Source organism: Tyto alba, unplaced genomic scaffold (genome assembly GCF_018691265.1).
Source record: "Tyto alba isolate M040663 unplaced genomic scaffold, T.alba_DEE_v4.0 Super-Scaffold_1000006, whole genome shotgun sequence".
NCBI lineage: Eukaryota > Metazoa > Chordata > Aves > Strigiformes > Tytonidae > Tyto > Tyto alba.
In genome coordinates this window covers 17,926,209-18,069,908 of record NW_024881272.1, presented here as the reverse complement: position 1 = coordinate 18,069,908, position 143,700 = coordinate 17,926,209, and the positions used below count along the sequence as shown (strand labels likewise).

At 42.0% G+C, this 143,700-nt stretch overlaps 2 protein-coding genes across 8 annotated transcripts; both read left to right on the top strand.

Annotated features, from left to right (window-relative positions):
* Nucleotides 1-27,397: 27,397 nt before the first annotated feature.
* LRRC8D (leucine rich repeat containing 8 VRAC subunit D) lies at nt 27,398-82,241 on the top strand. 6 transcript variants are annotated; one of them, XM_033000607.2, is made up of 4 exons: nt 27,398-27,649; nt 31,737-32,313; nt 39,415-39,554; nt 76,408-82,241. In XM_033000607.2, the coding sequence occupies exon 4, from the start codon at nt 76,410-76,412 to the stop codon at nt 78,978-78,980; it is 2,571 nt and encodes an 856-aa protein (XP_032856498.1). In that variant the 5' UTR covers nt 27,398-27,649; nt 31,737-32,313; nt 39,415-39,554; nt 76,408-76,409; the 3' UTR covers nt 78,981-82,241. The 6 variants fall into 6 exon arrangements, with proteins under 6 accessions (XP_032856498.1, XP_032856499.1, XP_042663988.1 ...); XM_033000608.2 differs by having other exon boundaries at nt 27,398-27,654; XM_033000609.2 differs by lacking the exon at nt 27,398-27,649 and adding an exon at nt 27,680-28,491.
* Nucleotides 82,242-101,428: 19,187 nt separating this feature from the next.
* ZNF326 (zinc finger protein 326) lies at nt 101,429-132,595 on the top strand. 2 transcript variants are annotated; one of them, XM_042805847.1, is made up of 13 exons: nt 101,429-101,600; nt 102,108-102,182; nt 108,380-108,506; nt 110,579-110,984; nt 113,683-113,881; nt 115,718-115,752; nt 116,643-116,730; nt 119,107-119,221; nt 120,233-120,380; nt 120,709-120,808; nt 122,155-122,285; nt 123,308-123,403; nt 131,275-132,595. In XM_042805847.1, exons 1-13 carry the CDS (start codon nt 101,585-101,587, stop codon nt 131,437-131,439), a joined length of 1,701 nt encoding a protein of 566 aa, XP_042661781.1. In that variant the 5' UTR covers nt 101,429-101,584; the 3' UTR covers nt 131,440-132,595. The 2 variants fall into 2 exon arrangements, with proteins under 2 accessions (XP_042661781.1, XP_042661785.1); XM_042805851.1 differs by lacking the exon at nt 102,108-102,182 and having other exon boundaries at nt 101,430-101,600.
* Nucleotides 132,596-143,700: the final 11,105 nt, after the last annotated feature.

Genomic DNA, 143,700 nt, shown 5'->3' with positions numbered 1-143,700 from the left:
GACTTACAGGAAAAGCTCAGCTATTTTTGAACTTCCTCTCCCTAACTTTATTTCTGTCTCCTTCAGTGCCCAGTGTCTTCTGCCACCCACCTCCAGGCTTGGGCGCGTTCACAGACGAAGCCAGAGGGGTGCAGACTGGGGGGTCACCAGGCCCCTCCTGGGGCACGCTAACCTTGCTGCCCCTCGACTGGTCAAGGTGTTTCCCCCAGGGAGTAGGGAAAGGGAGATTTTTGCTGCTGTTAAAAACAAATGAAGTACCTCAGCTAGCTAGGAAATTCTCATACAAGCAGGGTGCATAAGCAGTAGCTCAAATGCTCACCAAATCAGAGTACTCAAAAAAACTAAGCCATAAAAGCAGCCTTATATCACATCACCTTAATGGGTGTGCTGAATTCACAGGCTGATAACACAAAAATGAACTATCAGGTTAGATGAGGAAATACTATATTTCTCTGACTGTTTCTCAGTGCTTACCCATATGGTTCTTTTCCTGCTTTTGGCTTCTTTTCCTTGCAAAACCAGTTTTTTAGGCAGGATTATCATGGCTCATTCAGTGAATGCCTCACTCTGATTTGCTTTCTGTAGCTCATTTGCATTTGGATCCTCTGCTAATAAACAATCACTTCCTTTTACCTCCCTGTGGGACTATGAGAGAGCCTGTGGGCAAAGGGGATTGAAAGCATCATATTTCCTCTGGAAAGAAAATCCTCCTGCAAAGCCCTCAGGACACAGTGCTTGTAGGAAACTCAGCTCAGATGAGGCCAGGGATAGCACAGGGAGGAAATGGTGCACAGAGGGACCAGGGTCACAGGTGGCTGCCGGAGGAGGGGTTGACCAGGGAGATGGTGACTCCTCCAAAAGATGCTGGAAACATTTCATGCAACTCTCCCCCTTTGTGCACAGAGAGGAAGAATTCTCTATCAGCTGTCAGAAGTGACTGATGTAGAAAGAAGAAGGTGGGTCTAAAAAGCAAACTACAAATCGGGACTAAAGGGTTGTATCTTCCTCCTCCTTTATTATGCAGGAAGAACATCAGAATTGAAAGACAGTTTATTTTTTGTGAAACAAATTGCAAATAACTGGAGGGCTTCAAGTGCCCGATCTATTTATAATAAAACCAGTAGGAGGTTTAATTTGCTTATTTTTCTAACACTTAATAAAATATCTGGCAAACAGAAGTGATAAAACCACTTTGGTTAAAAATTTTGTGTTTTCACTTCTTCAACAAGCCTTTAACAGTAGGCTCTGCTCACCCTGGGAGACCATTAAGGGAGACTGGAAATTTGGAGAGTTGAAAAATAAACACACAAACAAAAACTCTCTGAGCAAATCTTTCATGCCTTATTTCTTGTAATTAAAAGGCAATACCTCCAGTTCTTCCAAGATAATTTCACATTTCTTTAACAAAGACTCAAAGAAGTAAAGAAAGGGAGAGGTCTTTAAAAAGTGAAAATCCTCTTCCACTTTAGTGAGCTGAGCCACTGCCAGTGGAGACATTCACTGGGGGAGTTTCTGTGAGAAAGCCCTGAAATAAGATGAAACTTTCTTTAGGGAAGGAGACATTTTCAATGAACATTTACACTCACAGAAGCCTACAGATCATTTCACTGTGTCTTTGAACAAGGCTGGGAAGAGGAAGATGCAGAGAATGAGAGGGGTGGTGTGTTCCTCTTGACATTTATTCTCCAAGGCCTTTTGTAGTAATTTAAAAACACAGCTGACAGTATCTGAGAGGTCCAGCCAGGCTGGTGGCCTGGCAGTGCAAGATCCAAAGGACAGGGGCTGGGTTCGCAGGCAGCGGGCGGGCAGTGGGACGGCTGCCACCACTTGTCCTTGGGCAGCCCAGGGTCCCGCTCCAGGCAGCGCTAAGGGAGCTGTGCCCACCCGAGTGCTTGCTGCAGTACGCAGCTCAGGGAAAATGGGACCTGGGAGAAAAAGACATGCATTTATTTATTTACATATATTTGAAATGTGTGCAGGACTTCAAGTCTTAGAAGCAAGAAAGAGAGTGAGAAGGATTTGAAAAACTATGCTTCTACCACACATGAGCTGTGCACAGGTTCTCCTTCCCACATACTCTACAGTAAGTCTTATAAAGAACAAGGGATGTTGCACTGAAGGTGCTGAGGGCTGTGGCGTTGCTTACTCTGCGCTGGGGTGAGCTGTAGGACCAGCTGTGTTGGTGCAGGTTAAATCAGGAAGCCAAAGGGGCAGGTGCGGTGAGTTGGCCCACGGTCTGTGATGTGCTCAAGGGGCTTCCCTGCAGCCGGGTGCTGAGCTCTCTGCCCCACACAGCACAGTGTAGCTCATGCACCTGGGATTCTCTGTGTGTGGTGTTTTTGTGGAGGAGGTAGCTGTGCTCACAGGATGAACTCTGGGTCTCCATCCTACTCTGGAGTAGGGTGTCCCACATCCCTGCTGTGGGTCATTCTCTTCCCCTGCCTCTGGGTCCCACCTCCCACTCACAGGCTTCTCCCCACAGCCTTGCATTGCTCCCTGCAGCTCCTGAGTCCCTGCCACTGGCTGCCTTGAATGTAAGTGCTTTGACCTTTATTTGATTTTTCTATAGGAAGCTAGAGCAGAAAACGGAGGATACAGTCACAAGCTTGTGGTGCTGTTGATGAGGAGAGCTAATGCCTCCTGGGCACTGAATGCTGTGTGTGAGTATGTGCTGCAGTGCTGGTACGCACTAATTAATGAAGGTGCATATAACTGAGAATGAGCGGTCTCGAAGATGGGCAGAGTATCCTACTGAGGAAGTGAGGGAAGACTGATAGTGTGTGTGTGCTGTTGTTCAGGCGCTGTGCTCCCTTAGGATGGTCTTTTCTGTTGGTCTTCCTTCAACCATTGGTTTCCACACTGTTCAACACTTTTCTAATGCAAATGAGCTCCTTCTCAATGTCTTCCTTGAACTGCACAATACTTGGGAAGCTCAGAGAAAAATGTTGATGCCCTGAGGGAAGGGAATTTTCAAAACCTCTATGTAAGTAGCTGATGACCAAATCCTGGCAAGTTGTTTGTCTATGTCCTGGTTTCTTTCATCCACCTGACGTTTACCCACACTCTATTGGTTTTGCAGTGGCTGAAAGAGGCATCTGGTCTGTGTCAGCTTTTATCTGCCTTTTTTTCTTCCTACTGTGCCTCATTACGTATGCTCGCTAATGCAATTCAGATTTGAAAGGAAATATATGCGAAATTAACTGGCAAGACAGCAGCAGCTGCAGGAACTCCATGGGAGAAGAAATCCATGAACTAATGGAGTTAGTGGCGATGCAAAACCAAGACATGACTGCAAATTACTTTGGCACATGTGAGTCTGAAAACAGAGAGAGTATCCAAGAAACTGGGAAGGAGTTGGGAGGAAAATATCTGACTGTTAAGTGTCATTTTCCTTGCTCCTCTCAAGGCTGTAGGTAGACTCAGAGCAGAGTACGGCGCTGGCAGGAAGAAACAGGGGTTGTAATGCTCAGGAATGCAATGGCAAAGCACATCAGACTCGCTCGTGGTGGCATGGGAGCTGCCACCAGGAGCCAGGGCTTGGTGGCTGCCATGTCCCCAATTCCTGGGAGTGCCCAGGGTTGTGTCCCAGGTGCCTACACTCCCCAGAACCACCTGCTCGTGCTGTGGAACAGGGTTATGGCTGTGAGGAGCTTGCCATGGCCATCCTCTGCTTGGCTGCTGTGGGATGATCAGGTCACAGTAATTACACACTTTGAGCAGCCTTACTACGGATATAGAGACAGCTCCAAAAGAGCACTCTGTCTAATTGCAGACTTAGGTGGTTGATGTCAGGATTAAAACCATAGCAGCTTCCCCTGGAAATTCTGAGGTGGCTGTGATGCCTCCCACAGTTTGTTAGAGTTCACCCCAGCCCCGGGGCACTGCACACTTTGTGTTGCAGCTGAGAGTTCTCACTGCCTTTCTTCTTTTCTTGTGTGTTTTGTGTGTGTGCTGTAATTTAATTTAATTTTATTTTATTTTATTTTGTTTGGGGGGGGGTGTGTGGTGGGAGGGGGCGGAGGTTTGAGACAAGTGACATAAATATTCCCTAGCACTGGGGAGACACATCTGTTTTCTAAGACTAGACATCTCTTACCTGAATGCTTAGGGCAGTTTCCTAAGAGAGCTATGATTACACAGACCCCTTGCTGGTAGCCGATGCCCCCAGCTGGGACTCCCAGGCTGCCCTCAAGCCGGGGGATGGACTGAGGACATCCCACAGAGAGATGCTAGGGAGGGGGATGCCAGGCATAGCCCCAGTGACAACAGCCAGCACACAGAAAGCCCACAGCTTTATCAAGCTGCTCGAGGTTACTGCTTCCGTGCTGCAGCTCTGCACAAAATGGGGAAAGTGCTTCAGCTGGGAGAAATGCTGCTCTCTTCAACTGAGGTTTTTGTTTGGCCAAAATGGAAAAATCGGGTACCTGCAGGCTATTAGGGTATGGTTAAGCTGCTCAGAACCACTGTACAAAGCACTGGCAGCGTGAGATAAAGACACTCTTTAAATAATTTGGTTGAAAAGTAGCCCTGGATCAGCAATTCTTACAGTAGCCCTACACTGTAATGCCATTGTGAATTGTTCTTTTTATCTTGCTGATTATAAAAGCAACAGCAAAGTTTTTCTTCGTATGTTGTGGTTTGTTGTTTGTTTGGTTTTGTTTTTTTTTTTTTTTTCTTAAAAGAATAAAAGATGGACCAGTGCTCTGCAGGCACTGTGAAGATAAGCAGATGTCCTTGACTGCAAAATGAAATCTCTTCTGTTTTCCTTTTGGTCGCTTTTCCTGGGGCGCTTGCCCAGCTCAGCCAGCAAGGCTCAGTGTGATGACCTCCAGTACTACGTGTTAGACTTGCTGGGACGTGAGGCAGTGAGGGCTCAGCGTGGGGAAACCTCTTTCCTGAGCAACACTTCCTGACTGACAGAGTGAAACAGCAGTCCCGACACAGAAGCTATCATGGCTTGAGGATTACAGCTCCTGGAAACCAGTTGGCCTCCAGAGCTGGGGTGTAAAGCCCACAGCCCACAGGGCATACCCGTGGTGTAAGTGTGGCCCAGGAAAGCCCTGCAGTTCCCTCCTCTCCCTGCAGATTCATGGCGAGTGCCTGAGGATGATGGCAAGCATGGCAACAACTTGGGGCTGCTTTATTGACCCAAGTGTCCCAGGCAATCCCAGACCATACCAGCTGCTGCCTCACACTGGGAACCAAAATAAAGGAAACTGCATAGATTTTTAGACCTATATTGCCATCCTCACCCTTCCCTTCACTCCATTTACTGGGTTTGCTGATGGTACAGCTAAAGGGTGCCCAGGAACCCTGTTGCCACAGCCCTATGGTGGCCAGGTGCTGTAGCACCAGGGTTGTCTTAGGGCTGCTCAAGGACAATGTGCAACTCCAGAGCAACAGGCTGGCCCTGGCATCTGGGAAGGAGCCTTTGGAATGAGGATGTCACAGGACATCATGGGCTTTGGGCACCCATTGGGAAAGCAAAGATCATCAGGAGTGACCTGGCTCAAGGGGCCAGACTCCTGCAAACATGAGCGAAATAGGTTTGGTGACAGGTGCCACATCAAGTCATTTCAGTGAATTGCTCTATTTGTGGGTTCGTTTTGCTTTATGAATGTCAAATATGGGGGTGTTTTGTTTTGTTTTGTTGGTGGTTTGTTGTTTTGTTTTTTTTTTTCCCCTTTGCACTGTTGCTGTTGGACATTGCCTCTGGGAATTACTTTCTTCAGACCTGTTGAGATGACCAGCTGTAAGGAGAGCAAAGTCCTTATAATGAAATTTTCCAGGATACTAAAAGATTAATTTATTTTTGCTTGGAGAGAATGACCAAGCAGAAGCATGATCTTATATAAGTGGGGAAAAAAGACGCTAATAGGAATTGTCTGTAAATGCAAGAAAATAAGGTCTAGTGGAGAGTGTTCTTCTTCAGGTGCACTACTGCAAATCTTCAGCAGACAAAGCATAGGAAAAAGGGGTTGCTAGGATTGTCAGGCCTATGTAGTTATCTACATATATAAAAAAAAAAAGGTCACATACCTTTAATATGATTAAAGAACAGAGGTCAGACCTGGTTTACAGTGACTTTGAACTATCCAGAGAGAGAGAAACTTGGACTCCAGGCATCAGTAAGGGGATACAGATAATGCAGCAGGAGCAAGAATGATGTTCAAGAGTGTTTAAAGAATAGAAAAAGGAATTTAAAACAGACTCCTTGGAATGTAAGTTGAAAAACAGGCAAGTTGAAAAAAAGGAAACAGAAATGCAAATGTTTCCAATTCTTTAAATATTATGATGGTTCAAGTGTGTGATGTGCAGCTACTTTCTATGAAGAGCAGGCGAAATATTAAGAAAAAGGAGAACGTATGTACATATGTACACACTTTGAAAGCCTCCTGCTGAATTATAAATACCACTGAATCATAAAATATAGAGCACGTCAGTGGTTTCTATCAAAGTTTGAACATGCAATTTTACTTGTTCACAGAACACCCTGTGTGTGCTATCACATTAAAACCAGAGAAAAGTAAGAAAGACATGGAAACATCTTGTAGGTAAAAAACCCACGAACCTGACTGACAGACCGAGTAATTATTAGTGGGAATCTCAGCATGGATAGGTGTGTGGAGCAGACTCCTCTAGGAATTGTTTTCTATCCATGCAGCAGTCAATAAATTAATTGTGAGAGGTAAGTTTCTTCCTTCCATTGGTAATGTGGGGAGGTTAAAAATGTGTAGGTTCATCTATAACAGCAGCTGCCCCGATGCAGTATAGATTCTGATGGGCTGCTGCTGCTGTGCTGGCAGAAGCAGTGGCTTGCAGGGCTCCCCCACGGGCACCACTGAAAGGAGGACTGCTGGAAATACTTGAAGCTGTCAGGGGGTGGGGGGCACCTGACCCTGAGGACTGGTGTGTTGGGGGCCAGCAAAGCACCCAAAAGCTGCGGGTCTGGGAGCGGGCAGCCCCGACCCCAGTGATTAATCCATGCCACATGTCCAGGCAACTGCCTGTAGCTGGAGAAAAGATGTGCCAGGGTAGGCTGTCACGTCTGTGTGGTTGAAAGGTGTGGGCCCTGCAAGCAGCTGGGGAGCCACAGGCAGGAGGGCAAGTGGGGCCACGGGTGCTGTGACACTGGCTGGGGCAGGGCTGGTGGCAGCAGCAGGTTCTGTCCTCCTCAGGCAGTCAGTCCTCGCTCCCGCCCAGCAAGCCAGGACTGGCAGGGGACAAGCCTGAATGTGCCCCCCCTCCCAGCAGCGGGGTCAGGCCAGACCTGGGGGTTCCCCAGAATGGAGCTGCTGGGCCGTGGGCAGGGGTGCAGGTCTTGGGGAGGGCAGTGGGGCATCACAAGCATCAGGAGGGATGATGTAAAGTCATGGTCCATCATGTGGGATGTGTATGAATGAATTAGATGTGTTGGATGGGTTTTCCCATCAACATACAGAGCTTTTCAGCAGCTGTTGTCACTTTAGGGACCCAGGAAGGGTGGCAAGGTTGCTGAAAACCTCCTGCCATGGTGGAGATGCAGGATGGGCGGTGGTCCCACTGGTCTACAAAGCCTCCACTTATGGTCTCAGTGATAGCCCACCTGCGGGCTGATGTCCTGGCTCAGCCCCATCTCCACGAAGGTACCCAGGGCTGGGGCTGCCCCTGGTGCCCCCCAACCTGCCCTGCTCCCTGGCTGCTGTGGTGGGATGGGTCCTGCTTTCCGGGTTCTGCCCTGCCACCCCAGAGAGTCCCCGTGGCTCCCACCTCCCAGGCAGCCCCTGGCCCCAGTGACCTGGAGGGCCAGGAAACCATGGGCCAGACAGTCTCATGAACTGCAGGCAGCAAAGAAAAATTTCTGGCAGGCATTGTACGACTGAACCTCAGGTCATGACTGTTGTCTGTGATTGAGGGAGGAAAACTGTGACAGGAGCTGGAGACAGGGTGTACAGAGCAGGAGGGAGGTACCACATCTGCAGGCGCAGCCCGAGGAGCACAGAGGTCTGCCCAGGAAGGAAGAAGAGCTGCGAGCAGCTCAGCGAAGGTGGAGGAGGAAGCAACTCTGACAGAAATAGTGACCTGGATTCTCAGATCACTGAATTGCAGGAAGACTTGTAGTCTAATTGAGCAGCCAGAAAAAAATAAAAACACAAAAAAAACAACCAACCAAACAAACAAACCAAAAAAAAACCCAAACCAACAAACAAACAAAAAAACAGTAGCAACTCAAATTAAGCCTGATGAGAAACTGGAAGTCCTTCACCCAGCAGCAAAGCCTTTTGGAAGGAGAAAAAGGGTGGCATTGTTTGAGAAAGCAACTCTGAGGTCTAACTGGACAACAGCAGAGGCTGTCCAAAGCACTGGGAAAGGAATCTAGTTGAACCAGCAGAAAGTTTCTCAGCTGGACAATATACAAGAGCAGATCCAGGAGGCAATCCTTGATAAATGGCCAAGGCAGGCAGAGACAGTTACACTGCTCTGGAAATGCAAGGGACAAAGCAATTGTCCCCTAACTCTGCGGACAGTCTTCCTACATTACTAAAGCTGTGCAGCCTCAGTAAGTGGGAACTGGGTCATTCAATAATTATGTATCATTATCACATGTAATCATATCATATGGAAATCTTTTATTGATTTTCATTGCTGCTAAAGAGGAAGTAGTATGAGATGAAGCCATTAATCCGGGGAGATGTATGGATTTCTAACAGCAATGCATTGAAATCTTAATAGAGCTCTACAAACAAAAAACCTTCCTGCTCTAAAGAGTGAGTGTGTATATTCATGATGCCCAGAAAGGCCTTGAGACAAGGCATCTGAATGACTGGAAGGTCCATAGGAAAGGCTCACACTGCGGCACACCTTCAGATCTCTACAGTTGACTGGTGTAAAACCTCATGTGGATGCACTTCCATTGACTAGAGAGATTTCCATCTGTTTAGCTTGTCTTCATGGATGTAAAGAGCTAGTTAAACCCAGTTAATATTATGTGGATTCAATATACATCAGGTACAGAGTCAGCTGGTTTAAAGCAGTACCCTGAGGTCAGATTTCTTGCCACTCCTGCTAGCAGGATGTGTTGCTCAGAGCAAAGGCCTTCGATGTAGCTGTGCTGCCACCAGTCCCTTGGGGGTTAACCTGCAAGCTTCCTTCTTCCTAGCACCCCCATTTCTCACAGGCAGGTAATACCTGTTACCAGGTCCTGTGCCCAGGGCAGGCCGTGCTTTCAAACCACTGCAGCCTGCCTGGCACCCACTGTGTGTGGTGGGCACCTTCCTGCCCCATCCCACTCAGCATTGTCCCTTCCACACCTGCCTATGCACAGCTGACAAGCTGATGGGAATTTAGGGGGAGCTGGGGTTCATTTCCCCAGGCTGGGTGCCAGAGCAGCAGGCAGCAGTGCTGGGGGAAGGTGAATGGGGCTCCTGATGTGTGTCCAGTGGAGGCTGCTCATGTTGTTCCCTTTACAGAAAGCACTTGGAGATACTGAAGCTGGAGCCTTGTACAACCCCAAGGAAGATGTCCAGAAGTACTGAGTGACCTTCCAGCTGTCATCAAGAGACAGACAGACATGGCTGAGGTGGGTGACCGGCACAGGCAGAGTACTGCACTTGCGGAGACCTGGCCAGCAATGGAGAGTGCTATTAATAAAATATCATAGTAAAAACCTGTAGGTAGGTAGAACTTCATCATGTAATGCTCTTGCCAAGCAGTTGAGTGCTGTCTCTCAGATCCCTCATGCAGCACCAGAGGGGGATAATGGTGCTCTGTGCAGTCACATCAAACCTGCCCTTGATAGCATGGAGTAGCACCCCATTTTCACCTGTCACTTTGGAAGGCATCAGAATGGAGAGATCCTAAAGAGAGGAAACAGAGGATCTAGGGGCTGTAGGAGAGAATCACCGCACTTGTTCGTCCTTTTTTCCTCCTCTCCCTGCTGGATCTCTGAATTATAACCACCTCTTGTTCTCTACTCCCGTCTCTAGGACTTCAGGTCTCCAGTACATTCTTAGGTGCCCTCTCTGCTCTCCAGCTGCTGCTCCTGCATGGACCAGTCTCCTGAGGCCCCACGCTGTGTCTAGCAGCTCTGTGCACTCTCAGAAACCTTGGAGTGTCTAAAGCGGTGGGTAGGCAAATTGTGCCCTGTTTATCCGCAGCCGTACTTCCAGCCCCTCCTCCATTCCCGTGGGCCCTTCCATCCAGGCCTCAGTGGCATACCAAGAGGTTGCAAATGATCCCCAAAATCTCAAGTGTTTTGCTAGCATTGAGGCTCCTGGCAGAGTTCACGTTAAAGCCACCGCTACTGCAGCAGCGAAGCAACCAGAGAGGGCTGATGATGCCGGGTCTGAGCACTGCCTGGCTCACTGTGACACTGAGTCACAGCCTTCTCCCTCTCCTCGACAGGAAAGAGCTGGAAGGAAAATGATCAGCTAGAAAAGTGTGTTCATAGGAGAAAGAATTTAGTTTGTAGATTCAGCTGCCCAGCATAAGCAATATTCCTAAGGACTGGCAGGTAGGGGCACAACATGGTGTCTCTTCTTTGCTTCCACTGGTTATCCAGCCCCTCCAGGTGAGTGAGGGCAGGGGTCTATAAAGGGTAGGTCCAGTGGAGGATCTCTCATGAGGGAAGGACTTCCATGAGCTGAGAAGTCCTTGCAACTTCCTTCATCCCTAATTTTAGGATAATCCATTAACTGCATGCAGATTTGGGTTTTTTTCTTGTGCCTTTCCTTCTCCCTTCTCTACCTGCTTGTCTCTTTAAATATTCAGATGTGTAATGCTTTCCTGACCACAAAAGTCAAAGGCAATAGAAGTTAAAAACCTGATGTCACTCTGAAGTGCACTCACGGTGAGGGTATAAACCAGATGCAGCTTTAACAACGAGGCATGTTTTCTCCTGTGGCTGCCTCTCTTACTAGTAGCGGAAACAGGAAAACGTTGCCTTTTTTTCCAGAGCATTATCATGAATCCTCGAAGTAGCAATGAAGGTCCTGGAAGGGCAGTGCCAGAGTGACCTTCCAGGGTCTGAAGCCTGGCCCGCCCACGACGAGAGGGGCCGCGCTCTGGCCGGTACCTGCGGCGACAGCAGGAACTGGCCCCCGGACAACGCCTAAGCCCGCGTTTCCCGTGTGCTGGCCCGCGCCGGAGCGAGCCACGAGGGCAAAACGGCCCGCGGGGCCGCTGCAGGCCGGGCAGGCTGCGACCGAGGCGGGAGGATTTCGCCGAGTGCCAGCGCGGGCTGTTCCCCTCGCACAGCGCCTGGGGGCCTCCTACCGACGGACCGCTCCGGCCACCGCTGCCGCGGACCCCTGCCCCACGCCGTGAGCCGCCGGCCCCCCCCCACCCCGCCCCGCCGGCCCCCCCCACCCCGCCCCGGCTCAGCGCCCCCCGCTCAGCGCCCGGCCCGGCTCCGCGGCCCAGCACGGAGCCCGGGGCCGTGCGGCGCAGCCGGGGCCCAGCCGCGGCCCGCAGCGGCACCTGCTGTCCGGGCCGGGCGCCGCCGCCCCGCTGCCACCCGGGTTTTTTTCTCCCGTTACCAGCCGCCGCGGACGATTTATTTCGCTCGACCCGGCAAATGTCGGTAGGATTTAACCTGGATCGTGAACCTGATTCCTTCGTTTCAGTGGGAGTTTTGCCTGCCTGAGAATCTGACCCATTAATTGAAAGGTCAAACGACTGCAGGAATCTCTTCCCACACACGCTCAGTGGACAGCTAGGCATCGGTGGGATGATTTGCATGGTGCCCTGACCCAGATCAGAAAACAGTTGTAGCTTGAGACGAGTTTACTTCCAAAGCCTAATCAACTTTAAAGTATCTTTGCAGTAATAGATAACAAACGTTTCTCCTTTGCATTTTTTACTTATTCCAGTTGTGCTGCAAGAGTGGCCTCATGCAAAAAGGATGCTTTCTTAGGGCTAGAATAAAGCAATCATTTTATAACACTTATTGGAAGATATCAGTCAAAGGCTGCAGTCATCTCTGGGCCATTTTGGAGCACAACAGAAAGGCTGTTGTCTGGAAGAAAAAAGGGAACCAGTAAGTTAGCTATAACCGGGGCTCCCACCATGCACGACGGGTCCTGAGCCAGTTTAGGGTCCCTGCTCCCTCTGACAGCAGCCAGCCCCAGCTGTGGTATTACCACGCAGCCATTACTGGGTTGTTTGATGGTTTTGTGTTTGTCTTCCTTGGCAGGGCTGTTAAAATCAGCAGACGGTGTCAGGTGAGCAGAAGATGACTGGGATTGCTAAATGTGTCACACTCAAAGGAGCAAAGCAGCAAGGCACTTCTGCACCCTTGCACCCTGGGAACAGCCCGCTAGCAGAGGTGATGGAGGGAGAGGAGGGGGTGCAGGGCCTGGAGCTTGCTGGGCAGCCCCTGGCTGGGTGAGCTCGCTGCCTCTGGGTGCTGCGGAGGGGTGGCCTCCCTCCTTCCCCAGCTCCATCAAGGAAAGGTGGGCTGCTGGGTAGGGGTGGAAGCGGGGAAAGAACATGTTATTGAGCATATTCCAAAGACTGATTTACTTTGCTTTTAAGATCTGTTCTCTCTTCTGTCAAGGCATATGGAAATGACTGCATTGTGTCCCGAAGCCATGTGGATGTTGTTTTTTCTGATGTAACTAAGGATTCGATAGTGTGGAGCTTGCTATAATGTGGTCTGATAGGACATCTTCGATTTGCCACTGTAGACGAATTTCTTTGATTGCTTTGTGACTAGTGCAATTGGAAACATATTCCAAACACAATGATGGGAAGAAAGGGAGGCCTACATTTCCCTTCAGTGCTCCCCATGTGATCTGTCTGGATGACATGGAGTTAATTTTCCCCATAGCAGCCCTCATAGTGCTGTGCTTGTATTGGTAGCTAGAAAGGTGTTGATAATACACCAGGGTTTTGGCTACTGCTGAGCAGTGCTGGCACGGTGTCTCTCCAACATCCCCTCCCCTCCCCAGTAGGCTGGGGGTAGGCAAGATCTTGGGAGGGGACACAGCCAGGGCAGCTGACCCAAACCGACCAAAAGGATATTCCATACCATATGACATCTTCTTAGCAAAAAAAGCTAAGAGAAAGGAGCAGGGGCATGGTGGGGGTGTATTTGTTATTGTAACATTTGGTCTTCCAGAGCAACCGCTCTGCGTAATGAAGCCCCACTTCCCGGGAAGTGTCTAGACATCACCTGGAAGTAGAGAATAAATCTTTTTTCCCTTGATTTTCCTTTTATTAAATTCCCTTTATCTTAACCCATGAGTTTTTTCCATCTTCTTTTCCTCCCTGCCTCCATCCTGCTGAGGAGAGGAGTGATAGAGCGTCTTGGTGGGCACCTGGCTGGAACAGTCTGTGTCTGAAGGACTGCACCTCATGGGAGGGCTCCACGCTGGAGCAGTTCATGAAGAACTGTAGCCCATGGAAAGGATTCACGATGGAGAAGCTTGTGGAGGACTGTCTTCTGTGGGAGGGACCCCATGCTGGAGCAGGGGAAGAGTGTGAGAAATCCTCCCCCTGAGGAGGAAGGAGTGTCAGAGACAACATGTGATGAGCTGACCGCAACCCCCACTCCCCGTCACCCTGAGCTACTCTGGGGAGGAGGTAGAGAAATCAGGAGCAGAGCTGAGCCCAGGAAGAAGGGAAGGGTGGAGGGAAGGTGTGTTATGATTTATTTTTATTTTCTCATTACCCTACTCTGATTTGATTGGCAATAAATTAAGTCCATTTTTCCCCAAGTCAAGTCTGTTTTGCCTGTGACGGTAATTGCTCAGTAATCTCCGTGTCCTTATCTCAACTCACAAGACTTTCATTATATTTTCTCTCCCCTGTCCAGCTGAGGAGGGTGAGTGATAAAGCAGCTTTGGTGGGCATCTGGCATCCAGCCAGGGTCAGCTCACCACACTGGATCATGTACCCCTGCAGATTTCTGTGGTTCTTCTGCATACGGCTGCCCACTGAACAAACTAAGAGTTTCCTGCTTTTTTGACATAAAAGGAGCCATTCTTGCAAAGCATGGGTTTTCCAGGTTAGTAAAAAAAAGTAATGTTGAGTTTCTTAAAGGCAGATCTGCAAGTGCAGTTCATAGAGTGTCATGGAACATTTTCAGAGAAACTCAAGGTCTGCTCCACTTCTGCAGAGATTCTGGAAGTCTTGCTGTTGACTTAATATCCTGCTTCACCTCCAGTTGCTATTCCAGCAGGAGAGAGGTTTCCCATGGTCCTATGTCTCATCTGGAGGCCCTTCTGGCTGTTGACCCATGTCCTTTGTGAAGCTGTGCCAGGTATGGATTTGTTAAAGGTGCAGTAAAATGCTGCATCTTACCTTAAAATTCCTAAATACAAAAAAAACCAAATTAATAAGCTTTAGTCTGCAAGTGTCAACATACAAACCTGCCTGTCCTGGAGGGAGAGCTCAGTCCTTTCCATCAGCTGCATTCTGGGTTTTCAAAGTCATGTACCACCATTTTTCAAGTCTGTATACACTTGAATCAGAACAGGAATAAAACATGCTTAAAACTCAAGTGAATGGACTGGGGGAAAAAAATCTTGAAAGAACAAAGAGGAGATCCAGAAAATATGCACATTTGATCCACTCTGGCTTTTTCACATACTACTGATGCTCTCTTGGAATAGTTTTAAAAATGTTTGCACCACATCGAGCAATGACACAGCTGTGGTGTCCAAACCAGGTGAGGCCTGGCAGGCTGGCATCCCAGAGGTCCATGTACCACTCCACTGTGATTCGCACTGCACTCCAGTGACAGATTTTGGATTAACTTTGAGACAAGCTGCAAACTATAATCCAGCCATGAACTTGCTTCTGAGAACACAATGAGTTTTTCCATGTGTATGGTGACTTGCAGCTCTTTTCTAAATGATCCAGCTCTGGGAAAGAAAAACATAAGGGTCTCAATATTGACATAATTTCAGTGATTTGGAGATTTTGCTGTACTTTGTGGTTCTGCTAATTGAGTTGAGGGGAAAGACCGTCTCGCTTCTGCCTCTGCTTCTCCTGTTCTCTCCAAGCCCAAAAGGAGGTGGTGAGGGCACATCCTACCCACTGTGTGAAGGCAAATAAAAAGTGGAGGAGAGCACTATCTCTTCCTTGTGTCTCCCATTACTCTGCTGCCAGAGGTGTGGGACTTGCCTTATCCTTTCTCTCCTCCCCAAGCCCAGCAAACCAGCCAGTATTTCAGATAAATAAATCTGCTCACCCATATTTAGGAACTCCACATGGGGATAGATAACAGAAAAAGAGTGCAAGGGGGCTGAATTTAAGGGATCTTCAGCTTCCCCCCACCTCTAGTTTCTCAAGTTGAGACTTCATCCCAGATCATTGCATGCTTAGCCAGGCATAGCAGAGATCAGCTCTTCCTTCCTGTTCATGCAGCCATGGGCAAACTGGTTGTACTTTGTTCAGAAGAATAAACAGCAACCAGCATCACGGTCAGCTCGTTTCTACCATCATCGCTGATCTCGATCTGTCAACTGCTTTTGCTGCTTCTTATTTGTTGGCAAAGACACTGAAGCCAAAGGCCCTCTGGGACATGCAAAGACAATAGAGGGAAACATTTGCCTGATGTCTGATGTTACCGCAAAGAGCTGGCCAGTGCACATGAAAATATTGGATTTATGATGGAAAATTTCATGGGAAAATTTCAGGGATAAGGCCTGTGCTTCTAAGGACCTATCTGCTCCCTGATGCATGCTCCAATTCTGTCTGGAATCAGCGTTTCTCAGCAAACTCCCACCCCTAAAGCCAAAAGGCTTCTGGGCTCAGGTAGGGCAGGGTAGTAGTCACAACAGCTCCCCAGGTCATTCCTTGTTTTCTATTCCCAATCCCATTGTGCCATCCAGATTTCCCAAAAGGGATAGCTGTTCCCATCTGACTAGTCCTGATGCAGAGTACAACTTCAACCCAAGACACCCAACTGCCCAATCCTAATCTTTCCTGGATCTCTCCCTTTGGTGCATTTTGGCTCTTCCCTCTTGCCCCAGAAACACACACCCCAGCGCAGACACAAGCTGTGACTGTTCTGTGCAGCTGCTGCTCGTTATCGTGTCAGATCCTTTTGTATCAGAAGAGATCCTGTCTATGTGTGAAATGAAACCTATGTGTGAATAGTTATAAAAGAAGAGAAAAATGTGGATTCCCTGGGGTTGGGGATGAGGCTATGGGACTGTCTTAAACCCTGGGAGACCAATTTCTGGTTCTGCAAACAAGCTCTGAGTGGGAAATGTTGCCTGCTGGAGCCAGTTTCTCCCGCTACAACTGGTGTGTTGCGACTGTGTGTGTGTGAAGGTTGCATCTCCGGGAATACTGTGAGGGACCACTGCCACTGTGGGAAACCTAAAAACACTGCATGGTGAGCAGCCGTAAATTGTAAAAGTCAGACTGTCTTCAGTGGATTTACCATAGACTTAGTAACATTTCATTGTTATTTTATATATATTCAGATTTACTGATTAGTCATCCAAGCAAAGGGGTTTGCAATGGAAGCAACTGCAGATCAGGAGGACAACGTATGTGAGTACCAGCAGAGCTTATGTCACAGCAGCACCAAGCATAGGGTGACATAATTTGGAAGTGTGGGTACCTGCGTCTCACTCTCTTGCACTAACTTGAATTTGTTTTGCAGAGGAGCACATACAGGAAAGGTCTGCATGGCTGTTTTTGAAGAGGAAAGACAGAACTTGTTAATAGCACAAGGAAAAAGGCACAAACACACTAGAAAGGGTGCGCAAGGAGAATTTAAAGGTGGGTTCAACAACAGATATTCAGATGTGAAGAAGTTCTGCAGTAAGCACAGGTAAGACAAGCTGTTCTATATAGGGAAAATCTAATTTAAAAAAAATGGGAGTTGAGAATAATAGCACAGAAACAAACAGGGGTTTTTTTCAGAGATTTGGAACTAAAGGAGAGAAATTTTATGTAGGAAAACCCATGGATACAGAACTGTCAGTGTCTTCCAGGCCAGCATCACCACAAAATGGCATTTGGAAACTAGACAGATATCAGAAACTTTCTCAAATACTGGGAATCAGGAAAGAGATGGTCACAAATCTCATTTCAAATGTATCCAGGGTGCTGTTCAAATGGACAGCGAGGATACAGAGGTAGGAATTTGGAGTGCAAATACATGGATAACAGGACAACGCAGTGTGCAAAAAGCACCTAAAGAAACACTGCAAACAGGCTTTAAAAAGATATGGTGAAGTACTGATCTCGGGGTTCAGAAGTGTCACTACAAAATAATTAAGTGCTGTCACGCTTTTGCTGACTCGAGAACACACATGCAAATTATTCCAGGCTGTATTAACAAGCACATGTGGACCTGGGACTACAGCAATTCATAACACATGCCAAGCTAGCAGCCAAATGTGGGCTCAAGAGTTGCAGGGGGTGTGGGAAGACTCCGGGGCACAATAAGTTATGAGACCTTCTTGTAAAAAGATGAACAAAACTGAGAAGCACAAGAAAACTGTTAGCATTTTGCTGAGTTCTCAGATCTGAGCCTGCTAAATTAGTGTTTTAAGTAAAATAACAAGATTTTGTAATATGTTTCCAACTAGTCATTTGACAGCTTTCCACAGATGGTCTGAAGTATGTATGAAAATATAATACAAGTGGAAAAAATCTTTGTCTAACTTTACAGCATCCTTATGTGCACTCTCATGTGCACACCTTCTGTATGTCCTGCATCAACAGTCTAATTGTAACAACTTCATGACCACCGGCTGTTTTGAGATGGTGGGACAAGGCTGGAGAAGTGGAAGCAGAAGAAACCTAGCAAGATAGAGTGATGTTCCCGGTAGGAAAACAGTGTGAAAACGCAAGGGACTTGCAAGGAAAAGTGAGGGGATCAGTGGAGGTGGTGTTAGCAACACTCTGTTTATCTAGGAGAGGGTAGAGGTTGGCTGAGATGCAAGATGGAGAGACACCCATCAGGAGTGGTGGCCAGCACAGCTGTAGGTGCTAGCTGAAGCCCTGTGGGCAGAGGAGATGGTCTTCAGAAGGTGCCCCAGGAGACATCTACGTCCTTCACGTGGGAGGAAGGAGAGGGCAGGGGTGCTGGAGACTCCCAGGTGGAAAGGGCAGAGCACAGATGGTGGTAGCAAGGGAAGATGAACAGTGTGCCTGGGGGTGGGGATGGAGGGAGGACACTGGTGTCCTGGTCTAACAGACTGTGTGGAAAAGAAGGTGTCAGAGATGAAAAATGATTCCGAGAGACAGAAAGGAATATGAGTTCCAGGGGAATTTGCAGTCAATGGCATCAAAAGCAGCAAGCCAGCCAGAGGGATGAGGATGGAGGAGTGAGAGGCTGTGAAACGTGATGGTGCATGCACTGGAAGGGACCAGGGTTGTTAGGCTGAGGCTGGAGTTTTCTGTGGTGCTGGCTGGAATTTCCCATTCAGAGGACAAGGAAGAAGAAAGGTGGGTCAGGGTGGGATTTGGGGAAGTGAGAGATTATAATGTGTTTACCTTGGAGGGCTTGATGAAGGAGCCTGGATGAAAGTTGAGGATTCGGAGAGGTAAAGGATGGAGTAAGGCTAGAGGTACAAGCTCTTAGGGAATGGGATGAGATGCAGTTTCTGGGGTATTTGGATAGACAAGAGCAGAGGATGAGAAATGCTGTTGACTCTATAAAAGCCAAGGAGAATGCAGGAGAGGAGCAAGCCCAGCACAGACCTGGGAGAAGCTGGCAGTGCCCTGAACAGGGGTAGAAGAAGGAGAAGGTCTGTGTGAAGGAGTAGCCTGAGGTGCTGGGCAGGAGGTCTAAGGGGAAGGAAACTGGAGGAGAAGGACTAGGAGAGAGGATGGAGCAAGAGGTGTGAGGAAAAACATAGAAGATGTGACTAGTAGGGAGGCGAAGAAGAATGAAAGGGTACATCAGTGCAACAAGGTTTTGTGTGGCTGAGGAGTGCAAGGGAAGAGGGGATGGAAGTCAGAGAGCAGAGCTAGTGTGAAGGTGGAAAAGATGGAGAGATGGAAATGTTCCAAGGTGGGAGGGAGGGTGAGAGACAAATGAATAGGCAAATTATAACTAATGCAATAATTAGCTGCTACAGCAGTAATCTGATTGTTACCCAAAAAAACAAGAGGATGAAGCAGGGAGTTGATGAGCGAGGGGGAGGCATGATGAGGCCGGCAGAGGAGCAGAGGGGGGGCTGAGCCTGGCCGGCGCCGAGGCTGCGTGGCGGGGAGCAGCCGGCAGCAGATGCTGGGGCTGCAGTTCCTATGGCAACACACGCAGGCGAATGCAACAAGTGTGCAAACATGGCAGCATCAGCAGGAGACAGCTCGGTGTGTTTCCGTGTCACGCTCCTCGGGGTGGGAGCAGAGCTGTGCACCGTCCCTGGGTACCAGGGCTGCAGGGTACTGCCCCCACGGACACAGGCACCGCTTGCTGGCACATTTTGAGGCCGGGCCCCCTCACTGCTGAGAAGTTGATTTCTTCTGCTCTTTCTCCTCGATTCTAGGCACCCTGAAGCCCGGCAGAATGAGAGCTGCTGAGCCTCTCATCAGCAGCGAGGTGCTTGTGTGCTGCATGGCAAGGAGGCAGCTCTGCAGCGCGTGGCCTCTGGCGGGGGCGATAGGGGAGCAAGGACCCCTCCCTCCGGTCCCTCATGTCCCTGCACCGTGGGGCTGGGGGCCCAGTGCCCTGCTGCAGCTGGCACGTACCTCCAGCCACCTCCAGTGTGTAGGTGCCTTCCAAGGAGGCTGTCATAGCGTGGGGCCAGTCTGCTTACAGCAGGCAGAAATAGCACACATTTTTCGCAGGCTGGGGCCTTATTCTTCACTCCTCAGTAATTTTTGGCAGAATTTTCCCTTCCTCTCCTATTGTATCTCTCGTAATTAACCGGAGCTCCACAACATTGTGCTAATGTCCTATGCTAAACAGCTGGAGACGGAGCAGAAGTGCCAATTTTTCTGTCCCTAGAAACAGTGTTTCCTGAAGCCCTGATGCTCCCAAGAGAAAGGCCGTCCCTGTGGCATGCTGAGCAAGGATGCTGCTCCCTTTGCCTCCAAGAGGCGCCCTGGCAGAGGAGCCAGCAGGCAGGAGGAGCCCAGCCCAGCCAGGCCATGTTGTCCCGGCTGCTCCCCCCACCCCAGAGCAGCCTTGTTCCTGCATGAGTTGCATCAGCCCTCCCTCCAAAGCAAGGCTCGGGGTGTCGCCTGGGTGACAGCCGTGTTTCGAAGTGCAGCTGCATCCGACAGCAGAGGGAGCTCTGGGAGACGGAGAAGAGCAAAGGCAGCCCGGCAGGAGCAGCCGGGGGCAGGAGGGAGCCGGGCGGGTTTGGCTGAGGTAACTGCAGGCAGCCCTGCTGCCCCAGGTAGGGAGCTTTTAAACAGCATGAAGGGATGAGTTAAAAAGGGGCCTGAGAGAGGGAGGAGTGGTTGAAAAGCAACCACCATGGCAACGAAATGCCAGGAGAACTGTAGGTATAAAAAGATACGAAAGAGGCAAGCAAAAGAAGTGTCTGGGTGCTCTTTCTCTTGCAAGATTTAAGACTTAGGCTAACTTCAGGCTGTCTGGTGCTAAATAGCTCTAAGAGGGAGGAGGGTATCTTAGTTACTCAGGGGGTGTTTTCTGTGTATTTAAATGTTACAAAGGTCTGGCTACAATTTTTTTTTAAATTTTTTTCCTGAGGAGAATGCTCCATGTTGAGCACTATTCTCAAGTCAAGTTCATTTAGAAAGTTTCAGTGACATTTTGAGAAACCCTAGTGCCATGAATTCACACCAGGATCAAAGCAAAGCGGTGAATATGCCTTTGTGGCTGTGTAAATGCATCCATTGGAAGCTGATGGCCACTTCTGCCACACATGGGATGACAGCAATACCAACCAGCCACATCACAGCGCCTACAAAGCCAGAGCATGGATAGGACTCTAGCCACAGCGATCTGAGCAGGAAAATAAATATCCCGGTCTTTCCATCCCTTGGTCCCCGTGGCTCTGGGTGCTGCACAAGAGTAGGCATGATTCATTCTATGGTCTCTGGGCAACCCAAGGGAAAACCGCCTGCTAATTTCAGTTTCTGATGTCAGAACATATAATTAATCTGACAAAGCAAAACGTTATTTTGGGTGAAGGCGTGATCAGACCACCCTTCTCCAGCTACCTCTTTCGTTATGGTGATAAAATAAGTTGAAGGTGTTTGGGGCTGGGGGAGTTATATGTTTAGTTGTTTTGTGGTGGCTATAGTGTTGGCGAGGAACTCACTGCTGTGTAATATATAAAAATATTGCCAGTGCTTTATCCAATTAATTTACACTCAAGGAAAACAAAGGAGACAGAATGATTTGGAGCTTACAGTAACATGCTTCCCTGCCACTGCACATATGTGCCATGCTCCTGCCTTGTATATGTTTTTGGAGCAGGAGATGAATCAGGTTTTAAATTAGTGTGCTGACTGCAATTGCAGCTGTGGATAGGAATCACAGGAATACTTGGGATCTTTAAGACGTCTCATGTTAAAGTAGAGTGGATAGTGTGATACTAAACTGACACTGGATATCTAATCATAGAAGCTTTAGGGACTGGAATACTTTGGTTTATTGTCATTGTATTTGAAAAAGTATTGGGAAGAGCATTTCAGAGGTGGAGTTATATCATGTTGTTGCTATGTTTTCCCTTGGGTAGAGTCTCTAGAATGGAGCGACTGATTTTGTCTGATCTATCATACGTACATACAACTAGCAGAAGCTGCTGCAGTTGAAGTGAAAAGATTAGCAATTTCAAGTAAAATCAACTTCTCTTAGTGCTGTGTTGTCAAGCCTGGGTTCTGTAGGCTCCTGGACACAAACACAGTAGCCCTGTTGCAGTTGTTGAGGTGGGAAAAGAGCTCCAAGTCCCTCTAGGTCCCTGATTAGGAATCCCCATTTTTAAATAAGCTTTTTCTACTCTCCTTCCACAGAACGACTGGTGGTTTCTTTGCTCCATGGGAAAATAGGAAGACAGAGAGAAGGTGCAGCATGTAGGAAATAAATTATGTATTATTCCCCTTCCCCTTTTTTTCTGCTCTTTTTGATCAGTCTTTCTCAACTGTGTGGATTTTTTGGCTTTTTTTTTTTTTTTTTTAATGCTCCAGCTGGGTGAGTCCTTAATCTTCAGCCATTTGAATGACTGGAGATCAGTCATTTGCAGGCTCTGAGCATTTTGGTCCTGCATATGTTCTTTCTTTTTCCTCCTGCTGCTTGGAAAGCTCTGCCCAGCTATGCACCTCATTATGCCCTTGTGGAGAAGCTATTTTAAGAAAACTTATTCTAAAGGAATAACAAAATCAGCAAGTTCTAACTATTGTAACTGTGAGATTGGGGAAGTAAAGGTTAAGTGCTAGCACAGGTAGAGCTAAGCACTCTGAAGGTAACTGGCTTGGCATTTCTTTAAAGACCACCATTTTCCTAGATCCAGGTAGGGCACTTAGGTTTTGTGTCATGCCATTTTCACACAGAGCCACAGCCATTTCACTCAGAAAGCCAATCGAGACTTGAAGAGTGAAAAAGGGTTTTCAGGCATGATTTGAAGAAGGAAATAACAGACTGAAATGTCCCAGGGTGAGGCAGGGAAATCATTCCAGTGAGCTGGGCTGGACAAACCATGACAGCTGAAAGCTTCATTTGATCTTACCCTGCTAATTCTGGTTATGACAGGTTTTTAATTCTTATTTCCTATTCAGCCTCCATGCTTAGCTTTTAGTATTTGTGGAAACAAGGATGAGCAGAAGAGATAGAGTTCATAGAAATATTAAAGTGCAAAATTAGGAAAATAGGAAGAGTTAAGGAGATGAAATGGACTAATTCAGCCACAGACTAAAACTCCCCCACCCAGCCCTCTGGCTCTAAAGATCTCAAGGTAGTCAGCAGCTCCATGGTGGTACCTGGCATGCTGCTGAGTTGGGATCTGAGTACGAAGATGCCATGTTACCAGGCACTACATTTGACTCTATCTCTGGTTGACCATGCAATTCACAACCTTATTCCTGCTTCTGCCAAATTAAAGCCCTGCGCAGGCAAGCAGCCAGGGTGAAGGGCAGGCAATGGTGTTTGCGAGCAGCACAGCTTCCTGCCTTCCTGCCATGACTCCCTTCTGTCTCAGATGATGCTGTGTGTTTTGTGAATTTATAGTCCTTTATTGATAACTACAGAATGAAACAGATTGGCCATCTGTTGGTATATCCACTGGATAGAAAGTGAAAACACATGAAAACTAGGTCTTCTGTGTAATCAGAAGCAGACAGGAAAAGTTATGTCATTCCTGCTGTCACCTGAAAAACTTTGCTGAGCTGCAGCATGACAACACACGATGCTTACCATGCACACCATCACGGCTGCTCCTCTTGTTGTTTCAAAATACAAAGGTACTTGCTAAGAATGAGACCTCATCCCCCAAATCTCCATTCTGTTTCTAGATGGTCACATGGCACATTGAGTGACTGGCTTTGTATTATTGCAAACGAAACAGAAGAACTGGTGAGTGCATTGTGGAGTTCTGGATGTAATTAGAAGGGGGAAGAAACTGGTTTTTATCTAAAATGGCTATTCTGACTTTGGAAGACAGAGAGACTCTTCCCTTTTTCAGCACAAATAAGAGGTAAGGAGGGAGTGACTTTTTCCAACCAGGAAGTTCAGAAGCTGGGAAAGAGTTGTGGCTCTGAATCTGAACAGGCTGGCTTGCAAGGCCTCCAAAGGTCACCATGCTTTTAATATAGAGGCTGCTGTGCCAGGTGTTTGAAGACAAGCATAATAGTGAAGTGTCTTCAGAAAAAGCGATAACACGGGTCTGAATAATTATTTAAGATGGAGTTATAAAGTAGCAAAGAAAGTTGGTTGGAAGGAATTAAAAAAACCTAAATTGATGGAATTATAAATGAACCTAGCATGGTAGGAATAAAGTTTTGTAATGCTTTTTAGAGTGGGAAAATATGCTGCTTTGGTTTCTTAGGTATCTTTGTGATTGTCAGTAAAACTGTAGCTAAAGGAGAATTGTCTGACATGATTTAGTTAGGCTTTCCAAAAGTTTTGACATTGTGTCCTGGACAGGGGGCACACTGAGCTGCAGCAGCCTTGCAGTGCAGAAGCGCAGCCCTTGGGTGACAGGTTTCCCTCTCCTCTCGTGAAGAGCGGAGCCCCGGAGCCCCTCACCCCTGGGCTGGCTCTCCATGCAACAGCCTCTCCGCAGCCAGCTGCGGGCACAAGCAAAGCAGGCCCTTGCCAGCATCATCTGACTGCAGGGCAATGAAACAGCTGCCAACATGTTGCCTAATTTTGCCTGGAAAGCCAGCTTCTCCACCCCACGGAAGCGCAGAGGTGGCACTAATGGCTGGGTGGGTGGCAAGTGGCAGATGAGGGCTGATAAGCGTGACTGCATCCCCAACCCCATCTTTCTCCCCACATGTCCTGGAGGATCACCACGGGCTGAACTGTTCAGCACTTAGAAACCCTTTTACTTGGGAATGGGTGGCCAGTATCCAAGTGAAGTGACTCATATGCATCCTCCTCCTTATTTAAACTGGAGTCTTCCCCTTCAAGCCTTGCCTGTTCCGTGAAGCCAAATCGCTGTGTCTCTGGAGGGGGGAAAGCCAGTTCCCTGCCCATATCTCCCTCCTGTGTTGCCATCTGCACTTCTTCACAAGTATCTACCTTATCTACCTCTTAATATTCCCCTTCATCTTAAATTTGCTTGGGAGAAAAAATTGTCAGCCCACTCAAATCCAGGACGGAAATATTTCCCAGTATGGATTTTCCTCACTGTTTTCCAAGGAACTGCTGACACTTGCTATTTTTGGCACCATCTCTTCCTTATGTTCACCTTCTGCTGGTGTCCCTCCTGCACCTGGCTCCCTTGGACTGAGCTTGGACACCCACTGGACAATGCCAAGCCAGCTATCTGACATGCACAGGATGGCCGTGTGAATGAAAGAAGGAAAGAACATATCAGGATAAATGGTTGTTTTTTCAACATGGCCAAAACCATAACTCTGTTGGAGGACCAATATTTTCTGAAAATTTGTAATGATGTGAGAATGGGGATAATGCTAAGGTTGAAAAATCTGACATCTTTTCTGTAGTCAAGGTTAGGGCATTTGAAACATTTAAACTAAAATGCAGTTGTAAAAACAAACAGGATGAATTTATCCTGTGAGGCATATGGCTGCATTGCTATTGCTTGTTAATGTAATCACTAATTCAGTCCTCTGAGCCACAGATCAAAATAACAATATTAATTTCAGTTGTAATGGGCCAACGTCAAAACTGCGCAAGTGGAAAGAAGCCATTTTTCCTCTACTGTCTCTGTTTTTCTGGCATCTCTTTTATCACATGAAGTAACTCGGAGATGGCTGAATTGCACTTCTGCTGAAACAACCCTGTAGGCTGTAGGAGGATAACAGAACAGCCGGGACATATATTTGCCCCAAACCGAGCTCTTTCAGGTTTTTAACTCACTTCCTCTCTATTTTATCCCACCTCAGCATGTCCCAGACAGCCAGAGCCAGAAACAGCGATCTAGAAAGAGCTGCCCAAAAGCATGAGGCTTGAGCCCAGAGGAGACTAAACCTGAGACAGTGGAAGAGGTCTCTGCTAGAGAAGTTTGAAAGGAAGGAATGTAGAGTTTGAAATTAAAGAAAATTTGAGTTACCTTTAAATACATATCACAACAAGGGAAAAAAAAAAAAAAAAAACAAAAAAAAAAAAAACCAAAAAAACCCAAACCAAACCAAGCAACCCAGCATATGTTCTGTAGGAGGTAAGTCTTTCACACTTGCATTTGCCCTGTCAGAAAGGGACTCTAATTGGATCTGGATCTACCCAGTTCCAGGTGTCTTCTGCCTCGGGTCCCCAGAGCTATTTGTTTGTTTTGCTGGTGTGCCTCAGCTTGGCAAGGTGTCTTGATTGCCAAGTGAATGTGGATTCAGCTAGCTCTGACCAGCTCTGGCATTTGAAAAAATCCTTTTTCTTCCGCTTGAATTTCTCTGCCAGCTGTCTGCGAGTCAGGATTTCCCCGCCAGCAGCTCTTGTTATTATCTGTTTTCACTTGCCTTGATGTTTACCAGATTGGACTGCTTTTATCTCTGTTAACCCTACATCACTGTGGAGCCTTGGTATTACACACTCTATGTGGCTTGGCCACTGGGTCAGAGCAGAAATAAACAGAGAATAAATTCACCTTACTGAGGAAACAGCGAGGTCTAAAATGCTGGCCAAAAATAACATAAGTGTTGATGATCTCAGGGAGGAAAGTAACTAAAAGGACAAGTGAAGGTATTAAAAATCAAAGCTTAAAATAATTGACAGCTCATTAGACTAAATCTGAACTCTGCTAAAATTCTCCACCAGATGAAAACTCTGGTATGAAAATAGTGCTGAACAGCTGAGAGCAGGACAAGCTGGCCTGATTTTCTCTGGTCTCAGAAGCTGAATTGCTGCTAAGAAGTGCTTTCATTTGTAGCCTTAGATACATCTTACAGTCATTTAGACTAGAAGGTCTGATTAAAAATGCATCTAAAAATATGAAGGGAGATTCTCAATCTTTAAAGGGCCACAAAGCTATTCTGAACAAGCACCAAAGGATCATTTCTCATCTCCTCGAGTTCCTTGAAATCATGAGGATGAAACAAAATTTGGAAGAAGATGAGACAGTATTTTTTTGGTTTTAATTCTGTTCTTGATCGAGTTCCATATAGCTTCAGAAGTAATAGGCTACATCCAGTTCTAGATAAAAATCCCCACAGGTCCAGTCACTTGTCGGGTCAGTGTTCAACAAAGACTTCAGGACATCGGTGCCCTTTCAGTTAAAGGAGGAGAAAAAAAAAAAAAAAACAAAAAAAACAACGGACTTTGGGCTGAAGATCGGGTTCGGTTCGTCTCCTTGCTCAGCGCGCTGTGTTCGGTCTCTGGAGCTGCGACCCGAACGGCCGCCACCCCCCACCCGAGTTAAGCTGCCTCTGACTTTCTGGTTCCCTCAAGGGCTCGAGACAGATGCAAGAAAACTAACTACTTCCAACACCACCACCCCCCCACCCCCGCGAACATTGTAATAATTAAACGACACAATTTGAACTTGTCGCTACTTTATTGACCTGACGTGCCCCGTTTCATTTACCCGCACAGACCGTTTGCCGCTCATGGCCACCGGCCGTTTCCCCCCGCCCCACTGCCGCGCCAAGGACCGCCCTGGCGCAGCGCCACAGCACAACCCCCGCAGCGGCGCCTCCCGCCCCAGCCTTAACAGCTGCTCCCGGTCCCCGGTCCCGGTCCCGGTCCCCGGTCCTGGTCCCGGCCCCGCCGCCGCGCCCCGAGCCCCCCGGGCCGGGCGGCGGCCCGCAGCACGGGCACCTGAGCGCGGCGGCTGCGCGGGGGGCGAGCGGGCGGGGCCGGCGCGGCCAGGCCCGGCCCTCACATGCGCGGCGCCGCGGGAGCCATTGGCCGCCGCCGGGCCGGCCCTCGCCGCCGGCAGCCGGTGCCGTCCGTGCGCCGAGCCATGCGGGTGCGCGCTGCAGGGCGCTGCTAGGAGCCGAGCCCGCCCTGCCCGGCCTCCCCTTCCCTCCTTCTCCGCATGGCAGCGCCGCGGGAGTAACGGCTGCGGAGACGGTCTGCGCCCCCCGCGGCACGCACGGCGCGGCCCGGCCCGGCCGGGCGGCTCTCGGGGCTCTCCCCGCCCCGGCCCGTGGGGCCGTCCCTGAGGTGAGGTGAGGCGAGCCGAGCCGCGGGGCTGGCGGGAGGCGGCCGGGGAGGGGGCGGCAGCACCGGTACCCCCCGCCTCTCCCTCCCTGCGCTTCCCGTCGCGCTTGCCTTCCCTGCTTTCCTTTATTCCGCTTTCAGAACGGCCTGGGTGGGTTTGCTTGCGTTGCGGTGTTCCGCGGGGGCACGGTCGCGGCTGTGGCTCGCCGCGGTGTGTTCGCCTCGGCGTGCCCGTCCACGCGGGACGTGCCGGCGTGTGCGGGGGCCGGGCGGCGGCGGTAGCGGGGCCAGCCCCGGCCGCAGGTCGGGGAGGACGGCGTGCTCCCGGGGAAGGCAGCTGGGAGAAGCGAGCCCCCTCCCGGGACTGGCGGCGGTCAGCCCGAGCGGGGACCGCCGGCTGCGTGGCTTTTGCACGGGGTCAACTGTGCTCGGTGTTGCACCGTACGCAGATTAAAGGGGCCCGAGCTAGTCAATAAAACACATCTTCAGGACCCAAATGGAGCCCTTGTCAGAGACTCATCGGTGTCTTTCCGACTCACGTCCCCTCCCTTCCCCCTGCTCCCCAGTACGTGGCAATACCAACTCCTGCTCTTTGAGGATCCCCAAGCCTGGCACAGCAGCTCCTCCGACTTGCAACCTCCATTTCCCCCTCGTCCCCGTTACAAGTGCTGCCACTGCTGTTAAACAAGCACAAATTCAGGCGCAGAAAAGCCTGTGACTTGCCCAGCATCCTTGAGGGAAGCTGGTCTGCGGTCAGCTGGGGGATGCAGGCTGTGCGTTTGCAGCATGCCAGCAGCCCGTGGCAGTTTCTCCTCTGGACGCTCCCAGTGTGTAAGAGCCATGAGGTAGGTTACTCAGACTTGAAAATGGAGGACGGCAGTGGTAACCAGCCTGTTGTTTGGTGGAGTAAGTCTCAGCGGTACTTCCTGTAATGGTGGTGCTGAAAGTGATGTTTCACTTGGCTTAGCTGCTGGTGCAGAGAGCAAAACATCTTCAGTACTAGCTCTGAGGTACCTGCTACTCATAAGCATTGTCAGTTACAGTGGGGTTTTTTGTTTGTTTGTTTTTTTAATTAAATAGTGTAGATAAGTATTTTGGTATTTTTTCAGCATTATGTCTGACAGCCGTGATAGGAAGAGATCACCTTGTCTGCCTCTGAAACCGAAGGTGGGGAATGGCTATGCCCCCTTGTTTGGGAGAAGGGGCTTTGGGATGTGAGAAATTTGCAGGAATGGCACTGAGATTTTGATCCCAGAGCTCTGAGCTATCAAAAAAGCACCCTCATCCCCGATGGAGTAGCTAAGTCCCTTTCTCTGTGTCTTCTTTTTTTTTTGGTGGGAGAGGAAACCCCCTTTCTTCAAACTTAAGGTGAGGATTGGTAGTATAGAAGGTTAGTGTTATTTGCTCTTGATTGCCATTTTAAATTAATTCACCAAGCCTTGCTCACAGGCCAGGATCCTGTTCATTCTTTGTGATTTACAAATCCCCTATAAACCTTTTATTGTTAGTTGAAACTGATCTATGAGTTCTCAATCTAGGAATATGATACTGTGGCTATATTTTTCTGTGCTGTACACCATTTTCTCCTATGTTTCTGAGCAAGCATTGCCTTTACAGTAAACTCATTTGGTGCTTTGCCTGTGTCTTGCTTAGTTGGAAAAACAGTTGCCTGTTACGTCTACTCTATCTGTTTTCTTGCACATAATAGGCAAGGAATATTTAAATAGATAATGTTACTTGCAATCGAGATTACTTTGATAAAGATCCAAAGTTTATAAAGGCTACATAAGGTAATATAGGGAAGGAAAGCATTAAGCAGTAATTTATTTTGTAAGATCCAGATTTGCACAATAGGTATCTGTACCAGTCCTGACATACGGGGGGGGACGACAGTAATCTGTCCAGTGTGTTCAGACCTGGAGGAGGAATTCTAAAGCAGCAGCACTGGTAACAGAGAAAGTCTGTGTGCTGCTGTCACAGGAAGGTAATTATTAATAGGAATAAACCTGTATTATAACAATGCAAAGAGAGCAAAAGCACTTAGGTGCTTGCTGTGGAAAGATTAACTAGTGTACATTGCACTAACACATAGCTGCACATGTGAAATACAGTTCTTGTATTCCAGTTATTTCTTAGCCCTGTGTTCCGGTCGCCTCAGAGAAGCTTCTTTCTCTTCTGTAGCAGTAGGCAGGTGCTGGTACGGAGATATCACAACTGTACATCCTGTGTATGGGTAGCTTTCTTGACTGCGTGCCTGGAGAGTAAGAAAAAGGCTTAATGCTGTTGGTGATATACTTGCAATAGGTCCTGCCAGTGACAGGAGGACAAGAAAATAAATGCCAGTGGAGAAGAGGGTACATACGTGCCTGTGGTCAAAAGTGTTTGTGACCATGTGTGTTGTGTCTTGGTGCTGTTTTATAAGAAGTGACTGTACTGAAATTTCCCACGTTGAAGTTAGTTCTTTAAATTTCTCCAGGTCTTTCTGTTCCTTCCATTCAAAGCCTGCTGAAGCCAGTGGGAGTAAGTGGATTTTGAATCAGGTTCTGTACCACTCGTTGGGTTTCTTTTCTCCTCTGTGTTCTCTGATGGCACCGGCTGCTGTGTCAGTTCCTCCTCTTGCAGTGCACGGGTGGGCTGGCTTGGGGTGGCTTGCAGAGTGCTGACTCAGCGCCTCAGCCCAGGGTCTCCCTTTGCTTTCTCCTGTGCCTCTGAGAGCCAGAGGGGAGTTTTGAAACGGGTACACGGACGCTGTGGTCACTGAGGATGAATTAGTGTCCTGAGGCTTAAGACATTTAAACAGTGTGGGGCTGGTGATGGCTGTTTTACTAACAAGTAGCTTGAGTCACAAGTGATGTCACAGGGGAACCCAGTAAGCTAGTTTCTCAACTGGGTGCAAACAAAAGGGAGTTTCAAAGTTTGTGTTTTACCAAATAATGAACTCTGAAGGTTTTAACTTCTTGTCAGAAAAGCAGTCTCTAACTTCCAGTTAATTCATAAAATTGGTGTAGATCCCTAAATATTCATAAAACAGAATTAGCAGTATTTACATTGTACTCAAATGTTACTATATATAGTGGAAAAAACAAAGCATGTTATTTCAGTTTCTGCTGTTTAAATTTCTCCATTTCCTGCTAGCATTGAAACTAGACTATACAGTTATTTTTTTTTTTTCTTTCTGCTTTATTTTGTTTATTTATTGTCTCTTGGTGGTGGGAAGATTATATCCTAGGGGAAAAAAAAAAAAAGAAGCTATTGCTGTATTAAGAAAAATGGAAATAATTTGCCTCAGAAACCTTACATTTAGATAAAGACTTGTCTGTGCTTTTGTGTAACTGACATTTTAAACACTTTTTTTATAACAAGCAGTGAAAAGTCTGTGGACTTCACTATGCAAAAACTTGTGCACATGAGTAATTTTCCACAGATGAACACGCACATATGCATAAGGTTCTCTGGGTATCATGGTAAAGGTGCTTGATCTTGACAGTGTTTATTCTTGGCTGTGATGTTGAGGTGCTGTGGGCCTACACTTGTAAGTATTTGCCAGACAAGGGCTGAAATACAGAGAAGGATGTTTGTGAAATGCAGTTTTCTAGCAGATACCAGCATTATATTTGTAAAAGCGATTGTAATTGCTATTTCAAAGCTACTCTGTACCTCTTATCTTGGGAACACTTTGAGCCACATTTTTTTGTTTGACTTGCTTGCATTGGGGATGGGTTTGGCTCAAGATCTTTTGGTCTAAGCAAATTGAGTGCAATTTTCTTTTAACCATATAACAAAGAATAGGTACTGATTGCTTGCCAAACAATTTTTCCCCTCAGAGATTCCAAACAAATTTAGGAAAGAGCAAAGCCAGTATTTCTAGTGTTTAACTTCTTGAGAATCATCTTGGATTTTGGCATGTTAAAAAGGAAAGTGCGTCACAAGTCAAGTTGGCACTTTCTGATACTACCAGTAATACTCATTTCCACATCATTAATTTTAACTGACACTGCGTCAATCTTTCTCTCACCACAAGTTTCTTTAATTAAAAGAACTGAAGCTCTTTTCACTTATTTCTGTATTTTCTTCATCTGTATTCTTCCAGTCTTGCAAGAGCAGGTTCCTGCCCCCCTTCAGGAAATGGATAGGAAGAGAAGCTTAAAGACCTTCAGATGTCACAGCTGCCGGAGTGTTCAGGGAGATATCCTTGGAAGGAGGAAGCTTGTTTTCTTGGCATCAGGCCAGCAAAATGCCACTTTTGCCCAACGCTTGGAGGAAAACATTAGTATGGGAGGAGAGTATGGCTGTACCAAGGACCTGTTTGTTGGCACTGTTTTAAAAGAAATACCTTCCCTTTTCTTCTTCCTCTTACAGTATAATTCAGGATAAGAAAATACGTTGTTCGTGTAGTCTCAAAACTGTTGCTACATGTAATTTTCCTTCTTTCCACATAAGCTTTTTCCTCAGAAGTGATTTGCTCTAAGACTAAAATAGTAGTGATACTCAAGACTTCTGAAACAATCACTGTGTAAAATACAGCCACCCTTAGGGGAGGAGTGAAGTTATTTGTTGCTCAGATTTTTTGTTTGTTTGTTTGTTTTGAGACCCTTTTCTTGGTGAAGGTGGCTGATGAAGAAACAGAAAAAATAACCAGGCTGAAAACATGTGGCAGCCAGCAGTTGGTGAGGATAGCAATTGCCTTTATTCGTCACGGTCCTGCGTTTTGTATTGTGTGATCAATAGAAAAAAGAAATGGTCCAGTTCTTGTGACCTGCATTGCTGCTTGTTAGTGTTAAGAAAAGAACCCTTTTTGTATATGGTCTGTTTGTTAAAAGTTGTACATCTCGGGTGTTTTGTCTTATGACAGTCTCCTCTGAAGACCAGGAAAATCCAATGGAAGATTTCTCAGACCTAAGGGGTGGACATAACAGATAATGAAATGCTGTTCCTATTTTCTATCAACCATTTCAAACCATTTGCCGTGCATCTAAATTTGAAACAAATTGCACAATTCCCAAACAGGAGTTTTAAAATCCCTCTCTTCACTTGCTCAGGATTTTTCTGCAGGAGTCACAGCTCCTGATGATTTCCCCTCTATGTTGAGACCATGGGTGGGGCTGCCTAAATACAGGTGTGTATTGATGTTTTAGATGTCTTATCTGTGACACTCACATTTAGCTGGAAGTACAATGAGGCCTACAGCAAACAGTGTGCTGGAGCATCTTCTGGAGACCAGTGATGCTCTAGATGGAACCCTTCCTTAGATTCATTATGTAAAAATACACACAGAAAGGAAAAAACAAAACAAAAAAAATGAAGGCTCTTTATAGGCCTTGCAGTGAAGAAGTGAGGCAGGCTCCTACCTGCCCTCATGCAACCTAATGGCTACAAAGCTACAGCTGAGGTGCTGTTCTGGTTTAGGTTGGTTGTTTTTTTGTGTTTTGTTTTGTTTTGTTTTTTTCTCTCCTCCTTTGGACTTCATTCTTTACAAGTCAGCACTGAGATAAGTTTCTCTATAAAAGGTGTTCCTGATTGCCCTTGGGTTCTACAGAAGTCAGGGCAGCCGCACCTCTAGTGTTTTCAAGTCTGGCCAATGCCACAGATACCAACATGCCTACTAAAAGCAACCTTGTTTTTTTGGGTGGACTTTGTTTGAAGCACTTTATTCTTGCTGCAGTGATTTTCCAACTTGAGATTATAACTCTAAGGAGAAAACAAGCACATAAGATGTGTGTATGAATATGACATCTGTATACCTACCTGTTCTTCAGCCATGGCAGGATAGGGAGGAAGGGATGCTTACACACTTTCAGCTGGTGTGAGAACTTGTGTAAAGAACACCCAAGCCTAGGGCAGGCTTGCTGAAGCTGTGCATGCTAGAGATGGAGGCAGATCTATAATCTTGCAGTACCATAAGGTCAAAGAGATGCTGGTAACTACAGGGAGATCTTTTGTATACCTTGACATGTGCACATACAAAGTTGATTTTGTCATATTTTGTCAACAAAAAGTATAGTTTGTTGTCTCTCTCAAATATACTGATTAAAAATCCAAGCTTATACAACACTGATTTCCTAATTATTCAAAATAACCTTTCAGTTCAAAAGCTTCCCCTGTGAATATTAATATTTTATACGGAAGTATTATGTAATAGACATTTTGTCACCTTTGAAGTCCTGCACGGAGGAACACATTGTTAAGCTGATGTAATTTGGGTTGTTCAGTATAAATTTGTCCACTAAACCAATGCAAATGTCAGTGAATGATTAAAAAAATGTCCATCTTGCATATTTGTACATAGTATTTTGTGTACAGATCATGGAAAGGGAGGATAGGAATTATTTTGGTCTGACAATCACTGCATTAAAGCTTGAGTAAGAAGTATGAAAGGTAGTGTGTTAGCTTGCTTTGTTTTCAGGCACCACTATGGTTACAAACACTTTCCACATGCATTAGCAATTGCCTTCATCAGAGATGCATCTGGAGGAATCAGACTTCACGCTTAATCCGGCTGGTGTTTAAAAATACAAACTGAAGTCTACATACAGGGTTACTCTCAACGGCTGCCATCCAGAAACTTGCAAGTACTTGCTTTCTGTCTAATTAAATTAAGAAATAAATCCTGAACTACCTAGTTTAGAAGAGGAACTGACAAAAGGGAAACAAAACTTTTCATGCACTTGAGCTTGTAAAGTAACATTTGCTGTTTTATAACCCATACTAAATTTCTTCAGTTTTACCTCGTTGGCATTGTTAGCAGACAGAAGGGGAAGGCTGGCTTCATAGTTTTGTACCTCTCCTTTCCTATCCCTCTGACAACAAATCTGTTGGCTCTTGAAACAAGGAAGCAGAGGAATGCAGATAGACAAATGCTTATTGGTGCTGCAGAAATTGAGTTTGGTCAGTGCTAGTGTCCTGGTGGAAAGTATCTAACAAGATAATGGGAGGAGTCATTCTTGGAAAAAAAAGAGTGGACTGAGAATGAGACAGAAGTGTACTACTAATAAATCAGGAAAATGAAAGATGAGGTGGTTTGGACAAGACTCTAGTTCCAGTGGTTAAAATTTGTGGTTACACTTTGTTTATTTTTAGTGTAATTTGATTTAAGATGTACCTAAATGGAAAGGTGGATTCAAGAGTGTCTTTATTAGCATCAATCGGTTTAACCAAAACAGATTTTAAACACAGAAACTGCTGGGGCCAGAGCTATAGAACAAAAATAGTAAAGCATGTAGTAAAGCCAGCAAAGAAAAATGAGAGGCATGCAAAATTAAAAAAGAAAATAGTAAGTGTGGCAAAGGAAAGGAGATAACAAAATTGCTGAGATAAGTTTGAGTAAATATAAAAGAAAATCTTAAAGCATTAAGTTGTATTGTTCTGTACTTGAAAAATGTATGAATTCCGTTTGTTTGACTGAGGGATTCTCATCTCCAGAAACAGGGCTTTGGTGCTCACAGCTGAATGGCCAATTTCACCCGGTTTGCCATCAGCTTGAAAGCATGTTACAAAGTAATAGAGAGTCCTGTGTGGACATATATATATTCATTATGACAAATTTAAGGGGCACCTATAAACTTACAGGTTAAATTGGTACAAGCCTGGTTTTGGCTGAATAGTTTTGCACCTGCCTAATTTGTGTTGTTAAATCTCAGTCAGTCCATGTGCGCAGCAGCCCAGAACATCCTGGCCACAACCAGTATGCAGCAGCTGGTCAGCGTGAGGAGCACAGTGCTCCTACTTTGGTGTTTCTTTTGTGAATGAAGAGAGGGTGTTAGCCCTCTGCACTGGTAATAGCTGCTGCTTTCTGTCACCTCATCCATGTTAAAGCTTCTTCAGTGTCTGATTATTTACCTGCTTGCTGTCTGAACTTGTAAGAGCTTAGATCTGGCTTGCTATCTGCTGAAGAATGTAATAGCAGAGCTACCGGCAGCAGCCCCCTGTCTTATTGCCTGTGGATCAAACGAGTTACCTATAGCACTGGGAAATTTTGCGTGCTTGCCCAGCAAGGTTTGATTTGTTAATGTCTTGGTTATATTCCTGCCTTCTGCAACAGAAGAGAGGAAGCAGGGAGAAGTTTGTCTGCAGCCCATGGCTCGTGGAGGGGGGAAGATGAGGTGGCCGCGAAGAGAAGGAAAGAATTACAGGGAGCTCCCGAAATGAAGGGGGTGTTGGGTGGCATGTGAAAAGCTGCAGCGAGGCCCTAGCACGGGCAATGAACTCTGCAGGGAGCAGCAGTGGGATCCTGTAGGCTCCCATGGAGTAGGAGCAATGCCTAAGGTGCTTTCCAAAGGGAGTGTGGTTTCCAGACCAGCTGGAGCGAATTTGAGCTCACACTACTGTTGAAAGGGGAAGTCCTGCCATCCTGCCCACCCGCCTCTGCCTTGGTGGGGCAGGACACTTCTCTCAGGCACACACCAGGGGAGAAAGTGGGAGTGTTAAGCAGCAGGGTGGCCACAAATCAGCTTTAGCTGATTGCGAAATCTCAGAGATAGCAACAAAATATGGTGTTTATCTGGTTAGATTGCATGTTGCTTTTGACAATACTTCTACAGTAGGTTTCTGTGCTGGTTTGGGGTTTTTCTTGTCTCTTGATGGCATGCCATTTTTCCTGTGTAGTAGTTTGTTGTTTTTCTTACGTAGCAACAAGGGCATTTTAACCAATGTGATTGTCAAATGTCTGCTGTTAGCTGGGTATTTGGAGATACGTGTAGAACTGAGAATTACTCAGTTGTGCTGAAATTAAACCTCTAACGATCTGAACTGCTTCACCTATTTTATCAGTTGAGTTTTTTTTCCAAGATCTCTACTTCTTTCCCCAAATACTGTGATTTCCATCCTTCTCATTTCTTTACAGAATTCTAATAATTTGCTCTCTAAGTGCATCATCTGATTTTTTTTTTTTTTACTCTGTTAGCAGTGATTGTTTCCCTGTTAAATGCAACCCCTGTTAAGCACAACAGAAGTAGTGTTTTCCTTAGTGGAAAAGATCTTTGATCAAGTGACTGTACAAATGAAGGCAGCCACATGTAGGCTACAGTATATAGGACGTGGCATTTGGAGGTTGAACGTGTTATGCCTGAAGTGCCAAGTGCCTGACTGTGATTCAGATAAAATTGGCACTGGGTGATGCCAACACCCCAGTGTAAATGAGGTGTAAGTCTTTCCCTGCCTTGAAGGGACCTGAAAGAAAAGAGAAGAATTAAAGGGAATGAGTGCCAGAGGGGACTAGGTTATAAGAGAAGTGGTACATGTGCTCCTTATTTAATCTCATTTGTACCTGCTGTCCTAAATACTCACTCTATAACAGTGGGTGTGTATTTTTGTATCAGCAGATGTCTCTGTAAGACATTGCTTCATTTTAATAAATTGATGATGGTACTTCAAAAATGGGAGGGGGAGCTGAAGGAAGAAGCATTAGAGAATTCCTCAAATGGGATTTGGAACAAAATCCAGGAGGATTTCTGTGGCAAGAACTGTGGGGAAGATTCCTTCACTGATCTTGGATCTGCCCAAGTATCTACTTATGCACTGATAGGATTTATATGAGAATTTCTGCTTTAGGTTGGATTATTTCTGGTTGCTGTTTTTGTTTTAAACCAAAATCTTATGAGTGTTTGTCATTTGTTTTTCTCCACCTCTCCTCCAGGTATGATCCAACTCATATGCTCAATCTGTTCTAGAAAGGAGGGTGGTGGTGATGGACCTCAGCAGTCTTTCAGATTGTGATACAGCTCTTGAGGACAGGTTGTCCTGTTCCTCTGCGCCTTACCAAGTGCGGAGATGGTGCTGTTCAGCCTCTCCTGACACCTTTTCTTAAACGCTGATACATTTTTTTAAAAAAGGCAGCCCTCCTACTTTAGAGGTGGGAACTACCTTCTCTTTTCAAAAACTGTTTGTTGCCTTTGGAGTGGTTGCCGAGGAGGTGTTGGAGGGCATGGTGAGCTCTGCTTAAGCCCTTTCTGCATGGGTCTCTGACCTTGTGAAAAAAGGTTACAAAAACAGCCAAGGTGAATGGCCCTGTGGCTGTGAGAGTGTTTTCTGTCAGAGTTCAAGTATGATCCAAAGGTCTGTTCAGAAATCTGCTTGCAGCAGACCTTTGTGAAGTATCTAATTGGAGTTTTTTCCCCCTGTGTATTTAAAACCCAACAGTCTCTGAAAACTCCAGTTCTGGTGATGTATGCTGCAAAATGGAATTTAATTCTCCTGAGACTACTTGACCACCCTGACCCCTTTGAAGGAGGAAATTCTTTAAGATGCGTATTTTATTTGTGTTATTTGGCAGTGTCTTTTCCATCTCCTTATCCTGGGTCTCTCCTGCTAAGAAAAAACCTGGAACAGCAGGTTCCTGTTGACCTTTAAAATGCTCTCAATGGAAAGCATGACACAGTGCTTGTTCCTGTGGGCTTCTGAATGCCAGTGGGTGACGGGTGACAACCCTAAAAAGGCCTCGGAAAATAAATTGAGTGAAGTGTGTGTGTGTTGGTTTGGTGTTGGGTTTTTTTTTTTTTGTTGTTGTTGTTTTGCTTGTTTGTGGGTTTTTTTTGCTGCACTGGCTTGGGAGCAGCTCAGGTGGGTGAGTGCATTGTGCTTGGCATTGGGCACAGATGCTAATGGCAGAGCAGCTCGCTGCTGCCAGTGTGGGAGCAGTGGGCTGGTGGCTGAAGCAGGGAATGCAGCCAGTTGTCCCTGCCTTTGAGCCCTGGCTGCGGGGTGTTGCCCACGCTGGGGGCTGCCTCTGTTCCTGTCGAGGTGCCACTGCCAGCTGGGCCGGGGCTTGCCAGCCTTGCAGTGAGTACCCGCCCTGCTGTGCTGGTGTTTGCACCCTGGCAGCAGCGTGCAGCAGTCGGCAGTGCTAGGAAGGGTTTGGGCACGCAGCAGCGCTGCTTGGGGTGCAGCCAGGGCAGGAGAGGCGGTGGTGGCTGGCCTGCTGCACATGGAGAGTCGTGTAGAGTCATGCGTGTTGCTAGGGCACTTGCTTTGGTTATGGAGCAGCATCGGTCTACATAGCAGCTTTCTTGGTGTTTGTTGATTGGAGGCAATTACTGTAAAATACTTGATTTATAATGAGGCATACTTAATAAGCAGCAAACTAAAATAAATACTCATTAATTACCTGCTGGAGTCTGGCTGTTCGTTTTGCTGAGTTGTTGCTTTCCATCTGTGGACTCTGCTCTGCCCTGGAGCCTCTGAGTGGCTGGAGGTGAAGGCAGCTGTGCTGGGGTCTTGGCTGGTGGAGGTGTTGGGCTAAAGGAGGATGGGGAGAATCATGTTTCTTCTCCATTTTGTTCGTCATGGGGATAGAGGTGTTTTCCAGAGGTTTTCCAGGCAGCTTATTGACTCAGCGTGGCCTACTTGCCTGGCACGCTGCTGTAATGCCACGGTTCAAGTGTGATCAAAGCAGTTGTGTGGAGCATGCGCAATGTGCAGCTACCACGTCACTGGGATCTGCTCTGGCTTTTATGGTGCGGTGTAGGGAAGCAGTGGCTTAGAAATAGCAGTGCTCTTGATTAAGTTTGGATGAGGCAATACGTTTAAGAAAATATGTGGGAAATGGCAGATCACTAGTTTGAGGGATCTCTGTCAATAATAGGACAACTCATTTAGAGTATTTCTGAAATTACTAAAATGAGAGTGTGCTCAGCCTTTTCCAGAAATCAGGCTCTGGTGGCAAAAGGATGACTAACGTTCTGCTTCTATGTCACAGAGTAGCCTTTCTCTGACACCCCACTAGTGTCAATACTTTAGTCGGCCACTTTGATTCACAGCAGTTTGTTTTTATACAGGAGGAGTCTGTGGCACTTGTCAAAATGAGAAAGTGACTGTCAGCGCCTGGCTTAATATTCTTGTCACCAGGAGCTCCTGGAGCCAGCACTCAGCTCAGCTGAAGCCGGAGGAGAAAGGAGGAGAAGCACAGCCTGATCAGGTACTGAGCCGGGAATGGGAAAAGTTATCTGATGCTGAGTTCAGGTGAAGTTGTGGATGATCATTAGTTATAAAAGTAGAGTTCTGTTCCTTAAAAAGTCTTGCTAATGTGTGATACAATGGTGGCCCAGTAGCAGCCACCACATCATCTGTGGGCCTAGCATGGGTGCATGTTATATGCTTAAATTCTGTAACAGATCTGAGGTAAACTTAAACAAATGCAACTTTGAGTTTTCTGGGGTATTTGATGTACACATCTAATGTGCAGTACAGCTCAGTATGTTTGCCAATACCTGTATCCAGGCTCCATGTGAGTTGGAAAGAATGGACTAGGAATACTCTTAAGAAATATTTGAATGTTGAAGAGCAATTTGATGTCTTGAGGAAAGAGTTTTTCCTCAGCTTTATTCTCTGTTCTAGTAGGGAGATACAAGTGTCAGCTTTTGAGAAGCACAATGTTATGCGGCAACCACAGAGCACAGAAAGGTAGCAGACTGATGGGTTTTAAGACAAAACCAACTGTCAGCTTGCTAGCTGTGTTTTTATTTGTTGAGATTCCCATAACCGTTCCTGGAAACTGGTACTTATTCTTGCATTTGCATCTTTCAGATTGTCATACTTTAAAAGTTAGGTTCATCTTACCGTATGAAGACAGAGAAGTTCAAGGTTTTGGTTTACTGTATTCAATTTATTATTTTTTTTCTTACATAACTGTACTTTCCAGTTTATGTGTAACTCCTGCTCCAAGGACCATGTTCTGAAAAGACTTTGCGTATCTTTATGCACCTTTAGAGATTTCGTAAGAACAGAGCTATTACTTATGTGTGCTTGTACAATGCTTGGGATGGCAGTGGCCCACAATTCACTTCTAGAGGGAAGCATTCTTTGAAGAGTCACAGTGTTCTTCACCTCGAGTGATGCTTTTTCTCCAGAAATACCAGCATATGTCCCCTAGACTGTCTGAATTTTAGTCACATTTTAGTGTTATTTTTTATTTGACCCAGGTGGAAACAGTGGGGGTTTGTTTAGATTATCTGTTAAGAAAATTATTCCTAATATTCTAGGGGCAATTTCCGGCTCTGTCTGATTATCTATTTCCTTGTGTGCTTAAAAAAGGGAAGTCCTTTTCTAATATGCATTGGGAATCCTTCACTTTTTTTATCTTGAGGAATAAGAATCAGCATTTATTTGATTCAACAACCAGCTTCCTGCTTCCCAAGGAAGAGATAGTGGCTCATTTGCCTGCAAACATCCCTCCTGTGGAGAGTCTTTGTTGCGGAATTAGAGGAAAGCTAGCAGCTACTAGTAAAATAGCTGCATACAGGATGAAGAGGGATTATTGAAGCATTACTAGGAAATTCATGACTGTGTGCAAGACCTTATGTACTCCACAGACAAGCTGACCTAAATTCTGCAGCCAGGCCTTACTGGTTTCTGCGTTGATGTGATGTGGCAGGCTGGATAACCTGCAGCAAATCTGGGGTTAAAAAAAAAAAAAAAAGGCAGAGAGGATCTATATTTGAGTAGAAACATAGACAAGGCCATTTTTATAACTGTGTTGAATCTGTTTTAAACTTTTCTGTTGTTTTCTAACCCACACTTCTCTATTAATATTGAGCATTTTTCATGTAGTCAGGATGAGTCTGCATTATAAGGATGCTCATTAGGAAGAGTGGAGAGGTTGTTTATTCCTGGATGGGGTACATGGATGGTTTTATTCATAAGAGGCTTTTACAGATGGTTTGGAGTTGAGAGAGGTTTTAGTAAAGAAATGGTGATATGTGTCTTATCAGTAGAGAAACAGTTAACCCAACTGACACTTAGTCATCTCTTGGGGGGTGAATAGAATTAGTATCTACTTGACATAAATGGAATGGGTTGCACTTATGTTTTCAGGCAGTCTTTTTGTTTTTCAAGATTATACATTACACACAAAACATGACACAAAAATCCAAATAGAAAACAAAATGCCATGTCTGTCAAAGTAAAGTTGGTCAGTTTGACCTGTGTGCAGAATTTTACTGCTGTTACTTGTAGTAGGATTGTGACTTTGCAGTTTAATTTCTGCTGGCAGAAACGTGGTGTGATGGCAGTTACTGCTTCCTCCCTTTTTATGTAGCCGTAAGATAGACTGATGCAATTCTCTCCTTTGCCTTCACCACTCCTGCGTGCACACATTCGTTATTCTGTCTTGCCACTTCCTCCTGAGGTGTCCCTATGGCTACGAGAGGAATTTTTCTGTTGGTGCTGCTTAAACCAGGTCCCATGAAAAGAAGAGTTTATACAGGCAGAAAAATTTCACAGCCACTAGAAGGGCTTCTGCAGTAAGGTTTTTGCTGGCATAGCTGGGAAGGAAGGAGAAAAATAATGTCAGCTGATATAGCTAAATCAGCAAAATGTTTAAGTGTGGCAAGGGGCTTTCCTGTGCAAGTGTTCTGGTCTGGTTACTGTGATGGAGTACGTATGTATATATATAATATATTTGTGTCTGGAAATCTCTTTCGTGGGAGCATAAGGCTTAAGTTATTTTCAATTTTTTTAGAGGAATTTCTGCAGCTGCAGAATGCTGAAGCGCCAGGGGAAATAGTGATATCCTCATATATAGCTGGTTTATTTTAGATCACGTTTCACTGATGTGCTTTTGATTTGTTTTAAAAACAACTTGTCTGTATAAGCTATTTGTTTACTATATTGCACATAGTAAATGGTAATGCTAACTTTCTTCTGGAAGTAGGAATGAAGGGACCCATGGAAGTGTGAATTGCTTAGTTACTTTCTTTAATTTTTTGTGTCCTGCTTTACTGACATTTCAGCATGTAGCTCCTTTCTGCGGTATAAGACTGTGTTCGTTCTCCAGAGGTAGGCAAATACGATGGATTTACTTGCTATGCATCAGCTGTGAGTTAACTACAAAAATGTATTGATACCAAACTTAATGTTAGGAGGTAACCTCTCAGCTTGCTCTGATCTGTTCATGGAGTGAGTGCCAGGTGTGGCTTGTGCCCATGGTCCTTCGTATTTCACGTGTTTGAGCTGTGTGAGCTTGTGGCAAAGGTGGAGGGTGAGACTGGGAGTAGCTCACTTATGAAAATAAAATCAATTTTTGACAAAATCAAAATCAATTTTTGACAATGACTACCAAAGAGCTCATAAAAGAAGGATGTCCTGAAAAGCTGTGTGTTTCAAAGTGTCTCACAGCCCCTAGGGGAGGATGTGCTGGTTCCAGACGTGTTGCAAATGGCAGACTTTCCCGAACGCTGGCCGGCAGATCGACTCCTGCCTTAACCCTGAGGTATGCTCCCGCCATGTTGTAGGGACTCCCTGCAGGTCTGTCTGCTCGCAGACCGAGTTCTATGATGTTGGTATCGGCCGCGGTTGGCAGCGAGGGCTGAGGGCAGGGCTGCCCTGCGCCGGTTGCAGCCAGCTCCCCAGGCGGCACAAGGAACTGGCTGTGTGCTGGGGGGAGCCGGAGGGCCCGGCAGGGACTGGGGTCGGCGGAGAAGGCACCGCACGCCTGCCCGTGGCCTCCCTGCCGGGACCAGGTACAGCAAGGGGGTTGGAGAGTGTGTGGGTGTTTTGATACCAGAAGCAGTAATTAGAAGGTTATTAACTGACAAATAAATTAAAGGGATTTAAATTCCCCCCAAATCAATAAACTGTTTTTTGCTTGCAGCAACGTTATTGCCAAGGCTGCCTCAAGGCAGAAGTAAATTTTTCCTTTGGTATAGATATAGATGTCATTTTGACTGCTTCTTTGCAATGAAGAGGACTTCTGTGTACCTCGCTCCAATGTTATAATTTTTATGTCAGGTTATCTTTTCTGTCTTCCTGTCCTCCCAGCAGAATTTTAAGTGTTAACATTAGATACAGAAACTGGAAAATAGCCCTGCTTTGGTATTTTTCCACTATTTCTGCTCCCGTATTTCTTTGCCAAGGTGGGAGACTTGTCCATTACTGATAGCAAAAGCCAATCCCCACAGCCACGTGTCTGAGTCGAGCTGCTTCCAGCCATCTTTTCCTCCTGGGAGCCTGAAACCGGCCTGGCCATGGGCGGTGGTACTGATGCAGCTCTTGCCTGCTCGTTGGCAAACTTGCTCTAGCAGAGAAAAATATGAGCAGGGCCAACACGCCGAAGTGCTCTTTTTAAACTTTCACCAGAGTACTGTCATGCTGCATGTTTTCATGTGTTTAGACCTGTCTTCTACTGGATGTGTACCAAATTCAGTAGGCTGCAGTAATCTTGGCTATGTTTTTTGACATATGATGATGTTTTGAAATACTTACCTGCTCTCAGTTCTCAACTAAAATCTCAGAACGTGCACTTTGGATAGATGGGAAAAGATTCTCAACATGTGGTTGCTCCCTCAAGCTTTGTCCCTTGCCTTTGATAGGTGATGCTGTCTTGAATAAGGGAGCACCATCACAGGGTGCTTGTTCTCTTAGAGGCTGTCTGTGAACACTGAAGCACCCAATCAGCATAGTGAGGTTCAGCATCAAAGAGTAAGGTATGCCCATCCTAGTTCATACCTGATTTCGTTTCACAGGGAGGTGAAACACTTCCAACAACTGAGAAACCATGGAAGGGATTGGGCTGGGATGGGAAAAAATTGGCCTTTCCAAGACTTGTTTTTTCTTGTGTAGATGGGCCTAACGTGTTGTCTAGTAATGCTATATTTGCACCTCTTGATGATGAAAAGGACATACTATAAGAAGTTAGTGACATTATTACCTGGTGCCTCAGACGGTAAAGATGGGAGGAGAGAGAGATTTACAAGGGAAAGAATGAACAAACAGCTTTTTGTTGCCCAATTATTTTAGTGCTGCTGTGGTTTAGCTGTAATATTGTGTTACTCTGTCCACAGCGCTTTATGGGCCTCTTTTAGAAAAATTTTACATTTAAATAAATACATTTTTCTAGTTTTATTATTTCAAGTGCTAGAGTTTGCTTGCAATTATAACATTCCACTGCCTCTGGTGATTGGATATAGAAAATTCTGGCCTTTGTTGCTGAGCAATAAACTCCCAAACTTTCCACTTTCCGGACTGCATTTCGTGAAGTAGCTCTTGCTTGGTGTATTATTGGAAGCTGTGGAAAAGTTTTCTCTGCATAATTAGAATTGATTTGATCAATAAGGCATCAGTCTCTTTCCTATTCCCTTAACTCTGATGTTTTGCAGGAGTTGGGAAAAAAAGTGTGATTTTCCTGCTCATAAACTGAATCTGCTATCTTTTGAAGTAAAATGTTTTTCCGGGCAGGCTGCAAAACAATTTTTGTGGGTAGTTCAAGTAATTACATAAGGAACTTAATGATTATTAACATTGCTGATGTTTGAAATGTTAGGGGAAAAAAAAAATTCCATGAAAAGAAATTTTGTAGAAAAGGAAAACCCCACACAGCCCCTGCTTCCCCCCTTCCTTGCCATTTGTTATTTGGAAGTCCTGTGGTAGTTAAGAACACTCCCCAGGTTGTTTTGTTTTGTTTGTTTTTTCAGACTTTTCTACAGAGGAAGCATGGTGGTTTGGGACTTTAGAGGCAAAGTTCAACCACCACCTGCCACCCAAAAAAACCCAGATTGTTGCATGTACCAGGGCTGCAGTCTGGGGTCTGGCTGCAGTTTGCAACTGGATCTGGTGGTCCCATGTGCTTCGCCTTTTCAGCAGGTGCCACGCAGTGACTCGCTGCCTCCCATGACACTAGGCTGGGATGTTGGTAGTGCTGCTGAAGGTTGGGGTCAGAGGACATTCCTGTGGCATGGGGAGGGCTGTGGAAATAGGGGTGTTGCATGGGATCTTCTTTAGATGCAAGAAGCAGTGGGCTGTGATAGAGCTAGACAGTTCTGTGTCAAGTTACCACCCTTTAGCTGATGAGTAATGGCTGTTTTTTTTTCCAGGTCTGTGTACTCCCTAGTGTCTTGGCAGCAGCTGATTGGTAGTAACTTGCAGTCAAGATCCACAGCAATGCCAGTATTTCCTTTTCAGCTGAGGGAATGGGATGGGGAGCTGTGGGGAAGCTCTGTAGGGTGTGGATGAGTGTTTGAGAAGGCAGAGGTGGGTGGTGATGGAGCAGGGAGATATCAGAGGGGACAGCAGCGTGCAGCAAAAAGCATGGGTAATATTACGGGAATATATTGGTCCACTCCTGGATTATGTTGTCCTGGTGTGTGTATTTAGACTGAGACAGTCTGGGATAACTGGCTGTCAGCTCGGTAAAATAATCATATTGCCAAGAACTCCATCATCTTTTTAAGCACAATTTCAGATTTATGGCATATTTGTCCATCTTTAATGCAGCTAATTTAAGATACAGAAATGTGGGGGTTTTAGCACTCTGTCTGTAGTTTCCCTATAGCTCGTGTAAATTTTTCTTGTTTTGGTTTTGCACCCCTGCTCTGTCTCAACCAGGGTTCAATCTGAAGGCAACAACTGAGAAACTTCCTTTCACTAAGGGGTATGTCTAGGTTGTAAGGGATGCGAAAATGAGAATTGGAGCTCTCATCCATAAACATTTACCAAAGCTTATTTCAACAGCCACTTCTGTCTTTGTTATAATAGCTGGAGCTATGCCAACCTAAAAAGCCCCTAACCTGCTTTGCTTTGACATTTAGCTAGATTCTTATGAGCAATATCCTAATGAGGGGTAGAGTTACTTCTGTTTTCCTTGTATGTTGGATAGCACTTATTGTTGGTGGAACTTGGGTGGCTTTTTGCAGTGTCATTTGAGTTTCTTTTGCTTGCATGGGTTGCTCACATAGATGTGTCAGTGGGAAGACAAACACTTGAAATAGAAAAATATGATGAGGCAAGGGCTGTCAAATATTATGCATATATTCTGTACCTTGCATGCTGAGGCTCTGACCTACTTGAGGCCTCTAGGTACGTCTGCAATATAAGTGTTTAGCAATGATAAACTGCAATGTCTGGCAGAGGGATTCAGTGTGCAAGAACAACACCTGAAAAAACAACCTTTAATCCTTTCCCTGAAATGAGCCAGTTACAAGGTTTCTGTTTTTTTGGGAGGGGTTCAACAGGGTACTTCCATTCAGTGTATGCTGGCACGCTATTCAGTGGCCAGCACCTTGGTTTAATACTTGTCAGCAAAGTAATATCGATAGAGCTGACTTATTTGACCAATTTTATTTTCCTTCACGTGTGCTGCAGTAATTCTTTGAGTGTGCGTGTGTGTATATATTTATATACACACTTTTTTTTTTTCTTTTCAGAAACAGTCAATATACCAGGAAAAGCCCCAGTTACTGAAAAACTGTAAACAAAAAAAAAAGAGCAGAAGACCAGAAGGCCCCTAGATAGTCCCTAAACAACAACAAGATGAGCTATACTCTGGTCAAGGAAAGAGCTACTTGCAGCCAAGGGCACTTGTTAAGGGGGAGACGGGTTATGAGAACTCTACAGCTATCTCTGATTTTTGAATGAGGACAAATGTATTTGTGGTCCTTATAATATTAAATGGTTGAGTTTCACAGCTTGTCACAGAAGGCCTTGGAGCTTATTCTTGGCTTTCGGATAGTCTGATCGCAGATGATGGAACTAGGCAGGCTGAAAGGGTCATGGCATTTTAGAAAGAGATTCTCTTAAAAATAACTCAACGACCTTTTAGAGTTGGAGGTATCCCCAAGATAAACTGTTTCTGATTGATCTGAGGCCAGGGATATGAGTGTTTCTTGCTTATTAAATTCATCAAACATGGATAAATGTGTATAGGGTTAAAAGGCAGTGTGGATCAGCACTGATTGAAAATGTTTCCTGAAGTTTGAATGGGTTAAACAGTCTTACTGATATTTCTTGACATCTTTTTTGTTTTGGAATATCATCTACAATATTAGCAGTGTATTTAGGGGATGGACTTGTTTTCCTTCTGTACGATGGGAGGGCACATAAGGAATGTGCATTTTGTTTTCAGAGCAGTCATAGACCAGTCCTCAGGAGCTGACTCACTGCTATTTTGTAAGCAGCGTTTGTCTTCTCATGCAGTTCTGCATTTTTCTGTGCCCTAGTCTGTGGTAATTTAGTTCTTAAGTGTGCTGGTGTCAGAAAGCCTGCTGCCTAGGGTAGTATCATATCTCCAGGTGCATGGCATGTACTTGACCTGATTTGATATTAGCAAACATAATTTTTGATTGTTTAATTTCTCTGTAGTTGGGTCTTCATCAAGTGATGGTACAAAGTCCCTTTTCCTGCAGCTGTCTAACATTATCGTTAATAAATGATTATTAATCATTTTGGGGGAATTGTATTTAGCCTGTTATTGTTATACTGTCTCACTTGTATGGACTTGTTTTCAATATTTCCTACACAATATTTGACTTTCCTGCATTTCAGATTGACTACTTCTACTTGCATTTTAAATGAACTTTGCTATTGGGATGCCATGGTGGGGTGGGACTAGGAAAAATGGGCCTCTGGAAAGAATCAGAGGGAAGGCCATGGCTCCATACACTTGAGCATTCAAGTTACAATTTCTAGTATGTTGCACACCTTGAATTGACACTGGATTCCACTATTGACTTTCAAAATCACTTAAACTTACTCTCACACCTTAGTAACCCTTTATTCATGACAGGTCAGGTATTTTCCTGTGATTTATAGTAGATTTTATTATTTCCTTTTATTCGGATCAAATTTTTTTTTCTTTCTTTTTTTTTTTTTTTTACTGGAAGCTTAGGAGGAGGTAAGGTGCCAGAAATCTTCAGCACTGTCATCATTTTTATTTTTGAAGCTTTTCTGAAAACAGCTGTGCACCAACACATAGATCAAACTCTTCCAAGAGGTCTGCTACCTGTATTTTTTTTAATAGTTTTGCTAGGTTAGAGGTGGAGGAAGGTCTGATTGTTTCAACTGATGTTTTTGTAAAACTTGTGTGGCTGAAAAGCTGACAAGAGTCATACAAATTTCACATTACTTCTGCGTGATTAAAATCAATGGTAGCCATGTGGGCTGCTACTAGAAATATTCCCAGGAAAACCATACAGGTGAGACTAGGGGAGAGATAACCCAGCAGAAACTTTTTTTCCTGTTCCTCCTATTCCGCTGTAGCTTCAAGGCTGAACATAGTAAAAGGGAAAAATGGAAACCATTCTCATAGGAAAAGCGGTATCACTCCACCCTTTTTCCAATTGTAGCCAGAAGGCTGTGGAGAGAGGAGAAACAATAGGAAGCTTTTAGTTTCCTGGGTGGAGTTTCACATTTGACACTGATAAGTGGGAGCCTGATAGGAAGGCATGGGGTTGATAGAAAGGCAGCACCTTCCCTAACAACTGCTGGACTTCAGTTTGGGTGTTCCTGCAGGAAACTCCACCCTCTTGTTCTATCTCTGGTACATTTTCTAAGCCTTGATGTCGTCGCTGTCTTGTTACTGCTGGTAAAAAGTTGCATGTGTGGGAGATATGCAAATCTGTTGTAATGTTCTGATATAATTTTAGCGCAGGAAAAGAGCAAGCTCTGTACATGGGCATTGCCAACTGAGCTCCAGTCTTGCAGCTTAGTTTATTTAGTAGAGCTGATAACTGAAAAGAGGTTTATGTGGATGTGGGGTATATGATCAAGTTCTTAATTTTGTAAGCTTAAAAAGCAACTCCTATCAAGCCATGCTTTCATAAAACTAAATTCCTTTACAGACAGTAGGAACTGTCTGTATGAGTGTAAAAATTGGATTGTTTAATGGCATGACTATTGAGGGTTTCTGATGATGTGAATTTTCTCATTGCTTGCAGCACATACCATCACTGGAAGAATACTGACTTTACTGTGAATAACTGACTAATCTCTTGTTTCTCTCATTGTAAAAATTCAAAATACTGTTTTGCCTTATTTTTTTTTGTGATTTTTCTTTTCAGGTTCAGTGAGAACATGATCTTTTTATGGGAGAGAGGGATGAACCTGCTAAAATCCTTTCTTGTATGCAGGGTTAAGCATTGCACTCAGGAGGGTAATGTTCCAGTGGAATTGCAGCCTTCTCATAACAATTTAGACTTTGGTGAAGAAAGTGGATGAGTCATTGAAGGGGTTTGATGGCTGAAAAGATTGATTAATAATTAATTTAAAACCAAGAAGCCTTTCCTCCGTGTCCTAGCTTTCAGCCATTCAAAAGTTCATGAAATTCCCACATGTAGTTTAGCATTTGAGTACTATGGACATGTTTGTTTTGATGTCTTTCCCTGAACTGCAAATGTTGCTTTTTCTTTGCTTTCACTTACATGTTATTTATAGAGATAGAAACGTCAAATTTGTTTCAAGTGTTTTAATGAGGTTAAAGCACTTTGAAAGAGTCAAATGTTCCCATTATTTTGCTCTGAATGTTAGGGTTAATTATACTTGCTTCATAACTTTTTTGAGTTGCACTGGTGTAGTAGATGCTTCCACGAGTAAAGGTATTCCAGTATTCAGTGTTTGTATGCTCTTGCATACAGGTTCATTTGCTTTTTCTCAATCAGCATTTGTCAGTCAAGGCCTTATATTTCTACAGGTTTGTGTTTGAGCTGGGTGTCTAACAAGAATCCCTAGGTCCATGGTGCCTTTTTGCCTTTATGTGCTGGAATAGTGGTAAAAGTGGGGAATGCTGCAGACTGGAGTGTGACCCTGAAGGGATGACTCAAAACTAGCCCTTTGAATTCAGTTAAATTATCATAAATAATCTCTATTTGAGGAGTTCTTTAACTACAGTAGGCCAAAGACAGGAGGGCAATCAAAACCAATTAATGAAAGGCATGGAAGCTTCAGCAACCTTTTTGGAATCCTTTAAGATTTAAATTGATACCCTCCGAGCGCTGCTGTTTGGGGCAGATCTTTGATACAAGGTAGGTCTTGTGGCTTTGAATCTAGAGGTAATAAACTGGGTTTTGTAATTTTATTAATTAAAACCATGCTATGTGCAGTCCTAGGCATTTTTGGTACTGAATCTTGAATGTTTAGTGCATGGTGAATATGCATCAAGGCATTTCTTTGCTGACAATGTACAAAAAGTCACTCTCTGACCTTTCTTTGATTTTTATTTATTTATAAACATGAAGGATGAATGAAAATGTGTAATAATTTTAGCTTGAGCTGCTGCTACCATTTGTAATTTAAACCTGAGATGCTTCACATTTTTAGTTCATTGGTCCCCTTAATTGTTAAATCCTGAATTATGGCTTGTCTGTAGTCTTCTGATCAGGCTCTTCTAAAAAGGAGATGGCTGTCAGATATTCGACACTGAGATGTAGCTACAACCTTCTGGTGTTGGTGTTTGTGACATTGCATTTTGTCAGATATGTAGGGTGCAGCAGCTGAACCTTGTACTTTTCAAGGCCTGAGTCTGAAGAGTTGTCTGAATTTTCCAGCTTGCAGATAGCAATACACTTTGGCCTACTTTAGCTGTGAACTTTAATTTACCTTAGTCAGAAGTTAAGATTTAGTTGCACTGCTATATAAATTCTTTATAACATTTATCATGTGGTATAGAGTTACCATGAGTAAGGTTTTTAGACTGGGAAGAGAGAGTGCAGGACTGCTTTGCAAGGATAGCATTGGAGTTAGACTCCAGTTAGTTTTGTAAAAAGAGGTTGTTTGACCTTTGTAATGAAACAACCATTTGCCTAGGGACAAATTACAGAAGGGGGAAGGCTTTTTTCTTTAATTTGTGTTAAAATGATTGAAAGTGGGAAATGTAAGGATGATAAAGAAATTTTAGCAGCAGGGAAGGATACGTGATTTTATTTATAGAATTAAACTTCCTTGAATGCAGGTTTTACTCCAATAAAACCTCCTCCGGTAAATGTTACGTGCAGGATTGAGTTGGGTGTTCACCTGCTGGGTTGGAGAGAGGAGGACAGGAAAGCAGTTTGCTCTTGGGGGGTGCTGGGAAGAAGTGGATGATTTCATGTCTTCAAGTAGATAAAACTTGTTCTGGTGGCAGTATGGGCAGTGGAATTCAACGAGAAGTGGGAGGGGAGAAGGATATGTGTGACTAGTGTTGTGGAAGGAAGAAACAGGGTCTGGAATTCGTAGTCTGACATTTTTGAATGTGTGAAGTAAGCCAAAGGGAAGCTCGTGGGTGTTGGGACATGACTGATTTGCTCCAGTTTGTAGAGTAGGTGTGGACAGAAGGACAGCAAGAAATCACTGGGCTCTATTTTAACCTAAGAGGCAAAAAATTGTGCAGCTGCACTGGTCAGAAGGAAATGTCCCAAGGCACCCTCGCCTGTTCTAGGTCCTGCTGTTTGAGCCTGGCAGTGCGGCTGTATTCAGGGCACAACTTCAGAGCTGCTTCACTCTGGATTCCTGCGATTGGAAACCTCCTACTGCAGAGAAGGCCCTAGACAGAAGTAGTTGCAGTTACATTTGCTTTTCCTGTGGGATCACTGCAGAACCCCTGGACGGATGAGATAGGGGTCAGAGATGACCAGTGTTTCCTCCAGACCTTAGGTTTTCCTACTTGCAGACTTGCCTGCAGAGATTTGTAGGTTGAGCAGTGGTGCTGTAAGGGGATTCTATGGCAGATGGGGTGGATCTGGCTGTTGAAACTTGCCATAAGAAGCAGGGCTCACCAGGGCAGCTTGCCTCACCCAGAGCCTGTAAAGCAAGAGTTGACATACACAAAATATGTGGCTAGGCAATGCTTTTGCTAATTACTTTTTTTTTTTTTTTAACTGAAGTGGAAATAGTACCTATAGGTTTTCAGGCTTGGCCACAGGAATGTTACTTGTCATGTGATGTCCCATTAACTGGGAAATCCTCAGACAGTAAGCCTGCTTGGATTTTCTGACACTTGCCTTTCTCCTTGTCTTGTCACAATTCTTCCTTCATTCAGATTGATTTATCCTGTATGTTTGGGTTATGGGGGTAACAAAGCCTGTGAAACATGACTATCTGTGAAAAATAATACTCTAATATTCTTTCAGCTTTTCTAATGGGGTCATTTTTCATGTGTACTTTTGCATTAATAGCAATTGGCTTCTCATTAATAAATCCAATGCCCTATGAAAATAAAGGGTTATTAGGTTTGGATGGGTTCCTATGGTACCTGTAGTGCTGCAGCTTTCACTAGCTAGCTGTGCCTTTGCTTCTGTGCACAGCAGAATTGTTTACATGTTTGGAATATGCTAGAGGCAAGGAGAAAGGAACAGCTTTAATGTGATGCAGCTTAGATGCTCTATGGGGGAGGCCTTAGAATTGTTCATAACAGGATCAAATGTCGATCAGTGTTTCAGGAAGAATAAAGTTACTGTTTATGAGAAAATTGAAAAATAGTATATTACATGCTTTCCAGCTATTTTAAAGCAGTCTATTTTTGATCCTGTCTAGAAAAATGTTCCTCTTCTGTGGTTCTTTTCAGTCTTGTAGAGTATCAGTGATGCCTAGTGGAAGCATTTATCTGGACCATTCCTGTTTGGCTCCAGCAGCTTCTCTAGGCTGCCTTCGGTAAGAAAGCAAGTAAGATGCCAGCTTCTTTCAGCTCTTACGTGAAAAAAAGCCTGGTGATCACGTTGTTGAGGATGCTGCTGGAACATCGTGGCTACTATTAAATTTGTTTTAAAGGCAGATCTGGGGATTTACTGGCTCCATAGAATAAGAAAAGTTACTTGTAACATCAAACCATGAATATGGGAAAATGGCTTCTCCCTCATGGAAAGGTATAAAATCTGGAAGGAGTGGACAAAGACAGAGGAAATGGCTAGAGAGGACTGGAGAAGAAAACAGCTGAAAACCTCCTCCTCTCTCTCCACAGCTATTTTTTGTCAGTGACAGAAAACTGTGGGATGAGCAAAGCTGATCTGTATCTGCAGCAGGCCGTGGCTCTGATCTGAAAATGTATCCCCAGGAAAAACAATGAGAGCCTAGCTGTGGGGGAGGGAACATCCGAAGTCAAGGCACCTCTCTGCTGGATCTGAACCTGCAATTCTTGTTCAGGTTGCTTTGTGTTGTATTCAAGTGATGCTTGAAATCTTACAATAAGGGGCTGTCACATTTTGTATTAGGTTGTGCCCTGTGTGTCAGCTGTTGGAGCAGCAGGCTGGAATTTGGGAAAGAGCAGCTGGGGGATGCAGCTTGCGGAGAAAGGGTAGGGATGGCGAGGGAGGGAATGGAGAGTAGTCTTGGAAAATTGTGTCAGAATAAAAGGCTTTTCAAACTAAGGCTAAGTGCCTGTTGGAAATGCTTCTCTAAAACATACCTGACAAATATGCAGTCATGAATTTATTTACCAGAATTCAAGCTTTTCCGATTGTGTGGTTTCTTGCATTCTTCTTAGAACGGTTTGGTGTTGAACCAGCATCCTGATGTGTTGTGTTGTCTGGGCCTGTCTCCTGAGGGAGATTAATTTGGACAGTTACTCCTGAGTAAGTCCTCTGTGTGGTTCTGGAGTTAAGGACTTGTCTTCACATGCCATTGAGAAATTGTTTGAGTCAGCTGAAGGTGTGAATTTAAAGTGAATTGCTTCCACTGCCCTACATCTCTGAGGCAGAATAAGCGAGATTCACTGTGAATCTGAAAAAAAGCATCTGAAGTGGGTCTCTAACAGTTTAATAAATCAAATTTTTAATTTGTATGTTTTTTGTCTCTTATGTAGTAAACCAAAGTGCCTCGTGAAGACAAAGCCTCAAAATGGATTATGTTATATAGGAAGACTGCTCTTAAGGATTTGGGAGGGTTTATGTGGATGCAGATGTATTACTAGTCAGGAGCAGCACTTCTATTTTAAAGTCACTCTGTACTTTCATCTGAATTTAATATTCAGGCAACTCCTTCAGACTCTGCTAACCTTAAGCAGAAATTATGAGAGGAATGTGAACTGACTTTAGTCTTTTCGATAGACCTTTGAAACACTGTTTTGGCATCTTAAAGCTCTTGTTAACTGTGTGATGACTGAGAGCTTCAGGAGAAAAATTCTGGTTCACATATTTAGTCTTTTATAGCGGATGGAATGCACTTAGATGGGTAAAGCTGTTGATTTCTTGTGAGATTTTCTAAACTGATGGAGAGGAGGATGAAGGAAGTTAGAGGACTATGAGGCCTCCCAGCAAGTCTTGGACTTCCAGCCCAAACTGGGATTCTTCCCATCCCATACAAAGCTTTTTTAGATATGCATATGAAGCACAGAACTTTGGCAAAAATCTGGGTAGTAGAAAAGGGCTGAATGTTTTAGTATCTAAGGATTTTGGCAACCTGCTTAGTTATGGTTACCTCAAGCCTGAGAGGAGGGGACAGAGGAATCCAGCACAGGGAGTGTACACTTCAAACTGAACTGTCTGTACAGACTGGTGGTTTTGAATATTTTCTGCCTAATTCAGGGGAAATTTGTTGCAGAAGGCATGGATAGGGCTCTCCATTTTGCTTTTTAACATACTCCTATGGCCTTTTCCCCCCTCCTTCATTTTCCTTCCCATTTTGCTGTTTTGTTAAGAGGAGGAATGACTGAACTACTGAATGTATTTTTCCTTAGTAATTTTCAGTTGTGCAAAATAAGTTGCAGTGGCTGAAATACAGCAAGAACCCAGGTTACTTCCTTTTCAGCTACTGAATTCAGACTCTTGTTAAACATCATGAGGAATTTCTACTCTAAATGCATGCAAGTATGTGCTTCGGGAGCCATGTGGGGCTCCTGATTATGTGGAAGAGTCCATGTGTGTTGAACTGCAGAACTGCGTCTGTACTGTGTCTACACACTTCTAGGATCAGTGTGTATGAATAGTTAGCATATTTAATTAAATAAAGTTGTGAAACTGGAAGGTTCTGAATGTTTTTCCTACTATTGTGGGAATTACAAAACCAAATGTTGTAGTTTTCTTGCTGAATGCATTAAGTTTTATTGCCCTGTGAAATACTTGGTCCTAGAGGCTAAGGACTGATTCTGTACTGAAGTTTAGTTGACTGCATGTGCCGATCCAGGTAGAGCGTAGATGCTTCTACCTTGGGCAGATAAGGAATGTTGTATCTACACTCAGAGTGCATGTGCTCTGCACTGCCTTTCTTCCCTGCTGAGACTGCTGAGGAGCACTGCAGTTTCTGTGGTAGTGCCACACTGGGATAGGACCGAGGTCAATTCATTTTGCCTTGTTCATCAAACAATCAGAAGATGGCTGATAATATGCAGAAGCTGTTAAGGTGGGTGAGGGTCAGGCTGATGAGGAGAAGCCTGAATGTGTTCGTTGTCCAGTCTGGTTGACTCACCAAATTGGTGACTTGGTAAATGCCTTACCTTTACAGTCAAGGAATATGAGAAATTAATACAGATCTTTCTTTAAATGCTTTTTGGACATGTCTGAAATGGCTAATCAGCAAACATACAGGTTTGTTTCCCTTCATGCACTCTGTTTTGTATTGTTGCTTACAAGGTGCCGAACATAGTTGGCGTCGTGGGGAGGTGTTCAGTGCCTTGGAAATTTAGCCCATTACATGTCAGGTCTCATTTCAGCTCTACAGCTGAGACAGCTACTGTGGACTATGGTATCACACAACTGGAAGTTGGTGGTTGCTGTGGGGCCATTGAGTATGACCCAGTTACATACAGGATGGACAGAGAGCCCCCTCAAAGAAATGATACTTAATGCTTTAAAATAGCATGTTTTTCATCATGAAGAATTTGATGTTATTGTAGAGAGAAAAATGTGAATGGAAAACAGATCTCTGTAAGAAGATACTAAATAGCCTAAAAGCTGAAAATCTGGTTTAAAGAAAAATGACAACTACTATACTAACAGCCCTCTGGTTTCAGGATGCATCTAGAAATTTCAAAGCAAAATACAGTAATTAAGGGGATGATGGATACATGAGAATTAGTACACATTAGAAGTTAGAAAGTAAGTTAGAGAATTAACTGCATATTTTCTACAGCTGAAATATGTCAGGAAACAAATAATTCCAGTTACTAGATGAAGATAATAAAGTAGCTCATGAAAGAAAAGTAGAAATATTTGTTAATATTTTTCCATATTTAAGAACATGCAGAATGAATGCCATTCCAACAGAGAATTAAATCCATCTTAATGAATAAAGATTTATTACCTTCTAGGGATAGCCATATGTAAATCAGCAGTGCTATGATTGTTTTAGAGAGTTTGTTGAAAAGTCTGCAGGCTTGCAGACAATTTTTAATAACTGTTGGTACTGATGGTCTTAAAATTAACTGTGCTAGAGGAGATAAGGGAAGAGTGGGTGGCTGATTTGACCATATTCCAGCTAGCTTGACATTAACCCATATCAAAATATCAGAAAAGTTAATGCAATATTAAATTGATAAAACATTAGACTAATATCAGTCCGAATCACTTCAAGGGAAATGTATCATAGCAAACGTGATGACATGCTGGAAGCTTAAGGTTTGCTTGGGAGATGGACCTGCGTGAGATAGTAAAGCTATGTCTTCAAAAGGCATCTGGTGCAGGGACAGGGAGACAGTCCAATCCTTGCAGGCGCCTACTACTCCCTAATTCCTTCCAAGTGCTATCTAAAGTTCCCCTTCTCAGCAACAGCAGAGGTAGTCAGGTAGGACTTTGACATACCCCTTTGGGACTGACTCCTGTCCTGACACGTTAGTGCTATGTGGTATTGCAAAAGTAAATGAATTAAGAACTGACTAACTGATGCTTAAAACTTAGTCACTGGCGGTGAATCATTATCAAATGGGAATGCTTCTAGAAATCTGTTTTAAGTGAGGCCAGATTCCATTGAACCTTTTCATCAGGTACCTGGAGACAAGGACAGGATCTGTGCTGAAACAATTGGCAGGCTGTATCACGCTAGGCAGCGTGGTAAGCGAGGACAAAGCAGCTTGCACAGAGTAATCTGGGTATCCTGGTGAGCTGCATCAATTCAAATTGCATTTTAACATAGTCTGATGCAAGATCATGGGGCCTGCAAGTGTTGTACTTCAAAGCAGTGACAGAATAGGAGCTTGGGGAGAAAGCTGCTTGGGGATACAGTGAGTAAACAACTGAACATGACTGCTTTCTTGAAGGGCAGCAAAGGTGTGTAAGTTTGGGTGTTTAAGTAGGAAAAGTGATGGGCAAAGGGGGTGAATTGTGTATGATTTTGGGGTCTTGAGCAGCCTGCTGAAAACAGGAGTAAGTTCAGAAAAGTCAGATGAGATACTTGAAGGCTGGGTGGTGTTCAGGTACCACAGGGAGGCCCTGAAAAGCTCATTCTTTTGCTGGATCTGTTGTTTCTTGATAGATAAATGGAGTGACTTGATAATTGGTGGGAAACACCTTCTGAGGGAGAGCACACTGGAGGCTAAAAGGCTAACAGAAACAGGCGTAACCCAGAACTCATGGCTAGGGGCTGAAATCAGACAATTGGAAATAAGACATACGTTTGTAACGGTGAGAGAACGTAAGTGCTGGAACAAATAAATGACAAAGGAAAGTGGTGGATTCCACCCAAAATGTTCCCAGGGCTGAAAGCTTTTCTGGAGTGTTATGTTAGGCAAACAAAGATTTGGCTTATTTACATGTAGTCCTCTGGGCTAAATACAGAAATAATTGAGTATAGTGGTCTGCGATATCCCTCTGGCTTCAGTACTTCATAGATGGGACTATACAAACAAAATGCTCCTTGTATGCTTAGTAATTGAGCACCAGCTGTCCTCTCTAATAGGAATTACATATTGAGCGTATGTATCTGTATGTATATGTATATACATGGATTGTACCTCTTTGTTTGAGATACACAGTTCCTCTGTTACATATTTCAAGAGCAACAGAAGAAATTGGAGTCCACAAGTGATTGCCAAGAGTTTCCTCACTGTGCATATGGTTCCTCATGGACTCAAACCAGGAAACATGAGTGCATCTCCACTCTGCTTATGCTCGGAAGCAATTCCTTTCCGCAGGGTGGATTAGCCTGTGTGTAGCACTGTCTGAACTCTGCTCTCCTCTCTCTGAAACTGATTTTCTTGCATATGACCAGCATTGGAATCTTTGTGCTGCTCTTCTCTTGTAAAGTAGTAGCTTAGATCTTTCTGTTCCTCTTCTTGAAGGTGCATCTGGAGAAGTGGCAAGGAAAAGTAGAATGGAATGGACTAAGTGCAGCGAGAGGCTTACAAACAATGAGTTAATAAGCAGCAGTATTGAGGATTTTTTTTGGTGGTGTTTTTTTTTAAGTGGACAGTTAACGTCTGGAACTCACTGCTGCATGATGCCAGTATGGGTAAGAATTACTATGATTCTTGTAAGGATTTGGTACCTCAGGCAATGAAATTATTTAGCTTCATATATATCTATAAAACCTCTGTTCTAGGGTTTAAAACATTTTGTAACAATGGGGTCTAACAGTGGAAAGATTATCACTGTTTACTAGGAAACTTCTTTTACTGTAACATCTGTTTCTAGCTACTTTCAACAACAGGAACTGGTGATTCAGAGGTCTGTTTCTAAATTTAATATGAGGAGGAGAGTAGTGCTGGCTGAAGGAACACTGAGGGTGTGTGTACAAAGGGGAGGTGGTGTTAAAGGGAGAATGCACCCTGCATACTAAAGGGTGTCATTGTGCCTCTGCAGGGCATATTTGCTGATCTACAAACAGAATGTACATGGGTCAGAGTAACAAACTGGTTTTGAGCATTCATCTTTTCATTGATCACACTTGTACAGTGTCCCTCCATTGTATTTAAAGTAACTGACCTGCAGAGAAAATGCACGGTCTTTATTTGAGGATTGATGTCTTCAGAAGTGGAGAGAGGAATAGAATGGAATGGAGCAAGGAGATTTAAGATGTGGAAGGAAGAAGGCCTAGCTATGTTTTTTCTGTCAAGCAAAAATCTCTGATTTCCTTTGTTAACCACCTCTTGACACTTGTTTTGGAGAAAGCATCTCTCTGTTCTTGAGAGTTACAAATGTTTCAATGTTCATTATTTTTCCTCCCGAGGTTAAGTGCTGGCACACACAGGCACACCCACAACTATATTTGTGTATGACAATCACATCTGGTAGATACTAATGGACAGAAATTGTTGATGGGAAGGAATAGATACAGTCTTAATGATGGAGGATTGTTTCACTGCTGCTTCTCTTTCGTGGTCTCCACGCACTGGGAGTAGCTGCTCAGCCTTGTTCGCATTGTCTGCCTCAGTGTGCTCCTGAGATGTCACCTGAAGAGCAGAGCGCTCTTCTGTGTTTGTCACTGTTTGTGTCCACACAGAAACACATGTACATACTCAAAGAAAACCAGTGAGCTCCTGGATGTGTTTTGTGATCCATGGCTTTGCACTGTCCAAGAGTCTTGGTGGAAAGGAATCTGCAGAATTGCAAAGAGAGGGAGGGAAGTCTTAAAACAAGAACATCAGAAGAAGGGTAATGCAATAAAAGTTTCAAAACTGGAGCAAATGCAAAAGATTAAATATTTTAGCAACTCTGTCCTTGTTAGGTGGGAATGGTTATTTTGTGGTCATGCCATTTGTGAACCAAAGATGAGACCAGTGAGTGGACTTCCTTTGAAGCTCTGTGCACGGGTAAAAGTAACAGCTCAGTCCTACCTGCCTGGGCTGCCTGTCCAGCTTAATATAGCACTAATCTGGCAAAGCATCATGTAGGGATACTGGACCTTGGAACAGAGGAAAATAGTGTTACAAGTCATAGATGCTATGTATTGGCTCTTAAGAGCTGCATCAGGAAGCACAGTTGAGAAGTGTGATATTTTGTGCCTCTTGTATGAATGCCATATTTTTCCCTGCATGCAGTCACTCCAACACAAGTTAAATTCTTTGTTGTAGAAAAAGCTAAATATTTTGGAATGTTGAGTCTGAAACACAGATGATATACTGCAGCAAAAGACTCTCTTGGGATTTTTTTACGAGATGGGTTTTATTTGTTAAATGAGTTTTCAGTAGTTCTTCAGTACATGCTATTGTATTGGTTGCGTGATGTCTTACAGTGTCCCTGGTTTGATCTGGACTGTGATGACTGAATAAATTGCATCATTTGCTAACTGTGGAAAGATGGCTTGATCCGTAAGGCACATTTGTGTATATGTGTGTTTTGTAATGTAATTGTAAATCGTAAATTAAAGATGTTTAATGCCAAATGTGAACTGTATTCATAGCTGTTGGTGTTCTTGTCTGCCCACAGGAGTTCCAAGAGTCAGAGGGGATCATAGAGGAAACTGAAGCTGCTTTTGTACTTTGTTTGAGGGGGGGAAAGTAATGAAATAAGTAATGTAGTCTAAGACAAATTGAAAATGGAGACTTTTAAGTGGTGTTTGGGCTTCTACCAAGGAACATGCTGCTGGCATTTTGGTTTTCTGCATTAGAGGAAAAAAAAACACAAGAAATCCCTTGGTTTTCATCTATAGAGAAATAACTGCACTTTGCTGCTATGATTTGGCCATACTGTTTTTTGGCTTGGTTGTGGTAATTTATAGTTTTAGATCTTGTGGGTTTTCAGTGACTTAAATTACTGAGAAGAAATAGTTTGTCCTGTGGTGGTTTGTGCGATGGTGTTACAGTTGGCAGAGGTACCTTGTCTAGGAGTTAGAGGATTAGACCTCTAGTCTCTTGTGGTTTTGACAGTGCCAGCTGTCTCAGAGGACTGGAGAAAACTATAGTATCTGGCTGTGGTGACATAACCTGGTTGATTGTTCCTTGCTGGCCTTTGCCTTGGAGTGTAGAGGTGTAGAGCTCCTAATTAAAAAGATTAAATGCAACTCTAACCTGGAAAATTTAAATTTTTATGTTAATCTGCTTATGCTTTTGCTCACTGCTAAAAACTTTGTCTTGTGTTACAGTGAGGGGGTAGAAGGATCTTTATTCAGATCTCTCTTCAAATTGCAGCTATTCACAAACAGCAACTCAGAAACAAGAAATCATTTTATGTAACTGGATAATTTCAAGTGTGCCATCATCACACAATTTTTTATTTTCTTTTGTTAACTGAAGGCAGTAAAGATTCCATAATAAATGAGTCACAATAGCATTATTGCTCTTATTTATATAACTTGAGATCTTGTAGTCTAAGCCTGTTGGCCTTTACTTCTGAGTGTTTTGATTTTTGATGAGGGTTTTGTTTGTGTTTTAAAGCTGCTTCATGATTACTCATTTTTTCTTGTACATATGCAACCAGTTGTATCTTATCCCTTCAGAGGTGGAAGTAAAGCTTTATTACAACTCGCTTATCTTAATTTGACAAAGCAAGTATGAACGAATATGGCCAGTTTCAGTAACTAAGTCTATACAGAGCACTAAGTGTTATATCCAGTTTAACTGTACGTGGAAACCTCAGCTACACTCCATGAGGAGGAGTTCCAATAACTGAAGAGAAATAGTTTTATTTGTGGATTGTACACTTGCATGAAGATAGCAAAATTTCCTGCTAACTTACATACTTCAATTATATGTTTTCTAAATCACTTTTCAGAATAGTCACATATTAAGGAATAATTCCAACACACTGCTAATACTTGCAAACTTTTTTAGGATGTCTTTACTTTGTGACTTTTCCTGTGGTCAAACTGTTGTTAATATAGACGATAGAGATTTATTCTCATTTCTAGCCCATGGCATAGGCTTAAAGGTTCCTTTTATAACTAGTCAAGCTTGAAACTGTACCTTCCTCACACACTCTGCCATGTTACATGGTATGAAATCTAATGCAATTCAGTTGATTTTTTTGGACTGTAATCTGTTTGAGACAGGATTACACAATGCATAATGAAGTATGGCTTTATATAGAGTAGGAAATTGAACGTTTTGTGCAATATAAATATCAAGTGCTAGCAGAGTCTAGCTCTTTGTCCAAAAATCACTTTTTTGGGATTTTCTTTTCTTTGTTCATTTTGTTTGAATATGAAGGATTCTGGCCAAGACTCAGGAACTGAGCACTACGCAAGGAGCACAGACCATACAATGCAAGTATTGTGAAAGGTAGTGGCATCTGCTGCATGGCATGATGGGACAGAGAGAGGACACCCCTAACGAGTCAGGAGCAGAATTACCATAATGGTCTGTCATATAAAGAACGTTCTAACCCAACAGTAGCTCTGCCACTCGTAACAGAGCAAGCAGCACAATAAGCCATTAGCCCCATTTTGGGACAAGTGCTGCAATTTTCCATCAAGCCTGAAGAATGATGTCTGTCTTACTGCCAAGGCAGCTGTTGTATTGGCTTTTCCCTCTCTCGCCTTCAAACCCGAAATAACAGCTATCTTGTGCCTGTTTACGTGTGGTGAGCAAGGATCCAACTCACTATTTCTGGAGAGCCCTTGTGATTGAGGGCCATGTTGCTGTGGATGTGGACAGGGCCGCGTACATGTGCAAGAACTTTCAGCTTGCAGCAGTATCATGTCACCTGCCTTCTTAAAGCCACCGGTTTGGGTCTCTCCTGAAAGGTCAATTGGTGCTCTGTATGGATGTCCCAAGTTTTGTGAAGGGGTAGAGAATGGATCTTCACTTTGGCTTCCTAAAGCAGCTCTGTTCTTGGGAGACCAAAACCAGTGAAGGCTTAAAGGAATAATTAAATTAAGTTCTGTTAATCTGAAGTAACTTGCTGGTTTTATATCTAAGAGAAAGGGGTTTTATTGTTAGCTTTTGAGGAACTTGAAACAGAGATTAGAATTGGTGTTTAGCCTAAGAGGCAACAAAAACTATCATAGAGTCCTGGGCCTTGATAACATTTTTCTTACTTAAGAACAAAGTACTTGAAGCGTAATTTAGCAGGCAAAATTCTTGGTCAAAAACAAGCTGTTACAAAACTTTGTAATAAATTAAATGGATGGTTTTGTTCATGTTTTGGTCTGGCCATGACAAATCCTAAACTCTTAACTGATGGTTTATGGGAATGTAGTCATATGTATATTATTGCTGTACACCCACATGCACAGGCAGTAGTCCAAGTGTGCAGATGAGATAACAGGAGCATATAAATAAAGCAGTTGGCTAGTTGTCCTAATGCTGTTGAGTAGATCCTTGTTAAAATAGTGCCAGTCAGATTTATGAATAGATCTGGTGTATTAAAGATTACTCGCAATCAGCTCTGACATGATACAGGTCACTGTGTGGACAATTTGTGGCTATTTTGTGTTTTTGTTTTGAGTCAACAATTTGAAATGCAAACCCAGATCTGAAGTAATCCCAGCTGTCCCCTGATAGTTGCAGGTTGCCTCCAGGCTACCCTATTCCAAGAGATGGATGTTGGCAGGACCATAGGGCTGTGCCGTCTGATCACTCAGGAGTGTGAGGGGGGTCTCTGCATGCCTGTGGCAGAGGGACACTGTAGTTGTCCTGTCTCCCACCACCACCACTGCCCTAGAACTTGTGTTTTCTGGTGTTACTACAAGATAAAAGCAACATTTGCTCCACTGTTCCTGCTTCGTGTATGTGAGTATGTGATGACCTGTCCATCACACGTGCCTGTAGAAATACTGCTGGAAATTATATTAAAGATCAGTTTGCCTTAGGACAAGCCCTGGGTCTCTACCGTATTCTGCACAGGGACACCAGGGCAGCAAGAGGGGCTGGATTGCACCGCTTTCTGAAACCCTTGCATTATGCTTAGTGGAAGGCACAATGAGAGTCAGGACTCTGAAGTCAGTGGTGATGTACTTGCACAAGCTCAAACTTTCCATTTCCCCATTTTTTTTTTAATCTTGGAGTGCTGGTGGAAGGCCTAGAAGATGACTTAGAAGGAAAGGACTTTTCTTCTCCCAGGTCAGTATGATGCTAGTGCTGTGTCCTGAACTTGCCTTGGTGGTTACCTGCACTTGCACAGAACCTCCTGGGGACCTGACTGGGGCCTACTGGAGGATGTGAAAAATACCTGGTTTGGCTGTCTATTGTAACGATGGCAACAAAGAAACCTGTTTTGCTTTCTTCCAATTAGAGGTGCAACTCTCAGTTTATTTCTGTAGTAGCTGGGGAGTGGGTATTGTGCTGCTTGAAGTGATGAGTAACTTGTCAAAACAAGTTCAAATGGTGAGCACCTGTGGTAAGAGGAAGCTGTCTGCGGAATAAGAAAATCTGCCTCTGGACCAGTTTTTCCATTTGGCCATCTAAGCAGATAGTGTGTTGGCTGTAAGTCAGACAGTGACATGGTACATGACTTCACGTCTGTAAAGGTGGCTGCCAAAAACGTTACGTGAGTGCATCGGGAAGGCTGGAGTAATCATGTCAAGGTAATAGGAGCTAGAGCAGAAGGGGCATCTGTCTGTATATGGGATTGGATAAAATGTCTCCTGTTTTTATTTTGTTTGAGTTGAAGAGAAGTACGTACTTGGGAAGCTTCATTGTCTGCTTTACTGGAAAGGTAGGTTTCAAGAGCTGTTGTGTTTAGTGCCTTATTTTTGAGATAGCATCATGCTTAAACCAGTGGGAAGTACGACTAAGTATAGTGGAATGCTGTAACTGTAAACGGATTTATCTGGTCATAACGTTAAGCCTTTTCAAAGATAGCAGTGCATGAATGTGTTGGGTTTGATTATACTTCTAATCACGCTGCTATCCCACTTATTCTATATTTTTCTGGAAGCCTGATGGGTTTTAGTTATTTTGCTTTGAATTTTATGGCCACAGGCATGCTTGATCATTGCCTAACAAATCATCAGTTTTAGATTGTAAACCTTCAGAGGCAAGGGTTGTCTGCCCAAAGTGCAGAGGTTACAATTCCAGCTGGAGCATTTGGGTCAAATCATAATATAAATTTAGCAATAGTAAATATTAAAATTGGAGGCTGTATGGATCTGTTGATGCTGGTGAATGGCAACAAGCAACACAACTAAGCCTTACTGAGCCTTTTTACAGAGCTGGAAGCTTTCTTGTTAGAGCAGGAGTGCTGCAGTCTCAGGGAAGACTGCAAGTCTTTTGGAACATTCTTTCTATTCTAAGGCAACATTCTGAATGAGGTTCTGAGAAAATAAAGCATAAAAAGGAAGGAGGTGATCTGAACTCATCAGCAAAATTTCAAAACAACAGCCTCCAAAGTATGTGTTGTAGCATAATTTCTTTTTCTGCTTAAGTACTGAGATTGAAGTACACACCCTGAACCAAACAATTATGGGACTAGATGGACTAAGTAAATAGCTTACCTCTTACAGAAAGCAGCTTAAGTTTAGAAGAGGAAAAAGAAATACAGTAAACTTAAATAAATCCCTTTGAGGATAAATGCTTCAGCTGCAGGCATTTTTCCTGGCATGAAACCACTGGAGAATCAGCTATTGGAAGCTTGGCAGGAATGCGGTAACATTAATAAGTCATCCTTCATCTGTTGATCAGAGTTTTATGTGAGAAGCCATCGTTGTTACCCATCCGTCAGGATGCCAGAAGCATAGAAGATCTCTTTGCTTGATAAAGAGCAGGTAGGGTTGGGAGCAAGCGATCTATTGTGTGGTATCTACCCAGCATGGTGGCAGGGGTGTTGGAGGCTGTTTAGCAGTTCTCTCAAGTAGTTTCTGTGATACGGCTTTACAGCTAGTCCCTGGCTGGAGTGAGGAAGTCTCCCTTTCTCCCTGGGGAGAAGAAAAGCTGCATGACATTTAAGTAGGAACATAGTTTGACTATTGTCCCATAAAGAGTTGGAGAGACTGTGTATTTGAAAACTGAGGGTGCAGCCTATTTATTGAGCTATAAACTTGCCTTTTTTTTTTTTTTTATCAAGACAGGTCTGTGTTGGCACAGTGGGTAAACGGAAAGGTGGAATTAAAGTGTGCTTTTTCATATCCTGGTTATCAGCTGCACTTGATGCACCTTCCTGCTGTTCTTGCCACAGAAAAGATCTTGGCAAAAAGAGAGGGAACTCTAATGTGCAAGTCGGAGGCTAGTGTTTACATGTATCTTCTCGTGTCGCTGGGTACTTTTGTACTTTTTGGTGGGGGTTTTGTGTGTGTGTGTTAATTTGCTTTTGTTGTTTTAATTTTTTTAATTTGTGTGACCTTTCCTAGATCGCTTTTAGCTAATGGATGTAATAGAAGTGACACTGCAAGTACTTGAAAATACAGTAACTCGTATGTGTGCGAATCTTATATATGAAACTTCTGTTTAATGTGTAACCCGGTGAGAATCACTGTGTTTGCTGTTCTCTCTGAAGAGATGAACCAGCTCAGGTAGGGAACAATGGAGCCTGTTCTTTAGTTAAAGAAACTTTCTGTCTATTTTTGGCTCTAGATATCCGTGAGGATGCTGTAAAAGTTCTAGTGCAAGGTCACTGGCATGTCCATTAAAAATAAAAAGGAGGAAAGTATTAATTGTAAATAATCTACTTTAGTTACTCAGTAAACCTGCTTCCATTCTGATGGGAATACAGTTTAGAAATTAAGTAAACCTAGACTTTAGTACCATGAGTTAGGGTGGAGAGGTCATTTTGCCCTGTAAGAGGGGCTATTAAAACCTACAGCAGTGTGAACTTCAGCAACGCATTTCTTTTTTTTTTTGTAAGCATTCCTTCCTATTCTTTAGGTATATTTAGGGTGTGTGGTTAAAGGTACTAATATATCCTGTAATGAGATTTGTATCTTTACATTCTGTGGCTTAAAATCATCAAACTAGCAGCTCTGTGCCAAATTCAATTTCTAACCGCTTTTGAAGTTGCCCCAGTTCCAAGTGATTCTAGAACAAGATGAGACAGAGGCTGGCAGCATGTGTGGCTGTGGATCAGAAGGAGTATTTTTCAGAGGAATTGCATGAGTTGCTGAGTGCCATCTCTACCTGAGATCAAGCTGCTTCATATAACAACCTTTGTAGCCATGTGGACTTATGTAAAGGCAAATTTAAATAACATGTCAGGATGTAAACCGTTTTAACTGTTACATTTCCTTTTTAGTTTAGTAATCTGAAAAAAATAATTTTGTGGGTTTTTTTTTCCCTTTTTCTCTTCTAGTCCTTTTAATTACTTTTTAAAAAAATTGTATCACTTTTTTTTTTTTCTTTTTTTTCAAACTGATAAAAAGCAGCCTCTAGGGACTAGAGTTACCAGATGTGCTTTTATTTTGGTGCAGCTTGCTTTTGCATCTTGATAAATTCCCAAAGTGCTCTGGTCAGTAGAAGGGCCAGATGTTTACTGTGTGTTCCTGTACTTCTGATAGCGGTCACGAAAACACTGCAGAAACCTCACTGGATAAAAGATAGGGGAATGGCAGATTTTGAAATGACAAAGGGATTAAATGTTTAACACTTGAGCACAAGCAGCTGTTGGAGTTTATTGGATTGTGTAACTTCTAATTTCATTGTACGTCCATGTCAGCATAGGTTAAATCAACTGCAATAACTTTCAGTTGCATTTGTACTTGAGTAAAAGTGTTTAATGTTGCAATGGGGATCTTGTACATGTAAGTTAGGCTGTCTTTTCAAGATTACCAGTTTGTGTATGCTTTAGAAATTCTGTGAAATAAGATACAAAGTGTCCAGTAACTGCTTTTGTCCTTGTCTGGCTAGGCAAAACATAAATACTGTTGGAAATGTGGTTGCTCAGCCCTAGCATTGCTACTTCCATCACTGGTGATGTGCTGCCTCAGACAAAAGACGGGTGAATCGGTATTGCATAAATAATGGCTGTTGTAACTGCAGTGTACGGTTTGGAGTGCATGTGCCGGGCTACGCCAAGGCATGTTCTTTGCCATTCTTACTCTGCTGTAGAATTTCTGTTCAGGCAGTTGTGCTATGCAAGATTCATGTTCTTCCTGAGAGAAATTGCCTGGCAGATTCCTGTGCGTTCATGGACTGTTACTTACAGATATGAAAAGCATAAGTTCAGTATTTACCCCTGCTGTGGTTTAGTCTCATTAGTCATCTCTCTTGGTTTCTTGCATGTTGCCTTGCTAGGTGGTTTGTTTTATAACTGTAAAATCACATGTGGTTAACTGACTTGAACTGTAATTCATATAGTTATAATACTGAGCTCTTTTCCAGCTACAGACAGCCACGAAGAAGGATGCTGAAGGACCATTCTCCTCTCCACTCTGGTTTCCTTCTCCCATCTCTCACACCGTTTATGGTCTCCGATGCTACTAACCTACATAAAGTGAGGACAGAGCAGTGTTGCTGAACATTCAGCTTAGGATCTCTGAGCTTTTCAAGGTCAAAAACTGAAAAGTTATATTCTAAAAGATACTGAGCACCCACACTGCACTCTGAAGCCTGTGGATAAATATGAATAAAAACTGAAGCTTGTACTCTGGTCAAAGCAGCGCTCTTGTAAGAGCATGGCTCAGGAGTACTGCAGTAGGCAAAGTGGAAAGTTGCTCATTTTCTGTGCTCTGTGGACACAGAACTCGTATGTGACAAACACAGAGTTAATTGTGTTAATAATCTTTGGGTGCTTTGGGGAGCTAGTCAGAAGTACAACAGTTGGGCTCCTGTTTTGAAAGTCATCCTTAAACAGACTTCTCTGGTCATTTACAGCAAGGCAAGAATAAGGTATGATTTGAGAGTTGATTGTTAGGGAAATTATGGCTGCTAATACTGCTTTTTAAATATCATGTTGATTACAAAACCATATGTGTAGGAGTGGTGTATAACACTAGACCTTCAAAGAGCTGGTAAACAAGGAAGATTCAGTGTAAACACTTAAATAGCAGCATCCAAAAGTAGGTTAGAGTGTTATACAACCTGAAAAAGACCAGCTTTGAAGGGGAGAATTTTTGAAGATCTATAAAAAACTTTTTTATTTTTTTAAATTTAATTTTTGTAAATGGGTACTAATTGGACTTTGATATAAAGCAAAAATCTCATTTTTTGTCTCCAGCTTGCTGAAGCCTAATATTTCTATATGCAGTTTGAGATATATTAGATTTTGACAATTTTTCTTTTACCAAATTACTGTCAGTCAGGTTAATGTTCATAAAGATGATGATTTCTTAGTTGGGGAATTTATTTACAGTCTATATCAGAGATTATATATTCCCTTTAAGGGATATTACAGAATTGTAGCTGTGCAATTTGGGCAATGGGATGGGGGAACTGGGGAGATGGGTTAGTTGTGGAGGGTTTGGTTGGGTTTTTTTGTGTGGTTTTTTTTTTGTTGTTGTTGTGTTTTCTTTTTTTCCTCAGATAATAAGTGTATGTGTGTTGCTAATTAATCCTCCTTATTCATGTAAGTATGTTATCAAATAACAGCATCATATTTTTCCATATATATTTATATAATGAGATTTAGTTATAATTAAAAGCTATTGTGGAAGTCTTTTTCCTTAGTTGGAATGTTTTTCTCCATAGGAAATCTCCTTTCAGCTTTGTGTTCATTGCTTTCTCCTTATTCAGTTATCTATTATGCCCACAGAGCATCATGTGGTACACCATCTCTAAAATACTACCTTTGGGGTGACATGCAATCAATTTTAAGAAAGTCAAATCATACAGATAAATATGCCATCCCGTATAAATTTGCTTAGCCTGGAATATCAAATAGGCCAAACAAATAATAATTTGCTCAGTCATGAGGTAGCCAAACAAAAATAAACCAACCCAGACCTTGCAGACTAATATAAAACAGGTAGATTTGGTTGGTGTCAGATGTTTAGGGAAGAAGTAGTGAGTGGGAATTCTTGTCATTCCGATTTTGTGGAAAAAAAAAAAAAAGAAATCTTTTTCCATGCAGGTTCTTACGTTAAATCTGTTTCTGCTCTTTCTGAGACAAAAGCACTAATCGGGAAGTATTTGATACTGTAAGCTGCACTGTAGTCCTTGCATTCTGATGTTGATGTTCTGCAATAACTTTTGTTGCTGAAGAAGTAGCAAAACATTTCATATAGTAGAGAAACACTATAAAAATACCTATTTAAAAATACCTATGTTGTATTTTGTTGTGGAATGTTTCCTGGGATTTTCAGGCAATAGGGGCACTTGATGTGCAAATCCATGCTTAGCTGAATTTGGGGGTTGATTTGCAAGATGCTTGAGAAGAGAAGCTGTAGTTACAGTTGTACCTGAAAACTGGTTTTGTAACTTGAGTCGAGTCAGGTAGGGCAAAGTACAATAATCCGCCGTGGAATAAAGCAGTAGAGAGTTAACATCTCTTTTTCAAATGGGCTACTGCTTCTCTTCGGCTCTCCAGAGGCAGTGCCTCAGCCAGCATACTAGGAGCTGCAGACAGGGCTAAGAATAGTTGTAATATTCCCAGCTACAGTAGCAGGGACAATTTCCCTCTCTTACTAGATCCCAAAGCGTACTTGTGTTTTGGTTAAACCTCCTTCAGTTTGTTTTAAACTTCTCTTAATCTCAGAAACTGAATAACTAGTGCAGGTGAAGAATGTGTCTGTACGCTCAGAATGCATAAATTCATTCATAGGCTCTTTTCTGAATGTCTTTATGCGTTATTTTACAAGGGCTCTGGGGCTCCTTACACTTGGTTCAGGGGGGGGTGGGGGAAGGATGGTACCGTCTTTTTGATGTTTGCGGATTGTCTGTGGAACAATTGATATTTGCAGCATCCTGGCTAAGAGGAATCTCATCCATTCTCATTACATTAAGGTCTAATTGCCTGCCTTAATAGGATACTGCAGAAGTAGAAAAGCAAAGGAAGTAGAAATGATTGGCGGAAGGAGAGAGTAAAATACACAGCAGAAATAAATTTAAACCTATGATCACTTGATCAAAAGCAAGCTAGCAAAGCCTTTTAGTTATGGGAAAACTTTTTTTTCCTTAATTTCCTGTGGGAAGGAAGAAAACAATTTTGTTCATGGTAGCACTTTTTCTTTTCAACTAGAAATGTTGGGGGGGGGGGGGGGGTGTTGGTGTGGGTTTTTTTGTTTTGTTTTGTTTTTTTGTTAGGAAATTCTTGACCAGTTGTGGCAACAAGGCTAATGCAAGAATCTTTTTGTTTCCTGAAACAAAGTGGGCTTGTTCCGAGTCTTGGGAACCTGAAAGTAAAATGAGATGTTCATGTACTACAATTCTTTTATTTGTTTGTTCTAACTTTGAATTTGCTTTAACTTTAAATATGCCTTTACAACAGGAGAGCCAGTGAATTGCAGGGGCAGACAGATGAAGTTTTTGTCAGTAAGTACAGGAAGAAGTAGGATGTAAATAAACATCAGTGACATACCAATCTGCTGTTTCCTTTTCCTCTAACTTCTGTATTTAAGCTAGAACAGTTTCTTAGGAAAAGAACCCAATATGTCTACTTTGTGTTTCAGCATTTATAGTCCGACTTATGTCAGAAAAATTCACCAGGTTAATCACATTCTGAGCTTCCTATTATAGCTTTTCTTTAAGGGTGAATAAAGGATTATAATTGGGTAAGAAGTACGGTTTATGAAAGTAGCTGTTCCCCTTGCTGATTTAACATGGACCTGTAACCTAGAACAATTGTATTGTCATTGTCTCTCTATTTTTTTTTAAATTCCATTTACACTGTAACTTATATAACTGCAAAATAAAGCGGGTTTAGTTCTAGAACTTCATATCACATTAGCAATGAAAAGGGAGCTAGTACTACACTGCTTTAGAACTGTAAGTTTTTTCCACCTGAAGTTAGAAAGTAGCAAGAAACAGTTGTGCGTGGAACAGTTGCATTTGTTTCGGTTAAAAAAAAAGTTTGTTTTGTTTTGTTTGTTTTTTTTCCTGGGAGAGAGACTGCATCCAGTAAACAGCTGGAGGTAATAGATGGAGTTGGGAGAGGTTAATGTTGTCCTAGAACATCATCCAAGTTACAGAACTGGAGACAAAGGGTTTGGGAGGAAAAAGGATTATTGGCTACAATTAAAGGTATTCCTTATTTTGTGTAGCTGTGCTGCCCTAAGGGTTATACTGCAATAGGCTTGAATTAAAACCCATGCTTATTAAAACTGAAATAAAATATGCTATTTTAAAAGGGAGACTGTGTCCTGAAATTATATATTGGGAATTAAAAATTATTTCTCTTCAAAAGCCACAGTTTTCTAGTTTGGGTCTAAATCTTGTGTCAAAACCCCATGTTCTACTGAGCCTCAAGGTCCATTCAGTTCCTTATGAGCCCTGAAAAGGGCTGAAAGGCATGTTTTCACCATGAAAAATCAGACATTCTGGCTTTTCAGCTGCATAGTACTTTGTTCTTCAGTTTGAGCTACCTGCTTACAGACCTTCTTTTGCATTGGGGTTGTGGATAGAGCACGCACTGGTCTTGAGGGGAGACCACCTGTGGCAGGGACTTGCAGGCTCTACCTGACAGACACAGACTCGCATTTGTTTGGTTTTTTTGGCTTGTTTTTTTTTTTTTTTGGTTGGTTGGTTTTTTTTTGTTGTTGTTTGTTTGTTTTTCCCTTTTCCTTACTACTGTGTCATCACTGCAATTTATCATGAAACTCCAACCTCAATTTGGTACCCTTAAAAGGAAGTGAAAATAAGCAATGAAAATACTGTCTACCTGTTCCAAGAAATATTCTGGACAGTAGACTTTAAAAGCGGGTTTTAAAAGCTTTAAATAGTTTAAATTTAACTGTGGAATAAAGAAAACTCCAAAACATTACAATACTGTAGAGACCTGTTGTTCTGAGTATCTCTTAACAGTTTGATTTCTAAGCATCTGCAAAAGTGAAGTAAAAGTTAACTTCTGTGGTTATTAATTTTGTAAAATCAAACACCAGTATGTGTAATGATGAATTTAAGAGAGAAAATACCAAATTTATTTGCAGCCTGTCAGTCAGAATGTGTCTTATACAGTGTGTAGGTTTATAGTTTTTCATTCTGTTTTTTAAGACTCAGAGCATTTAAATATTTTAGACGTATGAGGACAGAGACCTGTTTTCAGCTCCTGGAATTTATTTTTGCTAGCTAGAAAAAGGTCTGCCTCTCTTACGAGGCACAGTGTTAGACAGTAATGCCACAGAAGGGTTTTTTGTATTTTATAACTGCTAATCTCTGCCAAAATAGCAGCTCTTCTGTGAGTATCAGTAACGTGAAAGAAAAGACATGTTCAGAGCACTGAATGTGGTACTTCTCGGTGTAAAGCTCCTGTTACACCACGCTGCCTACACCCTCACAAAGAGGATTACACAGGCTCTGTTGTGTCTCCTAACCTTTTGTGAAATCTTTTTGTGTGTGTGCAAGACAGAGGTCTGGTAGAACTGATTTTTAGCTCTAGCTTTTTTTATTGTTCTTTCTAAGTCTCTAGCTGGAACCACTTTGTACTCTCTCGTTTATTTTCCATTATTTCAGTTGCTTAGAGCAGCCACGTCTGCAGCGCTTAGGTTTCAGTGCATTATCCATGTGTTCTCATGACAAAAGCAAAAAAAACCACCTTCATTCTCTGAAAGGAATTCTGCAGGTTGTGCCCCAAACCGCAATGAAGTAACTTCCCACGTAATTAGCTAGTGCAAAGTTGAGGGAAAGGCTAGCCCCAGAGGAACAAGCAGTAGCAGCTACCCATGTTTGTTACAGCAGTCATGTCATTCCTCCTCCTTCTCCCTGCACATTGCATAGCTCTGTGTGCGGCGGCACAACTGTGGAAAGCATGCACGACTTGTCCTTGCTAAGCGTTTGGCTCTGTGCTCTCCCGTTGAACTACTGCACTAGTAACCTAATGGATGAGAAGTTCTTATGAGTGCCAAGGTGGGTGAGACCTCAGTGAAACTAGCTTGGAGATCCATGAGAGCATCCCTTCCAACCAGCTTCCAAGACATGAAAAAATAAACAACACAACAAAAACAACCATGCAGGGGGGAAAAAACCCACAACCCTCTGCTGCTGTTTTGTGGTAGTGTCCTGGGTAGGTGGCAATTGTTTTTAGGAGTAAGGAGGGTCCATTTATATTTATATTAGTACAAATGACTAATGCCAATCTTTTGCGCATGGTTGTTATTTAAATGTTAAAGGTAGCAATTCTAGGTCAAGCCCTTGTGCTATGAATCAGTCTAGGTAAGCACTGGGAGACATTCAAGAAAATAGCAGTTTGTAGCTAACTTCAAGTAAAGCACTGTGAGGCTTTCATAGCTGTGGGGTGTGTTACTGGTCTGTGTCCTTCAGCACTTCTATAGCAACTACAGCCTGCAGAGATGCTTGGGGAACGACTCAGGGACCGTGCTGCCGGGAGGAGGCTCTTGTGGAGCTGGGAGAGCTCTGAGACTCTGATAACTTGTGTTGCTGATGGGAGAGTAGTATTAGACTTTCATTTGCCCGCTGGAAAACAGAGGTGGAAATTCCTTCTGCCCGTTCCCTGAGGATCTGAGCCTTAACTTTTACATTTTGGCAACTGTGCCAAGAGGAGCAAAATGAGTGTGGCAGTGAGAGAAAACCTTGTCCTCTCCGGCTGCCTTCACCAAATCCCAGACTAGGTATGCAAAACTGGTAAAAGCTTCTGGGAGGTAAGTGTGGGAGACCAGGAGCTGGATCCCTTGCTGTGGTGGAGATGCTTTCATTGTGAGCTCCATGCTAGGCTCCATAACGGAGATCCCTGGCCTTTCCTGCAGACCGAGATCACGGGAGCTGCTTGCCTTGGTTTAAGGAAGAAGAGGGGCTAATGCATGCCTTAGGCCATATAGGCAGTAGGTGGTATTTGAGTTCTGTGTATAGAAATGTCTGTTGTTATCTTCAGAGAAATGTAGGCTAGAAGTAATCAAATGACCGTGTTGTATATTCATTGCCTGGGACACTGTCCTTTAGGGTTTGTAAGGTGCAGGTCTGTACGAATTGGTATGCTACAAGTTAAAAATAATAAAACTGGTGCATCTTTATACTGCCTGCTTTGATCTCCTGGTGCTCTGCTAAGCCGTTCTCCCAACCAAAGGGAGCCAGACTCTGTGTGGTAATGTACATCCTGTCTCCTTCCCCACTCCATGTGTGCACACAAGCTGCATATTTTACTTTAGAAATGGCAAATTTGGGTTACAAGTTCAGCAGTTAAAATGATGATTTTACCACATCCTGCTTACACAGGAAGCTTATTTTTTAAAAAAATGATAAATTGAGTCTTCTAGATTTTGTCAAAACAAAAGCAAAGCAAGCTATTTAAAGCTGCAAAGAGGTTTGGATTCTCACACAATCGGTTTGCCACTGTCTCACAGTGCATATGTTTAAAGTGAAAGCCTTGCAGCATGCTCCTATGATACGTGGCCTAACCAGCTTCCTATAATCACCAGGCTGTGATGATAATCTGAAAAAAAAAAAAAAAAATTTCTCCATTATGTTAAAGTTGTGTGGTTTTTTTTCTTGGTTAGCTGGGTTGGATTTTTCTGAGGAAGGACTATTTCTTCATTAATTGGAGAAAAAAAAAATATACAGTATCATTTGGTCCAATGAACAGGGTATAACTGTTTCTCACTGTAAAACATCCAAACACATTTAAAAAATTGTGCCAAATATTCACGTAGTAACTGCAAGACTTTCACTTGTGCAGTGGTACTTAAGGAAGAGGAGCCAATCAATCTGGTAAACAATGTAGATGCTCAATAGCACTGAGTGGGAGACACTGACTGTTACTGTGTTAGATGAAAAGAGATGAGACACCTTGCTCATAATGTAATGAGACCTCAAGTGTGGTGTGCAGGTCTTGAGCAGGTGCAAAGCATTTAACAAATGCTATTTTGTTTAAATGCTGCAAGGTACTACAAAATAATGTTAGTGCTGGATGTCACATGTTCAGGCTCAAGCAGTAATTTTCACAGAATCAGGTTTTGTGTAGTGTAAGCAATTGTTGCTGTTCATGTTACTATTACATATCAACTGCAGCACTTTACCTTTCAGATGTTTCAGTTGCACAGAGCAGGCCTTGCTGCTTGTACTGTAAAGTGGCAAAGACACATAAACGTAATCTGTCTTGAGGCGTGAAAAATTCTGTTTTGTTGCTAAAGTATCATTTCAGTACATATCCTTTGAGAAAAGTGTTGAGTGGAATGATGGACAATGTGTGACAGGCAACAAAGCATAATGAAACCTGGAACCTTCTGAGGATCTGTGTGTCATGTGGTGATTGTTATTAAATGGTAAAATAACCTGCTCACCAGTCAACAGTACTGATTTTGTCTTTGTTCTTTTGTAGGAATGTTTACCCTTGCAGAAGTTGCATCGCTCAATGACATCCAGCCAACTTACCGTATCTTGAAACCATGGTGGGATGTATTTATGGATTATCTAGCTGTTGTTATGTTAATGGTCGCCATTTTTGCTGGAACCATGCAGCTGACCAAAGACCAGGTGGTCTGCTTGCCAGTTTTGCAGTCCAATGTAAATTCAAAAGCACAACCCAGCACGTCAGGGAAGGCTGACTTTACCACTGTTGAAACAACCACTGGTCAAGGAGAAGAAGCATCAATGAGAACGGTTTCCTTTGGAAGTGCTCCTACAGTAACACCTGATGTACCTCTGAGCAGAGCTACCTCTTCTCAGTATCAACCTACTGAATCAGGCCAGGAGCTGAAGAAGGAGCAGAAAGATTCTTCAGGCCGTAAAACAAATTTGGATTTTCAGCAATACGTATTTATTAACCAGATGTGTTATCATTTGGCTCTTCCTTGGTATTCAAAGTATTTTCCCTATCTTGTTCTCATCCATACTATCATTTTAATAGTCAGTAGCAATTTTTGGTTCAAGTATCCCAAGACTTGCTCAAAAATTGAGCATTTTGTGTCTATATTAGGGAAGTGCTTTGAGTCTCCTTGGACTACAAAAGCATTGTCTGAAACAGCATGTGAGGATTCTGAGGAGAACAAACAGAGGTTAACTGGTGCCCAGTCCCTGCCCAAGTATGTTTCTACTAGCAGTGATGAAGGAAGCCCAAGCGCCAGCACTCCCATGATAACAAAGTCTGGCTTCAAATTTTCAGCTGACAAGCCGATGATTGAGGTCCCCAGTGTCACCATTTTGGATAAGAAAGATGGAGAACAAGCCAAAGCACTGTTTGAGAAAGTCCGTAAGTTCCGAGCTCACGTGGAGGACAGTGACCTGATTTACAAGCTCTATGTTGGCCAGACTGTCATCAAGACTGTCAAGTTCATATTTATTCTCTGCTATACTGCAAACTTTGTCAACACCATTAGTTTTGAACACATCTGCAACCCAAAAGTGGAACACCTGATTGGCTACACACAGTTTGAATGTACACACAACATGGCTTACATGTTGAAGAAGCTGCTTATCAGCTATATTTCCCTCATTTGTGTCTATGGTTTTATCTGCCTCTACACACTTTTCTGGCTGTTCCGAATACCTTTAAAAGAATATTCCTTTGAAAAGGTCAGAGAAGAGAGTAGCTTCAGTGATATCCCTGATGTCAAAAATGATTTTGCATTTCTCTTGCATATGGTAGATCAGTACGACCAGCTGTATTCTAAGCGATTTGGTGTCTTTTTGTCGGAGGTAAGTGAGAACAAACTACGGGAAATTAGTTTAAACCATGAATGGACTTTTGAAAAGCTGCGGCAGCATGTTTCCCGCAATGCCCAGGACAAGCAAGAGTTGCATCTCTTCATGCTGTCGGGGGTCCCTGATGCAGTGTTTGATCTGACGGATCTGGATGTGTTGAAACTGGAGCTGATTCCTGAAGCGAAAATCCCAGCGAAAATTTCCCAGATGACAAATCTTCAGGAGCTTCATCTGTGCCACTGCCCTGCGAAGGTTGAGCAGACTGCCTTCAGCTTCCTCCGGGACCACTTGAGATGCCTTCATGTGAAATTCACAGATGTTGCAGAAATTCCTGCGTGGGTGTATTTGCTCAAAAACCTCCGTGAATTGTACTTGATAGGCAATTTGAACTCTGAAAACAATAAAATGATAGGGCTTGAGTCTCTCAGAGAGTTGAGACACCTTAAAATTCTCCATGTGAAGAGCAACTTGACCAAAATTCCCCCCAATATCACAGATGTGGCACCACATCTGACAAAACTAGTCATTCATAATGACGGCACTAAGCTTGTGGTACTCAATAGCCTTAAGAAAATGACAAATGTTGCAGAGTTGGAACTGCAGAACTGTGAACTGGAGAGAATTCCCCATGCCATCTTCAGCCTCTCTAATTTACAGGAACTGGATTTAAAGTCAAATAGCATACGCACAATTGAAGAAATAATCAGTTTCCAGCACTTAAAAAGATTGACTTGTTTAAAGCTGTGGCACAATAAAATAGTCAACATTCCTTCCTCTATTACCCACATAAAGAATTTGGAGTCTCTTTATCTCTCCAATAACAAACTTGAATCCTTACCAGCTGCAGTGTTCAGTTTACAGAAACTTAGGTGTTTGGATGTAAGCTACAATTCAATTGCGTTGATTCCAGTGGAAATAGGTTTGCTTCAAAATTTGCAGCATTTTCACATCACAGGAAACAAAGTCGACGTTTTGCCAAAACAGTTGTTTAAATGTGTTAAGTTGAGGACTTTGAGTCTGGGACAAAACTGTATTACCTCAATCCCAGATAAAGTTAGTCAACTGTTGCAGCTGACTCATCTGGAACTGAAGGGAAACTGCTTGGACCGTCTGCCAGCCACGCTCGGGCAGTGTCAGCTTCTCAGGAAAAGTGGGCTCGTGGTGGAAGATCACCTCTTTGATGCTTTGCCCTCGGAGGTTAAAGAGGTGTTGAATCAAGACACAAGCATTCCCTTTGCTAATGGGATTTAGGCTGAGGTGAAATGTGCCGGTAGCTGACTTCTAAATGGCAAATGCTAAACAGTATGGCAATTGTGAGACTGTGCGTTTTAGAAAACAGAATTCCTTGGAAGGCAGGACTACTAGCAGGATGGGAAGAGGCGTAACAGAGTGCTCAATGTTTGCAGTGTTTTAAAAGATTATTTCAAAAATTTTTGAGAGGATGAAGAACCTTAATAATCTCAATTCTTTTTTCCTTAAATTGTTTGTAACTTGGATGCTACCGCTTTTGAATGTTTACAAATTTGCTTGCCTGCTTAAAGTAAATGATTAAATTGATGACCTTTTCTTACTATGCAAGTTATTCCTTAAGGTCTGGATTTACTTTAGTGCATTATGGGGGGAAAACCCAGGATAAATGTTGTATACGGTATAGTTCTAACAGCACTTGGAACACATGTTGGTGTGTGTTGTTAGTGTTTAGCCATCCTCAGCAAATGAAGCCAGTTTGGCTGTGCTTTGAACTGCACCAGAACCACCATTTTCCTGCATTAAGGTATGTGGTTTGCATCAGGCCAAGTGTGTTTGCCTTCATTCTTCATCCTCAAGGCTTCATGTTGTTGGGTGAGATTTCTTCTGTGGTCCAGCGTACTATTCCTTCACACCAGCAAAGACTGGTCATGTTCCCGCAGCTGGTCTCCCTCTCAGCTTCCATAACACACCTCTGTCCCACGCAGCAGTGGGTGGTAAAAGGGAGAATACTGCCACTTGGCTTTCAGGTTGGGGATAGTTTTGATATTTGAACTGTTTTGCAAGATGACTTTGAAAGCCATTAGACACCAAGTGACTTTACTGCTCATGTTTTGCTCCTTTTCCGAGTTTTCATCTGGGAAACTCAAGGCATGTTATGAATTGGTGATTGTTTTGTTTCAGAGCCCTTGCTTAGGAACTGGGGTGTATGCTCCATTCACTAGACTAATGATAGAGGCATAAGAGTTACAATTTACCCAAATGTGATTTAGCTTTATCACCTATTGTGGTGTGTCTTCCACACCTGGACTTTAACTATAGGGGACCACCCTTCTCCCCGACCCCAGCCCAAGTAATTTGATGTTTTTTGAACGCTTATGCACTGTTAAAAAACCCTAACTGTGTGCCAGATAAGTCATCAAATAAAAAAGCAGACAGCAGTGAGCGTGGGATTTTTTTTTTCGTTGGATTTTTGGTGCTGTTTTTTTAACGGAGTTTGCATTGCCAGGACCATTAAAGAAATATAATCCATTAAATCTGCAAAATCATCAGTTGTAAATCTTGGCCATTTACATTCCATGTGTGCAGAAAAGAAGTACTATGCTGGGAGATGATTACATGATTACTCATGGTTTAAACACAATTCCCTATTGTAGTGTGGTCAGGACTGAACTAGTCTGTAGTTCAAGGGACTGTTCTTCTCACACAGAAATCCTCATGCACAGCGATTTCTACTGTAACTTCACCAGAGCTGCCCTGACTTATACCACTATTAGCGAGGGGATAGTTTAGGCCTAGGGGCATTGAGCAGTCAGGAACATTTCAAATACTGCTCTTACAAATCTTGCACATTTTGTTAATCATTTACTGTTAGTCATGCTGGAAGGACTGTTCTCAGCTGTAGGTAGCAGTCTCTGAATACATAGCTACACCGTATGTTTATGTATTTCAGAAGACCAGTTTCTGAATAGTGACTTCCCCACTTCTTTTGGGGATACAGTCTGTTTTCCATTTGCCAGCAGGTAGTAAACTTGAGATGTTGACACTTCTGCAACACCAAGTCACAGGTTTGGCAGAGTACTTGCAGTTACTGATCTGTCCTCCACTGGGAAATTTAGTGCTAATCCTCAAAATTTTTAAGTAGAAGTTAAGGCTGCAGAGGATTTTTTTTTCTTTTCCTAAGAAACTCTTTCATGTGTTTATTTTTTGCACATAGATCACTTTAAAATTGCTGGACTATTGACTCTTTAGAAAAACTGTGGAATATAATATTGGTGTATGCTTTGTATTTGCTGTTGAGTGTCATTTCAACTTCCAAGAAACTGTGTGTAGGAGGGAGGAAGAGTTGGAGGATGACAAAGTAATTAAAATATTTAGAAAAGTAGTTCTATTTTAATTTTTGTTTTAATAGTGGAGCCACACAGAATGCGGCCCAGGATTGATCCAGCTTTTAAAAGCTTCTTTTGGTGTTTCAGATTCTCCTACTGTCCCTAACGGTGTTCAAAAAATAAACCCGTGTCCATTTCATATGAGTATGGTATACATAATTTAGATCACTGTTTTGACTAGTTGTTAGCCAATTGTACTTCTTTAGACAAGTTCCTCCAAAATAAGTATATGTTAAAGTTAATTTCAGGCTTGTGATGCTTGCTCAGCATAAACTCCATTCTTGTTTTTAGGAGAGCTTTCTCAGAGTGGGGAGGAACTGCCTGCCATCCCCATGTTACCTCCCCCCAGTCCTTCCTCCTCTTTGTGACTGTTTATGATGTTCTTATTTCCTGCGTGTCAACTGACACAGTCTTGCTTTAAAGTCTTGAAAGTTCATCTCTTTTCTATGTAAGGCATGTGAAATATATTTTGCATTTCTATTTGATTTAATAAATAAGATGTTTATATCTTCCTCTAATTTTTTTTTTTTTAATGGGGGAAAAGTGTGATTGTGTAGTAAGATCTGTGATTTCAAGTATCTTATGCTGAACTTGTTCTGCAATGCCTATAATCTAAGAAGGAAGCGATATGAGTTGCTGCTTCTAGTAAATCCCGTAGGTATGGCTTCTAACTGGAATGCAGTACTTGAGGATAGGGGTTTTGGTTAGTTGGTTGTTTTTTTCATATATATAATCAAAACCCACTGTTTTTATTTGGCTAATGGAGCTTTGCAGAATATGCAAAATGGCCCTGGAAGAAAAATTACTGTATTCATTCAAATGAGAGGAAGTGGGAAATTGCCCATTTTGTTTGCTCCTGCCACTGTGAATGCATTTTTGTGAAGATCCTTTAGTTTTGCAATAAATTGTCCTTTTGGATGATGCTTCCTGTGATGCAAACAGAGCTATGGCTGTCCTGAGCAGGCATCATGCCTCTTTGGTGTAAGGGAGGATGCTGACACTTGTGAAAGGCTCTCTGCTGCTAAATTAATGGCTTTGCAGTCATGAGCTGCCCTCTCTGGTAGCAAAGGGGGAAGCCCAGAAACTGTAAGTCATGTCTGGGTATGGGGGATCTGCTTTGTGGACTGTATTTTTAATAAAAATATTACAGAAATAACTGTTCTGTATATTGTGTTTCCATGGATGCGCACGGAAATTAGTGGTGTACCATTATGTGAAGGCAATGGTCTAGACTGTGATTCCTTTATTTAAAGTCAAGTTAAACAAATGAGGTGCCTCTACAGCTGTGGTGTTGACTGTCATTCTGATTTATTTCAGGAGCAGATTTTGGCTATCAGTGTTCTCTGTTCCCGAGACAGGGAGCTGTGCAGGGACCTGACAGTCCTAAGTTAAACTCTTCTGCATCTCCTTATGAACATGAAAAATGAGGCTTCTGTTGGGTCTGTGGGATGTGAACCTGTGAGGATGCTAAGCCTCAAATTTGTTGAGGCATCCCAGTGTTGATGGCAGAGCCATAGCGCACAGTGGCAGTGGGCTGTGGGTAGCTTGTCTGGGCTGCTGTCACGCTGTTTGATGGGATTATTGCCTGTGCAACAACTGGCCTTGAAGATCAAATGGAGCATGGCACTGCTCTTCAGTCCAAAGAAAGGACGGAGGCTTAAACCTGTGACCTGAGACCTACTTTTGGTTTTGACACAATCTTCTCCACACCTGGATAAAAGGAAATTATAAAGATTTAAATTTCTCTAAGCTGGGGATTCTTAATGGAGGTAAAATGCATGAATGATTGTGAAAACACAAATTCTGTAGAAATGAGGTCATGTAGAAAGATTCAAGAGGCACAGGCAATCTCGTCATTAGCTGCATGGCAGAGCCCTATCAATGCGTTTCTAATGTGTGATCCCAGAACAATTTGATTTAGACAGCAAACTATCATAGGCGGGACTAGAAGATATCTCAAGATGTCTTTAAGCCTGCCACCCTACCTCGGTGCAGAAAGAACTCATTCCTGCCAGATGCTTGGCAAGATGTAGGAATGGGTTAGGCAGTGATGGAGATTCCAGCCTCCCTAGGCAAGCTGTTTCCTTAGTCATCTTCCCTGTTGAAGAAACACAGCTAGAACCTTAGCCAGACAGCAACTCTTGGTGCTCTGTTTAGGCCAAACCAGCTGATTAGAAATGTATTAATCTATTTGCTTGCAGAAGTAGACCGAGACAGATTTCTGTGTGGACATGTTGTGTCCCAAGCAGCTTGGGAAGACTGAAATTTGGGAGCTCTAAGGGACAGCTAACATCAGTTTGGTTACAGATACAGTGCAAAAAGTTGCATTCTCCAGTGGTGGGAAGGCCATCCACAGCCATGGTGCAATGCATTTATGGCTGGCCTGCCTCACCTTCAGCTGGTGGTTGATATCCTTGCTCTTGCAAAGCTGAGCAAAGCCTGGGTGGTCTGTTCAGAAAGACGTTTTGTGAAGGCATTTAAATAAAATGTTTCTCAAGCAAGTTTGCTGTAGAAGCATGCAAGGCGATCCTTAAGATTACCAGCATTGAAATAAATAAGACAAATTCTATAGTGTTTTTTACCTTGGCATTAACCCCTTGCCTCCCACTACTAACTGATAAAATTTGCTGCACAAACTACTGATTAGCTTTCAGGGTTTCCCAGATGATTTGCAATTGGTTTCACTGGTTGAAATGGCACTACAGAAGAGTTCCCATTCGGGCTGTCCACTTGTGCCTGTACAGTGTGTTCAGCACTTAAACCGAAGGCATCAAACATTGATGATGCAAAACCCCGTGGGCTTATACTGTGACCAATTTCCCAGGACAGCAAATCATTCCCCATGCTGCTAAAGGGAGGGAAAGCTGTGTAACTGAGTACAGTTGTTTCTGTAGCAAAGATGAGGCTTTGGAATTAAGCACAGAAACAGATTTTCCAAGCTGATTACAAACATGCATCCATTCCACGGTAAAAGTCATGAGAGATGTCATTTCTGGCAGAGGGATGCTGAAAATAGTTCCTGTAACTCAGCCAGGCATGGGTGCAGAAGTGGCAGCTCTTTAATGCTGCACATCAACACAACAATACAACTCAAGCGAGGATCTTTAAAACCACAGGAACTGGAGTTTGGCCAGGCTGCATTTCTCTCCCTTCCCTGAAGAGAACAGCCCCTAAGCCCTTTTGCAATTACTACAGCTAGGACCTTTGTTCTGTCTTGCCTCCAACAGCATGTTGCCCCTTGATGCTGGAGGTAATGTAGGGTTATTGGTTTAATAATGACTGTTTGGGAAGAATGCCATCGTCTAAATTAACACCACAGTTGCTTGCAGGAAGTCTTCCAGCACAGAGCAGGTCTGTTCCCATAAAATGAGCATGTTGTGCCCATAAACAACAAAATCTTGAGTTGGGACTGGGTTGCATAGACCATTAGGAATAAATGCACGAACACGTTGCTGTTCTGCTAACCAGTTCTGGGTAGTTTTGCTGCTTCAGGTGGATTTTTAAAGTGGATTTTAAGACCTTTTCCCTAACACCACCCTGCAACATCTCTGGAGCCGGCATTGCTGGCCTGGGGCAGGCTAGCTTACCCCAGAGGGTGTTGCTGGAGGTGCCCCAGCAGAACCGGGCTGGGAGAAGGCCTGGGTGCTGTGGCTGCTGCCAGCACCCTGCGGAGGCTCCCTTCTGCTAGGGCAGCCAGATTTATCCCGCTTCTCCTGAGGTGTCATCTACAGGAGATGCCACATGAGATTGTGTCCTTAGCTACAAAATAAAGGGAATGCTGTTGAATGCAACCTATTGCCCATAAAAATGTCTGAAAGATAGGCATCATGATAATAGGAGGAAATGCAGAACAAGGCGGGGGGGGAAGGAATAAATAGTCCTGAGAGGCTGTAGAGCCCCCATCCCCAGCCTGAAATTTCAGAAGTTTTCATGTGAAAACTGGAGTGCAAGTTACAGCTGCTCCTGCCTAGAGCCAAGCTCAAACCCTCAGAGCACCCTATGACTCTTTGCCTTTTTTTTTGTTTGTTTTTCTCCTTTCTTCTGCCCCCCCCATCTCTCAGGGCCTTAGGGTGCCTGCGTAGCTACTGCTTGTATGTTCTCCTACTCCCGTGCAAGTACCCACGATAAACTTGTTCCTGCAGAACCGTTAATGCTTATCCCAGTGCAGCCACACCTGGGGCTGCCCCCCTGCCCTGGTTGCGTGCTCAGCAGCGCTCTGCAGAGAATCCCTGGGTGCTATCAAGGGCCAGAGTCTAATCGTGGAGCTGCAGCTTCCCCCCCTGAAGGGATTCTCCCTCCTCTGGCTGGCAGGCGATAGCCCAGCGGGGCTGAGCCCTGCCAGCACAGGGGGGCTGAAGCTCCCTCCCGGCTCCCAGCCTCCCAGTCCCAGGCCACCGCATGGAAGTGCTGCGCAGGGGGTGATGCTGAGGCTGGTGGGGTCCTGCCCAACTTTAGCTCACGCAGCCCCGGGGGAGCCGCGCGCATCCTGCAGCCCTCCGAGGAAAGGGTTTCTGTAACTTCCTTAGGTTGCAATTTCCATAGGCATCCCCAGGGTTCCTGCTGTTGTCTGTCTTAAGAGCCTCCCCTATCTTTGTTGGAAATGGAGTTGCATGTTTCTTGCCCTGTTTGCAGAGGATGCAGGGAGCTCCTGATGATTGTCACAGCCCCCTCTGCAGTGCTTCTTCATCACCCCGTTGAATTTTTCCTCTACCCTAAGCTAAGCCCCTTCCTTCAGCCTTTCTTCATGTGTTGTTCAGGTGTGTTTGTTTTGTAACTCATGTTGCTCTCCTCAATCGTCTCAGTTTATCAAGTTTGGTAAAATAAGTGGTGTCTGTAATGGCATGTGGGATCTGGGCTGAGGCCTCCTGGTGTAGAGCCACTGACCCCTGGGACACACAGCCAGAACAAGACTCCTCAGCAGCAACAGTGTCGCGTTGTGCATCTGGGTTGCCCAACCCTCCTGCTTACCCCTCCTGAGCGGGCAGCCCTGCATGAAGCCTGGCCGCGCCGACTTCCCGGCGGCCTCCCCAGAGAGGGAATTCGGAGGCAGTTTGCACGGTGACTTTGGTCTGATGGCTGAGCAGGGGAGAGTGGCAAGGTGTCACACGGCCTCAGTGCCTCTGCTCAGGCGCAGGTGATTCTGCTGCTGCCGTTTGCTTTTGGCTTCTCCAGGGTCCAGGGGCTATATCTGAAGGTGGCGGTTGGTCTCCAGGCCCTCTGGGATCTTATCTATCACGGGAGTTTTATTGTGGACTTCTTCCCACACTATAGCTGCAAGGATGTCCTATGGATTTAAAAAGCTGGGCAAGTGGAGACTCCGGGTATATACCCAGGTCTGTAGAGCTGTAATGCACAACAGAGCTGGAAACCAGATGCCTCCTGGGACCTCAAGTTTTAACCTATTAAAATTGGGAAATGTGTTTAACAAAAGGCAAAGGCCAGCTGGGCTGTAAATTGTTTGCTGTCAGTATTGATGTTTATGTGTATTTGAGACCTAAGAAGATGCCACCATGATCTGACCCAGGGGGGTGAGATACATTTCTAGCTGTCTTTGTACTAAAATCTAGTTAAGTAAATTGGCTTTAAAATTGAGTGTGTTAAATGGGTGTGAGGCAGCACTGTCCCTGCAAGCCAGCACTAGTGTGCGTGAATAATTCACACGCTTAGTACTTTGGAAAGTTCTTTAAGCCTTCAAAGCTATTTATGGCTGAGTGCTTGTCCCACTCATTGCAAATTTCAGCCTTCACACAAAGCAAGGGTGTTTTCCCCAGGTGCTGGTGGTCTGAAACCACAGAGATCCTGTGCCGTCTCTGCTAGACAGAGGTCAGCTCTGAGTCCACACAGGCATCGCCTAAGGAGCCTTAGTGCATCCTCTCTCGGGGACCATTCTTCTTTCGGTTTAGGACCAGTAAAGCTGACGGTCTGTGGTTTTGAACTAGAACTGTACAGAAGAGGCCTTAATTAAATCATTTTTCTGAAGTAATTAAAAGACTGCAATATGATCATGTAGACAGCAGTGCTGCACCATGGTTTGAAGCCTGCCTTTCTCCTCCCCATGAGGCAGCCAAGCTGAGCTTAGCCACCTCTTCCCTTGCAGAGCAGGTATGCTCCCAGCTGGGGTATCTCGGCAGGAGTTAACCCACAAAAGAATTACACCCACTGTGAAAGGTAAGTGCATCTTCAGAGGAAGGCATTCCAGGTTACTGTCCCACATAGACAAGGTCCTTGTGCCTGTGGCGCTTTATTTATCTTTGTGATTGCATTGATCAGCTTTAGCAACGTTTAATGCAGAATATATTCATTTAATTAAATGCTTTTAACATTCATTACGGGGCTGCTAATTGCTGACTCCCCCAGAGGAGCTCAGAGGCAGCAGGCGGAGTGGGGTGTGAAACACCAGTGAACAGCCTGGGTGGGACTCAGAGGGTCCCAAAATGAGCATTGTAGCTTTACAATCTGCTGCTCTCTCCTCACCAGACTGAGAAGGGGCTGGTTTGGAGGCGATCTCAGAGATCCAGCATCGCTGCAGTTTTGTTAGGCTGCAATCAGTACTCCTGAAGGGCTGCTGCTATTATTAGCAAAATGTTGGCAGTGTAATTAGCTCTGTGCAAGACTTAAGTTCAAAGAAGCTTAAAGGATGAACAGACAGACGCAGACTGGACTTAGGCACTGACTATTATAAAACTATGTCAGTCCTGTGTGATGTGGAAAAAGGTGTGTAGGAGCTGGTTCTCCATTTGTTATCCTGCTGGCCACAGCACTTCCAGTGCTTAGCAGCTAACGGGCCTCGGTGTGAGCTACTGCTCCTTGGTGTATGAGAGTGGAGAAGGCCAGGGTGGCCAGGAGGGATTCCTGGTGCTGGGATGTGCAGCAGGGCTGGGCTGGTTCACAAGGACTTGGGGTAAAACTGCCCTGAGGCCATTGGCCCAGCAGCACCACTGCTTGCAGGGCTGGCTCTGTTCTTGTCTGTAGCTGTGAATTACACATCTTGGGAAAGAAAAACCCTAAACGCTCGGTTTAGTAGAAAAATATTTTGCTGTGGTGTTGTTTTGGAGGTTTGCAGTTGTGAAAGTCATTGCTACAGGATATTGGAGATGCTATGAGTTTTTGTAGTCTCAGGAGGATGCAAAGGAAGGGAGAGAGCTCCGCGGAGGATTAGTGACTACATGGAAACCACCTCTGCTGTGGCACAGCTCTGGCTTTTGCACTGATTCTCCTATTACCTACAGCACCTCCTTTGGCTCCTGTCAGAGCAGGAGTCTCCCCGACACAATGCCCTGGTGGAGAGCAAACGGCCGCTGTGTGCTGTGCAAGCCTCCTTCTTCCCCTCGGGATGCACCGCGACTACGGCATCTGCTCACAGCCCAGAGTGCAGCAGCGTGGCTGCTAGCCAGGGGCATGGCTGCCATTCCTCCAGCGTGACCCCTTTATTACAGACTGCTTGGGGTAACTTTCCGTGATAGAAAAACTAAATTCTCTGTCCTTCTCTGCCTCGCTTTTGTCCATCTTTCACAGTACGTACCCCTCTTGCTTTTTCCAGACTGGCCTGTGTTGTTGTCTGAGCACAGAGCCACCCTCTGCTTGAAGGGAAGAGACATTACTCCTTGGTGTAAGCTCCAGCCTTTGATAGATACTTCTTTGGTTGTGACATGCAAACAGGTCCAGGCCATGGTATGTGCCTCAGCTGGCCGCCTTTCCCCTGTTCAGGGGGCTCCTCACTGGTAGCAGCCCCTCTCCTTCCTGCCCTGTGCAAGATGCCCCATCATTTGCTAGTTCCTGAGTGGTCTGAGCTTGCACGGCCGTCAGGCTGGCCACAGCGTGGGCTCCTGTACAGAAACAGGGAAGGAGCTTCAGGCACTGCTAGCAGAGGATACTTGAGCCCCACATCTGCCCACACAGCGGGATGAGAGACTGCCAGATACCCCTTGTGCTCCCTCATTTGTGTTGAAGACAGGCGTATGCCTCTGGTCTGGCACCCAGAGGGAGAGGAAGGGACAAATGGTTGGTGCTTGGCTCCTGCCAATTTTGTGTCTCTCCAGAGCACTGTGCACAAAAGGGCCCAGATGGGGCTCCTCCACCTCACCTGCATGGTGGGGGTTGCTGGGGTGTGCTGCTTTTCAGGGCAGAGACAAGCATTTTAGAGCATTTTGGAGCTAAGTTTTTAATGCAAAGATGTTTCCAGCCTGAGCAGAGCAAGGTAGCTCTCACTCTCTCCCAGAGCAGTCGCCACATTTGGAGATGCAGCTCTCGTTTCCTTCTGTGAGTTCTTACACAAAGGCAGTGGCTAAATGGCTGTCAAAGGCCAGGCTGGTGGAAATTTGTTTCTAACGTTGCAGAGTTGAAGTCAGTCACAGCTTGGGAGATTAATGCAATGATTACAAGGAGTTTGGAACTGGTCCTAACACATCAGAGAAAGCAAAGAAATCCACAGTTGAATGTGCTGACTGTTCACAGAGCTGTTCTGCCTCTCCACTGCTCAGTATTCGAAGCTCTGTCAAATAAAGGTTAGGGTGAAATGAGCTCCAGTAAAACCTCCTCCAAAAACCTGGGATGCTTCTCAGAGCTTGACCACTAGCTGGGGTAGAGGTGAATTGCTTCTGCCCTGACCCCTCTTAATGGACCTTCTTCTGTTCCCAAAATGTTTATTCTCAATTCCTTTGGCTTCACATCCAAAATGATTCAAAGCTTTTTTTTTCCCAAAGCCTTTTTTGAAAACTGCACACTCGAGCCATTGTGCACGGCAGCTCCAGTTTCAACCTGCTAAAAGTTTGACAAAAATCTCTGCAGTCTTTATTTTCTCTTCCCTGTAGCTTGGGTTTTGTTTGCTTTTTGAGTTTTTTTTCCTGGCAGAAATGTCTTTGTCAAATCAGGCTGACGGTGGCCTACAATTTCATTGTTGGATTAAAAGACTTATGGCATTTGGAGTGGTCTTTTGTATGTTTCTGAGTCCCCATTATTTCCCTGTAAGAAACTGTGGGCTGTCCTGGAGCTGCTGAAATTAATCACTTGGGTGAACACTTTTTCTTCTTTTTTGCTGCCAATCTGAAATAGTAAAAAGTCTGACTAAATCCTTCCTCCATAATAAAATCTGATGCAAAACTTCCACTCATATGGAGGAATCGTTCAACTGCAGTACCCTATCAGTATGTGGGGACCATTTTCTACCTGAAAGGGTTTCACTGTACATTTATGCTAACTTTATCAGAAAAATGCACTCTCTAAAATTCAGGTCTGACACCTCAGCCATTTTGGAGATGCTGCCGTCCTTCATTAACTAATTTGCTGGTTTATTGAAACCCCAGACGTGTGGAGAACATTTCTGTGCCAGACCTTCTCAATGAGCTGGTTGTGCAGGTAAGTGCTCAGTGCTGTTAGGGTTGCACAATCCAGCCCTTCAGCTTCTGTAAGAATATCCTTTTACAAGCTCTAAGATCAGAAGTACCCGTGATGTTTTTACTTGGGTGCAGTTCTCTTTAGAAAACTCAGTTCAGTGAAGGACTGGGATGTTTACTGGTCAAACACCATGGCTTCAAACTCCTGCAAGTGAAACTGCCTTTATTGATTTTCACTGTCCGAGGCATGCCAAGAGCAAATTCAAATGCAGTATACAATGTGGATCTTCAAATGCCATTTGGGGATAAATATTTACAAGGACAGGAGTAACAGGCAAAGAAATGTGCTCATAGCTGAAAGATTTTTGTCTTTGTTGATCTGATTCAGCCAGGGAAATAGCAGAGAGCACCTGGCTGGTCAGCCCTGCCCTGGTGCCCAGATCCAAAACTAAGCAGGGAGAGGCGTATGGCTGAGAAGGCAGGTCTCTCCTTGTATCTGCTCTGTGTGTTTTGCTGAAGCCTCAAGAGGAGAGCCACCCAGTGATACTTGTTCTGATGGTATTGAGTAGCAGACACTAGCCTGCTGGGAAAAGATCCAAGACCATCAATTCGTTTTCATTCCCTATTCATCAGTTAGATGGTGACAGTATCGATTTAGTCCAAGAGCTAGAATTGACAAAGCCACGTCCATGGTTGCTGGTATATAGCTTTGCTTTTCTCGTGACTTAGAGCATCTGGGAAGTGGCTTTAAATGGACAGCTTGTGGGTCTTTGAGGAGGGAAATGGTGAAGATCCATGGAGAGACAGTTGCTCTGGCACAGCCCTCACTAGGCTAGATGGGTCCTGAACAGTTGGGATGTTACCTTGGTTGTTGTGATCGGTTTACAGATTTCTTTAATTTGCTGAAGGGATCAGGCCTGACAAGGCTATAGGACTGCATAAACAACTTTAATTTTCTTTTTCCTTATCCTTACTCAGATCCTTGGGCGATCATAATCTGAGAAGACATGAAGCTCTGATTCAAAACCCCACATCCTACAGCTGACATCCTAGGCAACCCTGTCCCACATTTAACAGCAGTCTAGTTTATGTGTTTTAAATAAATACGTGGGGATCTCTAATCTTTTCACTTGAGGTAAACTTATATGCCAAGGGAGGGTATGATCACAGCTCAGGGTGATGTTCCAGTCTTGCCTTTAATTTGGCTGGTCTGGCTAGCAGTGGCATAGATGTCAGCAAGGGGTGTTGAGACTCTCTACTTCAAGCATCTGTAAAAATACCTTTCCTAATGTTGCTGGCACAGCCCTGACTATGCACACAGAAACCCCACCTTCACTTGCTAGTAGATGGCTCTGATTCCCTGTGCTTCTGGTGCCAAGGAATTTTGCAATTTTTTTTGTGTAACTTGGACGGAAAGTAGTATTTTGGTGGGTTTTGTTTTTATTGTTCTTTTTCTGTGATTGCTGCTTTTGCTCTCCTTTCTCTGGTATATATCCTGGAGAGTTTACACATCTTAGTGAAATTATTCAAAGGGGAGGTGTTGCCCAGAGGAAAGGAGAAAGTGGAAAAAAATTATATAAGCTTCCAGAAATAACATTGAAACCATATTTTTTTTTTCTGTAGTACTGGAATACTGTTGTAGTTGAGTAAATTAAAATTCTTTGCAGTCATTCCCTGAAAAGACAAAATAAGTGTATGAGTGTCTTCTAGGAATGCCCACCTGAGTGACACCCTCACCTGTTACAAGCACTGCCACCAGAGAATTGCTGGGCGTAGCTGGGGGTTTTCCAGGGGACAGGCACTGGGATGGCCCCTTGCAAATGCTGTCTGATGAATCACGCTTTTCTGAGGTGGTTGTGGAGCAATCTTTGGCTCTGCATCTGAATTCCACTGACCAAGCACAACACAGGAAAAATTCCTGACACGTAATATGAGAAGAAAGCTAGAGCTGGTCTAGTCCGCATCAGCTCCTGGGGCAGCTGCCTCACACGCGGTCTCTGAACCATGCAGAGCTGGAGCTGGCCTTTGTATGTGGGTGTGAGCTGGGCAACCGATGCACTTGGGGCCAGTTTTAGGCTTTACCCATGATGTGTCCATTTCCAAACCCTTGTATTTTGTGTGCAGGAACACAGCAGGAGGCGAGGCACACGGATTGCTTGGCGGAGCACTAATCCTGGTGCTCTGAAGCACCAGGGTGTCTAGGCCTAATGTTATGCTAGACGTGTATGTTTGCATTTGATTTTTGCCTCTCATGGAAAAATACCTAAACACATATCCCTCACCCTGTAGCTCTCTGCTAGCTTACCTGCAGTTGCTGGAGCCATAACTGGGAAAGGAGAGAGAAAATGGAAGACAGATTTATCTCAGCCACAGGGAAGATCAGGTTCTGAGCCCGTAACAAAGACAGTTCACCAGTGCCCACGACTGGGCTGCGTGGTTAATGTCAACAGGAAGGGGGAATGTATCCATTTCTCTTCTGTTTGAAGCTTGATTTGACCTTTCTGTCCCAGAATGTTTAACATACACCACTTAGAAGGGAAAAATACAAACCCTCATGGCTCCCTCCCTTAGCTACGTAAGATATTTCCTCACTTTGTGCAAGGAAGTCTCAGAGGTGAAACTCATAAACTGAATGAAAGGATGAGATTTTTAAAAGCCCTCAAAAAGGGTGGTTGTGCACCTGTGCAGAAAACCCGTGTTGTGCATCTGTATTAAGATCTATAATCAGGGTTAGATGAGGTTATCTGCACTTAAAGTGCTCCTGGATTAGGACCACAGACAATGAGGCTGGCTGGAAGCAAGAGCCTGGGAGGTATACGTCCCTGGAGCATGGAGCTGAGTGAAATCCACATTTCACTGGGATTTCTGAGAGGCAGCCAGTGCTAGTTTCAAAGTGCTCTCATGTATCATGGAGGAAATGTTGATAGACACTGATCCTCACAATGATTAATGCATTTAGGCTGCGGAGAGCATCTCTACATTTGTGCCAGGTCTTGAGACCCAGAGTAACAAATGCAATGGAAGAGGAGGAGGAGGAGGAAGCAAATCTGATACTGAGCAGATGCTTTCTATCATTTTCTGGATGAGCTGCTTTGGGCTCAGCAGAAGCAGCTGTCTCCTGGCAAGGCAGAGCCGCACTGCGGAGCGGAGCAGGCAGAGTTACCAGGGCAGAAGTCTTCTCTCAGACCTTGGACTGAAGTTTCCCAGGGCAGAGCTGGGGGGATACAAGACCTCCATCAGTGCTAAGCTGCTTGTCTCCCTGACACACTGGGAGAGGCTTGGCTGCTGACACGTGCGGGAGGGTGTGTGGGGGTGGCACAGCACCCACCATTTGCAGTGAATAAACCTACTCCTTATTTCCAGACCAGGGGTCCAAAGTGGATTTAACAACACAATTACTGAACTAACAGAGTGTGTAATCATCATACGTTTCACAGAAACCATAGTGTTTGGACGTGAGGCTCCTCGGTGCAGATTAATACAAAGCACAATACATGGGAAGCACAGAGAAGCATTATTTTCAGCATTAAATTTTCAGATTGAACTAAACACCCACTACATGCACAAACCTGATCCAGAAACATGTGCAGCATATGCAGGTTTTATGGGCCTTGAACGGTAAAGTATTTGCAGATATTTCTGTCATCCTTGAAGTGCATGGGAAGTAGCATGCATGCAGTGTGAGAAAGAGGCTGTAGCTATTTTCTTATACATTTTAAAGGGTTCCTCATATGTTCCTTGTTTTCATGAAACTATGTAGCAATTCCTCTATAAAATGTCAGTAACCTGGAAATAAGCTGTTACATGAAAGTTTGACCATGTGCCATGGTGTATATCATAAATCTAGCAAAATCGGATGGCAATTTTCCCTTCCTGCACTATGGGGAAATACCTTCTGCAGACAAGCTCCTTCAGCAACATAAAACAATTTAAGAAAAAAAATGCTCAGCACTCTCATGGCAGGATACCTTGGGCCACATGGAAATTGTTCCTGGAACGAACTACTTTGGAAACACAGGAAAAAATACCTGAAATGTTATGTCAAGCTGTACGTTGACATTCCGGTGATTCTATCACAAATCTTGTAACTGTTAGTGTTTGCTGTCCACCTCTGCAGTCTGACTCAAGAGAGCATGGAAACCTGAGCTTTAACTAACAATAAAATCAATAAATTAAAATTGAGGAAAAATGTTGCTCAGAGTCACACTGAAAAGTTCAAGAATAAGGCCCAAGAGCAAAGGCTCAGAAAGTGGCCTGTAAATGCAAATAAACATACCCTCAAACTTTTTTTTTTTTTCCTCTTTTTAACTGATTTTTAAACTGTGTGAGTTCACGGCAGATTTGAGGGTAGAAGCACAGGAGCACGGGCAGATTCCTACCTCTGTGAAAGTTGCTGTAAGAAGCCCACATCCTGAACTCTTCTAACCTTGCTGCATCATGGAAGAAAAGGAGACATGCCCTCTTCTACCCATTTCCCTGTAAAAGCAGTAACAAATATGCTACCATGTCCCACTAACTGTACAGAGAGAGGCCAGACGTCAGAGTGGACACGACAGCCTGCTGTATGTTTTATTCGGCTCCCATGGCAGGGGTGAGTTTTTTGGTTCTGAAGAGCCCCTTTCATGGGGGATTGCCTGGAGTTGGTCCATTCCCATCTGGAGACCTCCTCTTCAGGCTTCTCATTTTCTTTCTGTAGAAAGCCCATGCATTTGTCTATATAAACCATAGTCACAAGGAAGACTACAGACCGAGCTCTTTGGCCTTAGAAGTCCTCAGCCACTTGAGCTGTATGAAAAAATCACCCAGTTATTTATTTTTCCCCTAGAAGATGACATGCTTTTTCACATCTCTCCTCTTTGGCATTCTTGTCTTCAGCCACAGTAACAATATCCTAGTTAATGGTAACTTTTATTTTAAAGGGGCATGTATATAAACATGCCTTTATGCTCTGAGACAAGCTGACTGCTGCTGTGTGCTGCAAGTGTTATTTATCTTCATGTTTTTTACCTTGAAACCTCACAGTTTCTCATAAATGCTGCTTCTATCAAAAAAGTGTTTCAAATGTATATGCACTGGCCAAACTTTCTAGGAAAACAGTGAATAAACCCTTGATGTGAATGGCACATTGCTATTTCAGCTACTCTGTAAGAGAGGGCATATGCATAAAATCTACTTAAAGGCAAAGTTTCTTGTGAGGAAACTGGGTTTGTGTGCTTGCTGATACATAAGTACCTACATACAAAGGTTGAAACATATTGGCAATGAATATGTTTGTGTTAACTATATGTCTTGTTTGTTTTTTTTTTTTTTTTGAAGGACAGGGTAGGTTAGGCAAGGGGTATGGCACAGATGTCTCTAACATGGGAGCAAATAGGCATATAATAGGCAACTGAAAGAAGTGCTCCAAGCCATTGGTGGGCTGACTAACAGTGAAAGGTCAATGAGCAATGTCCAGTTCTGTCTTTGTATAGGGCACCTACACCGCTCTGACTCACCCAGTATGGAGGCTATGGGGCAAACAGCTCAGCCAGGGTCCTACACACCTCCAGTGGCACTTTTCTGCAAGATTAGATAGTAACTAGAGCTGGCCTCCAAGGAGTGTAAAGTAAAAGTAAGTTGTAAACCTAAAAATCAGTAAGAATAACTGCTCATAAGTATTTACATCCAAGAAAAGTAGGTCACTTCACTGATAATTTGCCAATTACTAATAAGTTGCTCTGCGCAGATCCTTTTTCCTCTTGGGCTGTGTGATAATGAAGCTGATATCCTCTCTCTATTCCCAACCAACCAGCAGTTGGAAATCATGCCAAAAATCAAACCAAAACCTGAAATTGGTTCTGTTACCCTCACTTCTGTGTTCCACTGTGACCCATAAGCTAGAGTAACTACTCTTTCCAGCAAATGCCCACTGCTGCTCGTGGGATGCTGATGGGGCTCCAGCGGGGCTGTAGCGGCATGTGAGCTCCAGCAGGTCTGTGCTATGGCACATCTGAAATCTTCTGGTCTTTCCTGTAAAGGAGCTATATGAAGAAGTTTAAGTTTAGCTGACTTTTAATCAATTTTAAGTACTCATCATAATTAAGTGGGGTTTCTTTCTTGTATGAAAGGATAACATGATTAGTATGTTTCTGCATTAGGATGTTTCCACTCCCTCTTGCTGAATTTTAGGGCATTTTTTATGCTTGTGTCATACAATATATACATACAGAGGCCATAATATTTCAGCTTTGGAAATACTATATTATGGCTCTGATTTATGCTGTGATGACAGACATAAGAGCCCACTGAAATCTGCATGGTTCTGGATGGTTACCATGGTTGTTCTGTGAGGCTCAGATGGAAGGATCTGCTTCTATGTTAATATCTAAGAAGAAACAAAGGGAATTAGATTCCATTTTCTAGAAAGAATCAATGCAATTTTCATGTTCCTACCCCACTCCCTGTTGTCCTAAAATGCGAAGAAAATGTCAAGTGTCAGTAGAGATGTATATTAAAAATTAAAAAAAAAAATAAAAATTCCACTGCTATGAATGTTATTTTAACAGCACTGGAGCGATGTGCTGTTGGAGAGATGTGCTCCTGTAGACCTAAACATTATGTCAATCACACCTCCTCTAAACAGAGTTAAGAGACAAAGAGCTTTCATCAAAGGCCGGAAGAAACCCCCCAATTATTGTCAATGAGATTTAGATCAACTCCACTGCAATGAAATACAGAGGATCTGTGAGTGTTAGGCCTCCACAATTCCTAGTACCTGGTTGCTAACCATCGTTGGCAGCAATTGATAGTCATTTTATGGAATTTCTTCAGGTTTTAGACAATGCTCTAAATTAAAGGGTAGAAGAAAACACAGCACTTGGAAAGAGGAGGAGAGGGTGTGGGTAGATACAGTACCGAACTAGAGAAGAGCTATATTTCACAATAACCGTACTGTTATGTGTGCTTGGAGAAATCACTGATTGTTCTCTTATCCCTGTACTGCTCTGTAGAATTTACAAAAAAAACCCCAAGAAAACAAACCCAAGGAAGCAGCAGAACATGTATTCAAGAGCAGAACGAGATTGCAGAGGGAGATTCTACACTGAACTGAAACATTCATGTTTGGGACCATTAAGAATGAATGAAGTACAATACTGGTCTGTTCCCTTTCTCTTCTTATGTCTCCATTTTGTTTTGCTTAGCTTAGCTTAGATTTTTTCCTTTTTGGAGTCCTGCAGGGAGGAAAGAAGGAGCCTTTGTTTTAAAAAGCCTGAAACCAACAGTGGCCCATTGATCATAATTAAGTCTAAAATAATACGCTTTTGCTGACCTGTTCGTATTGAATCCAAAAAATTGTATGTTATACCTGCTGTAGCCTTGGTCTGCCCCCAGATCCAGTTTCTTCTCCCTGAGCTTGTGGTTCTGGGACAGCAACTTTAAAAGCCCAAATACACCTGTGTGTTTGCAGGGCTGTATGTGAAAGCACCTCCTCTTCTGTCTGGTGCCTGAAGTGCTTGTTGGGATGAGAACAAATTTTCCGTAATCAGATGTTCTCTTTGTCAGGTACCCTCTTTTCTTTGACAGACTGCTGCCCCCATAACAACCACCTCTGTTGTCAATAACTTCCTCAGATCGTGAAACAACACACCAGGATAGTGGTAATTCTCGTAATAACACTGGGGGGTTGCATACAAATTATAAGTGACCTTGCCATGATGTGCGTGGGCCCAGTTCAGAGCTTCCTGAAGTCTATGTGAATCTCTCTGTTGATTTCAACAATCACTGGTTTCTTCAGGGGCTGCTTTTGAAGCACCTTTCAAGGTCAGATTTTTAATATGACAAAATATAGAGTCCTAACCTTGTGACTCTTTGTAGTCTAGTATGCTCTAATGTGTAAACATGCTGAAGGATTAGTCACAGAACAAATGTGCTTTCGGAGAATAGTGGAGAAATTTACAAAAAATACGACTTTTTGGCATGAAGTCCTTTATCCTACAAATGGGGAGTGTTAGGTGCCTTGGTCCTGCTTCTGCCCATTCTCAGTCTGGGTCTTTACAGAGACCCACACCACACGTGCAGGCAGTGTGCATAGCCTGATCCTGGTTCTAAGAATGCATGCTCAGGGAAAAAACCCTTCAAGGGTCTCTCAGTACCTTTCTCCCAGACTGCTCATTCGACTCACCAACTACTCTGGCTTGGAGTTCACGAGCAGATCACATGCACAGACACAGAACAGAGAACATGATCACGTGGAAAATAGTTAAAAACAGAATTTAAAAAGAAGATAGGACAGACAGTGGCAATCACTCACAGGGCTCAGCCACACAAACGTATTGATCACCAGCCTGCCTACATGCAGATGGCTCTTTTTATTCCCCTTCTCAAATCTACCTCAATCTTTTTTTTGTTCTTCCTTGATCTATCTTTGTTCCCCCCTTCCTTGTTTTTGGCCTTTTCCCCAAACATCTCATAATAACCCTGTGTCATATTAACAGTCTTCTGTTCAATCCCAGTGCTTCCCTCTCAGATACCTCATTATAAATCCTGTTCTCTTTTATGCAATAGTCCCCTTAGGTTGCATAGACTACCAGAGAGTTTACTATGTTAAATCCCTCAGTAGGTTTTGCACCAGAGAAACAGCTAAATCATTCACCTTTGATAGTCTTAGGAGTAGCTGATTCAGAAGTTTTGTACCAGGGCAACAGCTAGAACGCTCACCTTTGATAATCTTAGGGGCAGCTGATTCAGATGAATCAGGTTTTCTGGATCTTTGTGTTTATTTTGGATAACTATTAGCCAGCTATTCTTACAGTGATCACAAATCTATCTATTCTGCATGATTTCCTCCCTTCAGAGCTGCTTATTCAATAGCATTTTCATTAGCCATCTCATTTGACCCAGCCAGATGCATTGGAAAGGGATGAGAATCCACTTAGTGCATTCCTCAGCAACTCATCCTGCAGCATGTGTTGAGTCCTCAAGCAGAGGTGATACTTTACAATTTTGACTACTGTATGTTTCAGGCCACCTGGGAAAATCAGTTTATTCCCACCACATTTATATTGCATTGTTACCTAGGATAGCCTTTGGAATCTGTGCATGTATACGCCGTTTTTTAATTCTTCACTTTTCCTTTTTTTTGGCATATAGCAAAATGTGTAGACCTGTGCCCATGCATTTCCGTGCATGGGAAAAACCTTTGTCAAGAAAAAATATTTTTTTTTTTCTTGAGAAGAGATGACATCTGTGCCAGGTTATAGGGAAGTGGTGGGCAGACCCTTGGCAGGCCTGCCGAGGCGGATGCCCAGTAGCATGGGCAGTGGGTGCCTCCCAGCAGGACCCCCTCGGACTGAACAGCCCACAGGCTGGTCTGCTCCCATCTGCAGGGCAGCGCAATGCTACTGCTTGTTCTTGTACACAACCACAATATTGCAGATCTGATTGAGCAGTGCTGCAGCCAGTGGTGCAAAAAAGGCTGCAGAGAAGAGGATGCTATGTTGCAAACATGAGGCATACAGCTCTAAACATATAGGAAAATGCCTGTTACATAGATCTCACGTTCAATGCAATAAATGTGTCTGGTCTGCACGACGGTGGATGTGTAAAGGGATGAGTGCACAAATAAGTCGGCATTTGGACCTTGAAATCACCATTCTGCCCAAGCAGAACATACCTTTCGCTGAAAAGTCAGTAGTGAAGCCGAAGGAAAGATTCCCTTTGGCGGGGAATAACCATTTTCTCTGCATGTATTTCTCCTGCGACACTGTGGAGAGAAGGGAGCCGAGAGCTCCCAGAGGACAGCTCACCAGGGGAAACTGCCGGCTGCCGCGGCCTTCCCCCGCGGGAGCCGGGCTGTGCTTCGAGTACGTTCGCATCTGCTGCCATCCAGAGCGCGAGGAGGGAAACTGCCTGACTGCTCTGCCGGGCTTAGGTTTTAGTTTAATGCAAAACTTGGACTCTGGACCTGGGTGGGTGAAATCTTCCTTTCCTGCAATGGGGCTTTTTCAGATGGGGAGAAATTGGAAGTTTTTGATGCCATCCCACCAGCCACCAGTGACCGAAAGAAGCCCTCTTTCCCCGACAAAATCAAACCCTAGCGGATGATGGCTCTGCCAGCCCTTACCACCTGGGAGTTCACCCACAGCTTGTCCTCAGAGACATATTCCCAGGTTTTCTGAACCAGATCTGCTCATCGCCATCTCCCTCACATGCATTTGTTTTGGTGTGTTTTCCTGGTTGTCCCCCTCCCCCCCCCCCCCCGAAACTATAAGGTATGTAATAGTTCCCTGCATATGACCTTGACACAGGACGTGGGTTTTTTTGCACAATGATGTGTCTGGGGTGAAGTCTGTTTCTTCCTCAAATCTTTGGTTGCACAGAGGAGCACTGTGTTGTCTTAGAACTAACTTTAAATTGAAGTCTGTGTCGAGCGTTGGCCTGTTTCAGTGTTTCAATGCAGCCTGTTAGAGGTGCTGAAATACTTTGTTTTGGGATTGATAGATAAACTGGTGTTAATACATGTTAGGTTCATCGAAAGGGGACATTACGGGAGGGGCATTGCTTAAATAAGCATTTTATTTTGCAAAATCATTTGGTTTGCACAACGCAGCAGCAGCCCCTGTCGGGAGCTGGCAGGGCCACGGGACAGGGCTCCTCACGCCCAGGACTGTGGAGCTGCAGGGAAGCTACCTAAGGCTCACGCCCGCCAGGCCCTGCCTGACTTCCAGCCTTGCGTAAGAGCAGACTTTGGTCCTTGTGCAGCGAGAGGAGTGGTTTTTGCACTAGGGCCCAAGAGGGTGTATGTGGGGGAAAGCAGAGGTGTCGAGGTCCCGCCCCTGCTAGACCTGCCGCGGCTTCAAGTACGACGGCGCCCGACGCCAGAACACAAAATGGCGGCTGCCAGGGCCCAACATGGCCGCCGCGCAGCCTCCCTCGTGACCCAGCCGACCCGGGCATCCTGCGCGGAAGCCGCGCACGCCGCCGTCGGCCCCGGCCCTCTCCTCCTTTCGGGTCGGCTGCTCACGTGATGCGGCGCCCGGGCCAATCGCTGCGCGCCGGGGCCGCGCTGCTGCGCGCAGGTCCCGCCTCGCCTCGTTGTGGTGGAAGGCGCCATTGAGAGAAGCCGGAGCCGCCGCCGGATTGCCGCGGCCGTCAGCCGTCTGCGGGAGGAGGGCCTGCCGCCGCCGCCATGGACTACGGGGAAGGTGAGGGCGCACCCCTAGAGCAAGGGCAGGGCCCGGCCGCCGCCACCGCTGCCGTCGCGCGGCCCGGCCCGGCCGCGTCTCAAAATGGCAGCGGCCGCTTTGTTCCGCGCAGGACGGAGCCCTCCTTACCCACCTCCTCGTCCTCCTCCTCCTCGCCGCCCCTCCCGGGCTGGGGGAGCTGCGGCGGTGGCCGGGGGCGGGCGGGCTGCGCGGGAGGAGGAGGGCCCTCCCGGGGGGCGGCGCGGGCGGGCGGGCGGGCGGGCGGGGGCGGCCCTCGGTGGGGCGAGGCGCCCTGGGGCGCGGGGCGAGCGGGGGGCGAGGGGGAGGGGGCGGGCGGGGGCGGCGCGGGCAGAGACGGGGGGAGCTCGGGGCGAGCTCCGTGAGGGGGTCGTGTCAGGAGACTGGAGATCCGACAGGAGAGAGAGCCGCGTCTTGCTGCGGCTCCCTGTCTCTCCCCTCCAGCTTTTGCTAAGCACTAAGTCATTCTCACTGACCCATCCTCTCCAGCTGAAGACAGAGATTGGAGATTCCCAGATACCCCCATGCATTGTGGTGTGAACATGCCCAGTGGGTCAGTCTCAGGTATGAGCTATAAATACGTCTAACCTGTAAAAAGCGTTGGGGCTGAACAGTCAGTGTTGACCAAAAAAAAAAAAAAAAATCAAACGGGTTATTAAAAGTACGTAACGTGATTTGACTGCACGTGTTGTTTTCTGGAGGAGTTATAACTGGCTGGGAGTGAGACTTGATTTTCATCTTGGGCATGTCAACATGAGCTCCTGCACGTTTCAAAACAAAATTGTGAGATAAAGGATTGGGGATGGGGGGGGAATACAGACTTTTCTTATGATGATGCGTTTTGCATAAATCAGTATTCTGTTTTTTTATGGACGACTGTATTTGATTCTTACAACTTCTATTGAAAAGGAAGAGGATGTTTCCTCTTTTTATGCAGACATGGAAAAAAACAAACCTGGAACTACTTTATTTATTTTAAATTTGAACAGTTTGGGAAGGAATAAATAAAGCTTATAAAGTAGATGTGATACAGCAAAAGCTAGCTCTTATTTTTACACTGTCAAAAATACCACATAGATAAAACAAAAGGGAATGCATATATTTTTGTAAAATGATTAAGATTATGAATTTAGTAAGACTCAAGAAATGATTTGACATATCTTGCCAGCATGTAAAAAAGCACTAGAAGAACATAAATATGAAAACTTTACCATAAACTCTACCCAGGCTTCATTTATAGATGTCATCAAATAAGTGTTTGTTGTTGGATCTTTTGATACTCTTGCTGGCTGTTACACATAAATAACATGTTGGATTACAGATGCATCTTTGATTGCAGTATGATCATTTTTATGGTATGTTCCTTCAGTCTTAGCTTTTTTGCCAGTGATGATATTTTGTATTTATCTTCATAGTAAAATAAGTAAATGAAAGCTATGGCCCTGTTTTTTAATCTTCTGTATTGATTCCTAATTAAATGTCCTTTTAATTTTTAGTAGAAAAGGTAGTACTTAAATGGCAGTTTAACTATCTTATTGAAATATTCACTGTAGCCACTCACTGGAACCTACTTTTCTGAGATCTCATGACAGCAGTACTAAAGTGAATACAGGCTTATCCTGTGGGAAGTAACCAATCAAATGTATGTTGTACAATTAGATTGTTCCTTTCATGTACCTCTGTAACAGTAGTTATCATTGTGATAATTAAGCTTTCTATTACTAATAATTATTAAACAAGTTTAATGATGATGTCTGCAGCTTGAAGCATTTAACATTAATATTTATGCATTGTATGTATATTAGTAAGGCACGTATAAAGCTTTGTCTTACCCCGATTCTGTACAGTGGGCTGAAGGCTATTTTGTAGGGGTCCAGCAGATGGCAATAGAGGATGGATGTTGAGAGTTTTCATCTTTGCCCAGTTTTCATTTGACTTCTTGCCAAGGTTCTTCCTGCTGGGAACTTTTAGCCAGTGTGAAGCACTTTTCATTGGATAGCTGATGACTGCAGTAATTCCACCACTGTCCCTTGCTGATGACTTGGTTTGAGACAGAGATGACACAGCCTGTAGAATAAATTCTGTTAACATGAATAGTTAATAGTATTTCTGTTAATACTAATATTTTGATTACTCTGTTGTCCTTTTCATCTAGAAGGGGAAATGGCTTTTGCTGCTATTCCTGAAATTCATCTACATTGTTAGATTGGTTCCTTGTTTTGCATGGGACTTGATGTGATAAAACTTCTGTATCTAATGACAAGGTTGTAATGTTAAAGCTGGCATGGTGTTATGAAAAATGTAATGTGTCTGGAAAAAATGTTGTTTACTATTGCACAATCGATCCTGAAGCTTCTTGTAGTCATTGTGGATTATGAATTTAAGATATAGGGAAATTTAACTTGTTTCAAGCTGGTATGTCTGTTTTTTTATCATTTAAAGGTTATTTTTAATTTACTGAAGTTTGTTTTTCCTTTATTAATTACTGCAAGATCTTTTTCTTCTTCCTAGCCTTTTCATATCCTTCACATGAAGAATGCTGTTGAAGATGATGTAGTTTATTTGTGCCGTGAATATGATTTTAGTGTTCTCTGATCTTAAGCATTTCTTTTAAATGGAGTCCTTTGTACCAAGGGATTCTGAGTCTTACATGTTTAACTTCCTAGTTCTTTTCCTAAGGAAAATTTGTTTTTTTTTTTTTCTTTTTCCTTTGCTGGCTGTTGAGATGTATTTTGCAGCTATTTTAAAAGATCTGTCCACTAGATATGGCCTTTTTTTTTTTTTAAATCTGAAGGAATACCTTTACTGTAACATTTTAATTTGTAAATGGAACTTGTCTTTTAGTGTCCCATTCTTCCGTTCTTTTTTATTTTGGAGGTAGTATTTTTTTTTTTTTCCCTCCTTTGACATAACTCTTTTTCCCTTCTCTCCTACCCCAGTAGACTTTAAGTGTGATCTAGAAATAAAAAATGAGATCCTCCTTTGGAATTCTATTTCTGTACTTTAGTTCAAGAGCTCATTCATCCACACCGCATTTATGGAAGAGGCTGCAGATACCAAAACACGGCATATTCCTTCAACAGACTCTGTTTCTGATACTTTGTCAGTGCCTTCATCAGTTCATTTTTAAACTTCAGGAGCAAATGTGAATCACTTTTTTTTTCTTCTCTTTTTCACTCTGTAATATTCTTAGATAGATACAATATTTCTTCAAATGTTTATTTCATAAACAGTTACTATTTAAACTTAAATGTACTACACTTTTGAATTTTCCATTTGAGACACTGCAGTACAATTCCTGGTGGTTTTTCTCTAGTGCTTAAGTACATGTTCTCCTAGCATGTGAAACAATTTCACATTCAGACTTAATAATTTGCACAGATAGGTAACTTCTGTGTATCTCCACCAGTAATGACAGCTGGAGATAACTGTGAACGGGGAGCAGGCTACAGGCAGAATAAATTGTTCTGTGCAGATACATGTTTTTTTAATGCTTCATGTCCATCTGTCTTGCTTTAGTTAGTAGAAGAAGAATCAGAAGTGTGAAAGAGGCCAGTGCAAATGTATTTCAATGTCTGTGATTGTGAGGTTTGTTGACTAATAAGCGATTTACCTTGAGATTGTAATAATTAAAGCTGTAGGAGTGATTATTATTTGGCTACTACACTCAGAAATTTAAATCATTTTATCTTGGTTCACCTGAGTGAACGTTTACTGTTGTCTTGTATGTTTTCCCCCTTTTTCAGATAAAGCCTATCTGGAGAACAGACTTTTAGAGTAAAGAAAAGCTTAATGCCTGAAGAAATACTGCACTTCTTAATCTGAATGCAGTATCTTTGTCAAGCTTTGGTCACGAAGTGTAAAATCTATAAGTCTTCAGTAAAGTTTGCAGCTGACAAAATGACTGAACCAGCAGGCTAGTGGTTGGAATGACAGATGAACTGCCCAGCAGTCTGGAACAGTTAATTAAATGGTTGGAAGGAGATTGTAAAATAACCTTTGTTAGGTCAGGTCAAGAATGTGTCTGTCCCACCTCACCAGTATCCTGTATGTCATTGTCCGTTTGGAGGTATGGAAGGAAGAGTACAAGTATTCTTCTGGTATATTTATATGCTTTCACTGGTTTGCAGCTTGGGGACTTTCTGGACCAGAGACATAGTCTGTGTTCGACATCCTTTGAATTTCTTGTCAGTGGATTTATCCAATTTCTTTCTTAAATCCCTGATAAATTTTAGTAGCATCTTGTCACAGAGCAGTTCCAAGACTTAAGTATCAGCTTTGTAAAGAAGGATCAAATACATTTTTCAGCTTGTTATTTTTAAGTTTCATTAGCAACCTCCAGTTTCTTGTAGAAGAAAATCATGCAAGTGATCATCCCTCTTTCACTTCTTTATACCTTTTGCATCCCCTGTTAAACCTTTTCAAATGTGAATGTATTATGATGTAGGTAAACGCAGTGCAGTGAGTCTGGGAAGGATGAGTAAGTTGTTCACTGTTAGGGAGGAGATGGTGAGGTCTTAAAGGCAGTGGTTTAAGGATTTAGGGACTGGCATATCTCTACAGCAAGACTGCTGATGTTAGATAACACAAATTGTGGATGAGAAAGGAGAGTGTTCAGCAAAAATGGTTGTTGGAAGTTATCCTGTGATTGTAAAACATACTTTAGTATTTGCTTTCATGCTACAATTTTTAGACTAAAAATTAATTTCTAAACTATGCTTCAAACTGTTTTTTGGAAGAGTTCTTTTGCATGTGAATGTTTTTGTATTTTTCCCACTAATGAACTTCTGGCGTATGGATAAAACTGGTCACTACTTACTATGCTGTAATAGAATTGGATTGCAGTGTCAGGAACCTTGATGGTATGCTGTGTTCTTCCTCCTTGAATGATTTGATTCACCTCTTCAACTCTTAACCTAATTACTTTTGTTGCATCTCAGGGTCTGTAGTTAATAGGGAGTGTGGGAAACTAAGGTAAATTATTGGGTGCTTTCAGGTCAGATTCAGTTTCCAGAATGTCAGTGTCTTTTGAATAGATACACTGTATCAAAAAACCCCCACCTTGGGTCTGAGATCAACCATGGGAGCATGTAACCTTAATTTCTGTGAAACAGTTTGACTACCTTACTCTTTTTACTGGCCTGCACCTTTATGTAGGCAGTCTTGAGGATATTCCACTGGATTACGTGGTTGATTGTTCAGTCACACCAGAGAGGAATATTAGATGCTTCTACTTGAAGGTTCAGCCATTTCTTGAAAGAGTAACTTTCTTCAATATAAATTGATGCTGTGTGGTGCTATGTTATTAGTATTTTGAAAAGCCCTTCTTGTGCTTTGCTGCAGAATCTTTATTATATGGTTGGAGTGGTGCAGTGTGACTTCCATGTTCAAGGTTTTTTTTGTTTCAGAAGTATCATCTTTAATTTTTTAGAAAGTACCTGTGATCATTAGAAGACAAAAAAAATCATGAGATCTTTATTTGTTGGAGTCTATTCAGGCATGCTAAGAACATCTGTGTGAAAGTGATACAGTCAGCTCAATACTATTTTGAGAATTCTTCTTGTTTGCAGATGTAAGAAAGTAAATTACAGTGGCTACCTGGTGCTAAAAAGCAGCAGGTACAAAAATGAAATAATATATTTACTTATTTTCATCACTACAGTTATTTTCATGGAATGATATGCACAGAGAATTACTATGTTTCTTTAAACAGGAACATTTCTTACGACTTCAGGTGAGCTTGTTGTCCTGTTATTTTCTGGAAGAGTTGGTGGTTTACACTTGTAGGTTTTGAAATGTATAAAATGATCTTGTCAGAGTGGACAAGTCTTTGTGGTTTTATTTTTATCCTTCCTGTGTTCACTGTGTTTTCCTTCTGTGTGTTACCTTTTCTGTGAGGCTTGACTTCCCAAGTTTTCTTTGTACTACCCAAAAGTTAGTGTTGGTTGGTATCTGGAAGCAGTTTTGGTCACTAGAATGCCAGCGAAGTGCAAATTGTGCATGTTACAGGAAGACAGTGGATCATACTCATTATGCAGATTTACAGCACTTGTTTTAGTGCTTTGAACTTGAGTGGTTATTTAACCAGAGCTTTTATGTAGGACTTCCAGTGGTGAGGAAGAAGGTGGTTCTTTTGCCAGACTTAAGGACAAGATATAATGTCATGAAGTGACATCAGTTAAGAAATACCAACATCTTAGTGCAGATAGTGAACTGCAACCTAGTGCTGATTTAGGTGGATTTTTGTTTGTGCTAGATGGGACAAAATTATTTTGTTTGACTGTAGCCTATATATAGAGTCTGCACTGCAGTGTGACAGCTTGCAACCTTGACCCAGACTCTGTCAATGCAAGTGAAGGTTTCTTATGGCGTTGGATAGAGTAAGCAGATGCCTGTGAACTGTATTAGACGGCGGGAAGTTGTCTTAATTATCCACTAGCTTCTGACATATTCTATGTAGGGCTTGTCCATTTAATTTTCTTAATTTAACTTGCGCCTGAATTCCAACTGATGGAACAATAATCCTGAGTTATCCACCACTGGGAAAAAATTTGAACTTCATGGCAGTTAAGAGTGCTCAGATGATGACAAAGACACATGGCTTCCCTAAGTGTTGAAATTGGTTCGCAACTGGTAGTTTTGTATTTTGTTTGTAAGCACTGTGACAAAGAGTAAACCTTTTACTTAAGAATTCAAACTAGATTACTTACTAAGACTGCTTGCTTGCTTTCTTTATAAACATTTTTCTGCTCTTTTTTTAGACATGGACCGTGATTATGGGCATGGAGGCTATGGTGGCCCACGATCCATGGACTCTTACCTTAACCAATCCTATGGGATGGAGAGTCATGGAGGTGGAGGCGGAGGAGGTGGTGGTGGTGGTAACAGGTAAAATAATCCTTCAGTTGTCCCAAGAATTGATCCAATCCAGTTTAAATTTAAATCATTCTGTCTTCTAACTTAAGTGTTCCTGAGGCATGTTGTTATGATTTTGTATGAACACTTTCGTTCTGAGTCTTCATGTTCGATAAATACTGGCAAATACTAAACTGTTTGAGCTAGATTCTTGTAATAATCAGCATTTTTATGGAAATGTTTGACAGTGAAACAATGCGTCTTTGAATGAAAATAGAAGTAGTATTATTTTTCAGTAACGACTAGCAATTTGTAGCTGATTGGCCTGACATACCATTTCTGACATAGCAGACTAGACCTAACTGGTTTAGTGCCTTAGACTGAATCTATCAACATTCCGTTTTCAAGGAACATTTAGGGTATGTGTTCTTTGGTTTGAATGTGCAGAGCTCAAATGATCTTGGTATTGAATCTGAAAGTCATGTCCAGATTATTTCATTGGCAGGTACTTATTACACTCAAAACTGTGTGCATGTTCTGGGCTGCTTTGTAAGATGGATTGGTCTAAAAATAAAAATTCTGATGCAGTGGTCTTAAAGTTGTGCATTTAATGCTAGGATACTATTATTCTTGCTCTTTCAGATAAAAACAATAGGGAGCAGCTGATTTGATTTAGGTCTTAATATTGTATTCAAAGAAGCATGCTTTTCAGAGTAATGATTCTATCTTGGAGGACATAAAATGTGAAGAAAATTTAGATAATCCGATGGTTTTCTTGTGTGCGCCCTTGAATTCTTGTCTGGCTGTAGCCAGACTACTGTATGATGCTTGTCTGTAGTTGCTGTGGTGCCACTGGGCAGGGACAGTACTAAGGGAGGATGGGGAGGTATTGTGTTTTGCTGCATGGTTCTGTTAAACATTTTAGTTAAGTATAATTTGTTTAATGATGAATGTTAAGATTGACTTAAAAGTCTGAGCAGAGATTCAGGAATGAGCTGTACCTACCATATAGTAATCTGCATATGATTGAGGCTGAATGACTACTTGAACACCAAAATGTCTCTTGCCATGTAACTTTAATATTGTGCATGGGCTCCTTCTGTAGATAGTGTAATTTTCTGTGTAGCTTTGGGTCTTCCAAGACTAACTTTTAAAAATGAAGGCATTCAGTTTACTGTAGATACAGTTAGTAATTTGATTCTGTTCTGGCTTATGTTTTATCAGTCAAGGGGTTGTCTTTCCCAACTCCTGTTGAATCATGCTATTATAACCCTGCAGGGACACTAATGTGTTTCCCTTCCAAGTGGTTACAAATATTGATGATTTCTAGCCTGACCCCCCTGCCCCAGGCAAAGCAAACTGAGTAAATAACTAAAGATTTCATCTTGTTACTATACTCTGAAATTCCAAGGACTGTTTTAGTGTCCACTATGCATGCATTGGGTAGACTTTCAAAATCCTGAGTTGCTAGACTTAATGGTCTGCAGGTGAAAGATGGATACGCTGAAGATCATGAACTCTTTGATTGGGAGACTGAATTTTATAGGGAAGAAAGTTTCCAAAAAGTACAGATATGAATGGAAGAGCGTGTGTATTTTTCCTTTAAAATTAGAACAGTGGAATGTTTAAGACTCACAACTGTACCACTAAAAAAATACATTTTTTTACTACTTTTTTTTTTTTTCTCAGTTCAGAACTAAGCCGCCTTTTAACTGCTTTTTAACTGTTAGAATATGAGGGCATGATTTTAAAGAAAGGAGAATTTGACTAGCCTATGAATGTCTGCAGGTGATTATGTTCGTGAGACTAGGGCTGGGCTCTAACAATGTTTTAGAAAATAAATGTTGCTGAAAATTTTAAGTAAACGAAGTTCAGGCATACTGAACTTTAGAATTGTTTGTAGCAAAAATGGCTCAGATAGCTTTCTGTCTGGTCATAGTGTGACTTGCCCAGCCCTAATCAAGATTAAACAATAACACAACTGTACGGACCAGTATAGTAATAAATTGATTTTAGTTGATAAATGTCAACTGATAACTTGTCTTTTGAAATGTATAACATTAGTAAGCTTACTTTTTTTTCTCCTCACTGTGCAACTTTTCCAGGTTTGGACCTTATGAGTCTTACGACTCCGGGTCTTCTCTGGGTGGGCGAGATCTGTACAGATCTGGCTATGGTTATAATGAACCCGAACAAAGCCGCTTCGGAGGTAGTTATGGTGGTCGATTTGACAACTCCTACCGGAATAGCCTTGACTCTTTCGGAGGTAGAAACCAGGGCGGGTCTAGCTGGGAAGCACCTTACTCCCGTTCAAAATTGAGGCCTGGGTTTATGGAGGACAGAGGAAGAGAGAGTTACTCTTCCTACAGCAGTTTTTCTTCACCCCATATGAAGCCTGCACCTGTAGGCTCTCGGGGGAGAGGAACGCCTGCTTATCCTGAAAGTGGATTTGGAAGCAGAAACTATGATGCTTTTGGAGGACCATCAACAGGCAGAGGCCGAGGCCGAGGAGTAAGTACAGAATCTTTTCAGATTCTTTTCACTAGACACTCTTTTAAACCCTTTCAAGACCACTGCTTTAAAATGAATGCACTGTTCAGTACAGTGTGGGTTTTTTGTCCAAGCAAACTATCATGGTTGACAATGTTGTTTACCCCCTTGAAGCTGTCTTCAAGTAGAACCCAGTTCCTCTTTCTGTTGAAAGTAAAGAGTAATAGAAGACTAGTTGATAAGGTTTGTTAAATCTCTCCTTTTGTTTGAAAGGTGAAGATAAAAGTAGTAGGTTTGGTCTAAAAGGGATTAAAAGGACTTGCATTTTTCCTTGTAAACACTAGCATCTTTGCTGCTGGTGGGGAAATTCTTGAATATTGTAAAAGTTTAATTCAAAGTCTTTTGAAGTTTTGAGTAGGTTAAAGGTGCAATGTATAAGCAAAAAATGAAACCCAGGTTGTTAATGCTAGAGTAGTTTTTGTTTCCTGTAAAGGTAAAAGTTTAGATAATTCTTTAATATGTTGAACACATGCTTTATCAAACATCAAGTCTTCTTTTAAACTTAATTCTTATTCTGACTTGTGTATTGGAAGGGTGATGGGGAGGAAATGGCAAAGGTGGGTGGTTAGCAGCTACATTGATTCTTTTTCAAAATTAAAGCATGATTAAAGGGGCATCATCAACTTGAAATCAAGTCCTTTCACACAAGTTAGATTAATTTCCAGGTAGTGTGCCTAGTCCTGCTATTTGTATGCATTTTATTTTGAAGACTTATGTTCTAACTCCTTTTCAGTGGTTTCCTTTCCAGTGTAGGGTGTAAAAACTGTATGTCCAAAAAAAGGCAAGATTAACTGTACACAAAGTAGTGGATCACAGTGTGGAGAAGTAATGCTTGATACTAAATGAGCTAGGGTAGGGAAAGAAATACAGCAGAAGAGATTAAAAAAAAAAAAAAGCCTGACAGAAGTACTAACTTTAAGTTGATGGTGTCCCTTTATCTCGGTTTTATAATCACAATTCTGATTATGTTTTTTTGTAAGTATGAATAGTTCAGCGAACGCTTTTCTGCCTGTGCCTCTAGGTGTAACTTATCTTTTAAAATTAAGTGTGCCATATTTCTTTGGGAAGCAATTCTTTAGTATTTAAACCATACCACTTGTTTGTAGCTTGAAGTGTAGAGGAAGATTATTTTTTTTACTGGGTCTTTTAAATGCCTAATTGTGTGGTGGTTTTGTTCCAGAAAGTCTACTTTGCAGCATTCTTGAGTACTGTAGTTTTCATATTCAAATTTTAGCTCAGATTTGCACACGGCTGGTAGCTAGCATGTAGCATGATATGAGAAATAGATTCTAATCTTTATGTTTCTCTGCTTGTGAAGCTGAAAATGTTAGGTTCTTAAGCCTGGATGCCATCCTTTCAGAACTCATTTAGATCTGAAAGTTTTGTGCGGTTACAACCAAGTAGCCTTATTTCTTTTTTGTTTTGCTTTTGAAATTTATCTTTTAGTCTTTTATGTAATAAAGGAGAATGTAAAGGCTAAACTACTTACCATATGTAAAATGCATTGCACCTTTAATAGATAGACTGTCTCTTTTTAAAAAAAAAGATCCAAGTACATACTTCATGTCAAATGTATATGTGTACAGTGTAAATGTACATGCTAGGTAGTTCTATAACTATTTCAACTAAATAAATTAACATGGACATCTTATGCATGGACTTCTGATTAAGAAAAGTGCCTGTCTTGGTACATTCTGTCTGTCATTTAAAATGTGTTTTAAAAAAAGTCATACTTTTCACAAAGTATTTGAAGTTATTTTTATGTTCTTTTAACTTCGATAGTGTGGTACTAATTCTCTTCTTATGGCAATACAAATATTTCTGCTTATCCAAGTCACCCATCCGGTCAGTGGGCTCTCTTCTGCCCTTTATTAATCAAATAATTGAGTTAATATTAAGAAGTATGTTAGTGCTTTTGAAAATACTGCAGCTACCTAAATTCTCCCTCTTCAGATAACTCATTTATTTTTATGCTGTTGTAGAGGTAACTTTCATAAAGAAGTGTCCACAAATGACTGTACAGCATTGTAGAAATAATAGAAAGGGGTAGTCTTTCAACTGAATTTTCATACCTATTGCTGCCATGTTTTTGTATCACTCCCTCCAGGCCCAATTTTTAAATTCTGAATTTATTGAACTCAGTGGAAAGACAAGTAAAAGAAAGTGAGCTTCCTTCAATTAATTGCTGTTCCACACTGGACAACCTTCTTTACTCAGTTTTGAAACTACTTCTAATTATTTGTAAAATAATTAAAAGAAACTTGCTACTTTTATTTTTTGACTGCTGACTAAAGTGTCAAAAACTGGGTTGGTTAGCTCTGTTTTTTCCCAGAGGGAGGAGTCATTCATCATCTAGAGAATCTGAAGAGAGGAGCCAAGATGTTAGGCTGAGATATGAACTCTGATTAACATGTTAATTGTCTGGACCATGGTTCTGAATAAGCAGAAACACAATTTATACATATGTATTCATTCTACTGGACAAACACCCACAAAGCAATTGCACAGCACAACATCAAACCAGGAGCTTAAATTTTCCCTGCATTTTGCTCTAGAACACAGATTTTACTTAGCTCACAGTTCTGTTGTACCAAGTAATTGTTTTATTTTTATTTATTTCATCTACTAATACCTTTCTCTTGATTTCACAAATTTTCAGCATATGGGAGACTTTGGAGGAATGCACAGACCTGGAATTGTTGTTGACTATCATAACAAACCCAGTCCTGCAGCAGTTGCTGCAAGAGGAATAAAAAGAAAAATGATACCACAGCCATATAACAAACCTGGTGGGACGTTTATCAAGAAACCCAAAATGACAAAACCTATTTTGAAGCTGAGTCAGAAAAAATCACCCAGTAAGTAACAAGTGCCAAAATTCTGAAGTTAAAATTACTAACTTTTTTTATTCATTAGGAATTAATGTAGTTTTAATATTGAGAAAGAAGGCTGTATGTGCTATTTTGTAATTCTTCATTTTCTACCTTTGAAGTACCCCACAACAGATTTTATGAATTTACTCTTTTATCTCTTTTACTGCAAAGATAATTTGCTGAATGGAATTGAATATTTTGATGTATTTAAATATGAACTGCTGGAGACTATTTAATTCAGACTTTATAATGATAATTCTAGGGCAAATTTTCAGCACTGAAAATAATTTCAGATCTCAGGTTGCCTTAAGTGACAATGCTTGACAAATATTAACATACGCCCTTGCATGAGCATGGGCCCTGCTGCCCAGACCTGAAAATGTGTCCTTGTACAAGCCTGGGCCCTGCTGTCCAAATACTTTGACAGATATAAAAAGTAGTGCATCAACTGCAATGCAGCTAAAATAAAGGCGTAAAGTGTGGGTGAAGAAGAGAGGGAAGGGGAGGCAAACTGAGAAAACAGTGGAAATTGTTACAGAATAATTTACGAAAGGTAGAGAGAAATTGCTCCTTCTTGTAAATTGAATGTTGTAATGAAATAGAGAACTGGAAATACAGTAGATAAACTGGAAATATAAATTGCAAGGTATTAGTGGCACTTGGTTTGTTTAGCTTCTGTAAAGATGTCTTACAACTCTAATAGTTTTGATATTGAAGACAGAGCTGTAGAAGAAAAAAATCACGAGGTTTGAATAAATTACTTGCTTTAAGGGAACATAAACTTAAGTATTAAATATTATGAACAGCATGTACCTCAGTCAAATTTTAGGGGTTTGTGCTTGTAATTTGGATCTGCAGTGGTTTATATAATTTGGTTTCAGATCACACCTGAAAAATGTTTAAAATTACTTTACCTCAAAGCTTGCACAGACTTGACAAAAACTTCCACATTAAAATTTTATTTTTGATTTTGTAATTCTAATTACACTACTGTGTTACAAAACTGTTCCCTTATAACTCCAAGAGTACTATAAAAATTCCAGGCACTGGGTGTATAGAACATATTTCTCTGCCTTATGTATAGGGAACATTATTGCTGGACTTGCCAGCTTTGTTGTGATGAAATGGGTCTGTAAAATACACATACAGGTATATCAAAGACTTGCATCTCAAAGTTCTGCCTCTTGGCTCTTCTCCTTTCAGTATTTTTATAGGGTCTCCTTTTCTAAACTACCTTCAGACAGAGTGCTTCTAATTTATTATCTGTTCCCCCACACTGATTTCCACAATCCAAGGACTGACATACTGCATAGTATCCAAGTTACTTTAAGAAGTGGAGTAGATAGCACCTATTACAATGTACTTTTAATCAGTCTGTCCTGTGGCTCTGAGACTGGGGGAAAGAAACTGGTGGATGGCTTAACACAATTTTCTGAAACTTGAACTGAAAGATGCTCTAAGCAGAATCATTTAGTGGAAAACTAAAATGTGGGTGACAACTGATAGAAAATTGGATGCAATTGGAATACAGTATATGTATGAAAATGTATCTCAAAATTATATTGTTACTTCAGTTTTGACTTTCTTGTTTTGTGCAGTTAGGTGTAGATGATTGCTTCTAGAAAACTGTTTATTTTATATTCCTAGGATAACTGATTTTACATTTACTGTTATTACTAAAATAGGATAAATTGTAGATGTAGATTGTCCTAGCTGCATAACAAGCTGAATTTTTTTCCTAAATATCTTACTGCCTTAAAATGAGTGGACAGTGGCAGCACTTTTGAATTACTGATTTTTTTCCTCATTTTATGTTTATAGACATGAAGACATCCTTCCAGGATTCTACTATAGAGGTAAAGATTCCTAGAATTGGAAAATATTTGTGATTCTTTCAGAAGTTTGCACAGTACACCTTAAGACAAATAATTATTAAGCTAGAGTTATAAAAATGAAGCACTTACATAGTTAAGTTTTTTTACAGTTAATTTTTTGATTCACTTTATCGAAAACTTTATTTTGGTGGCAGTCTGAAATTCTTACTGATTTTGAGTGAAAGATGCAGCTTGTGCAGATAGTCTGTAAAATGAATTCTAAAGTGTATTTGTAGACCCTATCCTTGCAATGCACAGAGAGCTGTCATACGAACACTTATTATGTCATCAAAGGTAGTCAGCTTGAATTCACGCACATATGACCTGCTTGGGTGGGTTTAGAAATTAAGTACAAAGAGGGAGACTACTAAACAGCAGTGAGCAAGAGTGGGTAAGATGTAAGACACATCAAGGAGAGTGGGTAAATTTAAAAAAAAAAAAACAACAGTGTTAACAGATGTTCTCTGGTAGGGTACAAAGATTAGTTCCTACCTACAGAAAGATCATTTGCAACAAAATGTAAGAGTGTGATTAGTAAGCTAATCATGTGTATGTATATCCTGGTTCTATGTTGAGAGACATTTTCCTTCCTTGAAAGGTATTTTCCTTCTTTCTGAGTGGAGGTATTCATATATACTCAACTATTTAAAAGTCTGAATTGGGAATCAGAATATTTTTGTAGAAGACAGAATTTTGATTGTGAAACTAATTCACAAAGACATCAGAGTGTTAAGGAAAAATTCATAGCTTCAAGTGTTAGTACACTGATAAAAATAACAAGTAACAGATTATTTGGAATAATTTGCACTTTCTGGATTTAGAATGACGTTGTTTTTATTCTCTTACAAAATTTATGGATTTGACTTTATTAGGAAATTGAAGTGGACACAAGTGGTGCAGTTGTTATATATGAAGACTTTACAAGAGATGCCTATGATCTTGGATATCAGACTTTTGGAGGTAAGTCAGTTTGCTTTGTCAGATAAGGTATTACAGGTATTGTATTTGTGTGACTTTAAGTGAATGGATTTAGTAAGCCTGTATGTATGACCTCTGATAGTTATTAAGTAGCATGGCTTTTAAAGAGTTAAATTTTAAAAGAGTTTATATTTAGGCCATGGAGAAGATGATTGTTAGTAACATCCACCCTTCACTTGTTTTGTTCTTCACATGCTTATTGTCTCTGCTTTCTGATCTTCTCTGTATGTTGTTGTTTGTCTTGTTTTAACTTTGGTGAAATTAATGTAAATGGTCTTCTGTACTTACTGCCATTCCATTGCTTAAAGGTTGTTTATCTCACCGGTTCCTCACCCATATCCTATTATTTATCCCACTAGCTCATCAACCTCACCCTTAAATCCTAGGTGAGTCACTTTTTATAAAAGTGGATTTAGTTAACTTGGAGAGCTGCTCTCAAGAACATGGGGTCTATTTTGTGTGCATTCTTAATGAAACAGGTTAATTATTAGTTTACATAAAATCAGTTAAAGTGTATAGTAACTGTAGTGATTTCAGGCACATACGCAAAGAAATCCAGTGTTAAGGCTGAAACTGTTCTTAGTCTCCTTTCCATGTGTGCTGCCTTATTGCATATGTATTCTTATCTGATGGTGAGGAGTACTGGAAGTTTGCAGCTAGCTGATGAGACTTTCTTTTTAAAATTTACTACTATTTCAAGAAAAGAAAATAGTTGTGTGGGTTTTCTAATTTTTAAAAGTTTGCATAAGTGCACTGAAGGAAAGTGGGAGCCCCACTGGGACTCCCAGTTTATATATAGATTCAGGCTTCCATTCCCTAGCTTGTAACAGGACAGGCGCTTGAATCTGTTAGCTTGAGGGGTAAAATGTAGGCCATTTCACTCCACAGAATGTCACACCAGGTGATTTTTTTTTTTTTTTTTTTTTTGTTTTTTTTTTGTTACAGCAGTAAAATAAGACATCCTTTGCATGTTTCCAGGGTTGGTGGCAAGCCCCTAAATGAAATTTAAATCCTGAGATCAGTAATGGCAGTTGCCTTTGTGGGTGGGTGGTTGTTTTTTGTTTTCACATTGAATTTTAAAAAAAATAATCTTTTGGGTAGGAGTTTTTCTCTTCTCTGGATCAGAGTAATTTTTGATACTCTACTACAAGAAAAAAACTTGGGATAATTGGGAATGAAGTGTAAGCTGTTAGTGGAAATGTTTTTAGTACTCGGTGACAATTCTAGAGTCACAGAGCTTTTTGCATATGTATTCTTATTTTATCAGAGCTTTTTGAAAGTCTTACTTTTTTTTTTTTCATTATGCTGCTGTTACGTTCCTCTCTGTTGCTATTTTGTTGGAGGCAGATTTCATGGAGGCTGACCTCTTTCCTAAGGTTGAACTGCAAAAGAAGACTAAGTGATCCTCTTTTTCCTGCTCTAAAACTACTCACTGAATAATATTATAATTATTTCCCTTTGTCCATAGGCTTTTAAAGCAGACATAGAAAAGGCAAACATAAGTACACTTATGCAAAAAAAAAAATGTTCCTAGAAGTCTTTAACGTTGCAAAACTAATCTCTAGTCATTTATTTGTGTTTGTAAGTGTTTGCACACTTACATGCCAGGTGATAATTTACTGAAGTTGTTCTTTGAAGGTTTGGTTGAGTTTTTGTGGTGGGATTTTTTTTTTGTTGTTCCCTCCACCCTTCAGCTGGCTCTTCCTCTACTGGTTTATTTCTTCAGTTGAAAATCTTTGGAACATTTTCTGTGAAATCAAGCAAAGTCTAGTGGGGAAAAATCATAAAGTTGTTGAAGTTCGGGTTGGGTAACACACCTTAATGAAGCACTACCCTGGCTCCTTTATGAGCACCTTTGGTTTTGGAAACGGTCTTCTCAGCAGAAGAGAATGTCTTTAGGTAGTTTCTTTTCACGTAAGGGGATTGTAGCAGTGGTGCTCTAAAACCATGGAGAGTTTTAAATAATGTCTTTTTCCCCATGTACTCCCAGTACCCTTTCCTGGTTACTTGAAGAGGCCTTTAATAACTAGGCCCAACAGGGTAGTGTTTGCTTTAACTCTGAATTTTCTTACTTTTATGAGTGTAATGTAGTGTAACACCTTAACTACTAAGTTTGCATTGTTGGAAGCAAACGTTAAAATTCGTTGTTTTTAGAGGAGGAAAACAAAGCAAAACTTCTATGGCATTTTAAAAACCTGTTGAACCACCTTGTTATGGGGTCTTTGTGCATTTTGAGGTCTTTGTGGAGGAGACAGGGAAGACAGATACTTTTTGTGTGTTGGGTTGTTTTTTTTTTTTTGGTTGGTTGGTGTTTTTTTTTGTATGTAACAGTTTCAAATCCTTCTACTGTATGTTAAGATGGCAAAGGAGAAGTTAAAAGTGAGGAAGAAGAAAAGCGGCGAATTGAAGCGAGAAGAGAGAAACAAAGGCGTAGAAGGGAAAAAAACAGTGAAAAATACGGTGATGGATACAGGTTTGTGTTTTAACTTCTGTCTTGTGTGCAGTGTCTCTCTTCTTTATCCATCTGTAAGAATATATCTTCATTCCTGAAAGCCCTTTTGAACTGATTTTAGGAAAATAAAATGCAATGAAGAAAGGAACAAAAAAAAGGTACCTGCTGCCACCCCCAATCCCCAAAACAAAGACAAAAAACTAACTCAAACCAAAACCCAGCACCCAGATACTGTGGCTTAGAAGTCTGGATGTTTCACTGAACTTCTGCTGTATCAGAAAATACAGTTTCCTTACCCCTTCTCCCTGACAGGTGCATCAATACACACTTGAGAAGCACCTTAGAATGGTACTGCTTTTGAAGTATATATTTCAGTTAAATACATATTTATGCTCACTTAATAAGCTGTTAGAAATTTACTTTATTCTGGTTTTATATGTATGGTGAGCTATTTTGTAGCAAAAGCAAGTACAGATAGTTCTGTAGCTTAGTCTTGCCACAGCCAAGTGGGCTAATGGCCAGTATAAAACTGTCCTATGTCAGTGCAGGATATGATCATAGCATTAGTGTCTTTTCCTCGTGTACCAAGAAGGAAATATTTTCTTATAAGGATTATGTAGTTTTTGTATGGAAAATGAGCTTTAAATTAATTCTTTTGACTATTTGTAGTTAAAATATTGTGGGCTAGCTTGACTATGAGAATTGCTACAAGAGGTGATACAAACTAGAAAGCTGTGGTAGGTGTACTCGTAATATGGCTTTTAAATGGCTAGTTTCTGACTTCTGCAGTGTTCACCTGTATAAATAATTCATTACTCAGACTGGCCTGATTTATATTTGGTTCTTATAGCAGTTACCCTTCATAATGGTAAAATACTGAAATTTTTTTTTTTTCTTTTTCACTTTGGCTTCTTTAAAGAACACTTTTCCCATTCTTTTTCTGATAAAGTTTGTCAAGTATTCATAGTTCTGAGGAGAGAGGGAAGAATATTTATTTAATAGTAATATTATTTAATGTATTTTTCTTGATAGAATGGCATTTACTTGCTCATTTTGCAAATTCCGAACATTTGAAGAAAAAGAAATTGAGTCACATCTGGAGAGTGCAGCTCACCAGGAAACATTGGATCATATCCAGAAGCAAACCAAATTTGACAAAGTAGTGATGGAATTTCTTCATGTAAGAAAACTGGTCTTTGATCTATATAATACTTTTACATTAGAATGTAGTTACAGTTTACCATTTATCTTTAAAATATGCTTAATTTATCGTAATTATTCCTTTTGCAGATGATTTTTGGCACAGCACATGTTGCTAGAAGTTGAAGCAAATTCACACTGTAAAATAGTGTTACTTTTACAATTAAAAGTAGTGCCTTAAGAAGTAACAGCAGTTAATTGCTATTTGAGTTATTCTGAGTAATATTTTAAGTATTCTAGTTTTTACTAGGATCTAAACAATTGTACATCAAATGTGTTACAATTTTTTTTTTCCTGAATCTGTGTAGGAGTGTATGGTGAATAAATTCAAGAAGACAGCTATGCGTAAGCAGCAGACAAGTAACCAAACGGAAAATGCTCAAGCTGCTGAAAAAGATATAATGGAAGGTGAGCAATACTTTTTTTTTTTTATGTGAAAATACGTACTGTGGAGGTCTGCTTGTCCTTTTCTCCCTTCATTCTTTGAATTTGTTAAAATGTCTGGATTAAAATGATTAGTTTTCATACCTTTTCTGTGCCTGGTTGGGATTCCTTCCTTCATTTCTGATATAATACAGACTGTAATCACAGTAGGAAATAGCAAACCTTATTTATGTTTGCTATCCAGGTAGTCTTGTCAGAAAGTAAGACAACATTCTGCTAGGTACCTGACAAACAGAATTGTGTAGGCTTTGCCAGGGTCTTATTCTGTATAATGCATGAGGAATAGCCACAGGTGGGTGCAGATAGATTGAAAGAGAGTGTATAATTAAGCAGTAAGTTGATAATGGTCAAATAGGATGTCAAGGATCTGGATAATTGAAGTGGGATAGTTGCTGTGGTTTTGAGGGTTGCTGACAAAAGGAGGAGTTTGAGCACTTTCTTGGCTACCCAAAATGCATCTTGGCCTGAATTTTCTTCCCCTTGGCTGCCCTACAGGCATTTTTCTAGAGCATTTTGTGTGTCCTTGCCTAGCTGTGCCATATCCTTCCACTTTATCCTGTGCTTGAGGGATTTCAAAAGATGTGCTAGAGCCAGAGGACATCTTTTGAGTACCTTTTACTTTAGGCAGTAACTGTATTAGAATATTACCTTAATTTGAATTTAAATGCTAAAAGCTACTGAAAATGTTAGCTATATCCATTTTTAACAATCTCCAATGCTTTCCTTAAGTACTGAAAGGCCTATTTGCCTTTATGATCAGAATGTTCTGTTGGCAAGCTAATATTTAAAATTGTGAGAGGAATTGGATTCATGTGCTTCTTCCTGGTGGTGAGGGGAGACAAGGAAATAAATTAGTTGTTCTTATGAGTGGTAAAGTAAATCCAACTGCTTTGGTGAAGCTTTGTTTTTTTCATGTATCAGTGTATATTATTAAGGATATTAGTTATTGCTGATTTTAAATAGCATTTTTGTACATTAAATAGTTCAATTTGGTTTTTGTATCATTTTTATTTCCCTCTATTTAGACAGGTAGGTTCATATATCGTAACCTCAGACAGCAAACGTAATTGTTTGGGTCTTGTATATAGTCTGTGGAGAGGAGGAGTTGGAGTATCCAAGTGGAAAAACTTTCTCCTTCAACTTTGCCTTCAGAGAGTCAAATTTTGATGCCTGAATTTGGGTGAATATTCCCCTGAGTTTGACATATTTAACAACTGAGAGATCTAATTTTCTCATAAAACAGATTCCCTCTTCTACTTCCCTAGAATAACACATTTTGTGTTAGTGATTTGTTGCATCATCTTTGGCAGGGGTTACTGCTGATGACCATATGATGAAAGTTGAGACTGTTCACTGCAGTGCTTGCAGTGTGTATGTTCCTGCGTTACACAGTTCTGTTCAGCAGCACTTAAAATCTCCTGATCACACAAAAGGAAAACAGGTAAGATATGGCTTTTCTTAATAATAAGGCAAGCTAATAGTAGGTGAGAAGTGTTATGGTACCTAATCTACTAGTAGGTGAGAAGTGTTATGGTACTTAGTGTATCTAATTCCTAAATTCTTGTTGGTATTATTTGTTCTCTAGAAACTAGAATGTTCTCGTTACATTTTGTAAACATAATGTCTCATGAAGTAGCCAGCACTTAAGTACCACCGGTTAATGAAATATTGGTGTGCTTAATAGCTGACAGTAGCAAGTACTGAGAAGGTCACTAGGAATGGCTTTTTTATTTTATGGAAATCTTTTTTTGCTGCCATTAAGTGTTGGAAAGATTTTGTTATTCAAATTGCAAAACATAATACATATGTTTCCAGCAAGACAACAAACCAGTTGTCTTTTTTTGCTTAGCTATTACCTTTTTGATTTGAAGAAAAGTGAGAGCAGTTTAGAATTAGCAGTAGCATGGTATTGGCCCCTGTTACAATTTATAATGATAAACTTTCAAGGTTGGTAGAAGGGTTGAAAGAGTAACATGAGTGGAAAAAAAATCACAGTTGTCATAGTAGGCAAGATTACCAAAGTAATGTTTTGTTAATGTGCGAGCTTCTGTGATTATGGAGTATCATAGAATGGTTTGGATTGGAAGGGACCTTTAAAGATCATCTAGTCCAACCCCCCTTGCAATGAGCAGGGACATCTGTAACAATATCTAAGGCTATGATGGAAAAGCATGCATGTTACGTGTAGATGAGAACAGGTAACTGTGATTGTAGTCAGGTGTGTGGTTGTAGTTCACTATGTAAGCAAGATCTGAATATATCCTTTGATCAAGTTAAAGCAAAAACTATAAACACTACCAAATGTAGTTGAGCTTATTATGTGGCTTGGATTTAAATGCTAGGAATGAGCATTTCATGCTGCAATATGTTATTTTCCTTACAGAAACTGACCATGAATTCAAACTTGTGTGACAGTTGTAATAGGTGTATGATAATTATTCACTGGAAAATCTTGTTTCCTAGGCCTACAGAGAACAAATAAAAAGGGAGAGCGTTCTTACTGCCACCAGTATCTTGAATAATCCTATAGTCAAGGCACGATATGAGCTATATGTGAAGGTAAGATGCAAATGGCAAAAAAGTAATCTGTAATGTTTGCTATACCACTGTTTCCTCCACGTTGATGGAGTTTAACCTCAGTGCTCTGTCTTCTGTTTTTGCCCTCTAGGTAGCTCACAGATTTGAAATAATTTTAATGTGTTTTGCCATTCTCAAATAGCTTTGCAGGAAAAATTTCAACCTTCAGATTTACCAGGTTTTCGTTTACCATTTATATGCATATCTAGTCAATGTTTAATTAGACGCTCGTGTTAAAAAAAATCAAGCTTTAGGAAGGCATCAGTAGTGTCTTTATATGTAATAGTAACTGTAGAGCACAAAACACTGTACAAGTGAGTCTTTACATTTAGAAACAAAGGCTCCAGCATGTGGCTTTGTACTGAAGTACAGTGCACACACTACTCAGCATCTTTTTATTCCACAGAATTTCTAGATTTCTTAGCAGCATACAAAAAATAAAAGCTTACAACAGTAGTTGTCATGATTGGAGAATTTAGAAGACATGGCAGCCTGTGTTGCAGACAGGTGGTCTGAGAAACATATGTGAATTCTTTTTAGCAAAATATGTGTTTTTTTCCTTCTGGGCCAGTGAAGTGACTTTTTCTATAGTACCGTTGTTAGCTATTTCTGTTAGTTAATTGGTTTACAGTTTTACCTGTGCCCAAACAATAGGCTCTTTCAGAAAAAGCAATACTGCATTGCAGAAACATAACAAGGTATGAGCCAGTTCAGAATTAATTGTGATTTTTAAAATGTCAAATTAGTTATGTCCTGGAAAATTATGTGTAGTTGGGTGTGCGAATCAGTTTCAGACAACTGTTCTGGTTCTGTTAAGAAAAGGTAGCAACTGCCCGGATAGCACAGCTGGGGTATCTGTGTGTTGCCAGCCATCTCTCTGGGTGCTCCTGGCTTGGTATGCCTGTGTGCTGTCCTCTGCAGCTCCCTGGTGGGGACTGGTAACAGGGGCTACGGAGATTTGCCATTTGTCAATTGGAAAACTGAGGAGGATAAAATTTGCAAGATTGTCCTCACAAGGAGACCACTGACATATTCAGAGTGTCTGGCACTGGTATTTCCTGGGGTGGGTTGAACTTAATACACTTTCAGCAGCACCTGCTCAGTGAGATGTATCTGGCTTCTGGTTATGCAAATCCCTCTCATCTTTATCCGAATGCATAATTAACTGCAGACTGAAGGAGTCCAGTTTTATCATACAGCATGTGATGAATCAGAGCATGCAATGCATGCATTTGGTGCCTGAGGTCTTCCAGTAGAGTAGGAAATCCTTTTTATGGCCAAAAATAGCTTGCTTGGAGATGAAGGGCAGACTGGCTTGGGGAAACATGACCCCTCAAGACCACAAACCAAAGAAACCCCAAAACAACAACAAACCCCAAGCAAAAATACCCTAAGCCCAACATGGTTTTGGAAAGTGTTAGCTATCCTGCATATGCAGCGTGGAAGGAGGAAATTCAGAGCAGGGAAGACCTACAAGGCTGTTGCATAGATCTGCATGAAATCACAAAGGCAGGTCATGAACATCACAAATGTCTTTGGCAAAAGGAGAACAAAATTGCAGGTCATCAACTCCTGATATTTATGCACCTCTATGGATACAGTTTGACGTGAGCAGAAGAGATTTATTTTTTTAGTTTTCTATTACACTGCTGGATTTCTCTCTGCATATTGGGAAGTTTGTTCTTTTAATGTGTGGTGTAGAAGAGGTGCATATCCCAAACAAAGTTGAATTAGGGAAAGCTCTTTTTCTGTTGAGGCCAGTACTGTCTTCTAGAACTGCAGCCTGCTGAGAGAAGTAGTCATCCATCTCTTTGCCACAACTGGTATTTGGGACCCTCTTTCCCCCATTGTGATTTTGTATAAAAAATTCTGCTTGAGTCATTTTGATTGTCTCATGGAGTTACTGAATAACTGCTTGGAAGGTGACAATTTAATGTAATTTGGGTTGATTGACTGGCTGACACCTGGCAGCACATGATCAATTTTGAGGCTATTTGTTGCATGTTGCATTGTATAAGACTTTTCAAGGTTGAAGGCTCTGGCTGATGTTTGAGTGGATCACGACTTCTGGTCTGAAGTAAGCTAATTCTCCCAAGTAAGACAGCAGTTGTTATTGATTGTCACCTTGGCCACTTCTTTTGAGTAGAATGTCACTCTGTCTGTGACTTACTCCTTTACCCTGTGCTTAATGGAAGATCTCTTTTGCTGTTTGATTTCATCTTCTCTCCAGCTGGAGACAGCTCCATAGTTTGTTTGTGGTATGTGCAAAAGGAAAGAAAGCAAAGAGATGCATTCATTGTAAACAAACTTAGATCTTCGAATGTGTTGTTCTACAAACACTTGACTTCCATTTTTCTCATTTTTCTTTAACTAGACATTTCTAATTTGCACTGTGAAAAGAAGAGATACTTTTTTTTTTTTTTTGGCTGTAAACATTTTCAAATTTTAACGTTTAACCATTTAATTATGAAGTCAGTTTTAGATTTTCACACTTCACTGCAAAATCTTCTTAAGAAATAAATGCAAACTTGGTAGTATGCTAAATAAGTATGCATACTTGAAATTGAACCTTTCGGTTAGTTCTGTAAGCTTGGATGCATCAGCTGTAGCAAAGGTATAGAGGTTAAATCACCCCTGGTAATTTTCACCAAGTTAAACTGTTTTTTAATTAATGTGGTAAAGGTGCCTGTGACGTCCACTGAAAAAGGAAGGATCTATATAGAGTTGGCCTAACACAGTCCCTCATGTTGTGTGTGGGTTTTTTGTTGGTTTCAAGCCATTTGCAATTAATGTCCCAGCTCCACAGAAGACAGCTTCAGTAAATTAGACGATGTGGCTTTAGAAGAGCTCATGGTGTTTTATAAAGGTGCTGATCTTTGTTATGCTTCTGATCAGTGACTAGAGTTGCAAATGGAAAGGAAAAAACAAAGTTCAGATAGTGCTTGACAGCAGTTGTTAGTGCCACAGCCAATGTTCAGAGCAACAAGAATCGCAATGGGGGAGAATAACCTTTTGTAAAGGTGGCCTTCATAATTTGTTAATGCAGCTTCCTTGGATCTATTAGTATTGGAGTAACTCTGTCATGTGTACCATTCTTCCAGTCTTCTGCTGGACCCCACTGCTAGGACTATAATTTTCTGTATCCTGTCTTCTGTCACAAAATGCTGCTTCTGTTCCCTGTGCTGCTGCTGCTTTGGAGCTGGTGTCTGCATTGCTTGAAACTCCTCCATTCAGTTTCCAGAAAGCTACTGCTAGAACTGAGGTTGCCAGTTGTCAAAACTTGCATGTGATCTTTATCATCCTAATAGTGATGGTGACCGTCTTTTACACTATCTTATTCCATGATTTCTTTTCACTTGCTATATTTGAAAATTCAATTCAGTGCTTAAATTAACAGCATGTTTGCATCCTGTCCTTTGCATGCAAGGAACTTTTCCTTTTAACCTCTTGTTTGATACCTTCATCATAGAGATTTTAATCAAAGACCCTTGAAAGGATTTTTTTTCTTACTTTGGCCATTCTTTTAAAGAGCCCTCTGTTTCCCTGGTGTTGGTCTTGTGTGGTACCCTTTTGTGCTTTCAGTGTACTCTTTGTATGCTTTTTAAAAAGTTCTTGATTTCTCCTTATTCTCCTTGTCGTGGTTTGGGCCTGGTTGGCAGCCAACCACAATGCAGCTGGTCACGCTCCCTTCTCCCTCCCCACCTGGGAATGGGGGAGGGAATTAGAGGGGTGAAGGGAGACTCGCAGGCTGACATAAGAACAGTTTAATAATGGCAATAAAACAAGAACAATGACGATGATGGGGAAAAAAAAAGAACTATATAAACAGGCAATGTACAGCGTAATTGCTCACCACCCACTAACCAACACCCAGCCCGTTCCCGGCCAGTGACCCCGAGATACCAAGATCCCGCAATCGCAATCCTGGAAGTGAGAGAGAGAGAGAGAGAGAGCTCCTTCCCAACCACCCCTCCTTTATATAGTGAGCATGACATTCCATGATATGGAATATTTCACTGGCCAGTTAGGGTCAGGTGCTGTGGCCGTGCTCCCTCCCTGCTCCCTGTGCCCTTGCGCACGGGCAGGACATGGGGAGTCGGAGAGTCCTTGAAGTCTCGGTAGCAGCTGAAAACATCAGTGTGCTATCAGCATTCTTCTCATACCAAACCCAAAGCTAAAGCCAAAACACAGCACTCATCTAGTCCCCGAAAAGGAATATTAACTCTATTACAGCCCAAACCAAGACACTCCTACATCGATACTGTAAAGAGAGGGGGAAATCCTACCACAACCCACTGGCTGGCCATTCTGAAATAATCATCCTAGAAGTTTTATGAACCGGTAGCAAGTCCCTTTATAATAAGGAGGAAAAAAAGACCATATTATTTCTCAGGCAAAAAATTTCCACTTGATGAAGTCATGACTATCTAATTTTGGACTATTTAGAACTTCCTAGATAGAATGATGTCTGTGGTTAAAAGCTGCTTGGATATTGCTTAAGAGAAGCATCATAGAGGTTGACATTTTCTATCGCTGTATCCCAGAACTGTTTGATCATGTGTATCGGTGAAGGCATTCTAAAGTTTACCAGTTAGATAGGCAGACTTTGATATCCTTTTGGGTCAGGTTTGAGAGACCTGTTATAAATAGATATAGAGAGTGCTTTCTGGGGACATTTGAATCACGAAGCTTTGGTTGTAAATACCAGTTCACAGTCTTAAGCTTTCTCTGCAATTTAAATATTCTAGAGACTAGGAACCCAAAGAATGCATCTCTTGGGAATAAACTACTTATCTGCTTGTGTTTTTATGCTCTGTAGGCATCATAAAGTCTTTCTGCAGCAGTTCAGTGGTGTGCCTGTGTTCTTGTTTTCTGGGTTTTTTGTTTTGTTTTTTAAAGCCATCTGGGAAGATGGGGCCAGTGTGGCTGTCAAAATCAACTAGCATCAAAATTGGCTCTGCATGATGTTCTGGATGCCTCTGATGCTACATCACTGGAAAAGAGCGTAGTTGTTAGGATCTTCCCCTTGAGGGCAGTAACTTTTTCCTTAGTTTGAGAAATTGAAAAGTGCATTTTTCTCTGAAAAAATGAGTTGGGCAAAGCAACTTTTTTTTTTTTTTTTTTTTTTTTTTGTTATTATTGTATAGACATCTGTTCAGCCAAAAGTATTGTGCTGAATCCAGTTCTGCTAGGTTAGCCAGAAGCGACATACTGTCTCCACAGGAATGAAGTGTAACAGTTTTATGTTGCTCATCCCCAAGAGTCAGGGACAGTCAGAAGTTGTCTGAAGGAGTGTGGAAGTAGTCCTTCTAGAATCGCATTCTTTAACTATAGTTCATCATTATCCCTAGCCTAGGCATGAGAGGATTTTAATGTTTCCTTTTTTATCAGATCTGTAAAAGGGCTTTTGATATCCTTGTGAATGATTTACAGAAAAATGCCACGTTTTGTTTTCTTTTGCTAGGAGATAATGCTCTCTCTTAGGCCATGTGAAATTCTTAATATGCTTGTCTTCCCTCTGTAATGTCTACTGATGAGCATGCATTTGAAGCTAACCAGGTAGAGTATTCTTAACTCAACAGTTAGCTTATTTCTGTCTGTCTTTGGAAATCTTTGTTCCTGTACTCAAATGTGATTGAAGATACTTGGCTGAACCTAAGGAAAATGGCACTAGAAGCTTTGCAGTCAGGAGGTCTGTTGCACTTCTGTCCAAAAAGGAAAGTAGATAACTACAATTCTGGGGAGTTGAACTAGTCCTTACTGAAGTAGGTTTTGATGCTCAGTCATCTTATTTCACAGTGCTTTCCACTTGTCCTGGTTGGGGCTGGACTAGAGTTCCCGTTGGTCTGGCAGCGGGAGGAGCTGCAGCACCCTGAGACCCCAGGGGCTCCCCAGGGCCCAGTGCCCTCACCTGTGTGCGGGGGCGGGGGGAGCACAGCTGGAGGGCTGGGCCCCGATTGGCCGATAGTCCATGTCATGTGACATTGTGCTCACTATATAAAGGCAGGAGTGGGCTGGGAGGAGCTGCCACTTCTGGGAGTGTGGCCGCGGTGTCTCTGTGTTCAGGATCGCCAGCTGGGAGCAGGTGGGTGGTGAGCACCTGTATTGTACATTACCCATTTATACTGTCACTGTATTACTCTATTTCTGTTATTAAACTGTTTTTATCTCCACCTGTGAGTCTCCCTTTGCCCCTCCGATTCCCTCCCCCTTCCTAAGTGGGGGGAGGGTGGGTGAGCAGCTGCGGGGCGTTTAGCTGCCAGCCAGGCTCAAACCACGACACCACTGATGTCGGAATGGAATTGGTTTGGGCACTTGCTTTTCCATCTGTTTTTTTTTTTTTTTCCATGAAACAGTTTACTGAGCTAACAAATATTTTTCGTACTTCAGTGTTGGACACTTAACACATTCAGTGAAATACTCCCTGGTGTTCTGTAGCCCCACGATGCTTGACAGTAATAGTGGGATCTTCTAAAAGTGGCATGGGTTTTACCTGAGTTGTGGGATTTTGTTTTCATAGGGCTCAGGTAAGTTATGATACCAGCTTGCTCTATGTACTTGACCCTTACATATGAGAATTTACTTCTAAAAAAGTGAAACTTAGTATCTTAAAGAAGTTTAAGTACTACCTTTACTCATGGAGCTTATATGTGGCAGTTGTTTTTGATTAGACTTGATTGGGCTCAACAGACATTACCATCCAAGTGCTATAAGCTGACCATTACAAAATGCGTTCATGAATTTATCCTGGGACATGGAATAACGTGGTCTCAAAGAATTCTACTTTCTTTTGGGTTACTCTTTAAATCTGAATTTATTATTTTTCTTGATTTTAAAATAACAAGCCAAGTTTTGTTTAGTGGCATTTGCTAAATGTTTTTATAGCTTTCTGTTTCTTCAGTGGTGTGTAGGCCACCTGGAAGCCAGTACCTGAAATGTGTGACTGCAGTAAAAATATTTGAGCAAAAAAGGACAAGGGGCCTAGTACTCAATTTTTCTTTTGGATCATCTTCAAAATAATACTCTGAAATCCCTGTGCTAGTGTAGTTAGTGGTTGATGTTAGGCGTTTGGATCAGACTTGCTCTGTCAGATGTTTGAACATGAAAGGAGTTTTAGTGAAGAAAGTCTTAATACTTCATGTTGTTGTTCTTTATTTTTTATTGATTATTTATAGTTCTTAAATATCTGAAGCAAGTGAAATCTGAGGTATGTTTTGTACTGAATTTTTGTACGAAATAGAGGAAGTATGAAACTAGATTCCTAATGTACTTTACAGTGTACTTACTGTCTGAGAAATCTGCTCGATAATTTTTCTAGATCAGCAATGGAATGAGTTCCAGGTTAGTCAGTGTAATTCATTCTAGAATTTTTTTTTGGTCTTTTATTGAAGAGTTTGTCTCTTGATAGAATTATTCAGACTAAATAAGGAAGGCAGAATGAAACTCTTGTGTTCATATTTGGTTTTAATTGGGGAGGAAAAGGAAGCAGCTGTAGTTTTTGTTAAGAATGTGTTGAAATTTAGCCCATCTAGTTTTAATTTAGTGAATGTTGAAGTTAAACTGAAGTTTCTGTATAGTATACGTCAACTTTTTCTCAATGCCATTTCTACTTTCGTTAAAACAGTTTATTGGGATCCCAGTTTCCAGCATGCATAAAAATGAGGTGTTGGTAATTTTAAATCAAATCGGTTTTGATTTTCTTGTAAAAAAACCCTAAACCCAATAGAAAAGCTCTATGAAATACCCTGGCATTTCTTAGTGGCTGCCCTTTTAATTCATTGAAATTATGAGTATTATTTTATTTTATGTTTGAAATAAATATCAAGGTATGTGTTTTCAATCTTCTGCTTCAGGGTGAAAATCCTTTTGAAATTAATGATCAGGCTCAGGAGCAGCAGACAGAAGAAGAGGATAAAGCCGATGAGCCAGCTGAGGGTGAGGAAGAGGAGGAGGAGGAAGAAGAAGAAGAAACTGAAGAACAAACTGACTTCACTTTAGATCACACTGAAGATAATTAAATGCAAGAAAATGAAAATATATTATGGGGGCACAACAGCTTTTTATTTCTGCTCTAAAGTGACTAAGACTTTTTAATAGTTTCAAATGCAGTTGTTGAAGATTCCCCACCATATGCATGCATTCCATTCCATGGAGAACTTGTTTATATAATTCCTCTGTGTTTCTGATTTTGTTTTAAATGAAATTAAGACTATTTTAGTTGAGCTTTTTATAGAAACCTGACTGTTAAAGCTGATTAAAACATCGTGTTGTATATTTTTTTAAGCATCCTATTTTTTGGTGTGTGTATTGAAAGTTGGATATAATAATAACTTTCGGTCTAATCAATTAAAAAGAAAGGCGGGTCTATGGGGTAAATATATTAAATGCTGCATAGCATAAGCTTATCATATTTACCTCTTAGTAAAGAATGAGTAACTTCAAAAAGTGTGCTGTTGAGTGTGGCTGTTATGGGGACTGCATTGCACTCTGTATAATAGAGTATGTGTTATAATATGCCTTGTAGCTTTTTTGTGATAAGATGTACCGGTTTGTAGCAATAAAACACTTAAGAAATGTTACTTTTTAAAGTGTCTATAGTTACATATTTAAAGTATTTCCCCATGCTGACTACCAAATTGATTTCAAATTAAATCTTGATTGATATTATGATTGAAGTTATTTAAAATTTGTAGTTGCATCGTAGTGACTCATGCTATTTATTGCTGATTTTTGATGTATTCAGACTACCTACCAGGACAGATAACCACTTTAGCCTTTATAGTATGCCTAGGGGAAACATACTGGCAGTATATTTAAATGCTGCACGCTGTTGTCTACTTCGGAAATTACATATAAGTACACTTGTGTTTTTCCATGGTACCTTCTAAGCTACCTTTTGACTAATGAGAACTGGAAATGTCTGATATAACTTTTTCTAAGTACAGCTATGTAATTTGCATCATTTTTCCCTAAATGTGGTAACTTAACAGAAGTAACTGTACAATTTCTTGTGGTCATTATGGGGAATTTTTTTCAAAGTCTCATCATATATGTAATTTGTGCACATTTCTGTTGGAGAACCTTTGTGCTAATTTGTAGCCATTGCTGTGTACAGGTGGTATAAGCAGAGAGTGGACACAGTTTAGATAGAATTAAAATACTTCTAACCTCAAATGTGAACTGATTTGCTTTTTCAGTGATCTACTGTAGAATTGGGGAAGGTGTGCAAGTATTATGGGGGAATACTTGATTTAGGTATTAGGCCACTAGAAAGTCTAGTAGCAGTCAGCTCCGAAGAATGCTGTGTATTGTAGTCATTTAGCTGTTGCCTTTTAGCATAGCTTGGAGAGTGAAAAATACAACATTGTGAGGAAAGAGAGGAAACTGAGTTTGGTGCCTTGACCTATTGTTTTCTATATGGCTTATATTTTTCCATTAAAAAACAAATGGCATGATGTAGACTTGATTGTTGTACCTGTAAGTGGGTTAGCTTGGAACTAAAAGTTAGCAGAGGTTGGTTGAAGGATGTGTTAATCCCCCAGCTGGTTGAACATTATCGCTTTTGGGTATGTAAGCTTAAAATAGTGAAGTACTCACTAGATCTCTAAACACTCATTCTCCTGTTCTCCATCTTAAGGCTAGGATTAAGATTCATGTTTGCATTACTTTTAAGGTGTAATCTCCCCTTCTGCCTTACAAGATGGCCACTCAACTATTTATGTGTTCTATTTGTAGATCTCTCCCTGCAAGAGGAAGACGCTGTTCTCTTCCCAGACAACAGGAACTGTATCAGTGTTCTAAAAACTGGTGAAATGTTTAGCACAAGAACTTGTTTGCAGTAGTTAAGAGAACTGAGATGCTGCCCAAATTTCTGCAAGCAGTGGGGTTTTTGTCTATGGCTCCTTTACCAGTTGGAACGAATTAAGTTACTTCTGAGCAGTTAAGAGAAGCTATTCTACCTAAGATCTTAGTACTTTATTTCCATTGCTGTAGTCATTTTATCCACTGTGACCTTAGGATCTTTGAACTCTAAGCATTCTTAACTTTACTGGTAATCTAAAACACATAATTGACAACTTCTGGATACTAACAGTTATCACCTATAAGGTCTGTTGATGGCCTAAATTTAAATGATAGTTTTGGGGAAGAGGGGCAACTGCTGATTATAATGGACAAAATTACCCTCTTCTATAGGTTTTTTTAATGGAGTCCCTAGGTCCCTTTTGTAGCTAATGTTTCATCAAATTAAAACAATTTCCTACATCAGTAACAAAGTATAATTTCAGAGGGAATAATGGCTGCCCATTCCAGATGACACAGATTTCTGGTAAGATACAGGCTGCCCCTTCCCCTCTCCCCCCAGTTGATTTATTCCAAACTGAGTGGAGATTGCATTTGTTTGTTTCAGAATCTAAGAAATAAAGACCACAGTTTAGGCAGTTCTGGATGAAGGTGCCTGCTGGAATATACAGGTATATTTATTAACACACCCCTGCTAAGAAGCTTTTCCAGTTTCCTTAGCATTCACCAGAGATGAGCTATGTGCTGTCAACTCCCTGACTGTTTATAAGTATTGGTTGCAGTAACATATGTCTTTCCCTAGATATCTTTCTAAAAAACCTTCTTGGAGTGTTGACTATTCCAAATGATACAGTTTATAAACCCACAAGCAATTTTCAAGCAGAGTTGTATCCCTCCATCCCTAAAGACTGGGTTAACTAAACAAAATATCAGTGTGAAACTGGGCTTGAAATGTAGTTGTTGATGATTCACACTCCAGATGATGACTGGTTATAATGGTGTTTCTTGGAAAGTCCGTTGATTAGGGAAAAGCAATTGGGTGGAGTTTAGGCAGCTGGTGGCTATAGGTCCTACTGTGGAACCAATATTGAGAGGTTTGACAAAGAATTTTATGTTTGGTAAAAAGTGACATCAGGTGATGTTACATATTTCAGGATGTTTAAAAACATCCTCTGGGGAATAAAAAGGGCTGTCCTAGATTACAGGCAAGATCTTTCTCTAATCCTGTTCTAGTGCATGATCTGTAGAACTCTTTTCTGAGTAGCCAAAACTGCATGGAGTGTTTCAGGTGAGGATTTACTTTGCACAAGAATTGCAAGGATCTGACTTGCACAGCGATACTGATGCTATTTAATTTTTCTTGGAAAGCCCTTGCTGCATTTTTAATCTTTGGCAGGACACTTTTTAATGGTGTCTTGGTTTGTAGTTGTGCTGAAGAAATACGTGCAAATTGTCATATGTTCTAACTACCTCTTTCTGGAGCTAGAACTTAAATATTTTTGCTCTGAGAAATGTTGAAAAAATATTCTGTGTTTTTTTGTTTGTATGTTTTGTTTGTTTAGGGTTGTACTTGCAAGGTAGGTGTATAGTACAGTAAGACATATGGGCACTAATCCTTGCTACTTGCACACAGTGAATAGCTACCATGTGTGTGTTATGTGTATTGCAGCCGAAATGCACTAGGCTTTTTATATGCAATTAATTTTTGCTACACAGTACAATTAACATCACACCAGTGTAGTATTTGGCTTGTTTTCATGCTATGCAAAGAATTAAAATCTTGAAATGAGTCTGTAGATTCTCTTGCTTTGGCTTTTCCTGTATTGCTTACAGTTAAGAATAAATGAGTTTTCAGCTTGCTGAAATATTGTAATACTTGGCTTGTTCTCACACTATGCAAAGGATTGAAATCTTGAAATGAGCCTGTAGATTCTCTTGCTTTTGGCTTTTCCTGTATTGCTTACAGCTAAGAATAAATTAAATCAGTTTTCAGCTTGCTGAAATATTAGCTATATGTTTTCTTGCTGTCTTCTGCCAACAGACTTCTTAAAAAAAAAAAAAAATCAATATTTTCTTTAAATGCCCATCTAATCTTTCACTATTTTTTCAGATGCTGGAATGCCTCCTGCTCTTTTTAAGCAGCACTAAAATAGAGGCTCCAGAGTTTTTCTTGAATTGGTTATCCTTCCACTAAATGAAGTCCTCACCTGCTCTGCTTTTAGGATTTTAGGGAGAAACTTTATTGTAATGAATGCCCATAACCATCACATGGTTGGGTCTCTCCTAGATGCTTTCTCCCAGTTTAAAGCAAGGAAAGGCTTGGTGAGTCTCATATACTCTTGGGTCTAAGGCCTGCAGTGAAGTCCCTCAAGAAGATTGAAATTTTATATCAGGTCTGTTAGCAATCAAGGTTTGTTCTGAGTTAAGTATAAAAATGAATAATGTATCTGTTTCATTTGTTTTAAGTTAATTTCTAAAATTGTCTTAAGTTTTTAGGCTTACAGTATTGTATTTGCTTTTAAAATAACTGTGACTGCACTAAGTCCTGCAGCTCAATTCAGCTGTCTTTAAACAGATTTGTCTGGTTTTAAATACAGCTAGCCAGTGAATAAGCCTTTCTGTATAAATAAAAATGTGTATAAACTGAAGTCCAACATCTAAAACAAAAGAGCTTCTGATCTTATTCTACAACTCTAAGCTTTCCTCATCCCATCATTTGGTACTTCAAAGCTGATACCCACAGGAAAGGGAATAAATACCTAGAGGGTGAACTGGAGCATCAGAATCTGCTGAGGCAAAAACATGAAAGAGAAGGCTTTTTAACAAGACCCCAAGACCCCCTACTATCCTGTGATTCTGATTTAAAACAGAGTTCTGCCTGTATGCAGAAGTGTGGTTGTTTTTTTTTTTTTTTTTTTTTCAGGATTGAAGAATTCTAAGTCTTATGGGAGAACAAGGAATAAATAACCTGCTTGCCTTTGTGGTCCCCTGCAGGTCAAACATTTGAGTGTTCACACCAAATGTGCCTGTTCCTTTTATGGAGATTTGCAGTCTTCACTTCTCTTTACCCCAGACGTCTTCCTTGTGGACTCTAGAACATGTGTATTCCAAACTGTGTCTCTGTTTGTAGGGTTCTCCATATACCCAAAGCTGTGAAGGTAAGTCAAGAACAGTGGGAGCTTTTGTGGGGTATGAAAAAAGCTAAGAATGGATAATACAGTGGCAGGAGGAACGTATATCTTGAGAATAAGCACAAACTGGAGCATATTAAAGTAATATTTGTCAAAGATTGTTAAGAGCAGAACAGCTGTATGACTTAGGAAAAGAGCCGAAAGTGTTGATGTGCTCTATTTTCAAGAACATCTTGATCAACGTACAATCCTTTTCAATGTTCTCACTTCAGAAAGTTCGTAAGATCGGTGTCCATCAACAGCTAGTAACATTGTGGTCCAGATCCTTTTATTTTCTTTCATTCTCAGTCTGTAAGATTGCTGTATCATTAAAAGATCAATCGGTAAGATTCCTTCAAGAGTACCTGTAAATCAGTCTTCCTCTTTTCACACTGGGATGACTGAAACACGTTGGAGCCTGTTTGAATTTCCCAGAACATAGCGAAGATAAACATGAGGCTGCTACACCTGTGGCAGTGGGACAATTTACAGTTGCCTTAAGATATAAATGTGTTTTATATTGTCTGAATATTTTACTCTGTGTTAAAGGCATCCATCTGGAAGCTAATTACTTGAAGGGAGGAGAATGTGATGGCAGATCAGTAGCTTGTTTAGGATGCAGTCACTGTTTACTTGGAGTACAGTGGCACACTCTGTTAAGGCCATAGATTTATAAGGCTTGAGATGACCACTGTTGTGTAGCCATCCAGCTAATGTCAGCTGTGTTTTGCTTGCTGAACAAACATCTTTTAGTTGGGCTAGAATATGTATTTTAGAAAGCTAATTTTTTTGAACTGTTATTATTCAGAAAAGGGTGAATCTTATGCGATCTCTACCACATTTTATTTTAAAAGCCTAAAACTGATTTCATTGCTATAGTGTGGGGCCCCATATGACACTGTCCTGTTTTTCAGCCTTTGTGTCTATTGCTGTAACTTTTTTATTTGTTAGATGCCACTTGTTAAATGCCATAGGAAACAACTTAAAAAGGTGGTGGAAGGAAGGCAGAGAAAGGAACAGTCCTATTGCCTGCTAAGCAATCTATGATGCTACATGGGCATCTCCTCCCATGGGCAAAACTATAAAGTTCTGGGAGCAGAGTTCTCTGCCAGACTCAAACATAGGTTTCCCAGCATGTGTCTTTCATGTGTTTGTCCTTGGAAAAAGTGAATAGTCAGTTCAGGTGTTGTGAGGCTGTCAGTGTTCAAGAATTGCAGTTGACTCTGTGGAGGGAAGGAGCTTTCCAATTTAATTATTGGTGGTATTGATTACAGTAGAGTTCAGCACTGGACAGATGTAGTTGCCTTCCTTAGTTGTGAAGGTTTGTCTAGTAATGAGTATGGTGCCCTTTCCAGAAGGAGAGATGCTGTCTCTTGTGTTGTGCTAGTTATCTATATGGAAATGTGCAGAATGAGACGTGGAGTCAAGCAGGACTGAAGGTCTTACTGTATTACTCCATAGAGCTTTTTGTCCAGTCCTACTCTGCATAGGCATCATGGCGGCTACTAAAGTCATTGGGATGGAGTAACCTCTATGGTTTGGCCCTCTTCTCGCCCTGCAGATACCTGCTTCATGTCTAGAACAGATGGGCAGATTTTGTATTTCCCCCTAGGTTTCCTTAGGACTATGTATAGAAGTTAGGGTCGGGTCAGGTTGCAGGCCAATTTTGTAGCAGATCCTAGAGAAAAGACTATGAAGGATCTCTGGAGTGTCCCAGTTCTGAATCTGACTGAACACCCTCTTGGTAAAACACAATTGTCATGTGAAGCCTTCCTACTTGTGTGCCCAGTCCTTAAATACTAAGTTATAAATATTTTTCAGTGAAGGATTTAAATCTGCCGCTGAAATTCCTTTGCCCCTTTTGAAGACTGTCAATAGCATGATGTTAAATATCATAACTGTTTTTTATATAGAGCAGCAATTATAATTTTAAAAATATACATCATTTCATCTACTGCTTGTCTAAAGGTAAAACCTTCTGTGGGCTATACTGTTACAGTGAGCAGCAGTCCTAATGCTGGAGTTCTCAACCCACTGTGTACCAAGGGGTTAATTTGTTTCTGTCACTGGGGATTTGAATTGCTCGTCAGTGCTGAGGTCACTGTCACTGTTAAATGACAGATGTCTTTCTGAAAATCCCTTGCATCTTTCCTTGTGATGTAAAGTTCAGTGACTGCAATAACAGGGTGTTGTTCTTTAATAACTGTTAAATTTATTCTTTAGAGAATTTACAAAGATGTCCTATTGCTCTGGGAGAGCTCCCTTGATGCCGAACTCTGCATTTTCTTTTTGCATAATGCCTACAGATTTAGAGCCACTGTACTCCCAGTTGTATATCTTCTGTATCCCTTGTTCAGTGCTGCTGAAATACTCGTAAATCTCCTTTCTTCTAGTGGCTTTGTGCAGCAGCTGGGGTATGACAATAAGGTCCCTGATCTATAATTCCAGACAGCCCCTGAGGGTGAACAGACCGACCAATCCTCGTCCCAAACGTAAGCCTGGGGAACACGCTGTCCCTGGGAGGTAGTCATCTAATGCTTTCTATTTGTATTCTGCATGAAACTCTTCTTGATGCTGGACTGTTGTTCACTTAGAGAATTATCCAGTGCATAGTATATAAACTCCCACTAGAGATTGAATGCATGTAAATAAAGCATGCCTTAAGTCTAGCATAATGTAACTTTAAGTGAGAAGAAATAGACTCAATCTAAGGATCTTGTAAGGCTACATTCACTACACAATGTAGTCCCAATCTGCATTTGTGTCATATGGATAAGAGGTAAGGAGGACAGCTGTATAGGTTTTCTAATTCGAGGGATTTCCTGGCTTTTTATTGCATTTTATGAGAATACAACACTGACTTTTTAAAATAACAGCTGTTTTTGAAATACTCTTGTGAAATAGCAACATTCACATTGTAACAGAAAGAGTCATAGTTTGAAAAATGTGATTGAGTGATTGATTGACCTTTATGCTACACATGCCTTGTGAAAATGTTACTTTATACTCAGTGTTTGCACACCACCCAAAAGCCTGGCAGGCATTTCAGAGTACAGAGAGAAGATGATCCCTGCCCTACAGCCTTTGCAATCTCCTTGTAATCTCTAGCTATATTCACCTCAGCTATATTATTTTGCAACTTTCATGTCTGTATAGCAACATTGACATGTATTTTAACTATAAATTATTTAGAAATGATCTGCTTGAAAGCTGGTACTGATTTTCTCATAAGCCTCCATCATCTGTTTTAAACCTTGAGATTAATGAAATGTAAAGAGCTATTTTTAAATGCAAGGTGTTATGCATATGCTATCAGCCTTTGATTACACTTGGCTTATCCAAGCAGTTTTAATGCTGATGCAATTGCCAGACTAATTTTATTTGATGCAGCAGCTTTAAAGGGTACTAATCTGCTTCAGTTTAGTGATTTGCTATTTGCCAGAAAAATATGTTCAGTATATGGAAAACAACAGTTGCATGTTTGATCGAAGTAGTATGCTCAGTGTGAAGTCCCCAGTGCATGAAGGCCAATGGCAAAGATTCCATTGACAGCAACACAGCCAGGGCATCACTCAGCCTGTTTTAGCAAGATGGAGTGTTGGACACTTCATCAACTCTTATAAAGCTGATAGTTCTTTTGATATTATAGAAATACAATTCCATACACGCTCTGTGAAAGCTAATCCATAAAGAAAAGATGGAACCTTAATAGAACAAAGCTATTTGACTTTTCATCTATAATTTCACATTAGTTTCTTGTGCATATTTTGAAGAACTGATAGTCTCCTCTCCAGCTCCTCCAGAAAGCTAATAGGGTGCTGGTCTGTCAGAAGAAACAAGAATAGCTTACTTAGAGAGGACAAACGAGTGGGAATTCGAAGTCATATTTGACTTTTATTTCAGTTTCCTTTGTAAAGATAGCTCTACATTTATGGCCTTTAGCCCATTCTTCCTTGGATAGGAATTTAGGCAGAGAGAAGATCCAGTTTAAACCTTAAGTGTTTCTGTCCATAGAGATTCTTATTTTTTTATTTTAAACAAATAATTCAGTTGCCCAAATTGAATATGGAAGCATATAAATTCATACCTAATAAACTTGGATTTGTCCTAAAAGGTAAAAATTATTAAACTGCAATAGGCTTTTTGAATTAAGGTGGGTTTTATCAGATGGTCTAAATGAGCTTCAGGCTCTGAAAGTAAATGTAAAATAATAATTGTCTCTTGCTGCTATTAAGCAAGGCTAAAAACTTGGTAAGCACGAAGTCCTAGTGAATGTAAGAACGTGTACATAAAACAATGCTCAGAACACGCAAAGTTCTGTGCCAGAACGCTGTGGTTTGCTAATTAGTTTTACATGAAAGCCAAGCACTCTGCTCATTGAAGATGGACATTAGTAGGCTTACAATATTTATGTAAGTGTATGATGTAATTAATGGATTCTTGGTTAGCAAAAATGAACTTTGTGTCAACATCAATTTGTATTTGTTTTATTCCTCATGCTCTCAAGAGGTTCTTTTCAGCTGGAGATTCATGACAATGTGATTTTGGGGACCTTAAATAAGAAAAGGCCTTCAGCAAACAGAACTACGTTGCTTCCATTTCACAGATTTTTCAAACATTTTCTGTTTCTAACTTTATTTAATCTCATTTAATAGCATTCGAAACACTTTATGATTCAGAATGGTTTTCAAAAAAGTCAACAAGCATTTCAAAATGAGATGATGTTTAAAATGTAAAAGATATCAATCAACACGGGAAGTTTTTAATGCAAAGAGCTGTTACTCCAAGCAGAAACCAACAACCTCCTGCTTTACAGAAGTTGTGGCTGTCACAATGTGAATTTTGCCTAATATTTTTCCTGTGCTGTAGCCTTTACTGCTGCTTCTCATCCATATTATAAATATTTACTTAATTTCCCTGGAAGTATGTGTAAGGGACATGGCAAAATCAGAGGCTGCTAAATTCTACATCTTTGATGGGATATTGTCTTTTCACTTCCTCTTTTGCTCTATCCAAAGTGTCTTTTGCTCTGTTCAGAATCGTTTCTGTCTCGATCCTGTGGAGGGTGCTGTAATGGTACCCTGTTGTAATCGTTCTTTCTACATATTAGCCATGTGAAGCAAATGTTAATTCTTAAATTGACGCCGGTACTATAAGTCAAGATTGACTTATTTTTCCCTTCTGCCTGATTCCTTCTTGCCTTATCTCATTTGTTTTACTACTTATAGTTTCTGATCTCTCATCAAAGTGGTAAGGGTATTTTATACAGGACTGATTTCTTTTATTTCCCCTCCCCCTAGTTGTTCATCCACTCTTTTTTCCAACTCTTGAATCAATGATAAATGTTTCTGGAAGCGTAAGTATGAACAGGGAAGCAAGTATCAATCTTTGAAAGAACATACAAAAGGACTTATCCATTTTTCAGTTTCTCAGACTTTTCTTAAACTTTTTTCCCAGTATTTTTTACTGTAGAAACTGCATTTAAATCCAGATGCAGTTATAGTACTTAAGTCCAGACAAATCCAACTTCAGTGTACCTTTCATATTACAGAAGCTAAAGTGCCTGACGTTTTAAGTGACTAAAATAAGACACTCAAAATGCAAAACAAGAATGCAGGGTTGCTGAGCACTTTTATTTTGGACCTCTGCTCTCTTCCTGTAAGATATTTTTAAGTGTTTAGTTCCCGGGACCAATGTTGTCTTTCCAAATGTAGCTTGGTCATAATTTCTTTTTTTCTAAGATTATTATGGAGTTCTTTTTCTTAACTTAAGAAAGATAACCCTAATTATAAGGGACTTGATTTTTATTTTTTCTTAATTTCAAATCAATAGACATATTTTGTAAAATTCTGTTGGACTTTATTGCCAGACTATCAAAAAACCAATTAGTCTTTTTTAAACATTACAGTAGAATTATACAAAGGCAGAATGTTTGTAAGATGCTTCTCTAGTGATATTGCCTAGCAGTATTACATCTCTACTTTTAGTTTTGTTGAACTTGCATGATGGAGTACAATTGTGATGATACTACCATAAAATCCTTAACTGTGCTCATAAAACTTCTTGTATTTGTTCCTTTCCTCTGAATGGGTCATAAAAAAAATCATAAGCCCTTCACAGGAGAACAGACTCCAGGTTGCTCTATCAGTGGAGATAAAATACTTCCTTAAAATTGTAGAGGGTAGGTCCTTTACATTGACCTCTCAATTTGGAGAGCTTCTATGGGTTGGGAGAGAATTGCTTCAAAGAATTTTTGTGGTGACACTACTAGTTTCATATTTGTTTTACTGCTATTTGGGAGCACTGGTACTTAACAAAATCAAACAAGAAAACCCCAAACCAAACCCCCAAAACCTCCTTGAATAAATGGTGGTATGAGAGGGAAGTTTTGCTTTAGAAGTAACTGAATAGAGGTCAAGGGTTCTCTGCTTGTATTTAGCTCCTCAAAGACTTCTGATGTCTTGTAGAAATTAATTTAGTAATGGTTAAACTTCTCACTTGGATAAGGAAATTATAAAAGTTCATAAAGCAGCTGAAAGTATTTTGAGATTCCAAGAGAGAGCCTGTCACAGAATCACATATTTTGTTGCTACCCTGACTTAATAACCTCAGGACTTCTGTTTAAATAAAATGCTTTCTCTGTACCTGTGTTCATTTGTTGAAGATGCTTCATTTCATTCCTTTTCCGTGAGCAAAAGAGTTGCTTGTTCAGTGTTTCAGTCCTTGTATTTCCAAAGTGGCTGTCCATGGTTTCCATTCAAAAATTGTTAGTTTGTGGCATGTGAAACTCACATGATTTTAAATTCCTCTTGAAAGCTTTGGGTTTTCTCTCTCTCTCTTTTTTTTTTTTTTTTTTTTTTTGTGTGTGTTTGTTTTTTTTCCTGGGAAGTTCACAAAACAGGCGTTGTTTTGTTGTTCTTAAAAGCAAACTCTAGATTAAGAAAACCCCAACAAAGTCTGAATTGCCGAGTCTATCTGTGCCTTAAGGCTTTATAATGGAGCCCACTGGTGTAGTTTCTGTGCAGCAGTGTGGTTAATAAAATGAGATCCCAAGTGAACTTCATGGAGTCTTTTTATCCTCTGTGGTGTTAGGCAGCAGAGCCTGCTGTAATCCTGAGATGATCAGTGTTGATTTGTTAACTTTGCCAGTGAGTAGAACCTAGACAGTGACTGAGAAAAGGCCTTCTCACTCCCTCTCACTCTCCAAATAGCGTATGCTCGCCTTACATCTTTATAAGCTGTCCAGGGCAGGAGCTGCCTCTCTTCCTGCCAAGCTTCTTAGGAGTTTTGTCATTAACTCTAATGAAA

Bases quoted from the DNA above. Each gene is read 5' to 3' on its own strand.
- LRRC8D (XM_042808054.1), top strand. From the start codon at position 76,410: ATGTTTACCCTTGCAGAAGTTGCATCGCTCAATGACATCCAGCCAACT.
- ZNF326 (XM_042805847.1), top strand. The intron at 102,183-108,379 runs GTATGAGCTATA...CTCTTTTTTTAG, and splicing joins GCCCAGTGGGTCAGTCTCAG to ACATGGACCGTGATTATGGG. The intron at 116,731-119,106 runs GTAAGTCAGTTT...CTGTATGTTAAG, and splicing joins TGGATATCAGACTTTTGGAG to ATGGCAAAGGAGAAGTTAAA.